At 40.7% G+C, this 144179-nt stretch overlaps 2 protein-coding genes across 2 annotated transcripts; both read left to right on the top strand.

The window, feature by feature from the left end:
* The first annotated feature begins 36973 nt into the window (after nucleotides 1–36973).
* Nucleotides 36974–37788, top strand: LOC128746303 (uncharacterized protein DDB_G0290685-like). Its single transcript, XM_053843352.1, has 2 exons — nucleotides 36974–37212; nucleotides 37434–37788. The coding sequence occupies exons 1-2, from the start codon at nucleotides 36974–36976 to the stop codon at nucleotides 37786–37788; spliced, it is 594 nt and encodes a 197-aa protein (XP_053699327.1).
* Nucleotides 37789–42245: 4457 nt separating this feature from the next.
* On the top strand, nucleotides 42246–130999 carry LOC128746302 (uncharacterized; the record flags this gene model as incomplete). Its single annotated transcript, XM_053843351.1, is given in 22 exon segments — nucleotides 42246–42850; nucleotides 52313–52380; nucleotides 52491–53690; nucleotides 53748–53960; nucleotides 54021–54219; nucleotides 54278–54726; nucleotides 88046–88199; nucleotides 98552–98687; nucleotides 98787–100050; nucleotides 100132–100334; nucleotides 100549–101335; nucleotides 101395–101526; nucleotides 113782–113897; nucleotides 114001–114228; nucleotides 114680–115387; nucleotides 115482–115834; nucleotides 115993–116330; nucleotides 116475–116907; nucleotides 117279–117697; nucleotides 117824–117882; nucleotides 130444–130541; nucleotides 130606–130999. Coding segments are annotated over 22 exon segments (8556 nt in total), but the record flags the coding sequence as incomplete, so codon positions are not given.
* Nucleotides 131000–144179: the final 13180 nt, after the last annotated feature.

The raw sequence follows: 144179 nt of genomic DNA, 5'->3' as shown, positions 1-144179 counted from the left end.
CCGAAATGCATAAAGGATAAAACCGAAAAGAAAAACAGATTAAAACAGCAGTACTGGTATTGGTGTCCTTGCGAGACAGTGGGATTGGTCGAGGGTCTCGTAAGACGGCACCACTAAAAACGGCACCAGTAACGCACAACACAACGCAACAATGCTGGTAACCAGCAAGCTGTAACACAAGCAATAAATCAGCCGTTTATTGGCATTTTTAACTGCATATTGCTATAGAGTAAGGTGGGGTAAAAGTGCGATTCCATGATGCAGATTCCGGGTAAATTAACTACATCGGCATGGATGGGTGACTAGTTTGACAGCTTGAATCTAACTTTGGTTGCTTACGAAGCATAGTTGCTTAGTTATGTGCAAATGTTATTTTGGGGCGGTTTTGATGTAATTTTTCGTTATACGGCACATACGATAACGACAGGAGGACATTACTTGTTGAAAATTTGTAGTAGCGTTTTACATCACTAACATATCTGTTTTAAAAATACGGTGAAAAGAATTTACAAAATATATTTCGCTTTTCCGTAATTTAATTTAACCCCGTCAAGACGAGGCAAAAATGTATAGCTAATTGTGTACAGCTTTAGGCACTATATTACAGATACTAGAAATGGAAGATCTCCAGAAAACTGTGTGCTCTACAGATGTTGGTCGAAGGAAAACAATGTTTTTCCGCTGATGAAACAAAAAACAAACTAATTTGGATGGATTTGAGCTTCGCACTTTTTCCCCGCGGTACTCGAACTTTTGCCCCGCTAATGGGGTAAAAGTGCGAATCGGCACTTGATCAGAAGATAGAAGAATACATTTTGCAAAACGCTATTATCGCAGATGATTTATAGTTGAATGTAAAGACATTGAGTTACTACATCACTATAAAATATATTATGTTGTTGTCCTTCTTTATATCTCACGAAAATTGATGACAACTTCAAACATCGCACTTATGCCCCGTCCTACTCTACATTAGTTTTTTCACTGCTTAGCTGTTGTAGATTGGCATTCAAAATGCTAGTCAAATTCATTATTCTAGTTAGTAATCAGAAGCAAATATTTGAGCATTGTCAGCACAGCGGTATAGTAATCGTATATTTCGCTAAAGAAGTTTTTAATTATGATTTAAAGCGACTCAAATGTTTATTGACTTGCATTTGAATTGCGTTGGTATTGCTTATTGATTAGTACCATAGTAGGTCTGTAATTAAGATCGGGCAGGCATTAGATTATGTAAGACTTGTCGTAAGACAAGAACAACCGTGAAAAGTCCAATGCAATCTGTTCTGCCAGAATGGTTATATTTGGTGTACTGTAATAATATTATCTAATTCCTTTCCATGTTCGATTCTGTTTTGGCTGACCAGAAGAATCCATCAAATCTAATTTATGACTGAAAGCAAATATCTCTGAAATCGAATATCTCATAATGTTGACCAGGCTCATCATGTCTTCAGGCAGTTAACCAGTTAAAAGCTATTGATAACACAGAAAGGAAACTTTCTTGGTGCTTTTAACTTGGAGTAGTGTGTTTCCGATTCATTACATACACGTTTGCTGTTTCCATTAAAAGAAAAAAAACAAATTTCTAGTTGATTTCTGGCATTCCGAAAAGTAGTTAGTCATGCTTTGGGTAACTATCGATCGAAAAATTTTCTCCAGCTATCAAAACATCTGGAAAAGCTTCAAGGTTAGTCTACAGTTAGGTTAGGATAAAATAACACAATCATAAGTTAAGCAAACGAAGAAAAACGAATACTAGAAAGTAGCGACGACAGCAGCTCAAGTAAAAAAAGAAACATCCGTAACCCTAATTTTATTAACGTAAAACAAAGAAAACTTCACCAACCTGGAGCGGTTGGAAATGTGCCAAAAAGCTGCTCCCACGCGTACCGTACCGGACCAGTTGGAAATATTATTCTAATGAAAAAATCCAAAGCTTGTTGAACTTCCGTTCTTAAGGAGGGGGAATGGGGTGTTCTTCGTTTACCCGGAGCAGCCGAGCCTGGCTCTGCTCAATATTAAATTTAGCACACTTTCTTGTCCTGTCTTCAACAACTCCTCTGCACAGAAACAATGCGTCTCTCTGTCAGATCGGAAGAGACGGGTAAACACGAGAAATCAATTTGATTGTAATTACGGCGTGGCGGGCGGCGCCTTGCTTTCGATACGACGACCGACCGACGGAGCGAGCAGAACGGAGCAATTTTCTTCAATTCAGCTTTAACGAGCGAAGCATTTGCACCCCGACATATGCCAACTTGTTCTTGTTACGAAGCCGATGATGGATGTCTTTTTCGATTGCTAGCCAGAACGTCCATGAATGTCTTTGAAGGCGCCGGCCGGGACACGGAGCGATTAACCCAGCTTATTGCAACGGACGACGACGACATGATGTTTCGGTGACATTCAGCCGCGGTGGGAAATTGAATTTGGAGATTCAAATTTGGATTTTCGTGTGATTTGAACCTAGCTCGATTCTATGTAAAAGCTATGAATTCAAATGAACGGTATTCTGTGGATAAATTCTGTGAAAATCTCAAATCTGGTTAAATCTATTTAAGCATTAGCAGCGAAATCCTCTTCCCCGGCGCAATCAATCGTCATTGTTAGCGTGATTGTCGTGCCTTCATTACTTTTCACCGGCGCTAATGTCCTTAGCCGGAAGCTAATCCCGTCGCTCGACAGTTTCGATTTTAGCATCTTCAATTGTCAGATTAGTGCTCTCCTTCGAGAATTCATTCATCATTTATGCTCATCAAATAACCGCCATCAACAACTGCCAATCCCATAGCTTCCGTGACAAGAACGATGCGACGATGTCTGTCGCGTCGTGCCGTCGAGGAGTTGACCTTTCGTTGTAAGCAAACAACGTGGCTAAATGTCTGACACGGATTCCATTGTATCCGGCGCTCAAAGTTTTGCTGGTGGCGGCCCCCATAAAATACCCTACCACCAGCAATGTTAGACAACAAAGTGTGTTTGCGACTCAACAAAACCGCTAAAGAATGAACACTTGAAATGTGAGAAAATCCTCATCGTCTTTCACGCTTGTCTTTTCAATTTGGCCCGCCTATTCCCCCAGCAGATCCCAAGTAGGATTATTTTCTCTTCCGAAGGTCGACTTATGAATCGTCCGTTTGATTTTGGCAAGCGTTTCAAAGCGACGCCATCAATATAGTCCTTGTTTGAAAAAAAAAAAAAAAAAAAAAACAGGAAACTCTTTGAATTTTGCCGCACTTTGGCTGGCGGTTGGGTAAGTGCTCTTTCGACCAGAAGTGCATAACAAAAGTGTGAACCATACTTTATGTATCAAACTTCGGGTAGAGTTTGTCCACTTGTACTGCGGTCGGTTTAGTACCTTCAAGTGGTCGAACTAACGTGTGAGAGAGTCAATAAATTTTGCATTCTTGCTATTATCCTTTAGTCTGTGTAATTTTTATGGATAATAAAATTGCCCTTGCAAAATAATAATGTGTGGAATGATGTTATTTGCACCAGCCGCTCATATTGGGAGTATTTAGTGGTCCAGTGGCAAACCAAAGTGGCTAATAATTATGCAAAAAATCTTAGCCAAATAAATTCTTTTCCTCTCTCAATTTTCCAACAGAAACAAATGTAGAAGGATGAACTTCATGCACTCGACGATGCTTCCGGAACAAAGATACTCGGATAATCGATTATTTTTCTAGATTTGCTATCCAAACCAGTGGAACCTTTTGTCGATAACCTGCTAAGGATATCGGGTAAAGTACAAACTCAATCATAAACTTAGATCGCTCGAGTGCTCCCAGCAGGATTGGATTGACTGTGCTTCGAACGAAAGTGCTCCGGACTCAACCCATCAATGCAAGGGGGTGGTATGCGACGAAAAATGGCATAGCAAACGACATACATGATGGCTGCAAGTTTTTGTTTTCTCTCCCGGGTGGACACTTTCGATCTTATACTGCTGGCCTGGCCTGGCAGCCAGGCTCGAAGGATCCGTTCGTAGGCTAGTGAAGTCATAAAATCTAGATAGCTTTCGGATCGGACGGGATAAAATCTTTCGACTTTTGTGACTTTATTGTCTGTTTATTTTGTGTGTGTCCCCTTGCTTATCGGAGGGGCTCAATGGCTCAACTTTGTGCCCGGAAAGGGTAAGCTGGAACCGGTGGTATTAATTGCATTGACCAGCCAGACGGGCCTTTTTATCCAGTCCAGTTGGTACATAATGTGCGAGAAATACTTTTGTTTTTATTGTTTCTGTCGACAGGAAAAAGACAGAGATGCTTACTAAAATTTATCTTTCGTTTCCAATGTGAACACTAAATTTATGGCTCTAAGTAGACATTGTTTTAACCCTCTAACCCTCATTTTCACACACACACACGCACACACACACACACACACACACACACACACACACACACACACACACACACACACACACACACACACACACACACACACACACACACACACACACACACACACACACACACACACACACACACACACACACACACACACACACACACACACACACACACACACACACACACACACACACACACACACACACACACACACACACACACACACACACACACACACACACACACACACACACACACACACACACACACACACACACACACACACACACACACACACACACACACACACACACACACACACACACACACACACACACACACACACACACACACACACACACAAATTATAACATTTTCGCTGAATCAACAAGCAAACAACAAAAATAACATAGATTGTGATTGTGATTGGCACAAAAGTGACCCCAAAATGATACAAAAAAGATTAAAATGGCTTAAAAATGACCGCAAATTGCACAAAAAAACAAAACTGGAGCAAAAATAACGTAAAATTGATACAAAAATGACACAAAAAAAGGTTTTATGGCGTTATTAATAATTATCTCTGGTTTTATTATGGAATTACACAATACCAAGATGATACAAGTCAAAACCTATTTATAGCTAGCCATAAAACCATGATAAAGCTGTTAATGAAGCCATTTTATTGTAGTTGCTTATAATAACATCATAAAACTAGTTGGCTGGGCCACATCTCTTCTAAATTCGCTATAAGTGGCGCTTAGCAATACAACTTACTTGTCAAACGGCAATTAATCTGATCTGAGTTTTGTACCGTCTATTAATATGGTAACAACATAACCAAACAGATTTATTACTGCTGTTTCGAAGAATATTAGCGTTCAACACTGGAACAAAAATTCCTCAAAGGAAGGTGTGAGTTGCAGAAATGATAGTTGTCAATCGGTTTGCATGTCACAGGAAGCAACTGTAATGATTATGCTAGGAATTGAGGTCGACTAACTGAATATGTATATTTATTTTGTTGAAATAACTAGTTTTCGAAAATTGCAAATAGCGTTGATGCAATGGAACGGGGATTGGAACGGGGATTGGAACGGGGATTGGCACGGGGACTGGAGCGGCGATTGGAACGGGGATTGGCACGGGGATTGGAACGGGGATTGGCACGGGGATTGGAGCGGCGATTGGAACGGGGATTGGAACGGGGATTGGAACGGCGATTGGAACGGGGATTGGCACGGGGATTGGAACGGGGATTGGAACGGGGATTGGCACGGGGATTGGAACGGGGATTGGAGCGGCGATTGGAACGGGGATTGGAACGGGGATTGGAACGGGGATTGGAACGGGGATTGGAACGGGAATTGGAACGGGGATTGGCACGGGGATTGGAACGGGGATTGGCACGGGGATTGGAACGGGGATTGGAACGGGGATTGGCACGGGGATTGGAACGGGGATTGGAACGGGGATTGGAACGGGGATTGGCACGGGGATTGGAACGGGGATTGTAACGGCGATTGGAACGGGGATTGGAACGGCGATTGGAACGGGGATTGGAACGGGGATTGGAACGGGGATTGGAACGGGGATTGGAACGGCGATTGGAACGGCGATTGGAACGGGGTTTGGAACGGGGATTGGAACGGGGATTGGAACGGGGATTGGAACTGGGATTGGAACGGCGATTGGAACGGGGATTGGAACGGGGATTGGAACGGGGATTGGGACGGGGATTGGAACGGGGATTGGAACGGGGATTGGAACGGCGATTGGAACGGGGATTGGCACGGGGATTGGCACGGAGATTGGCACGGGGATTGGAACGGGGATTGGAACAGGGATTGGAACGGGGATCGGAACGGGGATTGGAACGGGGATTGGAACGGGGATTGGCACGGGGATTGGAACGGGGATTGGAACGGGGATTGGCACGGGGATTGGAGCGGGGATTGGAGCGGCGATTGGAACGGGGATTGGAACGGGGATTGGCACGGGGATTGGAACGGGGATTGGAACGGGGATTGGCACGGGGATTGGAACGGGGATTGGAACGGGGATTGGCACGGGGATTGGCACGGGGATTGGAACGGGGATTGGCACGGGGATTGGAACGGGGATTGGCACGGGGATTGGAACGGGGATTGGAACGGGGATTGGCACGGGGATTGGAACGGGGATTGGAACGGGGATTGGCACGGGGATTGGCACGGGGATCGGAACGGGGATTGGAACGGGGATTGGAACGGGGATTGGAACGGGGATTGGAACGGGGATTGGCACGGGGATTGGAACGGGGATTGGAACGGCGATTGGAACGGGGATTGGCACGGGGATTGGAACGGGGATTGGCACGGGGATTGGAACGGGGATTGGCACGGGGATTGGAATGGGGATCGGAACGGGGATTGGAACGGGGATTGGAACGGGGATTGGCACGGGGATTGGAACGGGGATTGGAACGGGGATTGGCACGGGGATTGGAACGGGGATTGGAACGGGGATTGGAACGGGGATTGGCACGGGGATTGGAACGGGGATTGTAACGGCGATTGGAACGGGGATTGGAACGGCGATTGGAACGGGGATTGGAACGGGGATTGGAACGGGGATTGGGACGGGGATTGGAACGGGGATTGGAACGGGGATTGGAACGGCGATTGGAACGGGGACTGGCACGGGGATTGGCACGGAGATTGGCACGGGGATTGGAACGGGGATTGGAACAGGGATTGGAACGGGGATCGGAACGGGGATTGGAACGGGGATTGGAACGGGGATTGGCACGGGGATTGGAACGGGGATTGGAACGGGGATTGGCACGGGGATTGGAACGGGGATTGGAACGGGGAGTGGCACGGGGATTGGCACGGGGATTGGAACGGGGATTGGAACGGGGATTGGAACGGGGATTGGAACGGGGATTGGAACGGGGATTGGAACGGGGATTGGCACGGGAATTGGAACGGGAATTGGAACGGGGATTGGCACGGGGATTGGAACGGGGATTGGAACGGGGATTGGCACGGGGATTGGAGCGGCGATTGGAACGGGGATTGGAACGGGGATTGGAACGGGGATTGGCACGGGGGGGGATCGGAACGGGGATTGGAACGGGGATTGGAACGGGGATTGGAACGGGGATTGGCACGGGGATTGGAGCGGGGATTGGAGCGGCGATTGGAACGGGGATTGGAACGGGGATTGGAACGGGGATTGGCACGGGGATTGGAACGGGGATTGGAACGGGGATTGGCACGGGGATTGGAACGGGGATTGGAACGGGGATTGGCACGGGGATTGGCACGGGGATTGGAACGGGGATTGGCACGGGGATTGGAACGGGGATTGGAACGGGGAGTGGCACGGGGATTGGCACGGGGATTGGAACGGGGATTGGAACGGGGATTGGAACGGCGATTGGAACGGGGATTGGCACGGGGATTGGAACGGGGATTGGAACGGGGATTGGCACGGGGATTGGAACGGGGAGTGGCACGGGGATTGGCACGGGGATTGGAACGGGGATTGGCACGGGGATTGGAACGGGGATTGGAACGGGGATTGGCACGGGGATTGGAGCGGCGATTGGAACGGGGATTGGAACGGGGATTGGAACGGGGATTGGAACGGGGATTGGAACGGGGATTGGAACGGCGATTGGAACGGCGATTGGAACGGGGATTGGCACGGGGATTGGCACGGGGATTGGAACGGGGATTGGAACGGGGATTGGAACGGGGAGTGGCACGGGGATTGGCACGGGGATTGGAACGGGGATTGGAACGGGGATTGGAACGGGGATTGGAACGGGGATTGGCACGGGGATTGGAACGGGGATTGGCACGGGGGGGGATCGGAACGGGGATTGGAACGGGGATTGGAACGGGGATTGGCACGGGGATTGGAACGGGGATTGGAACGGGGATTGGCACGGGGATTGGCACGGGGATTGGAACGGGGATTGGCACGGGGATTGGAACGGGGATTGGCACGGGGATTGGAACGGGGATTGGAACGGGGATTGGCACGGGGATTGGCACGGGGATTGGAACGGGGATTGGAACGGGGATTGGCACGGGGATTGGCACGGGGATCGGAACGGGGATTGGAACGGGGATTGGAACGGGGATTGGCACGGGGATTGGCACGGGGATTGGCACGGGGATTGGAACGGGGATTGGAACGGGGATTGGCACGGGGATTGGAGCGGCGATTGGAACGGGGATTGGAACGGGGATTGGCACGGGGATTGGAACGGGGATTGGAACGGGGATTGGCACGGGGATTGGCACGGGGATCGGAACGGGGATTGGAACGGGGATTGGAACGGGGATTGGCACGGGGATTGGCACGGGGCTTGGAACGGGGATCGGAACGGGGATTGGAACGGGAATTGGCAGGGGGTTCGGAACGGGGATTGGCACGGGGATTGGCACGGGGATTGGCACGGAGATTGGCACGGGGATTGGAACGGGGATTGGAACGGGGATTGGAACGGGAACTGGAACGGGGATTGGCACGGGGATTGGAACGGGGATTGGCACGGGGATTATAACGGGGATTGGAACGGGGATTGGCACGGGGATTGGAACGGGGATTGGCACGGGGATTGGCACGAGGATTGGAACGGGAATTGGAACGGGGATTGGCACGGGGATTGGCACGGGAATTGGAACGGGGATTGGAACGGGGATTGGAACGGGGATTGGCACGGGGATTGGAGCGGCGATTGGAACGGGGATTGGAACGGGGATTGGAACGGGGATTGGAACGGGGATTGGAACGGCGATTGGAACGGCGATTGTAACGGGGATTGGCACGGGGATTGGCACGGGGATTGGAACGGGGATTGGAACGGGGATTGGAACGGGGATTGGCACGGGGGGGGCATCGGAACGGGGATTGGAACGGGGATTGGAACGGGGATTGGGACGGGGCTTGGAACGGGGATTGGAACGGGGCTTGGAACGGGGATTGGCACGGGGATTGGAACGGGGATTGGAACGGAGATTGGAACGGGAACTGGAACGGGGATTGGCACGGGGATTGGAACGGGGATTGGCACGGGGATTGGAACGGGGATTGGAACGGGGATTGGAACGGGGATTGGCACGGGGATTGGAACGGGGATTGGCACGGGGATTGGAACGGGGATTGGCACGGGGATTGGAACGGGGATCGGAACGGGGATTGGAACGGGGATTGGAACGGGGATTGGCACGGGGATTGGAACGGGGATTGGAACGGGGATTGGCACGGGGATTGGAACGGGGATTGGCACGGGGATTGGAACGGGGATTGGAACGGGGATTGGCACGGGGATTGGAACGGGGATTGGCACGGGGATTGGAACGGGGATTGGAACGGGGATTGGAACGGGGAGTGGCACGGGGATTGGCACGGGGATTGGAACGGGGATTGGAACGGGGATTGGAACGGGGATTGGAACGGGGATTGGCACGGGGATTGGAACGGGGATTGGCACGGGGAGGGATCGGAACGGGGATTGGAACGGGGATTGGAACGGGGATTGGGATGGGGCTTGGAACGGGGATTGGAACGGGGCTTGGAACGGGGATTGGCACGGGGATTGGAACGGGGATTGGCACGGGGATTGTAACGGGGATTGGAACGGGGATTGGCACGGGGATTGGAACGGGGATTGGCACGGGGATTGGAACGGGGATTGGAACGGGGATTGGCACGGGGATTGGAACGGGGATTGGCACGGGGATTGGAACGGGGATTGGCACGGGGATTGGAACGGGGATCGGCACGGGGATTGGAACGGGAATTGGAACAGGGATTGGCACGGGGATTGGAACGGGGATTGGAACGGGGATTGGAACGGGAATTGGAACGGGAATTGGAACGGGGATTGGCACGGGGATTGGAACGGGGATTGGAACGGGGATTGGCACGGGGATTGGAACGGGGATTGGCACGGGGATTGGAACGGGGATTGGCACGGGGATTGGAACGGGGATTGGCACGGGGATTGGAACGGGGATTGGAACGGGGATTGGAACGGGGATTGGAACGGGGATTGGCACGGGGATTGGAACGGGGATTGGCACGCGGATTGGAACGGGGATCGGAACGGGGATTGGAACGGGGATTGGCACGGGGATTGGAACGGGGATCGGAGCGGGGATTGGAACGGGGATTGGAACAGGGATTGGAACGGGGATCGGAACGGGGATTGGAACGGGAATTGGCACGGGGATTGGAACAGGGATCGGAACGGGGATTGGAACGGGAATTGGAACGGGGATTGGAATGGGGATTGGAACGGGGATTGGCACGGGGATTGGAGCGGCGATTGGAACGGGGATTGGAACGGGGATTGGAACGGCGATTGGAACGGGGATTGGCACGGGGATTGGAACGGGGATTGGAACGGGGATTGGAACGGGAATTGGAACGGGAATTGGAACGGGGATTGGCACGGGGATTGGAACGGGGATTGGAACGGGGATTGGCACGGGGATTGGAACGGGGATTGGCACGGGGATTGGAACGGGGATTGGAACGGGGATTGGAACGGGGATTGGAACGGGGATTGGCACGGGGATTGGAACGGGGATTAGCACGGGGATTGGAACGGGGATTGGCACGGGGATTGGAACGGGGATTGGAACGGGAATTGGAACGGGGATTGGCACGGGGATTGGCACGGGAATTGGAACGGGGGTTGGAACGGGGATTGGAACGGGGATTGGAACGGGGATTGGAACGGGGATTGGAACGGGGATTGGCACGGGGATTGGAGCGGGGATTGGAACGGGGATTGGAACGGGGATTGGAACGGCGATTGGAACGGGGATTGGAACGGGGATTGGAATGGGGATTGGAACGGGGATTGGGACGGGGATTGGAACGGGGATTGGCACGGGGATTGGAGCGGCGATTGGAACGGGGATTGGAACGGGGATTGGAACGGCGATTGGAACGGGGATTGGAACGGGGATTGGAACGGGGATTGGAACGGGGATTGGGACGGGGCTTGGAACGGGGATTGGAACGGGGCTTGGAACGGGGATTGGCACGGGGATTGGCACGGGGATTGGCACGGGGATTCGAACGGGGATTGGGACGGGGATTGGAACGGGGATTGGAACGGCAATTGGAACGGGGATTGGCACGGGGATTGGCACGGGGATTGGAGCGGCGATTGGAACGGGGTTGGAACGGGGATTGGCACGGGGATTGGAACGGGGATTGGAACGGGGATTGGAACGGGGATTGGAACGGGGATTGGAACGGCGATTGGAACGGGGTTTGGAACGGGGATTGGAACGGGGATTGGAACGGGGATTGGAACGGGGATTGGAACGGGGATTGGAACGGCGATTGGAACGGGGTTTGGAACGGGGATTGGAACGGGGATTGGAACGGCGATTGGAACGGGGATTAGAACGGGGATTGGAACGGGGATTGGAACGGGGATTAGAACGGGGATACTCCTGAACAACTTAATACTCCTGAATATACGATTAAGATAGAACCAGACTTGCCACGCTCTTTTCGCTTTGATTTTGCTCTTTTGATTACTGCACCTAAACCGTGCAGAATTTGAAATAGAAACGTGTGAGGCATTGCACCAACCGGGAAGCAACCTTATAGCGCCATAAATACAAAAGATAAAACATTACTTTGTTCAGCAATATTGTAGACAATTACTTGTTCTACAAATGCTCCATACACCACTTTTTCAAATTTTGCTTGGCTGAGGTGCAGTTACCAAAAGAGCAAAATCGAAGCGAAAAGTACATGCCAAGCCTGGATAGAACTAAATATTACAATTATCTACACTGCTGTATAATTCACAGTCATGAGTAGTATATGAGACCAGGCACGACTGAAAAACAACTTATTGTTCACTTTGTTTTGACATATTCTAATCATTAAACAATTCCAATGTAAAATTGACATACATACGATTTAATGTGAACTTTCTTTTACGATCTTATGTTATGTGGGTATTAAAACAGAGCACAGAAATAATACAATATTGCAATGAGTTTTTGCAAGTTAGCTATCAATAACGGTAGTCGCCCTCGCTCGCCATTGCTGTGATATCCTGCTTGTTCACCATCTCACGGCTGACTGACTGACGGCCCCACGTAACACATAAAGCTGTCACTCTGACCCTTTCCCTTTCTCCCGTTACACGCTACCAGCAACTATCTAGGTAATGTGTAATCATCACACATTATACACTACAGACAAATCTTCTAATATGGTATAAATACCAGGATGCCACATCCTCCCCATGCGTAAAATGAATTATTACAGGTCGATTACTGACACTCTACATTGCTACTGCAGTCGTTAAATTAATCTTGCTTGTTATATAGAAATTCGTTAACTCTCGTACACAGCCTGGGAAAATCGCTATACGTTTTGTAATGTGATGACCTAAAACAATACATATTAAACACTACAGACAAATCCTCCAATACGATATACAGTCGATATTTGTATAACGCGGGTATTTGGGACCGCGTTATATGAAGCGCGTTATACAAGTACACGTAGCATATGGAAATTGAGTTAATTGGGGATATACCCGAATTTTACGAAATTTTGAATCAACACGACCATGGTTCCTTTGGGAAAGATGTTAAGTATATATTTTTCCATCTTACAGATGCTTGGTGAGACGGAAAAAATTCTCTCATGGTCTTCCAGAACTTCCGGAACATCTGCTAAATTTTCATTTCTGTGAAGCCTTCTCATAGCTTTACCGAAATTACTCGGAGCTGGAATTGGTTGCGGAGGTAATATTTTTCGTGGCAGTGGCCTCGGTGGCATTTGAAGTTCTCTTAGTTCTCTTGGCTTTGGAATTGAATTGAATGAATGTTCATTTCTAAATGGTGCCTAAATGGTGTCTAAAGACAGAATTGATATGCTCTATTCAAATTAGTCGGAGCAGCTGTTTTCAATAAATGGCCCAATGGTTTTTCGAGTCCCCGGATAAAAGCGTCCAAAGTTTTTTCCCTGAAATAATTAATGTGAGAGTCGGTATGACTCGCGAATTTGTCATCCGCCTGGATTTGAGCAATTATTGAAGCGGAAAGTTCATTCACTCGGGAAAAGTAACTACCGAGTGATTCATGTGCAGATTTTTTGATATTTGTTAATTCGACATCCAACGTCTTAAGGTGTCTTATCCCTGTAGTATAAAACAAGCGTGTTTTTAATTTGAGCCCAATTATAAAGTACATTGTATGAATTTAAAATGTCGGCAGCTTCCCCTCTAATTTTCTTTCTCACTGATCGTGAGATTAATTCAATTTGTGCATTAGAAGCACTAAGGTTTCGGTAGAGAATGAAAATAGACTCTACATCATTTAACCAACTCACAAGTTCCGTTGGCCTTCCATCAAAGGGTTGTAAATCTATACCTATAAAGAAGGATTTCTGTCTGTCTGTCTGTCCGTATGTTCCTTATAGAATCGAAAACTACTGAACCAATCGGCATGAAAATATGCATGTAGAGGTTTTTTGGGGCCAGGAAAGGTTTTAGTGATGGTTAGAAACCCCTCCCCCCACTAAGAGGGGGGGCTCCCATACAAATGAAACACAAATTTCTGCATAATTCGATAACTAATCAAGCAAATAGAACAAAATTTGGCATGTGAGTGTTTTCGGTGACAAGAATTTATTCTATGGTAAATTGAGACCCCTCCCCTCTTTATAAGGGGAATTATAACTCCTCTCCTCTTTAAAAGGGGGGACTTTCATACAAATTTCCTCATAACTCGAGAACTAATCAAGCAAATGGAACCAAATTCAGCATGTGAAGGTTTTCAAGGGCAAGAATATTTTCTATAGTAAATTAGGACCCCTCCCCACTTTAAGAGGGGGGGCTGCTGTACCAAAGAAACACAATTTTCCTCATAACTCGAGAAGTAATTAAGCAAATGGAACCAAATTTAGCATGTGGGTGTTTTTGGAGACAAAAATTTTTTATATGATGAATTGGGACCCCTCCCCACTTTAGGAAGGGGGGCTCCTATACAAATGAAATGCAAATTTCCTCATAACTCGAGAATTAATCAAGCAAATGGAACCAAATTTGGCATGTGAAAGTTTTCTACGGCATGAATATTTTCTATGGTGAATTAAAACCCCTCCCCACTTTAAGAGTGGGGGCTCCTATACAAACGAAATACAAATTTCCTCATAACTCGAGAACTAATCAAGCAAATGGAACCAAATTTGGCACGTGGGTGTTTTTGGAGACAAGAACTTTTTCTATGATGAATTGGGACCCCTACCCACTTTAGGAGGGGGGGCTCCTATACAAATGAAATTCAAATTTCCTCATAACTCGAGAACTAATCAAGCAAATAGAACCAAATTTGGCATGTGGAGGTTTCTGGAGGCAAAAATATTTTCTATGGTGAATTAGGACCCCTCCCAACTTTAAGAGGGGGTGCTTCTACACAAATGACATACAAATTTCCTCATAATTCGAGAACCACTCAAGCAAATGGAACCATATTTGGCATGTGGGTGTTTTTGGAGGCAACCATTTTTTCTATGATGAATTAGGACCCCTTACCTTTTTAAGAGGGGGGGCTCTCATACAAACGAAATACAAATTTCCTCATAACTCTAGAACTAATCAAGCAAATGGAACCAAATTTATGATGTGGGTGTTTTTGGGGGCAAGAATATTTTCTATGGTATATTTTCTATGGATTTCCCCACTTTAAGAGGTGGGGGCTCCTATACAAATGAAAAACAAATTTCCTCATAACTCGAGAACTAATCAAGCAAATGGAACCAAATTTGACATGTAAGTGGTGTTGGACGCAAGATTTTTTCTATGGTGAATTGAGACCCCTCTCTTCTTTAGAAAGCGAGTTATGGCCCATCTCCCCTTTAAGAGGGTGGGCTTCCATACAAATGAAATTCAAATTTCCTTATAACTTGAGAACTAATCAAGCAAATGCAACCAAATTTGGCATGTGGGAGATTTTGGAGTCTTGAATTTATTTTACGATAGTTAGAGACCTCTCACCCCTGTGGTAGGGGGATATGGACTCTCATACAAATAAAACAGAAATTTTTGCGAAACTCAAAAACTAATCGAACTCGAGAAATTCGAGACTCTTCCATAAAACATTAGTCAATACAAGACCACAAAAACTATCTATAGTAACACTAGATCATTCAGGACGAGACGGTCGCGAGTGTTGCCGGTGACCCGCCGTCGGAAACGCCGCCCACTGGGGGGCTTGCAAAACTCGAGATTGTGACAAAGATCATCCGAGATTCATGATTTATGTACAACACAGGTTAATTTGTGGCAATACGAAGTTTGTCGGGTCAGCTATCTTTTATAAAATCTTGAATTCTTCCTACGTCAACAAACTATTGCATGGTAAGTTCTCAAACGGCTGGTGGATTCGGGTCAACCATGATTATTTTAGATTTTAATATTCGACCAAATCCAGAAAATTCAAAATTCAGTTTAGAATACTAATAATGTATGAGATTTTTATTGCCGGTTAAATTAAATGAACTGTACGGTGACCAGAACCAAATTAAACTCTGACGATGATAACTGATAATCAAGGTTGGTTCGAATCGGATCAAAACTCACTCACTCCCCATTCATTTGCCGATTCAATACATGCAGATCACGGCACGCTTGTATCTTCTTGCGAAAAGAGAACCAAAGACGCAAAAGAATGAGGCGAAAAAACAACACGTGAACCTCTATCGCCGATAAAGCTTTGTGTGTGTATCGCTGCTTGCGTGTGTCATATTTGATTCTCTCCGAGTGAACGGATCGGCGATAATTATCGTTTCCCGATACGAGTGAGTGATGAGTCTTGAACTTCCGATCGAATCACTTGGCGATAATGCATTACAGCGATCGGAAGAAAATTTTATCGCAAGCAGCAAACACAGGAAACAATCCGAGAGCGGCGGGTACCTACGCATAATTTTGAATTGAAATTGGCAAATAGAAGCCGTATACCACTAGCACAGCTGTGTAAACACTAAGATGACCGTTATTACATAAAAATGAGCTTGATAATTTTGACGTAGGACTACGTCTTTTAACATAATAGACTTCATTTTAAAATATTTTACTAGATTTGAAATTGCTATCTTAACGTGTGATTTGCCTTTGCAGGTGGATTTGTATCGAACCGCGTTGGCGGATGCAAAAGAAGAAGAGATGACAATTGAATTTTGAATATTGTGTGATTTGAGATCACGGATGATGTGATTCGGTTCAGGTCGTAAAGTAGTCATTCCCTCGACGGCAACTTAACCCGGCTCAAAATTTCTCGCCAATGGGCATACAGTGGGATTTCGAATTTGGCATGGTTAGATTTTGGCATGCCTCGATTTTGGCAACAAAAGTATCCATTTTTGGCAACATAAAATATTTTACTTCCAAAAATATGCGTTAATATCAATCAATTTTCGCATACATACTTGAAATGACGAAAAATTATTGCCCTAAGTGTGTCCATGAAAAAAAGTTTGCGATTTCTAACAATATTATTTTTATTGCCGTAGGACTACGTTTAACCGCAGGTCGCCAAAAACTGACATGCACCACACGGATAGCTCTTGGTGGATTTTATAAACATAAAAAGGTTGCACCCAGTAAACCATTTGGTTTGTATATCTCGATTGCAACTGAGGTATACGAAATCATATCTGAACGAAAAAGTTATATTTCACACCATATAAGAGCATATATGTACCAAAGTGGAGGCGATATACGTGCGAAAATTTTGACAACTATTTGTAATTCTATTTTGCGCAGTTTTTATAACACGCAACTAAATACTCCTGAATATATGATATAGATATAATCAAATATTGCAGTTGTCTATCCTGCTTTATAATTCACAGTCATGAATTGTATATGAAGACACGCACGACTGCAAAACAACTTATTGTTCACTTCGATTTGACATACTCTAATCATTATACAACTCCAATATGAAATTGACATGAAAACGATTTAATGTGAACTTTCTATTACGATTTTGTGTTATCTGGGCAATCGTTGATTAATTAGCTTTAGTCAATTTCTAACGCACTTCCATTAAATTTTTTCATCTTAAAAAAGGGTCTCGATTTTGGCACGGTTTCGATTTTGGCAACATAGGCGACACGCATTTGTTGCCAAATTCGAAATCCAACTGTATTTTGCAAAACAATTACAATACAGGCTGCGATTTATGTTCATTGCGGAAGTGTAATTGATGATTTTTATTTACTTTATATGAGCAATTTGCCCTTTAAAACTTTAAAAGGACGTAACTAAATACAACTTACCTATACTTACTCAGCAATTTATTGTAAAAAAGGATCTATCAAAATTCAAAAGTGCTTTGATTATGTTCAAATTTAGTAAACTTTTTCGTTTTTAAAACAATTTTAGATTTGTATTTTTTTCGTTTGGCGTTTAGGTTGGCTTTTTCTAAGGCCCTCTTCCAAAAATCATTGTTTTGCCAAACTTATTTTCAAATAACTTTTGGACAACCAAATCGATTTTAATGATTTTACTACCAAATAAATGGTTTTGTCATTCTTTATATTTAAATGTCAGTACAAGTTATATGGAATAAATTGTAAAGCGTCAACTAACAGTTGAATTATGTTCCCAAGATGTTTCGAGTTCTGTATCAAATAACATGTAAGATGGTATAGCAAAGGTTCCTTTCACCAGCAGGTGGATTACATCCGGTTTTTTAAACGAATTTCGGAATTTACGCGGTTTACGTGATTTTCGGAATTTACGTGGATGTGCTCAAAACGTCTTTTTTACACGTACCTAGGTTTGAAAATTACAAGGTTTACGTGGTTTTTACGCGAATTCACGCGTTTTTCTAATCGAATTTGGCAACAAATGCAGGTCCCCTATGTTGCCAAAATCGAAACCGTGCCAAATCGAGACCCTTTTTGGATATGAAAATATTGACTGTAGTTGCGTTAGAAATTGACTAAATATTATTAATCAACGATTGCAAGTCCGCCAAGAGTTATCCGTCCGGTGCAAGTAAGTTTTTGGCAACCTGCGGTAAGACGTAGTCCTACGGCAATAAAAATAATACTGTTCGTAACATTCATTTTTTCGTCATTTAAGGCTTGTATGCGGAAACTGACTGTTATTTAAGCATATTTTTGAAGTGAAATATTTTATGTTGCCAAAAACGGATTATTTTGTTACTAAAATGCCAAATGTGAAATCCCACTGTATAATGGCCCTAAATTCACAGAGGTGGTGATATGGATAACCAGAATAAAAGTGCATCAACACAACTGAGTACGCAAAACGGTTTTATAAACGTGCAGTGCCATTCAAATCTTTGTTTTCCACGCGCTGCCTCGTTCTTAAATTGCAAAACTTGCTGCAACATTTCTTTAATTCAGCCATAATATTTTTTTGTAAACATTTTATTAAACAGCAAGTTGCTGCCTTGTATTTATATTAAAACAATATCAGACATCACCATATCCTCCATTCGCCAACACAATTGCAACAAAAATATCCATAACCGAAAAATCTTACATTTTTTACCAATCGAAAAAAGAACGATAATCATCCAATGATCGCAATCCTTTCTCATCTGCGAAAATTATCGCCTGGCGATCCTTTTCCGTGATATTTACACACAGAGCGAATCACGAGAGAGTGAATCGCATTCCCCATGGCGCGTACACGTTCAGGATACAATACAGAGAGAACTAACTCACAGGATTGCCGATTGTGCTCACACACGGAGCAGTATCGTACGATGAATATAGCAATACACTGATAGACGATGTCGTTTCATATACCGAGAAAAAGTTGAATGCCACTCGCAGTTTTCTCGCGGATCACCAACATTGCTGATAATTTTTCCTTTTTCGAAAATAAATTTTCTGTTACACTTTCTAGTAATAATGCACACTTAGCAATAATAATAATAATCGGAATCTTTTTTAAAAAAACACTCAGAGCACTTTACTTAATTGATAATGATTTTACTTACAATACTGACGACCGTGTGCTGGGTACGGCCGGCATTTGTTAATCCGGACTTCTGTTGGCTATCCTCCAGTCGTCGGGGGAGAAAAAGGCAGGTATGTCGGGTTAATCCGTTTTATTCCGCTGCTGCTTTCACTACTTCGGACCCTAACACCGATCGGGAATACGTCCACTGTGTCCTTAGTCTCGTTTTGTGTCCTTCTTCTTGTATGTGGCCCCTTGGACCGCTTTATTCACAACACTTTGGATAGGAAATTTTACACAAGTCAAACACTTATACAATTCTCCACGCTGGAAGATCTCGCCGGAGCCTCCAGTTAACAATTTAGGGACGTGATACCCTTTTTAAAAAAGACTGTTCGTCTTCGCGATCGAAATTAAACTAAACTTTATTTCTTTTCAATTATTGAATCGGACCCTAGCTAAAGTTCAAACTGCTGGTTCTGCAGTCCTCCCGGTACAGGATGCATGGTGTACAGGATGTACAGGATCCATGGTGTTAGTTTAGCGGTTGTGTTTTAGTGCGGACTATTTTGCCGTCTTTTGCCGTTGCGGTTTTTCCGGTACATGGTCTTGTGATTTTTTTTTTTGTAACCGTTTACAAGTCGTGGCGGCCATCAAGGGAACAAATAACGGCCCCTTGTGGGACGCGGTCAAAAACCCCAACGTCTGGTCTGCACGTTCCGGGGTGTGCTCCGAAGGCCTCTTTTATTTCCCTAGAGTGTCATCTAGCAGGGATTCCACGGGCTTATAAACGGCCACAATACATACATGTTTGGAAAGTGATCGGTAACAAACTCTCTCTTGCGTAGTAAACCTAGCATGCTATGAACTCAATTTTCATACTGTCACTTGTGTAGAAGCCACTCTGGTGAAAAAATATTGTTCGACTAATGAGTGCTTATTCCACGGAATCACCTGGAAGTTTCACCTCCGGAGAAGGTTTTCGGTAATATTTTGTCCTCATTTTGTTCATCATTTTACCCTTAGATAAAGTTTGATTTGATGTTCACTCTACAACCGTAAACAGCGAGGTCAACAAAGCTGTCTTCATCTCCAAGGACCGAAGGGAAAGCGATGAAGACAGTGACGTGTCCTCTCTGGCTTCGAGCAACTGTACTCTGAAACCGGACGCAGGAGTTTTTTCTGATGACTACGTAAGTGTTGCCAGGTAAATTTATACGCTTTTATCAGAAATTCCAAAGTGTTTCTCTTTCGAAGAATTCCGACACAAGCACCAGCACGGCAACCACTGTCGTCTCGCAAATCATACCGAAAAGACGCGAACGTGACCCCAAAGCCTTCGACAAATGGTTGAAAGCTAAACAGTAAATTAGATTTCACTGAATAAAGTACAGTCGATATTTGTATAACGCGGTTAGATGCATGGTTAGATTTCTATTAAAATATTCCCAGAAGAGCACAATACCTGGTGAAGAACTTAAACAAAACTTAATGTATTTGCTATTAGATTTGTAAGTATAGTAAATGTTACCGGTAGCTCAGTTTACTATACCACATCTATCAAATTACACTAGCGAAATTGGTAATTTCAACAAACTTGCGAAATAACCTTGTTTATTTGTCAGCGAACATTTGCAGTATTTGCATCATTTCTGTTTCTAAATCCGAAATGTTTTATGTCAAACCTTTTTCAAATTGAAACGCGGACATGAAGTTTCACTTATTGTTTACTTTGACGGCAAATCCTAATTTTCCAGTGAACGTTTTGGCGGCCATGTCGAGTCGTGACTCGTGAGCGGCCTATTTAGTTGAGGATTGCTGATATTCCATTTCATTTTGATCTGTTACAAATTAAAACATTTGCATTTCCAGTGACCAATTACAGGTAAGCTTTGAATTTTTTCCCGGTAAACCATCCAATGGTCAACTTGAGTCACAAATAGTCAAAATATACTGCTAGTGTAATCAAATTACACTCAAAATTTTCACGAAATATTCTGAATTTTCCGGAGAACCACCTTACGGCTTCCTAAGGTCACTTCTTTATTACTTTTTTTTTTAAATTTGTATCCATTACCCGACTTTAGTTACTTCAAAAATACTTTACCAAATTTAACCAACTTTAGCAATAAGAAAATTTCAACGGATATTCCGGAACCTCCAGCAGGCCAACCTGTAACTTTGTGGTTTCCGTATATCACTTAGAGAGTCAACTGTTATATGCCCGTTATAACTGTTATATAAAATCGCTCAAAATTCGAGTTTAGCCCCAATTAACTCAATATCCATATACTACGTGTATCTGTTATACGCGGAAAACCGCGTTATAGAAATATCGTGGTACCCGCGCTATAGAAATCCGCCTTCTACAAATCCGCGTTATACAAATCTCTACTGTACTTAAATACTAGGATTCCACAATTGCAACCCTAGTAGTTAACACCAATTGCTCGCGAGGCCCTCACTCTCACCCACATGTCTAAGCGAGGGCGTAAGATGAAGAAGAAAAGAAGATTAACCCTCTAACGGGTAAGACCGTCTGTAGACGGCCTTCGCTTCTGAAGCTTCAGTTCCAAAAATGTTTTCTGGAGAGATTTCTTGTCATTTTGATATTGATATCACAACATTCTGACCATGCATTCGAAAGTTATCATCATTCAAATTCAAGAATTTAGGAAAATTTCGAAAAAAAATTTTACTTGAATATTCCCTTTTTTACTTTTGAAGAAAAAGGACATCTAGAACAAAATGATTGACCCCAATTTTTTCAGTCAGTAATTTACATGCTTTATTTCACTTCTGTAATATATTTGAATTGAAAAAATATCTATGTAAAGCGTTAGACATGAAAAACGAAAAAGGGAAATTGGACTATGTCTTACTTGGCGCTCTTTCAGATAGTTGTTTTGACTTGAAAATCAAAACTTGAGCTTGTTTTTAGTGTACTTTCATGAAAAAATAGTCATTGGCTTGATAGCATCGTTTTTACGATGTTGCCCGTTAGAGAGTTAAGCGGACACAAAACACATTATAACGCACTGGATAAACTGTTAGCACAACAAGATAACACAGCAGAAACCCAGAAACACAAATAGCCGCTCTAAAGGAAAAGACAGCAATAATGGATCACACCATAACATTGTACCATAGATTCTCTTTCATATCTAGAGAATCGTATCAAATGAAAACAGCATAATCAAACGCACAGATACACAATTAATATATGCAAGATTATTACACACAATAAAATGTAAACAAACACAAATCAGATTAACGCTATACAGTCACTACAAAGCAAATCCTGGGTGCTAATTCCGTTACCGAAATTTGACCTTCTGTTTTTATACGACAGACTTTGCAACCAGCTGTTAGAATACAGGATAGTGCGGGGTCAGTGCTACGATGCTATTGACTGTAACAGCCTCTTACAGTCACTACACAATTGTCAAATCACAACACCCAAGCAACAATGCGAGTTTTCTTGTACTCTTTTGAGGGTTTTTGTGTAATAAAACCCAGATTGTTACATGGGCAGTCCAATCATAGTGACCAGCAGAAAAAAACTGACGGCAAACAAACCATTTTAGAGATACTAACAGACAATTACCGCAAAAGCTCGTTCTACCGGTTAACTAAAAATAAGAAAAAAGTGATAATAAATTGTTATAAAAATGTAGTAAGTAAGAAAACAGATAAAATTAAAAGGATCATAAAGTAAATACACACATATACCGAAAAACAAAACGTACAGCCTATGTAAGTTAAAAACAAGTCATTCTTCTAAGACGGAAAAAACGAATTTATGTATATTACAATTTTAGATTCCTTGAAAAAAGTGGAACAAAGTCACCGAAACGTCGGATATAGAAACAAAACATCGTTTTAGCTGCTAACTACAGACTGCAGAGCCGAAAGCCCAAGCCAACCCAATTATGTATTACAGTGAAAAAGCATAAATTCAAGTAGAAAACAAGAAGTAAAGCAAAATCTCTAGCCATACATCCTGCTGCGCCTTACTCGCTCGCAGTCTGCTGGCCTCGTGAGCGGGCAGCGCAGAAAGACGCTACAAGGCTGAACGTTTGCGAGTGTGTAGGTACCAGGAATGTATGCACACAGCACCAGCAGGTTGTGTGTCGTACGCTTGCATCGATGGAGTAAACGTCGGATGTTGTGCTTCTCACACTCGCTACCGTAAGAGTAGGCAACGTTTACTTCTCGTTCGATTTGCAACAGTTAAATAACACATAATAGGAATAAAAATTACACAGAAATGTCGCAAGAACGACACAAAGCCAAGAATGACACGAATATGACTCGAAAAAAGACACAAAAGTGGAAAAAATGGCAACATTATGACACAAAAAACACCCGAAAATGGCAAAAACGCCATCAAAAATGATACAAAAATGAGTCAAAAACGTAAAAATTACACCAAAATGTTACAAAAATGGCACAAAAGTGACACAAAAACAACAAAACGATGCACAGTTGGACGGTTTCAAAAAAGGCCTATATCAGGTTTTGCGTGGAAACTACTAAGTTTTCTGCATTGGTATCTTCACAAAAGTTTCTTGCTTTTTCTCAAGTACTTTTTTGTTATTCTAAAAAAATTTGCATTGGGTCAAAAATTAATCAATTTAACTGTTTTATTTAAAGCCAAAAATAAACAATGCACCAGAAAAAGTTGTACAAAATGTTATTTAAGGAGTTTTTGACGAAGAAAGAAAACTTCTATCTCTTAAGCAAGGGAAAGAAGTTATAGTGCTACAAACTAATGTATCCCCTTCATACTAATTTTTTTTAAATTTTGTTCTGTTATTTTCATTTCTACACAGTATTGATGTTCCACAAAGTTTAACATACCATGAAAATACATCTTTTTGGTGGAGGAAGTGTAGCTATACCTTTTTGGGTTTTCGAGTTATTTCAGCTTTTGTCTAATTTTCGAACAAATTTTAAGGGGCTTTATTCTAAAAGTGCGCAGGTATGCGCAGCCAATCTCCGCTACTTTACGTACTACAATATCGTATGTTTCATTTCATATGTATGTCACGGTGGGTCACGGTGGAACATTTGAGAAAACGTAGAGGGCGTATTAAGGGGATACATTAGTTTGTAGCACTATAACTTCTTTTCCTTAAGAGATAAAAGTTTACTTTCTTCGACAAAGCAAATAGCATTAAATTATTAAATTAATTTAATTAATTAATTATTAAATAGCATTTTGTACAACTTTTTTTTTATTCATTGTTCATTTTTGGCTTTAAATAAAAAAAGTTATATTGATTAATTTTTGACCTACCCCCTTAATACATTTTTTTTAGTATATCAAAAAAGTACTTCAAAAAGCAAGAAGCTTTTGTGAAGACACGAATGCAGAAAACTTAGTAGTTTCTACGCAAAACCTGATGTCCGCCTTTTTTGAAATCCGTCCCACTGTGCGATGGTACAAAAATGATACAAAAATTACACAAAAATGATTCAGAAATGAGAAAATGGAGAAAAATAACACTAAACGACATAAAAAGCATCGAAAAATGACGCAAAAATGACACGAAAATGACGCAATCATAAACAAATACACAATGAAACAAAAATGCTCCGTCTTCGTAGACGCCGCTAACGCGAGGGGTAGAGAATCTCGAAGTATACGAAATAATTGGTTTGATGTAGAATGCTAACAAGCGATGGATAGCAAAAACAACGATTTGGAAACATTTTTTGAGCATTGACACTAACTAGGGATAACTTGGCCAAATGCCAACGAAAAAGAAACTAGTTAACCACGATTCTGAGGAGTAACAAACGCGGAAAGGCATCGTGAAGAACGACAAAGATCGTGAAGAATTAGAACAACTATTCCGAGCTAATGACAAGCGCAAATTTTACGAGTAGGTGAACTAAACTTGTAAGGGCTACACACCGAAATCTGACGAGGTAGAGAATATGATTACAAACGAGCGAGGCGATTGGCAGGCGGAAGCAGTTCTTCGATGGACACCTCAATGGCGAAAAGGCAGAAGGAGGCGGAACGGAAGTTAACCTAGGAGTGCCCATGGAAGATAGTAATGTCTCAGCACCTGATCTCCAAGAAATCAAACGAGAAATCAGGTTGCTGAACAACCAACTAACAAAGCTGCTGGTAAAGACCACCTACCAGCAAAGCAAAGCCAAGCCTACATTCCGTTATGCAAACTTGCCCTTCTGTTTTATACAACAGCTAGCTGTTAGAGTACATGACAGTTGCAGGGCCAGTTGCTACGATCCTATTGACTTTAACAGCCTCTCCCAGTCGAGATTCGAACATACGACGACTGGATTATCAGGTCAACATCATACCTCAAGACCCACTGCACAGAACAGAAGTGGAAGTTCGAACAATCGTTCGAGCAAAACCTGGCATCTACGCTCTGGTCTAAAACTCTACCAATAAGTAAGAACTTTGACTACTTTTTGTTTTGAGTGCACTTGTCATTCAAAATCTCGTCTAAACGAAATTCTTCAACTCGTCTAAATATTTCAGCTTTACTTCGCACATAGGAGTATTTGATGCAAAATGTTGGCCATAAGTCCAAAATGGAAAATGCATGATTTTATCAAAATATCGTATCTATTATCACAACAGGGTCTACTAGTCACGTTATTGTTCTATGCAGGATTGATTCATTTTTTTTTCACAGAGTATGCTGTTATTTTGGATAGCAGTTTTCAAGAAGCATCCTATCGCTCGTGGGTATATAAACCTGAAAATCTGAATGAAATATTATTTGCTTAACATAAGTGAGCATTTTCTCCGTAAAGAAGAATATTTTTCAATAATTTTATCCAGCTTTTTACGAGCCGTATTGGTGAACCGTATAATCTGTGTTAGTGTGTTCGTAATATTTGGACAGTATTTTTAACATTTCGTAATTACATCGTACGTTTTCTTTGCGCACGTTCACGTTAAAACTAACGGAACGTGCGGAAAGAAAACGTGCCATGTATTTAGGAAATGTCAAAAATGCTATCCAAATATTACGAACGCCGTCCGTCATTATGGCATGTAAAAAACTGGATATGCATCAATATATCCATCAGCTTCTTCGAGCCATAATGGCGACTGCCATTCGACTCAGTTCGACAAGAACAATTATGTTTTCGTATATATGTATGCACGCATGTACATATGCATATACATGCATAGGCGTCACATACACAAACCAATTTTATGTCACATACACAAACCAGCTAGCACCGCCTAATTAGCTTCGAGGTACGATGCTAGTCTAACAAGCCAGTCGTCGTATGTTCGAATCTCGGCTACACTGAGAAAACTTTTCGTATAGTTTCTATGTGTCCCATATATAGATGTTTGCAATGTGCCCAGTAAATGATCTTTATGTGCCAAACAGTTTAGTGACTAAATGAACGTTCATTTAGTTAATAAAGAGGTACTAGCATTGTAGCACCGTAAATACAAAAGATACAGCAAAACTTTATTCAGCAAAATTGTAGATAATAACTTGTTCTATAAATGATTCATATATCACATTGTCAAATTTTGCTCCACTGAGACGGTACTGTCAACTGAATCAAAATTGAGTCAAAGTGATCGAACCATCCTTGGTCAAAAGGTTTGGTCCTCTCAACTGTGTATGGTATAACCTCTTAACCTTCCTAATGCATTAGAAAAAAGATTTGAGATTGCTCTCATTATCATTTTAATTCGAATTTCGTTTCGTATTTTGAAATAATTCATTGCCGCAAGCATCAATTGATGTACCGCAAACTTCGAATCACAGCAGCTTGATGAAATAAGACTAATAGAAGTAATGCAGATATTTTGGACCAACATGGCCACTTCACCGGAAAAACATCTAGTACCTGATTCGCGACACATTGTTTAAATTTTAGGATAATTCATCTTACGGCACATCAAATCACATCATCTTGATAAAATGAGACTATTGAAAGTATAATAAAGACATTTTGAAAGCAAATGACCACATCACTATCGGATCTGGAACATCCGGTACCTGGTTCAGGGGAATTCTTTGGATTTTGGGATAATGCATCATGAGGCACATCAAATCATATCGCTTTGATCAAAAGACATTGATGGAAGTACAATGGAGACATTTTGGAACCAAATAGCCACTTCAGTAACCGGGTTTGGGTTCAATTGATGATTTTAGGGTATATAAGCTATTTAACTTATAATGAACCGGTTAACGGGGTAGTTCTGGTTATATTGGAGCGGTTTGAAACAAAATCGCACTGAAAACTTAGAAGTTTTAGTTTTAGAAGCAACCATTACCATTGGAATAAAAACCATCTTATGTGTTGAAGGCATACCGTGTATCATAGCTTCTAAGGTATTACACATTTTTGTCCTGAATAACCCCATATGTGCTGAATCATAATCCACCCAGTTAGCTTCGGGGTAAGATGCAAACCTAACAAGCAAGTCGTCGTATATTCGAATCTCGGCTGGTAGGTGCTGCTATAGAGTCAGTAGGATCGTTGCACTAGCCCCGTAATTATCCTGTACTCTAATAACCAGCTGCGAAGTCTGTCTATCTGCCCAAGTACCGGGTAGTTCCATTAGTGTTATTCTGCTAAGCCGATGTGATTTGATGTGCCGCAAAATGAATTATCTCAAAATACAAAAATGTCCCCGGAGACAGGTGGTTGATGTTCCGGAGCCGACGCTGAAGCGGCCATTATTCAACAAAATACTCCGAAATTTACCTTGGGTGTCAGTTTTGGGTCATACCTTTCAAGCGAGGCAAAGAAAACGAAGTTCGGATTGAAAATGGATGAAAAAGAGCAAGCTCAAAATTTGGGTCCTTTTTGATGATGGTTTCGTTTAGATGGACCGATAATACAAATTAATTGGGGAATCAAACGACATGCATTGTACAACGGGAGCAAATCATTTGAATTTATAAGAAGCAATAAATTGAAATAACTTACAGAAGACAACTATACAAAAACTTTTTAAATTAGGAATATCGTAAAAAAAAGAATTCATAACTACATATTTCATCACTTTACCCACTGTCCAGGCAGATTAGACGAGATACAGGGGGATTAAAATACCCAACTTTTGTTTTTGTTTTGGTTTGACTGAGCGAACTGACAGATTCAGTTGGTTCGACTAGTTGAATTTCATAACGGAGACAACAGCTAATAATAGTAAAATTGTAATAAAAATACAGTGTTTAATTGCTTCCTGTTTAATACTTCCAACCAGCAAGTGGGAGCAAAACCAAAACTGATAAATGCTATACGGACAATATGTAGAATTTGACAGCCTCACCAGTTCCTAGTGACGAGACTGGAGCATTTAGACGAGTTGGCAAGGATGCCAGAAAGAAAAGTGTTATGAATTTTCAAAATGTATCATCGAGACGAGAATCGAAATCAACATGCGGCTTGTGATCTTAAATACGTTTTATATTGCAAATTGCATTAAAAACGCGAAATGCAGACATATTACAAGTAAAATCCCCGCAACGAGCTGTCAATTACATATGTCAATTTATTGGGATTGACACTCGCAATAGTTGACATATATATTTGACAACTCGCCGCTGGAATTTTACTTGCAAACTGTTTACAAGATTTTTGCATTTCGCGTTTTTAATGCAATTTGCAATATAAGAATTGTTGATGTGCGACTGTATTGGTGGTTTGTATGCATCGGGAAACACTTTGCAACGAAAAAAAACTCCAGATGCAAACAAATCGGGTATACGTATACGCGGCGATGTGTGCGTAATATTCTTGTCAGCAATCTCTATGCTAAACTTCCAACGATATGCGTAACCGGTGTATCGTATAAAACAGGAGTAAAATCAAAAGTCACGTAGGTAGGGTAGTTGATCCAATAGTTGTGGTAGTACCAATAGTTGCGCTACTATTCATTATTAATGCATATTTTCGTCACCGTAGCATTTTAGATAAAACAATTACATTCATTATGTAAAACAGGTTTTTAGAAGTATTGGTAGTTAGACTACACCATTTAAAATTAAAGCATTATTTGCTAAAATGCCAATTTTCCAAAATCCAACGCGCAGTTGGAGCGCACAACTATAGGCGCTCATCTATAGTTTTGCTACGATGTTTTTTCACTTAGCAACCTAGCAATGTATATGGAATACCACAATTAAAGGAACATCAAACTTAACTAACGAAACATTAGCGCAACTGTTGGTACAATATAATTGAATCGGAAAATTCATTTTTTCTTTATAAAGCTTCTCGCACAACGAAAGCAATTGTCTTGCCTTGTGACAAATACCTTGTATTTGATAAATTTATATCCCACAAGCATTAATTGAAGCATGTACCTCAATAAACAAGAAAAATGAAGTTGTATTGTGCTTAGTGGCGCAACTAATGGATCATCTACCCTATAGATTTTGATTTTTATTATTGATCACCTGCGATTAGCGGCAACTACATTAGCATGTTTGAGAGATGAAAAAACACCTATGCTAGTTTTGATCACACGGTGGCAACTTTGACGTTTTCGAACAAAATAGGTGAAGCCAACTCAACTGGATCACTGGATCACTTTTATGCTAGTGTGCGTGTAAAAGAATAATTAATACAATATTTCCGCAGCAGCAAACTTAGCTTTTGTAGCGGCATCATCTGTTTCTCACCGGAAAAGTGAAGTTTTATGTTAGACGAATGTAAATTATTGTTGCCAATGCACTGTTTTTGAGATTCCTAGAAAATTCTTCACTTCTATATAACTAAACTGATAAATGCATGATTGAGTTTTTGTTGGTTTGGTCGCGTGAGCATAAAGATTATTAACACCTTTTTGCCATTTCCGTACAGGAATTCCATAGAATTGTTCTGGCAACTTTGCTTTGGCTCAGCTAGTCTAAAGTTAGAAAACAGTATAGTAAATTTTCCGTGTAAAAAGCCACTTTCCACCGCCAGGTTCGCTAGTATCTGTAAAAGGTTAGAGTTACGAGTTTTGATTTTAACTTCCACTTCTGTTCTGTGCCCACTGGCAGGCCTACCAGCAAAGCTTTATAGATAAGGCCGTAAAACGCTGGAAGTTACCGTTGAACCCGTGTAATACAATGCGCCTCCATTGATTATCGAAATGAGGAGACGCCTTGTGTTTATGTCCTTTATAGCGGAACATTCTCGTATATATTTTCCTTTAGAGCTTACAGTCTAAAATGATTATTGTCAATATGTGTAATTACAAGAACTGAAATCTCATTTTAGTTCTTCAACCACTTTAAATGGAAAATCGCTCGTTCTATCATTGCGAAGAACGCTGTATGCGCGCTACAAACAATCGTTTGTTAAACTCGGCAATTAACTTTCTCGCAAGGAAATCCTATCGCATCGTTTCCAGTCAGCTATTCACTGCAAGCTTAAGCCTATTTTCTAGAAATTCCGCTCCTGCAATCGGAATGCATAGAGAAGAAGCTCCGCTTAGACCATGATTGCTAAAAAGTGCAAGCACATCGTCGTCTCATTTCCGTTCAACCCCCTTTTCGGAACCAGCTTTTGACGCCGTTTTCCCACAGATACTAGCTCTGCCGATGATGGCACGAGGAAACGAGAAGCACCCACCCTCTGTGCAATTTTTCACACTCGAGCACGTTTCACCACCGTTCGACTGTTGCATATCGAGTAGAACATGATGGTTGCACGCTAAATATTTAACCTTTTTTCCTCCGGTACTGGGAACCATCGACGACAACGACGATGATGACGGGGACGCCCACTCGCTCGCTCGTTACTTACCGCGTCGCCTGTTCCAGTGCGCCAATATTTGCCTTCAAAATGGCACTCGACCTTTCGCTGATTGTTGCCGGTGCTTGCGGTGGTACTCTGACATCACCGCAGTTCGATTTAGTGCTGCACAAAAAAATCCAGCCAAACGTTTGGTCCGGTGCTGACAATTTGGTTCCGGTGGGCTAGAAACTTCCAGCCAAACCATGTTCCACTCCGCTTCGGCAAAATGGCCTTCCCAAAGGAAGTATGTTTCATAACCGGTAGCAAAGAATCGGTAGTTTTCCCATTTTATTAAGCTCTCTTGTGATCCTGGCGAATTCAAATGCAAATCGTCTTGGAAATCACGTCTGGCAAAATGTCTTCTTGCTAATGACTTTCTGGCAAAACCAAAACATAAATTCAATTCAGACTGACCCAACTAACGTAAAAACCATTTATTTCCCAACGACATGTATTGAATCAGACTCTGTTCTGGCCACAAAATGCCGTTGGCATGTGCGTGACCACAAGAAGAAAAACAACGACGAAGAAAAAAGGAAATTCTCATACTAAACAAGCAGTTCACGCTGAAATCATCTTATATAGTAGCTTGTATCGCAATCGTGAATGAAGCGTGAGATAATCTCAGGACGGGAACCACTTGAAGCTTGAGCACGTCCCATCCGGAATGTCCGAATACCTCACAATACGCAGAGCAACAGGATATGGTAGTAGCTACAAATGTGAACATCATACATGCTGTGGCTGTGGGTGGATGGTTCCCGATAACACGACAAACAAACGCCAACGCCAACGCCAGCACCGGAGACGAACTTCAACCAAAGCGGAGCTGAGATGTCGTTTTGCTTGTGTGTCGAAGAACCTCTTTTCGACCACTCGAGGCTTTCCGGTTCGCTGCTGCTGGTCGGAACAGTGGTTTTCGGGAATCCCACACACTTCGAAACCGTACTTTGAGCTAGACTGCTACCACGAATGCAACCGATTTATCTAGCTTCTAGCAACTAGAGGAGAAATGATTATGTTGCCTGTCAGAAACAATTGCATTCCTTTTCGGTTCCGGTGAAGAGGTTAGAAGGAACAGAACAGTGGCTTTTGTTTCATTTGTTCGTTAGATTTTTGTACTGAAATGAACCGTTTAATAATGACAAATAATAAAAATGTAAATTTTCAACTCTAACATTTTACTGAAAGACCAAATAATTATAAGGCTGAAAACTACCATTTTTATACTCCGTTTGCGGAAATTTTGGAAGTTACGACCAGTTTGGTGGTTACGACTATTTTGAGCAGGAGATTTCACGTGACTTTTTGAACAAACATGCACTTGCAGTAAAAGTTTACAAGTCCGACGCGAGTAACCACGCTGCTGCCGAAGCATGTATAATAGATTGCATTTTTTCACAAAAACTACGTGTCGTGCAAGAATAACACTGCTTCAAAAAGGGCAAGAGTTTAGTGATCAAGACACATCCCCAGTATTGATGTAGGACTAGCAAAGCAAAGTAACACACATGTTATAACTCACCCGATGAAAATGACTCATTTTAAGGGGAAATGAGCAGTCATCAATATTTCGTCGGAAAGACAAATTTCGGAAGCAATTTTTAGGCCCATTCACTGCATTGTCATTACCAATCTGAAGACAGAGAATATATTTTCATCTACAAAATTTTTGGTTCAAACAAAATAACTGCTTTTGAAATTTACAGAATCAATAATGACTCATTTCTCGTTAAAGGGGCTTCTTGGTGAACGAGAATAATCTCGTTGATTTTGTCTCGTACTGCCTGAGCAACGCGGATGAAGGAGTGTAAATTGATGCAGTATATCACGGACTTGAAAGCAGCGTTTGATCGGGTGGATCACGGTATCCTCCTTGCAACCTTGCAGGACTTGAGAAGCTGGGAGTTTCTGCAACGTTCTATAAGAGGCTGCACTCGTACTTAACACACCGTAGGCTGTATGTGAAGATCGGGTCCGAGTTTACCGACTGCAACATCTCTAGCGTACCACAGGGAAGCAACTTTGGACCACTTTTTTTCTCTTTTGATAAACTTTCAGCTCCTGCCACATGGCTGTCGGCCTTTTTATGCCGACGATGCAAACATATTTAAGGTAAATAAAATGGACTCCGACTGCATTGAATTGCCAGTGGCTAGGGGACAACTGTGAAAATTTTTGTTCGAATAACATGCTTACCGTCAACCGTACCGTAAGATCTGTTTAAGAATTCGAATTTGTTAACTTGCGTCTTTATCAACAAATATGGATCGCTCGAATTGAAGAAGTTCAGAAAAATTCCTTTTTGTCTGCGCAGTCTTTCATGGCGTGGTCCCAGAAACCCACCAACCCAGTTGGAAACTCTTACTGGCTAGGATAATTTTAGAAGACTGCCTGACTGTCCTACCATTCTGAGCCTACTGAACTTGTTTGCTCCCGAATAACAGCTCAGAACTAGGAATTTCCTGCGCCTTCATAGACGGAATGCAAACTACGGACTGTGCAGCCCTATCCGTTTTATGACAATGTGGTTTAACAAAGTTTTAACATAATGGCTAATAACTTCCAACGACGACTCTCTCGTAGACGCTTCATTTGTAATTCAATTTTACTATTAGATTAAGGTGGGGCAAAAGTGCGATTCAATGATTTATCAGTGCAGATTTCGAGAAAATTAACTACATTGGCATAGATGGGTGACTACTTTGACAGCTTGAATCTGTCGTAAACATTTGTTGTTTACGAAGCATAGTTGCTGAGTTATGGGTAAATGTTATTTTAGAGCGGTTTTGATATAATATTTCGTTATACGGCAAATATGATATCAACATGAGGGTATTACCTGTTGAAAATTTTTAGCAGCGTTTTACATCACTCACATTTCTCTTTTGAAACAGTTTTAGGCACTGTATTATCAGATACTAGAAATGGAAGATCCATCCGCTGGTGAAACAAAAAATAAACGTTTGGTAAAGCTTCGATCTGACGGAGGCTGCAGTACACCAGCGGAAAATGAAAAAGGTGCAAATTGAGAATATTTCTTTCTGAAACTTATCGCAGATGGAAGACATTATGGTTTTGTTAGCTAGTGCTGTACCAATTTCATGGCTTCAAGTTTCGCACTTTTGCCCCGTGGTTTTCGCACTTTTACCCCACTAGCGGGGCAAAAGTGCGATTTGGCACTTGATCAGAAAAATGAATTTATTTTGCATGACACTATTACCCCAGATGATTTATAGGTGAAGGTGAAGTTACTGAGTTATTGCATCAACATAAAATAGATTTTACTGTTGTGCTTCTTCATATCTCATGAAAATTGATGCCAACTTTAAACGTCGCACTTATGCCCCGCCCTACTCTATATGTATTTACTGTCGTGTATATTGTATTTTATATGGGTTGGTATCGAATGGCCGAATCATGAATGGCCGAAATCCAAATGGCCGAATTTCAAGAACAGTAACAGAAGGCCGAATCACGAATGGCAGAATTGTGAACGTTTTACTCATCAACTTCATAGCTAATTAAAATTTTTTCTTTCTTTGTTCTAACGACGTGTAGCAGTCGGCTTTACTTTTCTGTTGGGGAAGAATAAATCCTTAATGCGAGAAATGTAGATTCAGACAAACTGAAAATTCTTGATATTAGGCCAAAAATATAGACTTAGCGAAGGTGAGAGTCGAACTCACAGGTCCCAATCTCTAGTTGAGCGTGTTGTTTAACCAATTACACCATAAACCGTCTATACTTTGTGGTCTTACATCAAGGTTTTGTTATGACGCATTCTATTAAAATGGAATCAAAGCGCAGGCCATAGGAATATGTAGTAGACGGATTTCACGCCAACTCGTCTATGGAGTTGGCAGCACCCTCTCAGAATTCAATGAAACTTTGTGTGTGTAAAGAGTCCATGTAAATAAACAACCTTGCGTACTTAGTTTTTCCAAAATTGCTCTAGACTAAGTTTTGGAAAGAGCGTATTTTTTTCTCTTTTTTTAATAAAAAATATAACTCGAAAACTATAGGACCTACAAAAAAATGATCTATGGGTGACTTTTAGGAAACGTTCTGAATTCTCATGAAAAATACTGAAAAATTTAAAAATTAATTTCTACACTGAAAAAGCAAGCAAATTTAAAAAGCATTTTAAAAATTATAAATCAATTTCACAAAGAACGCCTCCTCAGAAATTGATGAAACTTTTTTTAAAGATAGGTAATTATATGGCCTACAAATCTTTCATACAATTGGCAAGATGGTCAAATTGAAGAGAAAAAAGTTTGACCAAACTCGTGTTTTTAGTCTTTGACCTTGAAATGCGGTCAAGCATTAATATTAATATTTTTTTGAAACGATGGTTCTACAATTGATGGAGGGACGGTAGGGGAAAGCAATGAAAATTTTTTGGGTAAGGAGGGGAAAGAGTGGAAAGGAAGGGGGAGGTAGAGGGTAATAGGTAGCTACGCTTAACAAGTTGTCGTTGTGATTCCTACCTTTTGTCCAATGCTGGAAGGTGCATGGGTCGAACCAAGCTATAATCAGAGATTATAACCGAATTTGAACCCACAACATCCGCCAGGGCGTGTGACTCGCTGATACCCGTGTACCTTTAAACCAAAGAGGCGCTGGACAAAAGGAGACTGCGCAACCCCCCGTCCTTACCGGGAAAAAAAGATATTTCAGTATTTCTAAAGTTGTAGCACCTACAAATATGATGTATGAGTGTATTTTAGAAAATATTTTGAATTTTCATTAAAAAATATTGAAAAAACTAAAAATTATTTTCTACACTGGAATATCAAAAATTAAAACTCGATTTTCCAAAAACCGCCAACTCAGAAATTCATGAATTGTTTTCTGAAGATAGATAATTATGTGACCTACAATTCTTCCATACATTGAAAAATTGTCATATTTAAGAGAAAAAAGTTTTTCTAACCAAAACTTTTAGCTGTTTATATCGTTTTTTTCAGTGTGTATATGAAAAAGTTTTGTTAGCAAAATTTTTTTTCTCTTGAATTTGACCATTTTGCGATGTATGGAAGACTTGTAGGCCATATGATTATCTGTCTCCAGAAAAAAATTCATCAATTTTTGCGATGGCGTTTTTTGGGAAATCGAGTTTTAATTTTTAAAATGCTTTTTTTCCAGTGTAGGAAAAAATTTTAATTTTTTTTCAGTTTTTTTTTATGAAAATTCAGAAAATTTTCTTCTTCTTTTTCACTCATACATCATTTTCTTTGTAGGTGTTATATCTTCGGAAATACTGAAATATCTTTTTTTCCCAGTAAGAACTTAAAAAAGTTTTTGTTAGGAAAACTTTTTTCTCTTCAATTTGACCATTTTGTAATGTATGGAAGATTTGCAGCCCATATAATTATTTATCTTCAAAAAAATTTCATCAATTTCTACGAAATTTTTCTGAATAAAGTGTTGTTGTATCTTTTGTAGTTACGGTGCTACTATGCTAGTACCTCACTAGTAACTAAATGAACGTTCATTTAGATACTAAAGAGGTACTAGCATTGTAGCGCCGTAACTACAAAAGTTACAGCAACTCTTTATTCTGCAAAATTGTAAATAATAACGAGTTCTACAAATGTCTCATACATAACTTTGTCAAATTTTGAGACGGTAGTGTCAAATGAATCAAAATTGAGTCAAAGTGATCGAACCATCCCTGGCAACAACTCTCACACATGTAATGACGAAAATTATGATTATGACGAATATGATGATGGTGATGACGAAAATAACGGTAATGACTAAATTAATGATGGAAACGGCGGAAATGATGATACTAATGACGAAAATGAAGATGGAAACGTCAAAATTAAACATGGTAACAACACTAATGATAATAGTAATGACGAAAATTGTAATGGTAATAAACGAAAATAATGATAATGATGTTTATGATGATAAAAATGACGAAAATGATGATGATGATGAAAATGAAGGTGGCAATGACGGAAATGATGATCATAATGACAAAAAAACTGATCAAAATGACGAAGATGAAGATGGCAATGACGAAAATGATGATGGTAATGACGAAAATGATGTACGAAACGATGAAAATGAGAAGGAAAAGACAAAAACGATGTACGATATGATGAAAATGATGACGGTAATGACGAAAATGATAATGGCGACGAAAATAATAATGGCGATACCGAAAATGATGATGAAAATTACGAAAATGATGATGAAAATGATGTTCAAAATGACGCAAATGAAGATGGTAATGAAAAAATTGGTGATAGCAATAACGAAAATGATGATAATAATTAATATGATGATGATAATGACGAAAACGATAATAGAAATGACAAAAATGATGACGATAATGAAGAAAATGAAGATGGAAACGACGAAAATGAAGATGGTAATGACGAAAATTCTAATGGCAACAACAGAAATGATGACAATGACGAATATGATGATGAAAATGACAAGAGCGATGATGGAAATAACGAAAATAATAATGGTAATGATGAAAATGATTATGGTAATGACGAAAATCATGATAGTAATGATGAAAACGGTAATGATGATGGAAATGACGGTAATGATGACAGTACTGACGAAAATGATAATGGTAATAACATGAATCACGATGATGATGACGAAAGTTATGGTGATTATGACGAAAATAATGATGATAACGAAATTTGTTAGGATAATTTATCAGAAGAGTAGAAATTAGGATGCATGCACGGAACGTGCCGAGTTAGATGAAACAATGTAAAAATAATTCTAATGAAACTGAATTATTTGCTTTATTCCTTTGCATGTGTTGCGAGAATAGGACACCGCCTCTAGTTTCTGATAATAAATTACAGAAGTTGGCGCAACTGTTTCATCTTGCACCATGCGTGAGAGTATGCTTGAAACTATCAATGTTTCCCTGTTGAATACAACAGATGTCGTTACTTCGTAACGCATATTGTACATTTCGGAAACAGCTCAATTTTGCGCGACAGAACATTTACTCAACACAGCAACATTACTCTCTCAGTTTCTTTTGTGTTTATCGCTAATCGCAATATAACGTTTGAACACCTGGACCAATAAATAGTTGGTAAACATTGTTTTTTTCTTGCGTTCATGTTGCGAAATTTAATTTTTTCGAATTGAAATGTCGTAAACATATTCAGCTCCTGGCTCTTGTACGGTATCGAATCACTTCTCCGGGCTCTCGGATGACTGGTAGTAAGATGCTATGGAGAAGCATAGGATAAGTTTGTTTTTTATCAAAATTAGGCAGACGTCATGAAAATTAATTATAACAGAATAACTGTACCACAAATAAAATATGATCAGTGATTGTTTTTCAGGTAGGTAAACATAGATAAGTGTGAAATTTTAATTTTACTACCACTATAAAAGCGCCATCTCTTGAAAAGCAATGGTTCGTATGGTGTCCTATTCGTCATACGAACGTTAAGAGAAATCATGAATCATTTATTGTGAGAGTTACGCATACTGTGGCATCTAAAGTAACATTTTTGTTGTATAATAGCCTATTAAACTATTGTACAGCTAATTCCCGTGGAACAGGTGCTTAATAAGCATTTATTCAACAAAAATGTTACTTGGAATGATATATCATACTCTAAACAAAGAGTTAATTGTTGGTAGACTTTAACGGATATTGTTGTTCTGCGCTCCGAAGGGTTCGGTTGAAAGTGACTGACACTGACGGACACTGCAGTTAGTTTGCTCGTTACATATGACAACGACGAACTTTAACTGCGAATCGGACTTTCTATGCATTACGTAACCAGTAAATTCGCACAAAACGGGCTCTCTACAGAACACTAATTCTCCCGAGGTCCTTTATGGACATGAACTATGGACTTCCCGAGTAGCCTTTGACCGCAGTTTTGTGGCAATCAAGGATTCCACTCCAAACACATGGTTTGCACTTGTCGGGCAGTCTTGCGAGTTTCTTTGAGCTGCTTTTATTCACCGCATTTCTGCCCCACCGATTTGAGCAAGTAGGGAACTGACGAGAACGAGATTGTGCGTATGAATTGATGTGAGTTTAAAGTGAACTTTCAATGCACCAGCTACTCGCCTCCTCACATGGGAGGAGTTTGGGAGCGGTTAGTCCTACCAGATAAAGAGACGTTGAAAACACTTAGCGATGGAAAGCGGTTGACAGACGAATATCTGCACATACGCGACGCATAACGCAGACATGACAATTTTTTCTATATCAACATTTGCCGTGTTAAAAGTTGAAAATCTGCCTGGAAATTGGGAAATCGTGAGAAAAATTCAAATAGAAAATCACCAAACTAGGCACCTGTTATCTTACGGAGGCGTAAACAAAATAACTTGCTTATTTAAAGTAATGATGATTATTGTGATGATGGTGTGAATGTGTGCAAAGTAGAGATGGTCGGGTTTCATATTTTCCCAGCCCGAACCCGACCCGGGCCCGAAAATTTTTTTTGCTGTCAAACCCGGACCCGACCCGAACCCGAATTTTTATTTTCTGTCAAACCCGAGCCCGACCCGAACCCGAAATTTTATTTTCGGTCAAACCCGAACCCGACCCGAACCCGGATTTATTTTTTTCGCTAAGCCCGAACCCGACCCGAACCCGAATTTTTTTTCGGCCAAACCAAAACCCGATCCGAACCCGAATTTTTATGTTATGTTAAATTTGATCCCGCCCTGAACTTGAATTTCATATTTATTTTCATAAAACTCACACCTCGATTTAAATCTCGGCAGTTTTCTTTTCGTATTCTCTATAACGTTCGAGCTCTAAAAGCTCTAAAATTCATTTGAAATTAGGTTTTTTTCACCCTTCTATTTCTTTTGGAACCGAATTGAAAATTCTAAAAAACTAGAATCGTTTCTTTTACTTTTTACGGGAATATCTCTTAAGTTTTCTATGAAACCTGTGAAAAGCGAAAAGAAAAATTTACATGAAAAATTATTTTGAAATGCTTGGATCTTGCTTCATTATGTAATACCGGTATCTAATAGCCGAAAGCTAGTTGTCTAAACCACTAGCACCCTGGTTTAAAGGTTTAAAGGCAAACATAAAAGAGGTTGATTTTAACACAAAACATACCGACTTCACTCTACGAATATTTTTCGCGAGCAGACCGGAAATCCCGCGATTATCAATAGATTAGCATTAATATTTTTCTAGATAAAAAAGAAATAGTAGAGCACCAAACTTTGCATTATGTTTTAAATATATTTTCTAATAAAAGTAGCTAAACAGAATTGTGTTATAACGCCGTGAAAATGAACCAAAAAAGCAATGGGTCAAATGACCCCTTCACGGCAGAGCTGCCACAAATACAGATATTTGTGTATGCATAAATTCAGGACCCTACCGTTTTCTCCGGAGTATTTTATTTTCTCGATCTAATCTTTTAAATAACATGAATAGTTTATGAAGTACTTTAAAATTCAGGACCATTAGTAGAGCCAGAAATCACAGCAACTGAAATAATTGATGGGTCCCAAATTTATGCATGCACAAATATCTGTATTTGTGGTAGCTCTGCTGCACGGTATGTTGTGTGTTAAAGACAGCTAAACTTACAACTATTCCAAGGCACGAAACTTTTTGGAAATCGGAATAGAATTTATGATAGCAGACAATTCTAGTCTTCTGTCAGTCCACCCAACTTGTTTGGGCGCAGTTATGACATGATCCAACTAACGAATTCTGGCGAATTCTGGAATATATAACTTTTGGCCTAAATTCGATCTAAATCTGAAAACACTAAACCGTCTAAAAAGCAACCAGTTCAGTGTAGCTGATATCTGAGTCATACTAAATATCATTAAAGTACTGCTTATTTTATTATGTTAAAATAATACTTTTACGAGAACTGAATGTGGAGATGGTTCGGCTTCTTATTACCCAAACCCGAAACCCGGACTTAATTTTTTCGCTAAGCCCGAACCCGACCCGAACCCGAATATTTTTTTTTGGCCAAGCCCGGACCCGACCCGAACCCGACACCTGCTAAAAGTATCAAGCCCGAACCCGACCCGAACCCGTCGGGTTCGGGTTTTTTTCGGGTTTCGGGTCTGAAAACCCGAGACCCGACCATCTCTAGTGCAAAGGTCGTACATTAGATAAGGTCGTCAGTTCAGGTGCACTTCGTGTCGGCTAAACGACTCATCTTGGATATGAGGATGCAGCAAACTGCTTCCTTTTCATCTCTGCTCGCTGGTCTTGGGTAGACAAGGAAATTTATCGACGGTTCTAAGTGTCTCATAATGCTCAGTTTTCCTCACAAAATTGCAGTTTGCTGTAGTCTAGTGTACATAAACTTAGCACCTAAGCCGAGTAAATACGTTTTAAGCCCAATTAAAAAACTAACGTTGTATTGATGTCGTCTGTTGCATTCGATATAAATACCATCCAAGTAGGCAACAGTTATGCCACAACCAACGGAAACAATTTTCAATATCAATTTGTGCATTTCATTGACTTAATGCGAAAAAAAAATAAATAAAACAATCCAAATGTCTTTATTTTCGACAAGTTTCGAATCAGATTGTGCTCACCTCTACCTCTCTGTCTGTCTACCTACCTAGAGCTATATTAAACAACTCGTATCTGTCGATATCGGTTACGGAACGAGGCACAGCAAGAAGTGGCAACTCGGAAAATAACTCAGCACAATAACGAACCCACCGGAGCGTGATCCAATTCCTGTCCAATCCATCCACACCATCGCATCGCCACAGCACTGCAGAGCTACGTGTTGCTGTTTCCGATGTCAGTTTGCAGTGTGGAAACCGAAACACACATATTGCTTGCTATTGATATTTATATATTTACGAACCTGAAGCCATTTGCTTTCGCCATAAACAATACTTCCACTCGAACTGTGTTATTTCCGAATCGACCGACTCGAAATCCTTGATTGAGGTTAACGCCGAGACGTGACCTTTGGCTCTTCAATCATCGTTAGACCGTAAACTCCGGAACGGCCCATTTAAACTGACGACTTCTTGTGGCGCTTGACTAGAAATAATGAAACTTTCCGAAAAAGCAAAACATGACTTATTTACACTGTGAATGTAGAATTAGTTTTCTTGTGAATTGTCAAACTGACTACTAATTTTTGTTTATTTCTCCTGTCTTTGCAGTGGAGGTGCACCGTCCGCAGCAGGCCGACATTCGTGATTTTTACATCGAATCGCTGGACGGGAACTCACCGCAGCTGTCAGCCGCGGACCGTCGGTCCCACAGCCAGCCGGCGGGGCGCTTTTTAGATAGCAATCAACTTTCCAATTCAATAAACCCCCCGGAAAGGATACCGGTCAATCGGCCGTCCGGCGGCACGTGGATCGATGACCTGGAAGCGGACTGGGCCAACGCTCACCGGAGGGGAAAACACGAACGCTTCTGGCAGACGCGGATGGACGCCGCCGCCGTCCGGTGGAATTCGATCCAACCGAACGTGGCGGCGTACTTCGACGAGGACGGTCCCGGGTCGGACGAACTGGACGGCGGACCCTACCAGCTGGTGGACGGCTGTCCCAGCAACGTGTGGCAGCAGGATCTCGTGTTCAGTGACCGCATGGTCATGAATTGGACGGTACCGGTGGAGAGGGCCCTTCGGGGGGTGTACAGTGAACTGCGTGATAACGATGGTGGCGATAGTGGAAAAAGCAGTAGCAGTAGTAATAGTGCTAGCGGCCAAAGTGTTGGTAACAGCGAGGAGCAAAACCGAACTGTCCATTTTAGGTAGGTTTGTGGGTTTCTTTGTTTGAATTTGTTCGCTGTTTGTTACTGTAGTTGGTCGAAAAGTTCTCAGCTTTAAGTTTGAAACAAAGTTCCCTTTTCGGTTGGAAATAGTCTTTAAAGTCTTTAAACGGCATGAATTAACTGGAGCTGTGTAAACCAAGATAAGATTAATTTCATATTGTAATGAAATTATTGTCCACAGACCATGAATCATACTTTCACGGCCGGCATGCCATTGCGTCTTTAGGGGACAATAAATAACGAGTTGTGTTATGAAAACAACAATGTAATCCTTTGTCACTTCAACTCTAGTACGACAGTGGCAAGCCACGGCAAGTCGGTCATATCTCGCCATCGTCGTCGTCGTCGTCGCCCTCAACGCATATCCGGACGATGACGACGACGACGTGGACGGATTGCACCGTAAATGGGGGTGCTTATATTTATCTTTCCGCCCCATAATGACACCCATAATCGTAACCAATTAGAGAGCTTTGTTTGACTCGAGCGCACATTAACTGGCGGACGACGACAATGAAATCGTTCCTTGGTTGGAGTTTTCCTGTGTTACTTGTGCACACTGGAAACCCGGACATAACTTTTCCGTATTGATTGTTTCAGTTTATAAATTTTCTCCTCCTCCCCCCATCAACCCGATATTGGTCGGACTTGCAAGCAGGTCAGTCAACTTCAGAACACACTCGTATGCTCTTACATGCAGGCGAATACTAGCACTGAGGAAGCTAACCTCTATCCAGGGCGCTTTATTACTGAGTGTGAACAGAAAATCGGATTACTGGATCGCGAACGGATTCCGGAACAAGAAACAAACAATGAAAAGTTTCAAATCCCTGGTAGTTTTCTGTTCGGGTAATGATGTTTGGTGGGTTGCGTCACGTCGATAAAATGGATGAAGCGAAAAACTTTTTTATGTATTATTGAGCGTTGCTCCCTTGTGCATGTGGAGAATGTACGTGGTAGAGTTTTCGAATTCTATCAAGCATTATTTCTAAACTTGAAATTGGTTAAATACCATCTAATTTCTCATTTATCCAGCTGTTTTCCGTTACCGATAATATCATCATTAAATATTTCTTAGGAAAGTTAGATTGAATAGCAAAAATTACTCTCGAACAAGCAATTCAACACAAGCTTCGCTTGTTCTGCCGATTTCATATATTAACTATTTCTTCTGTTTTTGCAAATCGCTTCAAAAATCTGCTTATGACCTTACACTTTTGATGAAGAATTCGATTCCAGTTTATTTCGTAAGGGAAATTTATTTGGAAGCAAACTTCTAAACAAGACAAAGAACCGTAGCGTTTTTATTTTGGTATTTTCGACAAAAGTACCCTATACAGTAATGTTCCGATTTTGTCAGCTCCCGATTTTGTCAGCTCCCGATTTTGTCAGCTTATAAATTTGGTTTAACTTTTGTGCTTTTAAACATGAAACATATAAAACTTTTCAGTCTACATGAAACTATGCTGATTCCCTAAGAAGAGTTTTTGAATAAAATGATGCCTTCTTGCGAGTAATTCGGTGTCAAAATGGGAGTATTTTTATAGTAAAAGTTCTACAGTTTCTAAAAAACCAAAGATAGAGGTATACTATATTCAGAAATCTAGTGTATTTTTACTATTTGCACAACTTTGTAAAACTAAAAAAAAGTCATACAATAACTACAAAAACAGTTAAAACAGAAAAACTGGTTTTAAAGATTCAACATTTTTCAATATTTACTGAAGAGATAGAAGGTTACTATCTTTAGCAAAATTTCTTGTAATAATATACTGTAAAACTTTGCAGAACAGATCAATGTGTTATACTGAAACTGAGGAAGAATAAATTTTTTATTGCATTTTTAGGGGGATTAATCAAAATTTAAATTTCGCTGGACGATAGAACTTTTAATTTTAAGAAGCTCTTCCAAAGGTTCCATAAGCCTAAAACCAAGTTTTCCCGCTCAAAGCAATTGCGCACAAAAAAAGGTTCTGGACCAGAGTGCTGTGCCCGGTTGATTGAGCTTTCGGTTGACCAGTTGAGAGTTAAAATTTAATTTTTAGTAGAAGTCTTCGATATTGCAAGGTCTTAAGTCTTAAATTTAAAAAAAAATCGAAAAAAATATTTTCCCGATTTTGTCAGCCCAAAATTTAACATGGAGTTGACAAAATCGGAACATTACTGTATTACATTTTATTCGCGATAATAGTGTTTCTGGCTGTCATTTTTCAGGGTTTGGCAACGGATTTCCGTTATAAATACTGCACTAGCTCTTTGATCTCGTTGCTTGGGAGGCGGGTGCGACTCTATTTTTTAAAGCTTTTGTTGACTACCGCGAACGTCCAGGCTGTGCTGCGCTCAATTTACTTTGTATCTGCCTCTGCAGTGCATAAATGCTGGGAGGGTGAAAGATTGAATTTGCTCTGATAAGTTGATAACCACTGGTGCTCCGAAATTTGTCTTTTCTATTAGTTCATTTGTGGTTGTTTGTGTTGGAAAGTTGACAGTGGGCGCGCGGTTGAGGACCGGTGTTAGGTGGGGCTGACGCATCCTCCACTTCTTCGCCATACTACATTTTACAAGTCAAGTAGTACAAAAAGTCCAGGGCAAAGCACATTTACAAATTCGATCTATCATTTTTCTTCTCATCATTATCATCATCGTCATCATCATCATTATATTTAAAATATGACATTCCGGCCTTTGGCAGAGAGATCTTAGAGTCAGTTCGTGGAGTCCGCGCTAGGCCGGAACGCCTCCCTGATCTCCCTGACACTTTGTTGACATCACAAAAGGGCCCAGCGCAGAGTTTTATATGCTATTAAGCGACCAGTTGGACAACCCGAGAAAAAAGATATTTTTGAGAAAAGTATATTCTAACTTGAGCATTGATTCACTAACAGCTGATATTTTGCAACTATGGGAAAGCTAGAGATGAGAAAGGTTTTCCTGTCCGGTGTCCAGTTCTGTAAGGATAAAACCGGAAATAAACAAAGCAGTTTTTGTTCAACCACTTCTCTACTCTATTCCTAGAAAACCAAATGGTCAACATAAGCTTTAGCAATATAATAATAAACCAGTTCTATATATACCCTTCTCTTTGTTTCCCCATTTCTATTTTCTGTGTGCTTTGTTTCATCCGTTTAATCCATTTTCGCTCTTCTTTTTTTCTCAGTTCTATTTGGTAATTCCATTTTCTTTTCTGTTGTTTCCTCTTTTTCAATGTATTATCTATATTTTCTAAGTTTTGCTGCTGGTTTTATTTCTCTATCTTCTCGGTTTAATATGTTTACCCCGAATCAACCCAGAATTACCCCGCAAAATCAGGCAAATTTTCAACTTTGAAATGCTATTGCATCAAAGTACAGAGCTTAAATACTGTGATATTTCTTGTCTAACTATATCTATTTGCCTTCAAAATGGTGTTGCCAAATTATGGAAATAGCGATTCGTTTTCATTTTATAGCGAAAAGTATAAAATTTGTCAAGTGATGCCATATGGCATCATTGGGATGATTCGGGTTAATGCACTTTACGTATTTCCTTTGCTCTTGCATTTTCTTAATTTTTTCTGCGACTTTCGCTTTCACTGTTATTTTTTGTTCTGCTTGTTTTTAGTTTTGCTATTTCCGCTTCCATTTCTTTAGCTTTGTTGTTTTACACGTTCCTTCTCTGTTATATGTGATTCTGACTTCACTTTTTTTCAATTTTTTCGTTGTTTTACAGTTTCTTTATGTTCATCAATTTATCTTTTTTGCTTTGTGAATTAGCTCTGTCTTATTATTTTTATTAGTTTTATTTGTTTTATTTGTTTTCAGGTTTTGCTCATTTCATGTTTTTTTTTCATTTTCTTTTCAATTTTTCATCTTCTGTTATCATTTTGTTTGCTTCATTGAATGTCAGTATTTAACGAATAAATGCAGAAAACGGGCTCTGGGAAAAGTTAAGCGTATAATTGCTCTCATGCAATACTCTCAAATGTTAATTTTTCCTCAACTTTACTGAGATGTTGTATTCGTTGGTTGTTCAAGCGTTCGCTCATACATGTATAATTTCCTTACATGTTTATTTTTTATTCTTTTGGTTCATTCTCGCTTTCCGTTAGTTTCACACAGAAACGGATAATAGCTGAGATTAAATAAAGGGGACATGAACGACCAAAAATTTTGAAAAAATCATTATTTTTTATTTCAGATTTGATTCTGCAGTTTTTTCCGCTTATTTTGATACTAAATTTGTAATGATCCGGCCACGGGAAGTGGCCGAAAAACGATCATACACATAAGCATTCCAGTGCGGCGTGGAACAACTTCGGCGGAATAAACCGCCGCTCCTGGAAAACCACGATTTTCAAACTTTATGTACCTTTTTCTCAGAAACTACACAATGTACTGGAATCAACTTTTTTTTGTTTTGCTGGTAGTAGCTTGGCGAAGACTTTTATAACTTTTGAGTTTCGTAAACAAAATACAGAGAAAAACGAAAAAGAAGAAGAAAAGATGCCTGAAAAAATAAAATTTTGTCTTCTTTTTCATGCCTCCAAAACACCCACATGCCAAATTTAGTTCCATTTGATTAATTAGTTCGCGAGTTATGAGTAAATTTATATTTAATTTGTATAGGAGCCCCCCCTCCTAAAGTGGGGAGGGGTCCTAATACACCATAGAAAAAAATCCTGTCTCAAAAAACCATCACATGCCAAATTTAGTTCCATTCGTTTGATTAGTTCTCGAGTTATGCAGAAATTTGTGTTTCATTTATATGGGAGCCCCCTCTAAATGAGGGGGAAGGATCTCTAACCAGCATAAGAACCTTCCCTGGCCCCAAAAACCACTATATGCAAATTTTCACGCCGATCGGGTCAGTAGTTTACGATTCTATAAGGAACATATGGGCAGACAGACAGAAATCCATTTTTATAGGTATAGATTTGATTTTTCATCTGTGTTTTTTTAGAAAACACTTAATCAAACTGTTATATATTTCTTTGCTCTCTTTGTTTACTGGATATTGTCTGTTTTTACTTTGCTTTCTTTTTTTCTTTGTTCATGAATGTATACTACTTTTCTGTATTTTCTCTTTAAGTTGTTCTTTGTTTTTGGATTTGGAACGAAGACGTTTCACTGTATTTTTGCTTTCCTGCTCCCCTGTTTGGTTGTACACACTTTGCGTTTTTGTTGCCATTTAGGCCATTGCAAATCATATTTAAAGTTTTTGTCACCCCCCCCCCCCCCCTTGGAAATTGGCTTGAAAAATCGGGGGGCAAAAAAATAATTTGTAGGATATGAGTCAAATTTCTTTTTATAAAATCAATGCTGTGGGCTCTACAATCTGAAAAACTCGAAAAATGGGTCCGAGTTGAATTAACGCTTCTAGCACGAAACAGAAATGGAGATTCGAACAATGGAATTTCCGAAAATCGTCCAAAAAAAAAGTTTCCTTCGTTTTTGTCATTTTTCGTATATTTTTGCATAGTAAATAATAACGTATATATTATAAGCAAGAATAGATTCGGTTTTCACGTTTAAACCTTAAATAAAAATTCTTAAAATCCATGTTTTTTTGTTCGATTAAAAAATTTACATTGTTAGGACAAAAACTTTATAAAATATTTGTAATGGTCTTACTTTTGGATTGTCAGTTTACTCTGCTCTATTTCTTTCCTTTTGTACTATTTTCTGTGTTTTTAATTTCTTTCATGGATGTAACTTTGTTGCTTGTATTTACCTTGTTTGATGTGTTTTTTTGTTTTTTTCTCGGACTGTTGTATTTTCTGTTTCCTGCATTCTAGGATCATCAGCTAAAATGATTTCCGTATTTTGCCACCTTTGTGGTTTTCTTTCCATCTGTTTCGTCGCTTTCCTTGAGTGAAGTTTCCTTGTTCTTGTTTACTTTTCTTGCTTTGTTTGTTTTGTCTGTTATTTTTATTTTCTTAATTTTCCCGGGTGGTTTTATGAGTTTGTCTTGTATTCGCTGTTTCCTGTGATTTCTCTATTTGCTTTCCTTCTTCCAGGTCTTCTCTTTCTTGTAAATTTTTCTTGTAGTTAGGCCATTACAAATATTTAAAAAAGTTTTTGTCCTTCCGGTGTTGGCCAACTGAAGATGGGGGCGAAAAAAAACAAAGTGATTTTTTTAATTGAGCAAAAAAACTTGCTTTTCTGGTATTTTTATTTAAATTTTAAACGTGAAATCTATCCTTGCTTTTTATATATCTGTTATTATTTTCCATGCAAAAAAATACGAAAAGACAAAAACTTCAAAAATAATTTGCAATGGCCTTATTATATTTTTTGCCATCCATGTTTTAATCGTTTTGTTTTTGCTAGTTTTCGTATTTTTCCGGTTTGGTTTTGTTGCAATATTCGTTTTATTGTTTTCGCTGTTTGTGCTGTATGTTTTCTTAGGTTTCTTCATTTTCGTTGATATCGCGTTTATTTTTGTTTTCTGCATTTATTTATTGGCATTTTTTCTGCAGTCTGTTTTATTTCCACTAAATATTTATCATTGTAACGGCAGTCTTTCCTAGTTCTCGTTGATATGTTTTCTTTGCCTGTACTATTTTTGGTTTTTCAGTTTTATTTCTGTTCTCTATTTTTTGCTGTATTTTCTATTTTTTTCTGATGCCTTGACTAGTTTTGTTTTTGAATATTTTTTTGCTATTTCCTTTTCTATTTTTCGTTTTAATATTCTCTTTTTTCTCTAGTTACATTATTTTTCTTTCTTTAATGTTCTGTTTCTATTTCTGTCTTTTTTGTAATCTTTTTTGTAATCTTTTTCCTCTTCAAGCTCTTTGTCTTCTACCTTTGCTTTTTTATGTTTTTCCCTGTTTCTTGCATGTTTTCTTTTCTTAGTTGACTGTATTTGTCCGTATTCCAGATTATGTTTTATTTGTTTTCCTTGATTGTCCTCACTTTTGTTTTAAGGGGGCATAGTACTTTTTCAACTTAAAAAAATCGATTTTTTTTATTGATTATTTCGGAAGATTGACATTTGGACCATATGTATTTCAAGTCATTTCGATGAATTCCAAAAATTTACAAAGTTACAGCCATTTGTACCGCGCATGTCGGGAGCGATTACACAACGAATAAAATCTTCAACGTCGTTTTTCTCTAAACCACGTTTTGAAAGTCGGTACCATAAATATCTCTAGAACGGCTCGAGCAATTCTCATGATTCTTTTTTTGTTTCAAAGCCAACAAAATTATCTAGTGTTTGACCCATCCTTTTTTCGATATTTCAATTTTTGTATTTTTTAGAAATGTTTAAAGTCAATTTTTTCGACTAAAAACCTTACTTTTATGTTTGAATGTCCGCCATTTTGTTATGTGTTCGAATTTTAAAAAAAGGATGAGTCAAACACCAAATAATTTAATATACTTTCATGTCGTTTTGGAATTTTTCAATTCGGATAAGACCCCCAGCGCCAATCCATGGTACCGCAAATCATGTTTTTTTCGAATGATCATGTTCAAGGAGCCGTAGGGGAGAGGGGAAGACGTTCACACATGCAAACAAAATTGTAAATATTAGTATAAAATGCAATGTTTAGAATGCAAAAAACCCGAATCGATTCGGTTTTCGCGTTATCGAGAAAAAAATATTTGAAATAAGGCTATAAATATGGTGTAAAAAGTACTATGCCCCCTTAATTCGTAATTCGTAATATACATAGTATTGTCTATTTTTAAATTTTATTTTAATTGAGGAGTTAACAAAATAAAAGGATATCAAGAAAACATGAAAAACAAATTTTGGAGCTCCTCTGTTCTATCCTGTACCCTGTATTATGTGTGTCATATGTTTTCTTTGTTTTATATGTGTTATTCATTTTAACTGTTTCTGTTTTGAGATGTGGAAAATGAGCTCTCTCTGTAATTTACACCCGATGTTCTCTGTGTTAGCTTGTTTGTTTTCTGTGTAGTTTTGTTTTCTATATTTTTATTCCATGAATTTTTTCATATTTTTTTGTTTTCTATTCTTTTTATCTTCCTTAATTTACCTCTTTTCTGGTCTTTTGATTTCTCTGTATATTTTATTTTTTGTTCTCTATATTTCATTTATATAACTGTTGTTGTTGTTAATTTCTGTATCTTTCCCGGGTTTGTTATTTTCCTACAATATTCGTTTTTTTTCGCTGTGTTCTGTTTTGTATTTCTCTGTTTTTTTTGCTCGAAATAATGAATTTCCTCTATATAAACTGTTGTTTTAACCGTGTGGTTATAATTGTTAGAACATTAGTCTTCTATAGTCCACGTTTATCTGTTTTATCTGCTATCTGTGCTTTTACTTTATCCTTTTTTCTCTGTATTTTCTTCGTTTTATTTTTCTCTGATACCTTGATGGGTCTCTTTCGTAATTTTTCTGCCTTTTTTCGTTTTTCCTTTTTTTATATTATATGACTACTTTTTCTCAGATTTAATTGCTTCCTTAGTATTTTTTCTCTTTGTTTTCTTTGTTTTCTTTATTTTCTTTATTTTATTTCCGTCTTTATCTTCTTTATATCTTTGTATCCTCTTTGTTCTATGCTTCATCTACTCTTTTCTGTTGTTCTTTTCTCTCTTGGTTTAATGTACTTTGTTTATGTTGTTTTCTTAGCTGACTTTCTGACTTAGTTGTCTGTATTCAAGCTTTCTTGATTATATTTATTTTCTCTCTGCTCTGTATTCTTTTTTCTATTTTCTCTGTTTTTATTAGTTTTCTTTGTTTTATTGTTTTGTTCTACTTTCGCTGTTTTTCTGATTCGTATATTTTTTTTTCTTTTTTTGTTTCATTCGTAATTCTCTATTTTCTGTCTATTTTTTCTATTTTTTTAGGAATCAGAGAATAGTAAAGTAAAAGTATAGAGTAAATTTTATTTGCTGCCTCCGTATTCTTCATATTTCAGATTTTTTTCACCGATATTTTCTTAGTTTTAACCGTTTTGCTGTTCACTGTTTTCATTTTATCTTTTTGTTGTCTTTGTTATGATTTTGTGTTTTTGTTTTGAAAAACATATTGAATTTTATGTGGAAGAAATCACCCACACACTTCTGAATTAATTTCACTTTAAATTGTTTTTGACAAGCGAATAATGCATTAAGCTAGCATCTCACAAAATTGGATCAATACGATTTACCACAGACCAAGAAACAATGGCAATATGGTTTCCCTGCTCCAGAAATCGTGGGAAGAAAAATGTACATCGTAAAGCACGAAGGGACACGAGAGAAGTTTACCCACATTGACCGTGTAAAATGTGTTTTATAGACGAAGATTTTTCCACCCCAGCTGATGCTAGCCGATGTTGTTTGTTTCACACATCCATGCAGCCAGCCACGTTTTCCACTTCCGCTGGGAAACGGAAAGTGTAAACTGAACCCCGTCTATTCAAGTTAAAATTAGTTTTCCAACTTTTCGCATGCCACTACTGCTACTACAATAACGTGACTCTTTTCGTTTTGTGGTTTTTCCTTCCAGGGTCCTGTACCGTACGATGACTAGCCATACCGTTTACGAACTGAATTACCGAATGGTGCTTTTGAAAGGTAGGTAGCCGATGGGGGAGGTCTATTTTTAGTTGTTCTTTTTTTTCGAGCATCTGTTGATTAGAGAATAAACTTCAATAACCATTTTTTTTTCTGTTCCCAAATTACAGAATGCAATTTTCTACTTAAGGAAAACTCGGGTTCTCTAGATTCTAGCAAGCTACCGTCGGAGTATGACAACTGTAGAATAGGTTTCCCCGCCCGGCTGGATGATCAGCAGCTGCCGCCGGGGCTGGTGGTACAACTGACTAGGCTCAACATTCCCTGCCGTGCGGACGGTGGGTACCTGAGGTTCGTCGAGCCCATCGCTGGCGGTAGTGCAGATGGACGCGACAACAGCAACAACCACAACCAGAACCAGAATGCCATTAGTGCGGACAGCACTAGTGGTGGTGGTGGTGGTGGTGAAAGTGCAGAAGAAGAAGGGCACTTTCTGTGCGGAAAGCTAGAAGAACTGCCCAAACGTGATCGGACGTTTCACTTTCAGAAGCATCGCAGCACGATCGTGGTGGTGCATAACCGACCGGTGTTCAGTTTTAACTTTAGGCTAGTGGATTATTGTTACAATGTAACGATTAGCGATAGGAACAGCTCGGTGCTGCTGAGACCGCTTCGCGGTCTGGACTGCCATTTTAGGGTACACTTGCCGTTCGGCAATCGGATTGCGTTCAGACTGGTTGCAAATGGTGGGGTGGATTTGGAGATGGAGGGTACTTCTGCGATTAAACACGAACAAATAGATTTAGGTGTTCCGCAGGGTGACAGCTTAGGGTCGCAGTGCTTTAGCGGGCTGCGAGTTGAAGTGTACGAGCAACCGCAGAATCGATGGATTCGTTGTGTTTCGGGTTACAGTGTACCGACAGTCTATACGTTACTTTCAAGTGATAATAGTGTAGTGATTCATGTCAGTAAGTACGCCTTACTGGCGGGTTTGGAAAGTTCGGTAACCAACGTTAGTGGTAGTAGTAGTAGTAGTGATAGAAACGTACCGTCATTACTGATCGAGTATGATGCCCATCCGATCGAGAATGTAGTCTCACAATGTGCCTTCGGATGGATAGCGAGCGGTCAGTTTTGCGTAGCAGCGTTCGCAAACAGGCAGCTCAAATGGGTTGAAGCCGAGCAAGAATGCAACCGACTTGGGGGACATTTGGCGTCGATCCGCTCCGTGGTGGATCAGAAGCTGGCCGATCAATTACTGCTCAAAAGCCCTAGCTATAAGGACGGCAACGCGTACTGGATCGGAGCATCCGATCGGACGCTGGAAGGGGACTTCCGGTGGAGTGATAATCTACCGTTTTTGTATTCTAGTAAGTTTGGAAGAAAAGTTGAAATCTGTGATTTGCTTTAATTCTTGATTTCTTCAGATTGGTTTCCCGGCTGGATTCAACAGGGCAACTACAATCGGCAGCCCAATGATGATGGTCTGAGTGGGCAGGACTGCGTGGAGATTTGACGACATTTTCAAACGCCTCCGGGCGCTTCTACAACTGCCACTCCACTGGTTTCGTCCTATATGTGGAACGATCGGGACTGTGAGACGAGGAACTATTTTCTCTGTGAGCGGATTCTAGTGGAAGGTAATTTCCGGGCCTTATGCCGAAGAGTTTTTAATTGAAGAAGAAATTACTATTTCTCAGAAATCTTTGAAAAAACCTGGCACGATGATTGCAACAAAACGATCAAACTGAGCGTGGATCAACCGAAAGCAACCATTTGGAGTCCGGGTTTTCCAAGACCCTATCCGGACAACGCAAACTGTTTAACTGCCATCACCGCACCTCCTGGATATCGGATAGTGCTAGATTTTGAAGAACTGGTACTCGAAAGTGAACCTTTGTAAGTCTGCGATGCACCCTAACTTAACTTTCAATGACTAAAACCGATCAATTCACAGATGTACCTACGACTACCTTCAAATAATGGAACCCACTGGAAACCACTCCGCGCCGTACACGAAAGCAGGTTCACGACCGTATGCCGCGGCGGGTCCTCTCTTCCAGACCCGAAACCCCCGACACAGTTCCAGTAGGTTTTTCATCCGCCGTCGGAAGTCGAATCCGGCTTTTGCGAACGATGACGCGAACGGCGATCGGTTGCTTTCCAATTTTGCCAGCGCCAAAGCACCGAGCCTGATCCTTCAGCCGGACGACCCAGGCTACGATCTGCGAATTCCACCGCCGGACATGAACTCCGGTCGGGTGCCGCGTAAGGTTTGCGGTGATTGGAGCTCGAAGCTGAAACTGCTTCGGCACGTCAGCCAGGGACCGCTGCTCGGGTTGCGCTTCGTTTCCGACTACTCGAACCACTTTGGCGGTTACAAGGCCAAGGTTGCCATGGAAAATGGTGAGTTGAGATCCTTGTAGTTTTTTGTTTTTCGTTAAAAGTATTTTAAATTTCTTCACCTGATTACTCCGTACTACTCAGAACTATCCATGCGTGGCAAACTTGTTAGGTCTATCTACTTTCACTTGGATGTTTCTTACCTCAAACTGTGTGTGTGTGTTAATATTTATTTTCTACTGCTGAAGTGTGTACGACTTTTTTTTAAAGAACAAGAAAGCACTCAACACTATCGCAGAATATGGCAGCTCAGCACCATACAATGTGTAACTTTCGTCGACCATGAAACTAAATGCTATTCCCGATTTTATGATAGAAATTTAAATTGTTAAACGACAATTCTTTGCTTATTGGTTAAGTCCTTTTCAGCTAAAAAAGATGACTATTCACTCGCTTTTTTCTAGGATCATAGATGGGACACTAATATAGTTTGGGCTTCTTCAAATTCGAAGAATTTTAGAATTTATTCCAATTTTGAACGTTTTTTTAGTTATGGACTTATGAAAAATATTTAAAACCTTGAGCAATAAAATTACATCAAGCTGGCACAATAATAACAAAAATAGCATACAAGAGCAGTACAAATGCTGTGAAAATGGAGCAACTAGTCAGAAGATAATCTGAATCCACTCTTAAACTGTTCCCAAACTGTTTAAAAACTACTGTTAAACTACTTTACTGGTAAACTAACTCTGAGACTACTCTGAGTCTACTCCAGAGCTACTCCGTAGTTAGTCCAAAACTGGGTTAAAACTACTCTGAAACTGCTATAAAACTGCTCTGAAACTGCTTTGAAACAGCCGGGAAGTTGTTCTGAAACTGCATTGAAACTGTACTGAAACTGTTCTGAAATTCCTCTGAAAATAACCTGAAATAGTTTGTAAACCATTTTGAAACTATTCTGCAACTATACCAAGACAAATAGTCTTGAAACTAGTCTGAAATTTGGTTAAAACTACTTTTAAATTGCTCTAAAACTGCTCAAAAACCTAAAACCACTCACAAAACTGTCCTAAAAACTGCTCAAAAATTGTTCTGGAAATATTCTAAAACAGTTTTGAATCTCACCAGACATTGCTCTGTAACTATGCAGAAAATGCTTTGAAACTCTTCTGTAGGTGCTTTAAAATTGTTCTAAAACTACGCTGAAACCATTCAGAAACTGATCTGAAACAGTTCTGAATCTGTTGAGAACTTGCTTTTAAAATAATCTGAAATAGGCCTGAAACTGGTATAAAATTTGATTAATACTGAGCAGAAATTGCTCTGAAACTTCTAAGAAAGCGTTATAAAATTACTCAGAAACTGTTTCGAAACTTCGCTGAAGCTGCTCTGAAGCTACTCAGAATCCGTTCTTAGGAATTGCTCTGAAACAGCTAAGAAACTGCTATGAAAGTGCCCCTTTTAATATTCCCTTTTTAATAATCCCAATACAGACCCCAAACTGCCCAGAAGCAGTTTTTAAATTTATTTAAAACCGCTTAGAATTCATATTTAAGTGCTCACACACTATTCTAAAATTATTCTAAAATAAAACTCCTCAAAACCTGTTCGGAAGCTGCTATGAAACGGCTCTAAAGCTGCTTTGAAACAGTTATATGCTTTAAAACTTTTCAAAGTGCCATAAAATTACTCAACAATCACTCTTAAACTAATCAGATCCTGAACAGTCCTGACAATGTGTTTAGCTTGGAAGAACGACTTCTAAGGAATTCAGAGGCATCTATCTGCAAGAAAATTTTTAGAGCAGTTTCTGGGCAGTTTCAAGGCAAAGTCTCGGCAGTTTTAGAACTTCTTGGCACTCTCATGAAGATTTTTATGACTAAAACTGCAATAAGAGTACAATAAAACTTTTATTGTTACTTGGGCTGGAGCTACTATGCAATTGTTGTAACCCCTAATAACATTAAAGGTTTTATTACAGTCCTATGATGATCTTAGTGACCAAAATGGGACATAAATACCATCTATATATATATAAGAGCCTGGTCTGTGGCCAAAACGAGGGATGCAATATATTTTCGTGGTAACAATCGCCCACATTAAGCAAAGACTCAAACCAATCATACCAGATTGCATTCAAGACGAGCAAAAGTATCATGGTTGCACCTCATTGACTTACATAGCGTTAACGTTACGTAGCGTACCTCCGATTTGCTCTCAGTTAGACGCGAGGCGATGCACGCGGGCTACAACTAGTTAAATATAAGAGTGCAATAAAACTGACATTGTTACTTGGGACGTCTGGTTCAAGTTAATCTAGAACTGTGAAAAAACTCTGAATCCGTTCAGAAACTGTTCAGAAATTTGTCTGATTGCTACAAGGATACTCAGCAAGTGGGTGCTCTAAAACAGCACTGAAACTGTTCTGAAGTTGTTCAGTAACTGTTTTGAGTCTGCTTTAATGCTATTCGGAAAATTTGTAAAACTGCTCTGAAACTATTCTAAAGCAATTCTAAGACTAGTCTGAAGCAGTTGTAAAACTGCCGAGATTCTGCCTTGGAACTGCTAAGAAAATCCTTTGAAACTTAGAAATTCTGTAGACGCCTTTAAGTTGCATAGAAATCATTCTGAATGTGGTCTGAAACTGTTTAAAACTGATCGAAACAGTCCTCGCTCAGACACTGCTAAATAATCTGAAAGAGAGTAGTCTAAAAGGGCTTGAAACTATTATGCAATTGGTCTAAAATTCGTTTCATGGTTGTTTAAGGGTATCTTAAACTGCTAAGAAACTGCGCCAAACCTATTTAGTACCTGCGAAGAAAATACTCTGAACTTATTTTGAGTCTGCTCTGACACTTATCTGATACGGCTACGAAGTTGTAAGGTAACGAACTTTGTAAGGAAAGATCGTAGAGATTTGCAACCTTCTGCAAAAACATTTGTTTTGAGTCCTTCAAACATCGCCTAGAACTATGTACTCTTGTAAAATGCAACCAACATAAGCTAAGTATGAAAAACTAATTTCTAAAGAATTTCTAAAGAAAATGCTCTATGGCTCTGCACTCGATAGTGAAAGATATGTGATTTCTTTAGCAAAGTTGTTTGCCTTTATATTTTCTATAACTTTGCTGAAGAAACCATGTGTCTATCAACTAACACAAAAGAATGGACGTGTATCGAGCCTATAGCGAACGCGAAACACTTGAGTGGTTGGGGAGAAGCGAAACCCATACAAGTTTATAGTACTCGATTTAAGCTTTAAGATGAAGCGCTGATTTCATAAATCCGCTTGCCCCATTTTACCCCAAGGGCTCGTTTGCGGTCTTCTGCAAAAACGTGTATTTTGAGTGCTTCGATAATTGCCTAGAACATTGTATTCTTGTAAAATGCAACTAAGTAAAGCTAAGTATGAAAAACCAGTTTTTAAAGAAGTTTTAAAGACAATGCCCTATAGTTCAACACTCGATAAAGATAGAAATTTTATTTCTTCAGCAAAGTTGCTTGTTTTACATTATTTAAAGCATTGCCGAAGAAACTATGTCTATATTTCCTAATACAAAAAAGTTTTTTTTATTTTCCTATAGTAAGCGATGACTAACTTTTGACAGTTTTAGATTAAGGGCGATATTTATACGAAGAAAAGTGCTGAAGACCATAAGTGTTAAAATGAAAGCAAAAGACACTAGGAAAAAAGTTCCACTTTTCGCCCTTTTGGACTACTGTGGAGTGTTTTAAAACACAATCATGTTAATGCACAAATAAAATATGTACTGATGTACTCATGTGCCATGAAGCACTAATAAAAAATAAAGTTGTCACTACATTCTCGTTTATATGGAAACAGATTTCTGTATCTTACGGATTTGGTGTAACCATTTCACAGCTGTGGGGTGAAAGTTTTCGACGAAGAAAACGAAAAAAAAATCAGTCCCTTCTCCAAATCCAGGGCTGGGGTGGCTTCCGGCAAAACTTGTTCTAACCCATCTTTTTTGTGCATATCAAACCGATCCGCATATAGTAAAAGTTTTTCCTCCAAAGTCGTAAAATACCATCATTTCTCAACTGATAAAGACCATCGGCGTAATTTAAGCAATAAAGCGAGTGAGAGCATAGCTCTCACTAGACGTCTCTCCCGCCGTCCTCCCCTTCCCGCGGTGGCAGCAGCCTACGGCGGCGAGCAAGCACCATTCTTTAACGAAGCTCAACAGAATACAGTTTATGAATATTGAATGAATTATTTCCACCAGATTTACGTTCCACATGCCGTCGGCAGTCATCCAGTCGATGACGGTGGCGGCACGAACGCTGAAAACAAGAACACAGTTCCACATACCGAGCTTGAGACGAGCCAACGCCATACCATCCGGAGCCATTGCCGCGCGCCGGCTGGCGCGATTCGCCAGAGAAGCCACCGCCAAACGCCAATGTGTTCTTCGGCCGAAACAAAGCGCGCACGCAATAGATCATCCGGCAGCACCCCCGGCCCCGGGGTGGCTAGCATTCCTTGTTCGAGGATCTCCGGAATGAGGGGCACGTAAAATAGTGCCATTTGCTTACGCGCAGAATATGAATTGGAATTATGATTCATTTTGCACGTTTCAACGAATTCGCTGTTCGGATGATTTACGTGTGCCTATACATGTATGTCTGAAAGGAGGAATTCCAACGGCAAACAGCTCAGTTGAATGCCGGATCGCATTGCATTGATTGTCACATTGCGTTAAGCCCGCGAGGCGAGGAATTGTTTGGAAAATGTTCGTAAATGATTTGCAGGAATTTCACAGGACGAGCCATTGTTTTTCAGAACACTTTCGTTGCTAGTGTTATATCATAAATTCTAACGCAGGAAACAACAAATCGTAGAAGCAATTGGCTTATAAGAGTTTGTTGTTTCCTGCAAAAGAAATATTTGCTTATTCCAAGGCTTTTAAACGGGTATTTTTTGTAGCATGATGCTTCTCATGGACATTTTTTGCTGATCAATTAGTAAACTAATTCTTAAAGTTTCGTTTATTTCTCGGGAAAATGCATCCTCCACTATAGGAACACTGAAAAATCACTTGTTCCTATAATAGTATTATAGCATAATCATTAATTAATCTTTTGTTTTGTACCCTATTTAGTTTGTGGCTTGAGTCAAATAAGACAGGTTGGGTAGGGCTTGACGAGACAAAACAAATTGTTATCATTGTCTTGATCTTGTTTTTGTATGATAGTATTTGATTGTTAAAAGATTATAAAGCTAACTGACTCATTCCTATTGCCCGCATGCCCAAAAATGGTTCGATGTACTATTTTAAGCCACTTTTCGTAGCAGTTACATGCATTTCTTAATCAGCAAGAAGCTACCCATATTTTAGAGCAGCTCATAAAAAATGCATATATTAGAATGTCTACAGATAGATACACCGTAGACATTGAAAGTTACTAAGGACGATAAACAAACAAATTACCGCATTACCACCAATATATAGGAACACTGACGAGTCGCGGTTTTTTGAGACCACCATAATTCAGAAAGGATTAGCCTAGATACCAGATAAAAATTACGGGTCTAATTATTTACAAAAAAGAAAACGTACAGCGAGTTTGAAAAGAATCAGAAACGTTTTTGAAAACAGTGTTGTTTTCCGTGGAATTGCTGATTTAAAAAGCAAGTTACTGCTATTTTTGAAGTTGAACTGGCTTTTACTTTACCTGAAACTGTTGGTGGTCTTTGTTTCGTAATATCAGGTTAGGGGCCATCCAGATACCACGTGGACAGAAAAATACCAATTTTCAACCCCCCCGTCCCCCTCCGTGGACAAGCGTAGACATTCCCTCAACCCCCACCCCCCTCCCCTGTTTGTCCACGTGGACATTTTTTTTTTCTTATGTCAAATTTAACAAAACAGAAATGCATTGTTCTAAATATTGTTTTCAACTTGATTTATGCAGTATTTATCAAAAAGCTGACGTGAAAGGAAGCGCCAGTCTAAAGGCCGTGACACAATGCATACGGCTTTTTAGGCGTTGCGGAAATTTGAGTTTTTCCATGGATTTTCCGTCAACTTTCCGCAGCGTATTAAAATCCGTATGCAAGGTGTTAGGACCTTAATTCTTATGATCTTGTCTACTGCAAATTATTATCGACTGCAAGAAAGCTGATAGCTTGACTTTCGCTTGACGATTCTTCTCTGTCCAGAGTATCTTTGTCTAGAGTATCTGTATCCAGAACATCTCAGCTTGGCCGTCTACTTCAACGCAACACAAGACCTTTTCGAAGCAATGTGATTCGTAAAATTTTTTGAAGGCGAAGCCTTTTGGAAATAGGTTGTCGATGGAAGCCCTTTTTTGGCGAGCTGGATTTGATTTTGAGGCAAAATGCATTTTGGCGCAAGTGCGACCTTTGTGATAAATGAGTCACGTAAGTGGTGAATATTCGTGGACTCTTCCGTTACATTTATCATTTCACAAAGAAGGCAAGAGTTGTAAAAAAATTTCTATTGCAGTTCTATTGAGTTATTTCTAATTTCTATTGCATGAAAAAAAAAACTTGTCCACGTGGACATTTTCCGTACCCCCTCCCCCCCTTCCGTGGACAAGCGTGGACACTTTCATACCCCCCACCCCCCTCTAAGCTGTCCACGTGGTATGTGGATGGCCCCTTACCAAATCCGACAAAAACAGCATGGAACAGTCATGAGAAGCACATTCACGGGTTTTTAGGGAAACTCGTGCATGTAAATTTCCTAGTTGATGTTCGTGGTTGCAATGAGAATGTCGCTTTTTATGTCACAAGTACAAAAAGTCTGCTAAATCGGATATTTCTTAGTGAACTTCGACAGTTCTGTATCGCGATTTGGTTTCAATAGCTTTCCAGTCAACATTCCAGTGTTCACATTACTCGTCTGTAAGTCTGCTATGTGAACCTTAATTCGGCAAAAATGAATCATATGAAATGCTAAAAGAATTCGACTATGCACGGATTTCGCGCCAACTCGCCTATGGAACCGGCAGCACCTTCTCAGAATTCAATGAAATTTGGTGTGTAAAAAAAGAGTTCGTGTAATTTTGCATACATAGTTATTCCGAAATTGGTCCAGACTAACTTTTGGAAAGGGCATAATTTTTCTCTCTTTTATTTATAAAAAATATAACTCTTTCCTTTCCTCAATGTTGCAATTCGAGCGAGAAGCAAACGATGCCAACTGTCACGCGAGCGAGTATGAGAAGCATAGCATCTAAAGGTTACGTCACCGACGTTACTGAAGCGTACGACGAACAACCGCCATTGCTGAGGGCAGTCCTTCGAACGTACAGCCTCGTAGCGTCTTTCTGCATAGCCCGCTCACGAGGCAAATAACTCGTAAGCAGCTAGCGGCCCGTTAGGGCTAGCGGCACACTGGAATACAGATTTTGCATTGCTTTTTGTTTTCTTCTTAATCTGACGCCCTCGATTCTACACGCAAGTAGGAGTGCGAGCCCTCGCGGGTGATCGGTATCGTGTGAATTTCGCAATACTGCCGTTCCTTCGCTATAGAAAATAAATAAATAAAAAAATAAAATAAATGAAAAAAACCAGATTAGGCCACTACAAATATTTTTTAAAGTTTTTGTCACATCTCCCCCCTCCCCTCTTTGAAATTGGCTTGAAATATGTATGTATGTTAATTTTTTTTATAAAATCAATTGTCTATTGGCTCTACAGCCTAAAGAGCCTAAAGTGTTCGAGCGAAGTTACCGCTTCTAGCTCGGAACAGAAATGGAAATTCGAATAATAGAAATTTCCGCAAATCGGCGTAAAAATTTGCTTTCGTTTTTGTCGTTCAGTCAGTCAGTCAGTCAGTCAGTCAGTCAGTCAGTCAGTCAGTCAGTCAGTCAGTCAGTCAGTCAGTCAGTCAGTCAGTCAGTCAGTCAGTCAGTCAGTCAGTCAGTCAGTCAGTCAGTCAGTCAGTCAGTCAGTCAGTCAGTCAGTCAGTCAGTCAGTCAGTCAGTCAGTCAGTCAGTCAGTCAGTCAGTCAGTCAGTCAGTCAGTCAGTCAGTCAGTCAGTCAGTCAGTCAGTCAGTCAGTCAGTCAGTCAGTCAGTCAGTCAGTCAGTCAGTCAGTCAGTCAGTCAGTCAGTCAGTCAGTCAGTCAGTCAGTCAGTCAGTCAGTCAGTCAGTCAGTCAGTCAGTCAGTCAGTCAGTCAGTCAGTCAGTCAGTCAGTCAGTCAGTCAGTCAGTCAGTCAGTCAGTCAGTCAGTCAGTCAGTCAGTCAGTCAGTCAGTCAGTCAGTCAGTCAGTCAGTCAGTCAGTCAGTCAGTCAGTCAGTCAGTCAGTCAGTCAGTCAGTCAGTCAGTCAGTCAGTCAGTCAGTCAGTCAGTCAGTCAGTCAGTCAGTCAGTCAGTCAGTCAGTCAGTCAGTCAGTCAGTCAGTCAGTCAGTCAGTCAGTCAGTCAGTCAGTCAGTCAGTCAGTCAGTCAGTCAGTCAGTCAGTCAGTCAGTCAGTCAGTCAGTCAGTCAGTCAGTCAGTCAGTCAGTCAGTCAGTCAGTCAGTCAGTCAGTCAGTCAGTCAGTCAGTCAGTCAGTCAGTCAGTCAGTCAGTCAGTCAGTCAGTCAGTCAGTCAGTCAGTCAGTCAGTCAGTCAGTCAGTCAGTCAGTCAGTCAGTCAGTCAGTCAGTCAGTCAGTCAGTCAGTCAGTCAGTCAGTCAGTCAGTCAGTCAGTCAGTCAGTCAGTCAGTCAGTCAGTCAGTCAGTCAGTCAGTCAGTCAGTCAGTCAGTCAGTCAGTCAGTCAGTCAGTCAGTCAGTCAGTCAGTCAGTCAGTCAGTCAGTCAGTCAGTCAGTCAGTCAGTCAGTCAGTCAGTCAGTCAGTCAGTCAGTCAGTCAGTCAGTCAGTCAGTCAGTCAGTCAGTCAGTCAGTCAGTCAGTCAGTCAGTCAGTCAGTCAGTCAGTCAGTCAGTCAGTCAGTCAGTCAGTCAGTCAGTCAGTCAGTCAGTCAGTCAGTCAGTCAGTCAGTCAGTCAGTCAGTCAGTCAGTCAGTCAGTCAGTCAGTCAGTCAGTCAGTCAGTCAGTCAGTCAGTCAGTCAGTCAGTCAGTCAGTCAGTCAGTCAGTCAGTCAGTATTGTTGCATTAGTCAACTTTAAGTAACTGACTTGAAACTGGTATGCAGTAGACGAAGTTAGCTTACTTAAGGAGCTTGCTTACTACTACGGTTCAACCGAAGAAATAAATTACTGTTTTGGGTTATCATTTACAACACTGATTTGCATTCGTCAATTTCCACGAAATTGTTGATAGCACCATTTGTGCAGAGTCTAGAATTTCAAGCAACTAACTGACACAAAGCAGCAAATGAAACGTTCATAAACAATTCTTGGATAAGACAGTCACTGATTTTCCTTGCTTTGAGAATAGCTACATCATGTCATATGCACAAATATCCCTTCAGCCCTGTTTCCGTACAAGACAACAGTTTCGACCAAATTCTCGCAGTATTTGGCTGCAATCTGGCAAAGGAAAGGATGACCGCTCACTGATATATGACGGTTCACTTTCAGGATTTCAAATTGGACTAGATTCAATGCTTAAAGATGAAAGCGCTTGAAGAGCAGGGGAGGTTTTGCTCTCTTGCGCACTTCCCAAGCACAGATATCAATTTGTATCGATTTGATGTCAGATTTGTATAGGTTTAAACGTCGTAAAGAATCTTTGACCTGTTGGAACGTGGGGGTTTTGGTACTCTTTTTGTAGAAGGAAACCACTCTAAACAGATAGTGTGTTTAACTGTCACCCCTGCCTGTTAAGCAAGGTAATCACGAACGGTAATTCGAACCAAAGACTCAAATCTTCCACATGATTGTGAGCGGATTTAGCGGATTTTGAGTGCCTTGACTCCCCTGTAATCTATAGTCTCTGTAGGTTACACTCGACTTGCCGTATCGACGTCTGGCAACAGGTTACCTGTTTCTATCGTTACTATAACAGTCTATGTTTCTATAACAGCCTATCTTCTAGGCGATAGAAACAAAGAGCAATCATACAAAAAAATAATTACCGTCGCCGAGTCGAGTGTGTTGTGCGTCTAGTAATAGAACTGAGAGAATATAACAATATTAGATATTAGACTACCTAATAGAAGGGTGTGGCAGTAGTTTAGTTAGTAAAACATTCGGACACCAACCCCCTGAACCCGTAGTGTGAGCCCCACCTGCCATTGAATTACCCAATATTTGCACGATTTGTACAATCATTTTTAAAATGCCCTGATGTCTCTCTTCGATAATTCGATGAATTGGACAATGGTCCAATAAACAAGTTGTCGCATGAGTTGTCAGAATTTCGACTGGGAGTAACTCTATTAGCGTCGTAGTATGATGCTGAACTCCGAGAGCTGGCAAAGAAGTCTGTCCAACATAAGCAGAAGGTGAAGTTTCGAAAAAAGGTACCTAGGTTTTGCTTTGCCCTAAATCAATTGAAGCGACAGTTGCTGAATAGTTTTGGCTATGGATATTCAATTGATGCAATTGAACGTTTAATTATTGACCACAAAATGTTGCACCACAAAGTACTCTTTAGTGTAGTTGCTAAATGAACTTCAATATTAAATTCCCAGTATGGTAAACTTAATTGACAAAATAAATCTTGAATTTGGGCGAATATTGCAAAAAAATAGCAGGTAAAAAGCCATAAAACAAGCTCTGATTTTTCGTATCCACTTTAGAGCACTCAGCTCGACTGCCAGCCAACAACCGATGTCGATCAACCCCGGCTACGTCAGCTTGACTTTTTTCTCATCAATTTCGCATTTCCAATTTAAAACTAATGCAACTTTAATTGTGCCCCCGAGAATTGTCCCAACCAGCTGCATACTTCACGCTGCGCTGCTGAAGGATACAAATTCAGTGATTTCATGACAGCCAACAGCTAGCTACATATGGGTGTGTGAGTGTGTCTGTTTTTGACTACTGAAACGATTCGTTTTTTTTTTTGCTGCTTGCAGCACAAAATTTATGCAACAGGCAACCCCGGTTGGCTTATTGTGCTCCGAAAGCCGGCTTCCGGCTGCGAGCCATGGAAATGAATAGCAAAGAGGAAGTACAACCTGTAGGGGGTTGGACTTTTTCGCTCGACAGATTTCCCTCTTCGCTTGGTTTGTTGAATGCGAGGAGCGTTTTTTTCTCTGCTTTTTGGCACGGACATTTGTCGATTGATTCAGTGTTGGTCCGTCCCCGTATGGGGCAGACTTTGCTGTTGACTTTTTCGTGTGCATCTTTTGATTAGAGATTAGAGAAGATTAAAGGATGCATGGAACCATCGGCGAAAGCAGTTGTCCTGGATGAGTTCTGAAAACAGAAAACTCGTTCGAAGAACAGGGTGGGAAACTTTTTTCAACGTCGATTGGTTTCGAAGTGAAATTGCAATTAAATTAAAAACTACACTTGCGAATGACTGGGATGTAGATGGGAAACCGGAAACATTAAAGGTTGGCAGACGCAATTAGTCAAAATTGATTAATCTCTCTATTTTCTCCGTACACCATTATACTTCAATGGACCACTATCCTCCTAGCTATAGCAACCGACGTTCCTGTTCGCGTCCCACCTGTCGGAGAGCATTTGCGTTTAGTGAAAATTTATGCTTTGTTTCGTTGGCTCGTGGCTACCACTAGACTTCTCAAGTACCGTGTGCGGTTTCCCTTTCGGCTTTGTCGCTTGCTTACACCTTGTTGGTGAATTCAACAAGTGCCTTTACTACTTGGGGAGATTAAAGTATTTTGCATATTTCTCCGGTAAACCACAGCGCCACGGTTCCGGCCAGGCGGAGCGGTTCCGTTCCGAAAGAATTACACAACTTAGTACGAAGAAGACGACGGTAGCAGCGTAGCGGTTGCGGCAAACGAACAGTTTTCCGAGTCAATTTTCAACCGGTGAAACACTGACGGTGACGGTGACAGTTTGCTAAAAAGTTATTCTCCAGTCTCAGCTGTGAGTGCTCGTTTGAAGTTGTAAACCGTCACGGACTAATTAATACACCCCCGGCCGTCGACAAGGACAAGGGATGCTGGAAAGGAAGAGCTGAGCCGGGTTGCTTGAGCGCAGAACATAATTCAATCGTTTTACTCCAAGCGCTGTGAGTTTCTGTGATTAAAGTATCAAATCGTGAAGTAATTGAAGGATGAAGAGAAATTTAGTACGGCATTGTAGCAACTTGTAGTAGCGAATTGCTGGTAATTTTGTTTAATGAAAAGTATTTCTTCGGTTGCTTTCGCTTCTCTAGAAATTTACTAGAGAATTTTGAAATCCGAAATCGGAGTTCTGTTTTGTTCTCTATTTCTGTATTATATTTTCTATTTTCGATTTTAAATTTTCCATTCTATTTTCTATTTTCTGATTTTTGATTTCCTTTTGAAAAGATACGTGAGACAATTATAAGTTCATTTATACCTTAACATGCAGGTAGATAATTAATAGCTTCAGAAAGCAAAGTTAGCTCTCAACTTCAAGATCACTCTGTAAGTAAAGAAATATTTTCAACACTACTTCTGAGTGGTATAAGTATGTCACCCCATAGACTATCGAACTTTAACTAAATCTACGTTGTAGATTCCACCAGCTTAGCTTATTTCAACAAAATAAACCTAGTGGCAGACTATCAAACCCGATTAGCCAAACAAGCATCAGCGATGTCTTTGCTAGGAGACCGCAACTGTGCCAGGCGTTTAGGGCGTTCGCCCGTTTTCACCCTTTGCTTGTACCACCAGTGCCGTGAGTGCGAGCGAGGATCATGGAAAAAGAAAATAGGAGCAAAAGTTTACACAAGCATACGGAAACAGTACCGTGGGACACCGTGCTCCCACCAGACGACGGGAAGCCTACGCCTTCAACAGAGCGTTTGTTCCGTCCGTGATACAGTGTGACACATATTTATTGACACAGAAACAAACCGTTTGTTATTTTCCTGGAAAGTACTGTTTTCCGCATTGGTGACATTTTCTTGTCGCATTCCACTTTTCAATAAATCAATTTTATGACATCGTTAGTTTTGACTTCTGCCGTAGAGTTGAAACCGTCTGTCAATAAATGCCCGTGTCGTACTGTCGTGGCACTCGCCCAGATGGAAGGGATGATGGTAACCGAATATTGATAACGGTAATGTGAGACTAGTGAATAGAGTGCTCGACACGTATTGTACTTTTATCGACATAATACCTGCCTGCGGGATGTTCCGGTTCAGTGAGAAGCACCATTTTCTGCTTCATAAGAGAGCTTATGCTATTTTTCCGATTTCCGTGTGAGTCACACGACGGCGGTGTGAGGTGCAGTCCCGTGACCGGGTAATAAAGTGCGTTCGAACGGTTTGAACTGAGGCAATGTATTGGTCCATTAGTTCGATCCTCGGTGTCGGGAGGTGTTCGACCATAGTCATGTGAAATGAAAAGCAAGGTAAAGACCCTGGTGCAACATTCCTTTTTCGGATCCTGACCTTCTGTTTGGTTGAATACCAGAGGCTTCGCAGTTAGCTATTATTGCACAGGACAGGTTCAATGCCATGATCCTGTTGACTTTAACAACGGTGCTAGACAACTTTTTAACTTTTAATCTTAAACTCTGTACTTCTATTTTTCATCTCCCTTTTTAACTCTCTCTATTTTCTTTTGTTTTTCAGTACCTTCCAGTTTAATTTTTCATCATTTCTCGCGTAACTTCCCAAAAGGACCTAAGTAACAATGAGAGATTCTCTTTGTGCCTCTTCTCTTCCGCTTGCCACGGCGATGTGGATGTTAAAGTGTATCAGTTTTGCATGAATCGGTTGCAGGCATCACTATTTAGCTAAATGTTAAGAAATTTTTCGTTAAAAAGGATTTATGTCGCCGTAATAATCGTCAGAGAGAGACGTTAAAGAGGGTCTCGCAATGTTACTTCGGTCCTTTTGAAAAGTTACGCAAAATTTCTTTAATTTTTCATTTTCCATTCTCTACTTTCTATTTTTTATGTTCTATTTTCCATTTTCTTTTTTACATTTGCCATTTTCTATTTTCCATTTTTAATTTTTCCACTTTTCATTTTCCTTTTTACATTTTCCATTTTCGACTATTTCATTTCTATTTTCCATTTTCTTTTGTTTTTCATTAATTTTCAGTTCAATTTTGCATCATTTCTTTTATTTTCCATTTTCTATTTTCTATTTTCTATTTTCTAGGTCTCTCTGTCACTTATACATCTGTTATTGTAACGAAAATTTTCATAATGCAAGAAACAAAACCCTTTTTTTTCAATTGAATGTGTCTACTCCATTTGTCAATTACCCTCAAGTTGTCCTCCAAGCACTTGGAAATCTATCTTCTTCTCGGTAACCACTTTAAATCTACACAAAGCATCTTTTACGTTTTTGAACCTCCCTCTTGTTAATGGTCACCTTGTTCCCCTTTTCAGAAATCCAGCCACTTGTACAACTGCCATCGTTCCAAATGCAAGAGAAATGCACTCCATTACGCTTTCTCTCTCCTTATAAGTGTCCGTCTCAACCCCCCTGCGCTGATACTTTTATGACAAAAACAAGTGTTGGACAAGTCACGTTCGATGAAGAAAAGTCCAAAAGTTACGGATCTATGGCGGCACATACATTCATAGTCACGTTCCGCGCCCCCCTACCTGTCGGTTCCTTCCCGGTCAGCTCTCTTCTGTCACGTAGCTAATTATGCATCGGTTTGCTGTTGCTCTATGAAAATCCCTATAATGGAAACGAAACACAGGTTTCTTTATCATACCCAAGTAAAACCAGTAAGCACTAAACACTAGTCCTTCGACAACATTGTATAAGCATACAGAACCATGAATAAAAGCTTATTTTTCTTTATATACGTCACACATAATGCTAAAAAGGCGAACTAGCGGGTTATTAAAATGCTACGCCACAAGCATTCAATAAACATTATTAGGGTTTGTTTGAGGCTTAATCGAAACGTCACTTTATCTACATTATCGACGTACCGAAAAAGTATCGACGGCATATCGGTTGCTTGTTACGGAAAATAAAAATAGATTCAGTCGGGATTTAAAAAACTAAAAAAGCAAGCGATTTTTTTTGCAGCATCTCAAGGGGAGCAGGATAAACAGAACCATTTTTTAAAATGCTGAATAATGTTACCACCTAGACAGGGGCTCGAACCGGGAGTTAGTCATGCAACCTGATTCGTTTCTTTGCACCTTTGCTACCTAAACCATAGCGGACGTGATTGAGTGAGTTGAAATTAGTCGTATTTAAATCTTGGTGATATTCCCTCTCATATCATAGCTACTTGTCCTGCATTACCAATAGGGTACAAAAAGACGGCAACCGTCAGGTGGAAGAGGGCATAAATAGTGGCCGTAGAATTGCAAAATAAGAAGTCTAGTACAAGCCGTTTATCAACACTTACGGCTCGTTTTAATGCAATTGACTAAATGCATTATATTGTTATGTTATATGCGCATATATTGCTTTCTTTAATGCTGATTTACGTTAATGATTCTATGCATCAACAATGTTAATATACGTTTTATAAGCATTAAGATTGCTAATATACAAAAGTTTGGCGCAAGGGATGTAGAATTATTTCCAATACATATACGGTTTTGGATTAATGCTTATGGTTACTAGGGTATATTTCACGCCAGTGGTGGAACGCCCTTCTCTTTTCAAAGTCACTTACACAACTGCAATCGGTTTAAATACAAAAGAAACGCAATCTATTTTACTTGCTTGGTCCACCCCGCACCCCCTTGCCAGGGATCCCCCCCTTTTTTGTCAAACTCCCAGTTCTGGTTTCTTTATCCCTTTCCGATCGACCTGTTTTTTGTAATTTTATTGAAAATTGTTACTACTACTCCTAGTACGTATTTTACTATTGTAATACGAAGTGAAACTATTCAGCTAACATTGACCAACTTTTACAAATTGTAGGTTACATAAATGATTGTAGGTAGAATTTTTTGCAAAAACTTTCACCTGCACAATTGTGTAGGTTGGGGCTTAATGGGTTATGTCAAGAAATATGTATTCCAAGTTTGATGAAGAGTCATCCTGGCGTTTCGGAGTTACGCCCTCTGCCCCTGTTTGTGACCGCCCCCCCCTTCTTGTCAACCCCCCAGTGCTGGTTCTCTTATGTCAAGAAACATGTGTGCCAAGTTTGGCATTTTCAAACGGAACAACCCGCAAAATGTTTATTGCCGTGAAAAAACACCCTATGCAAAATTTCAGCTAAATCGGACTTGATTAACTGGTGTCGTCCAACAAAATTTGACTTGTATGCAAGTTGGAAAATCACCCAAGGGAAATCGAGGTTTTCGAAAAAATAGATGTTTTCGAAAATATCCGTTTTTCATTTCATCTATTAAGGTTTTGGGACTACTATAGAGAAAGCGTGAAAATTATATTTTTCTAAAACAATTCTATTGCAAACATAGTTAATAATTTTCCATATGAAGCACAGCGGGTCGCGAAAGTCTTCGGAGATTTTGAATATAAACCCAAGTTGTCTGTTAGCTTTCGTCGGAATGTCGTTGTAGTGAGGTTTGAAAGTCAGCTCACAATAAAGAGTAACTCCTAAGTCTCTAATTTGGTAAACCCGTTCGAGCCTGTGTCCAGCAATTGAATAAGTAAACATGATCGGTTTCTTTCTGCGGTGAAAAGTTATCACCGCAGTATTTGTTGATACTAAGTGTCAAAAAATGCTGGGAGCACTAACTCTGCATACGATCTACACTTAGTTGCAAGTAGCCGCTATCATTTGTACTGTTGATAATGTTATATATTTTAACATCGTCAGCGTAAAACAGGCGGCATCCAGATGGCAGTATGACAGAAAGTTCGTTGATAAATAGCGAGAACATAAGTGGCCCAAGATTACTACCCTGCGGAACACCCGAAACTTTCATAAACACTTCGGAACACGAAGCTTCGATCTTAACGCGAAACGATCGGTTTATCAGATAGGATCTGAATCAGGCGACTAAGGATCTGCTGACTCCAAGTTTTTCTAGTTTCCTTAACAGAATTTCGTGATCCCCTCGATCACTTTCTGCCTTGAGATCAGTGTAGACAGCATCAACTTGTCCACCGTTGTCCATTGTGCGAACACATAGTGTTGCAAATTCGGTCAAATTTGTCGCTATAGGCCGCTTGGGATAGAATCCATGCTGAGCAGTTGAAATGTAATTCTTAGATGAGCAGAAAAGCGCCTTTGATAATAATCTCAAAAACTTTAGAACAGCAGAATAAGGAGGTGATGCCTCTGTAATTCCGAACGTCTCTCTTATCATCTTTCTTGTGTACAGGGAACATAAATGAGGATTTCCATAGGTCAGGAAATTTGTTCTTCAGCAGTGACCTGTTAAACAGGTTTGTAAGTGGAGTAATTAACACCTCCAAGCACAACTTTAGAATGGAGGCTGGAATGCCATCGGGACCAGAAACGTTACTTGCATGGTTGAATTCCTGTTTTGTAAGGTGAGAACGATTCCGGCAGTATCTTGGTAGCTCAGCCATTTTTGAGTCTGCGTAGGCGATCATTCGACCAAGGAGGTTTTGAAGGGGGTGGGCGTCGGGTACAAATTCACTAATCACGTTTAAGATTGTTCGCTGGAAATAATCGACGGCGTCGTCAATACGAGTAGCAGAGTTTATTGTCTGCCAGTCAACGCGAGAGACAGAGGATCTAATTCCGTCATGATCAGCTCGGCTAAAGTTCGGTGTACCATCATTCCCGAAGGCATTCTCAAAAAATTATCGGCGTTGGGAGATTCAACAGGACCTCCAAAGCAGGATGGTTCTGCGTCGAGAGTGATCAAAAGCTCAATTGCATCTGAAACGGTGCAGACTAGTGTTGCGGCTTCGTTAGTCAAGACCAAATCAAGAAATCTAGTGGTTGGCTATACCATTGACTTGCATCAACTCATGTAGGGCAAAACCGTCGATAAGTGTAGAACTTGCAGCAGGTAAAGCCATTAGGGAGTCGACCTGGAATGACCCATCACTCGACCTGCACCACCGAGGCTGAGGTTGATTATAGTCCCCAAATTTACAGATATGTTTTCAATTATCTGTATTGTTAGTCTTTAAATATTTTGAAGGTAGTAGTTCAAAAAACGAAATTTCCGTTCCATTAAGTTGATTTGATGGTTTGAGATTGTAAAGTTCTGTGATGCTATACAACGTTTGTTTATGTCTGTTTTATTCCTTTTGATATAAATTGATGTTGTATTTAATAAAAACAAAGTTTGCAGTAGAATTGTTTTAGAAAAATGTAAGTTTAACGCTTCCTTTGTGCTAACGCCAACTTAAATCAATTGATCAAAACGATTTTTCTTTTTGCAACTCTTGACAGATGAAGTGAACAGCAGACGTAAAATATCAAGAATATAAACAAAATTTAATCATTTTATAGCTGTGTTATGTTTTAAAATTAAAAGTTGAGAACTATTTGTTTATTTATATTATATTTATCACAATTTTTCACTTCCCAGCAGTACTTGAACCTATCACCTACCCCGGGCTATCAGGAGTTAGGCTCTTAGGTCTCATTCATCAGCTTTTTTATTAAAATGTTTGATTGTTTGCTACGGTTGCTACGGTTGGATCAGTTATGGTGGTTCAGAAACCTACGTACTATGTTGCAGGTACCACCCTAGAGGACGGTAATTGAATCATCTTAGTGCAAAAGCATGTATCAGAAGTCTGTCCTTTTATTGTTATTAGGACCACCCAAATGAAAAATAATTGAATCACCCTAGTGAAGTATCACGTATCAGAGACTTATTAGGCCGTATGAATAAAAGAGTTAGAGCAAATGCTCCCATACGATTTAAACTGGAAAAGCAAAGCAAACTGTTTTATTCATACGGCCTATTGTGTATTAGAATAGCATAAAAGTAATTTGGAAAAAATCGGACAGCTTCAGTAGCATTTTCAACAAAGTTTCCTATGGATCATGGATTCATATTTTGAAAAAACGACGATTTTTGACAAAAATTTTTTTCGAGATAACACCAGATCTCGACGTTTCATGCATTATTAAGTAATTTAGCATTAAAAAACACCTCGATTTCAAGTACTCCCCCCTTGGGTGATTTTTCAACTTGCATATAAGTCAAACTTTGAAGGCTGGGTGACACCAGTTAATCAGGTCCGTTCATCAGGTGGCAATAAACACTTTGCAGGTTGCTCCCATAAAATCCATTTTCTTTGCACCCTAATGTAAGTGTATTTATATTTATGTATGTGTGATGTATGTATGTATGTATGTATGTATGTATTTATGTATGTATGTATGTATGTATGTTCAATCCCCAATCCCGCAGAAGTCACGAATGACCCAAGCTGCTAAAGTGACTATAATCAAACGAAAAATAAATCTTCGTATATGGCTCTAGAGCTCCAAAAGCTAAGGCCGTCTACAGATCTTTTGTGTTTACATACATGTTTGCATCACTTAAATATTATAAAAAAGAAGGTGCTGATAAAGTAAATTAAATGACGCTTATAAATACTTACACACCCTAGGAAAGAAAATATAATTATTACACGCAGTACATTTTTGTGAATTTTGTTGTGAAATAAGCATTTTAGGGATTAAGGAACTGATATTTAAAACTATAGTCGACTTAATTATAGATGTTCCTGAGAAAATAAAAAATAATTATTGTTGCAGTAGAAAGGCTAGGTCACGCCACTAGGTGGATTAGTTCAGGTTTTTACAAAAAATTTAACTCGAAAACTATAGGACCTACAAAAACATGATCCCCATGGGTGACTTTTAGAAAATATTCTGAATTTTCATAAAAAAATACTGAAAAAATCAAAAATTTATTTCTACTACCGTCATCCGGGGCGAGATTGTGCCAAAAAAGCATATGTTTTTGTTCTTTAGCTCAGTATACACACAATTTAGGAACTAAGTTGATTTCAAACCTATCAATATGTACTAAATTGTTCAATTAACAACTACCGTAGAGATGGTTTAGTTACAATGAAACCTAATTTTGCTGGAAATGCATGAACTTTGGCACAATCTCACCCCTTCTAGGGGGTGACATTGTGCCAAAAACATAAAGTTAAGCTAAAAACCTAAACAGTGAACGTTAGCATGTTTATCAACAATACACATAAATATCAGTATAAAGTAGTTCATATGGGGCCGTCCATGAACTGAGTGAACTATCAGGGGCAGGGGGTCGACCAAAAACAGCGCATCACACAAAAAGTATTAACGAAAATAACCCGGGGAGGTCTGAAATAAATAAAAATGAGTTCGTAGTCAATGGACAGCCTTTATATAGCCAGTAGCGTTTCTAGGGTTACCAAGGGGGAGATATATGAAGGGGAGTATCCTAAGGGGGCATACCTATATGATCATTTAACAAAAGTAACCATTACTTCGTTCGAGAACCCGCGGCCGCAGAACATGTAGCCCATCCCATCCCCCTTCTCCGTCCTTAAAACTGGCAGTTTATATACGGTATAATATATTCGTCTTATATTAGAGTGTTTATTCAAAGCATCTGAAATTTCCAGAGAAAAAGTAAAAATTAGTTTAAATTATTTAGCAGACCTATGCTCCAAAATGGATGATGCAATCTAATCTGTCAAAATAGTGTGCTCAATAGTAAAGAATGTGAGTGTACTGGTGTATACTGACGTATTTTTGTTGTGTATGTGAAATCCGTAAATTGAATAGATCATTATGGCTTGGCACAATCTCACCCCCGTGAAGCTCGAAAAGTACAAATTTTCGAAAAATATTATTTCCGTAATCAAAATTTATCCAAAGCGTAATAACCTTTCAATACATTGTAAATGATTAGTTTATATACCTTCAAAATAGCAAGTTGATGCGATTTCTTGTTTGGGTTGGTTTATGGGGGACATTTTTTACAAGTCTTATTTCCGAGTATTTTTGATCGCGAACTTTGAAACCCTGTTTAGGCTAAATAGTTTGCTAATATTATCTGTGTTCCATTCTAAGTTATGAATAAATATGTTATTTTCATCATCATTTTGAATTTAGGTCACCAGTTTCTATAGATATAATAAATTTTCACAAATAAACATTTTTGGTTTTTGGCCCAATCTCACCCCCGTGGCACAATCTCACCCCGGATGGCGGTATGAAAAAAAAAAATATTTTAAAAATTAAAAATCGATTTCCTAAAACAATTTGTAGATAGATAATTATGTGACCTACAAATCTTCTATACACTGCAAGATGATCAAATTGAAAGGAAAAAAGTTTTTCTGACAAAAACTTTTTCAAGCCCTTACCGGAAAAAAGGTATTTCAGTATTTTCGAAAATTATAGCACCTACAAAAAATGATGTTTGAGTTACTATTAGAAAATATTCTGAATTAATACACTAAAAAAATTTTAGAAACTGAAAATCGATTTTAAAAAAAACGCCGTCTCAGAAATTGATGAAATTTTTTCTGGAGGAAGATAATTACAGATATGGCCCATAAGTCTTCCATACATCGCAAAATGGTCAAATTGAAGAGAAAAAAGTTTACCTAACAAAATCTTTTTCATATGCACACTGAAAAAAGATATATATGGCTATAAGTTACTAATGCTTTAAATGGCCACAAAAATTCTCCAGAATAGCAAATGGTTTCAAGGTCGACGATTGCCTCTAGTAGTGGTATGCGTTTAACTATTAAATATGTATAACTTTTTATGTTATTTTAAACACTGTTTGTCTTTTGTAAAATTATTCGCTCCATCGATAGCAATAGTCCAGTGTGTGGAAATAGCCAAAATGTTTCATGGACTGGAATTGTTGTATTTTTTATGTTGGTTAAGGTAGTGCCATACCCAAATAATATTGCAGGTTTTATTACACTCCAAAAATGGTTTCGATGACCAAAATTGCTCATAAATACCACAAGGAGAGTGCAATAAAACCCAACTTGTTACTTGGGTAGTTTAATTTAATATTTATCTTCTAACTGTGTGTGAGCATAATAAATAATAGAATTAGTATTTGTTAAAAATCAAAAATCTCAGCCTTAGGTAAAGATAAATGATTCTTGTAACCCAATTTGAAGTCCATAGTCACAATGTGAACTGCAGACTGATTTTAAGATTTATGCAAACAACAAGCTACAACAATTATTTGTTGGTTATGATGCTTCCGTAAAAACCAACCAATTTTTTCTACATTTTTATTTTTGTAATCCTTTCAATGCTTTCGAAAAGCTTTGGAAGATGTCAACCCACAAGCTGTTGTAGTTCACACACACACAAAACGTAAATTGACAAATCAGTCATAATGACGTTATCATTTTTCTCAATTTCTCACCCACTCAACCCCCGCGCTTGACCACGGGCAAACAACCACTGACTAACCAAATACAAAACATGAACTAATCAATCACACTTAGGAAGACAATGGCCGCGGGGTGGTAAGTGTGTGTATCTGTGTGTGTTTTATATTATCTATACATGGATATTCTGCCACCAAGCAAGTTCGGGACATGTGCGTCATTCGATTGAAAACGAAAAAAAAAGAAACAAATAAATTTTTGTTAAAACTTCAAAACTCATAACCGAATGCTGGTTAAGCAGATTGAGCTCGTTCGTTCGTTGGTCGGAAAAATAGTCACGCTCGTTGTTTGGCTAGTGCCCGTTTTTAGAGTTTTCTTTTATCGCAATTGCTGTTTAGAAACGTAATTTCGTTGTACAAGTTCATATTTGCGGTTCCATCTTCAACACCACCACCATTCTGATGCTTTCCCCATAGTTTGCTGGCTTGTTTGCCCCCGCGTAGCGTAGGTAGTAGAAGTTTAGAGTGGAAAACGGAAAGATTTTCATTTCGGTTTTCGACGTTCATTGCTTAAAATACTTTCGAAGCGAAAGATTTTTTTTTTTGTTCATTCAACCATCCCCACCAGCTAAACCAAATTGACATAATACGTATAGCAAGCAAGCAAGCAGGCCTCAGGTGCATCGTAGTATCGGATTGCCAAAAGCACATCTGCAGCTGCAGTGGCTGTTTGATCATCAACTGTAATTGAAAATTGAATTCGGTTCAAAGCTATGGAAACGAAATTAGTGTCCCGATCCTGACGCCGACGACGACGACGACGACGAGGAAGGTTGCACCCGTGCCGGAGGGCTTTGATCAAAATCAGTCAGTTACCGATGTGATTTGGTGCATGCATTTACCGGTGGCAAAACATGTAGCGCTTTCTGTCGAAACATGGATCAGGAAACAAATCTGCATATATGTATGTGGTTATATGTACAGGAATATGTGCTTGAAGGTTAAGCAGATAATTTAATAGGGACACGTGTTTAGGGGAATTGCTTGCAAGAGCTTATGGCTTTGAGCTTGGAGTCGAGAATTGGTGCGATACTGATGCGCTCTAATCTCATGTGGAAATTGTGCTGCTGGTTGTTCCGCGTCATGTTGATTATTTTGCAACTGATTGCATTGAAGCGGAAAAAGTACAAACCGAACGCATGGAGACGATTGGTGGATTGTTTTTCAATGCAAGTACCAAGCGTTATAGGATATTGCTTTAGAATGAAGAGGAAAATTTCTTCGACAAGATAGGAACCGCTCTTTGCTCGGTTCGAGAAGGCAACAAGACTATTGAAATGATGGGAAAAAGCAAGCCAATTACACGCTTCATTGAGTTCTATTCATACATACACGGATACTTCCACGCTGACGGATATGTACAGTCATCTCGATCTTCCGGGAAACATATGAGTGTGCACACTTGAATGCTCTTTCCAGTTCCGAACCCGAGTGAACGGCGATGAAAGTGGAGGCAGAAGCAGCTAGGCGTCATCGTCGTCCGTACGTGTGGGTGGGCGAGTGAAGTAATTATTTTACTATGAAGCATTACAAAGTGTACGCTTTGAGTTTTCTCTCCTAATGTCGACCAAGCAATGTAGAGACGTTCTTAAGGTGAAACTCTTCCATAGCAGTTGGAAATTTCATTATTTTATGAAGAAATCTATCCGTTCACCTGGACCTGGTTAAAATGCCACAAACTTTTTCGCCAAAAAATTCGGAAATTTGAGCTCATTTTACCCTCAACAACCTTTCTCGCATTCTACGCATTTCGCAATATGTAGGTACTGCGTCTTGCTCGTTGCATAAAAGTTCAAATATGAAAAGAAAAATGTGGTTCAGGTATTTTGTACAATAATTGCGCGCTGCATTCGCATTTAAAACGCTCTATTTTTGCTAGACCATAGAGAGCATAGATAACTAGAACTGGAGTTGGAGTTGACTGTGGAACGTATGAAAATGATGCTGATTCATCATTCATGTTCGTTGAAAACTTACTTGCGTGGTACGTGGTTTTGAAATGATAAATGAGAAAAACGACTAGGTATTTGTTATATCCAACGCAACGTAATAATTGTTTTGTGTCAAAAATAATGCTTACCTGGTGGTGATGGATGGCACCTTAGAAATTAGATCCACACTCGGAAGGCTTCACCTTCCAACGGTGAAACACTGAGTTTGAGTTTATGACTAATTGTCGTACAATTCATTATCATCAAGCATACCTGTGAAAGGATCGTTACATTGACTGACAAAAACGAGCATTTTTTATGGCAACAATGCCACTTTTAGAGATACGTCTAAAATGGCTATATTTAAATCGAAAAAAAATGTTTAACGAAATCGAAAAATGACGAAAGCTGTCCAAATGAAATTGAAAAATGTTCAATTTAATTCGAGAAATGTCCGATTTAAAATGAAAAATGTCCCGTTTGAATCAAAAAATGTTAAATTAAATCGAAAAACGTCTCCTTTGAATGGAAAAATCGTAAAAGCTCCGAATCAAATTAAAAATTGTCCTAATTAAATCGAAAAATATCCAAATTAAATAGAAAAATGTCCCTTTTGAATCGAAAGATGTCAAAATTATATCGAAGAATGTCCAGTTTAATTCAAAAAATGTCCGATTTAAATTGAAAGATGTCCCGTTTGAGTCGAAAAATGTCTAATTTAAAACAAAAATTGCCCCCTTAAATCAAAAAATCGAAAAAAATCCAAATCAAATGGAAAAAAGGCCAAATTAATTTGAAAATGCCCAATCTAAATCGAAAAATGTCGCTTTAGAAACGAATAATGTCAGAATTAAATCGAAAAATATTCCATCTAAAAAAATCAGAGGGGTTGTGTACAGGACACGACCGCATATATAAGTGACGCAGGACTACGTAAGTCTCTTCGTAGTGATAGTAGCATGTATTCATGCTTGTAATAGGGTGTTTGCAGAGTGCATATGTATTGAAGAGCTGTTGGGCAGGCAAAAGTGACAGCTCCATATAAACTGTAAGGGTTGGAAAGGGCGAGATTTTTTAAATAATTTAATTTCTTCATTGAAAACAGAAATTACTATTTGCGTTATATGTATAGCAAGGTAATATATCTGTTTACTAAATAACAAATCTATTTTCAACAAACAAGCTAAAACGCGGTAGAATTGATCAAAAATGTAACTATTAACTATGTTAGCGGGATAAAACTGACCAAATATCCATAACCAGCGCTTGCTTTCGGCCAAGAAAACAATAAATTATACTAAAATCGATGCTACATTCAGTTGTTTCGAACTTGGCATATGCGGTATGCTACATCCGAAAATCGTATTTTAGGGTCACCGATTTAATGCTAATTCACTGAAATATTAGTTGCTAAATGTGAATATATATATATATATATATATATATATATATATATATATATATATATATATATATATATATATATATATATCGGGATACATTTCTTGGTTGATTTAAACATTAATTGTTTCCAATGTATAAATAATTTTAGAAAAAATGATCATTTTATCCAACGCGTTTTTGCTGCATCGAATAGGAAAAGATGCAATGTGTGCCTAACAGACGTCTTGCATGTGTGTGTAGCAAAAGCCCTATAATTCGATTCTTCATGTATACATGCTATATGCAACATATATACATGCTGCATGGGTTGTATGTAACATTTATCAAAGTAGTAACATTGCATACGTTCAATTCTCAAAAGATTGTGCATTTGAATACAATTTAACAAAATCAAGAACACAAACTATTGCTTTCCTGCTACCTTACTGAAATTAAAGATTGTTTTTATTACCAATGGTTCCCTACGTTGAAGGGATTTTACCAATTCAATTCTATTTTATCAACAGCATATCTTTTCACTACACTTCTAATGAAACGGCAAGCATGCGTATTCATACAGAGTCGTATTATAACCGAACACTACAGCTGAAGCACATTTTTGACGTAGGACTACGTCTTTGTTTACTATACTGGGTAGGGTAGCACTTTGTGAAAATGAAAATAGAAGTGTAACGTTTGAATGAAAGATTTCAAATGCTTATAACTTCTATACTACTGAACGAAACATAACTGTTAATATGTCGTTGGAAAGATAAAATGTCCAGCAATTTTAGAGTAACAAACTTATAATAATATTTCATACGCTTGATAGTGTATGTAAAAACAAGGTCAAATTTCGTTAACATGGAAGGCTAGCGGTAGGTACGAATAACAAGCGGTAGCAGACTGCAATGATGGCTGCTAGTAAAAGCTTTTCGGTGGATACAATGAATCGATGCCGATAATCTACGTGCCTGTAGCCATCAGGGGTGTGAAATTGTCAAAAATTGGTGGACAAAATATCCATAGATGGCGACAACTCTGAAGTAGTCTTCATATCGAAAATAACAACTAGTTATAGTTTAATTACAGCTAATAGGCTGTGTTTAAATGATTTCTGATTAGTTTCAGTTGTTTTAAGATGAATCAATCAGTAAGTAGGTACCAGAACCAAAAGTACCAAAACCAATGGGACACCCACACCACTCCTCTGGTTGCCATTCATGCCAAAAGGGAAAGACATCCGGTATTTGCGCTGAACTTGCTTTGGCTTTGATGTTATTTGTAACCAATGGCCCTTTTAAGGGCCACCAACAAATTAAATGAAGATTAAATAAAATTTTTCGTAATCTGCTATTCGTATTTATAATTGCAAATTAACTTTATTGTACCTAAAACACTAAATATATGCTACTTTTGTGGCGTTCCCTTCAAACTACTAAGCTATAACACTGTCAAATTCCCTAAAACAATTTTTGCTGTTGCTGATACATCGAAGAGATATTTTCAGATGAAAAAAAATTCAATTTTATCTTCAATTATTACTTGATGATGAAGGCCACCATGCTCACCCAGTTAGCTCGTGGGTACGATGCTGGTTTAACAAGCCAGTCGTTGTAGGTTCGAATCTAAATTGGACGGTGCTGATATTAAGTCCATAGAATATTTACCAGCCTTGAAGTTTTCCTGTACTCTAATAACCGGCTGCAAAGTCTGTCGATAAAGAAGGGTCAAGTTCTTAAGGCCGTTTATACCCATGACTTTGCTTTGGCTTTGCTTTGATGAAGGCCACCAAGGCTGATTGATGGATGATATTCACATTTATCTTGAAACATTTACTAGGAGCCCGAATGTCATGATAATTATGTGCTTTCCGGCACGGAATTTTGGTTAATTCAATCAACAACAAGAAACGAACGAAGATCTGAACCTCACGAGCGGTTTCCGTAGCGCATCTGCTCACTGTTTTAATTAGCCCAGTTGGAGACGATGGATACTTATGAACATACACATGCCAGAAATGCAGTCTGTATTAGTCCTTGCTCTAATAATCTGACATAAAGGAATACTTCATCGAGTAAAACATGTTATCAAAATATGACAATATAATGTTAACATAGGCCTACGTCACCCTTTCGTACAACCCTTAGGACTGTATACCTTGTAGTTTTTCCAACACAGATATCAAATTCGCCGAGAAATCTGTTGGCACGAGGGGGCTTTGTCACTCTCTGGCGTACTTCCCAAGCAAGGACATCAAAATGGTCTAGGTTTTACCGCGGTGTTAAGAAATTTTGTTGAAATGAGGTAACTTCGTCACTTGTTTTGGCTTACTTCCCAAGCACAGATATCAAATTGGTATAGGTTTAGATCATCATACAGAATCTTCCAACCAACCACGAAGCGAGAATTCTGGTATAACATAGGTTCATTATTTTCAATTTTTTAATAGTTCAACATCAAGCATCCATACTTTTCTTCATTTGAGTCAATTCTTAGAAGATTTTCCGATCGATTGGTGTAAGAATGTTGAAAATCGATCGGAAAACCGCTGAGCTATTAGCGCTCAAAACCTTTCATTTTTCGTGACGCTCGCATTTTTCGATTTTTGGGAATGACACCCTATCTCAAAACTTGCCGTAAGACGTAGTCCTACGTCAAAAATGTTCCTTTTCAATCGAAAAAAATCCAAATTAAATCGAAAAATGCTGGAAAAATGGAAAAATCGTAAAAGTTTCAAATCAAATAGAAAATTGTCCAAATTAAATAAAAAAATGTTCAGTTTAAATCGAAAAATATCCAAAATATCAGAAAATGCCTTTGTGAATCGAAGAATTTCCAATTTAAATCGCAAAATGTTCGAATTAGATAGAAAAATGTTCAATATAAATGGGAAATGTCTAAATTGAATTGAAAAAGGTCCCTTTTGAGTCAAAAGATGTCCAAATTAAATCGAAAAATGTCCAATTTAAATCGAAAAATGTCCAAATTAAATCAAAAATGTCTTTTTTGAATCGAAGAATGTCCAAATTAAATCGAAAAATGTCCAATTTAAATAAAAAAATGTCCAAATTAAATCATAAAATGTCTTTTTTGAATCGAAGAATGTCCAAATTAAATCTAAAAGTGTTCCTTTTGAATCAAAAAATATTCGAATTAACCTTTACGTCCCCGACATCAAAAATGAACGTACTTGCAGTGACACTTTTGGCTCTATCTCCACTTATTTTCATTCGATTTCTATGCAATTAGTTTTAAAAGAACCACATTAGATTGGCCTATAATGAAAAAATAAGTTGGCGAATTTTGGTTCCATTTTCCCGGAGATATTCCAGATCGGATTCAAAATTTAGACTGAATTTGGATTCTTAATTCGGACTTTGAAGTTGGATTCTGAATTTGAATCTGAATTTCAAACTTTGAATTTAGAACTGGACTGAACTTAGAGTCTGGATTCCAACTCTGGATGTAGACTAGATTTGGTGTTCGAAGTAGGACTCTGGATTTGAATTCTGGCTTTGGACTCTGCTTCTGGACTCTGGATTCGAAGTTTAAATGTGAGCATTAAATTTGGAACCTGGCTTTAGACGCTTGAATAGAACTCTGATCCCAGACTCAACATGATTCTTGATTTGGATTTTGGCTTCATTTGGACTCCGATTTTGTACTCCGAGTTGGAACTCAGGAGACGGTTAGTGAATTTATTTAGACTTGGAATCTAGTTTTGAACTCTAGATTTGGGTGGGACCTCGACCAAAGTCGATATGAATCTGAATCCAGACTTTCAGATCCTGGATTTGGATTCAAAATTAGAACTGGATTTGGATTTTGAATTTGAACTGAGTTTGTATGCTGAATTTGTATTTGAAAGTAGATTGGAAAGTTTGACTCTAGATTTGAAGTTTATATTTGGGATCTGAATTTGGACTCTGATTTTGAACCCTGGATTAGAATTTTTTTAGTACTCCAGCCTCCCAGTTGGCTTCGAGGTGTGATGCCGGCCTAATAAGCCAGTCGTCGTATGTTCGAATCTCGGCTGGAAGAGGCTGTTAGAGTCAATAGGATCGTAGCAACTGGCCCTGCGATTGTCCTGTACTGTACGCTGTACTCTGTACAGCTGGCTGCGAAGTCTGTCGTGTAAAAACAGAAGGTCAAGTTTCGATAACGGAATGTAGTACCTAGGCTTTTTGAACTCTGGATATGGACTCTGAACGTCTATTCTGGATTTGTACTCTGCTTCTAGACTCTAGATTAGGATTGTACATGTGAGCACTGTATTTAGACCCTGGATTCAGACTTTAGAATTGGACTCTGAATTTAGGCTTGGAATTTGGTTCTGGTCTCTAGATTTGTGCTTTAAGTTTGAAGTTTACAGCTTGAGTGAGGTTTACAGCTTGGATATATTTTGGATTTGGACTGGAAATTTGGGCTCGAGATTCTGGATTTGGACTGTGTGTTTTGACTCTGGATTCGAGCTCTGAATTTGGACTCTAGATTTGAGCTCTGGATACGGTACGTAAGCTGGATTCTGACTCTGAAATTGCATTGGATTTATACTATGGATGCGGGCTTTTGGGCTTTTGAGTAGATCTTCGTATTTGGACTCTGAATTCGGTCTGCGAATTTTGACTTGGTATCTAGTTTTGAATTCTAGATTTGGGGTTCCAATGTGAAGTCGACATGAAATCTGAGTTCAGGTCTAAATTCTAACTAAAACTTTGGACTGGATTTCGGATTCGGATTTTGGATTCGGATTCTGGATTTCGACTGAATTTGAAACTGGATTTTGACTATGCATTTGGAGTTCGTACTCGGGATAAGGGATTGCACTCTACGTTTGAACTCTGAATTTGGTCTCTTAACTTGGATTCGGGTTTGAGACTTCTGGTTTGAACTCTGAATCTTGGCACTGGATTTGGGATCTGGATTGGGGTTTTAAATTCGGACTTTGAATTTTGCATCAGAATTTTAGATCTGGATTTGGACTGAATTTGGACTTTTGGTTTGAATTCTGGATTTCGTCTCTGGAACTGGATTGGATTTATACTACGTACGCGGATTCTAAATTTTGACTCTAAATTTAGATTGCTGAATGCGGAATTTGCACTTTACATTTTTAGTCAGAATTTTGGATTGCATTTATAGGTCTTTTGATTAGGATTCTGAACTTGGACACTGAATTTAGATTATGGGCTTCGACACTGGGCTTGGATACTGATTTTGAACCCTGGATTTAAATTCTGTTTGAGACTCTGGGTTTGGACTCTGAAATTCTATTCTGGATGTGTACTCTTCTTCTGGTCTCTGGATTAGGATCCTACATGTGTGCACACTGAATTTGGACCGTGGATTCATACTCTAGAATCGAACTCTGAATTTAGGCTTGGAATTTGGTTTTGGTATTGGTTCTTTATATTCGAAATCTAGATATAAAATAAGGGTTTGGAGCCTAATTTTAAATTTGCAAATTTGGGCCGCAGATTTAAATTCTGGATTTGGACTTTGTATTTGGATTCTGGATTCGGGCTTTGGTTGTGGACACTAGATCTGGAATGCTGGATCTCTGGAATAATCCGGACGCTGGATTTTAACTCTGGAATTGGATTTATACTATAAATGCGAACTACGAATTTAGACTCTAGAAGTGAATTTGGGACGTGGTTTCTGGACTTAAAATCCAGATCTGGACCTCGAATTCGGACTTGGAATCGGTCATTATTGGAATCTGGATGTGGCCTTTGAATTAAAGGACGATAAGAAATCACAGCTTGGAATGAACATGAGGACTGGATTAGGATTTTGGTATTGGACTCTGATTTTGAACTCTTGATTCGAACTCCGGATTCAGTCTCTGGATTTGGCCTATCGAGTTGGACTCTGAATAGCAACTTTAGATTTTGACTTTCGATTTAGCAACATAAAGTTGGATTTAGATTAGGTTAAGACTCTGTATTTGGTCTCTAGATTTAGACTGTAGATTTGAAATGCAAGTTTGGACTCCTGATTTGGACTTTGAATTCGCTCTATGGATTTGGACTGTGATATTTTGGTTGTAGCTTTAAATTCTGAATTTGTATTCTAGATTTAGACCGTAAGTTTGGGGACCGTGGTTTTAATCCTTGTGGCACCTAAAAGTGACAAGATGGATAAATGTGAAAATTTTCATTCTCTCTATAGGATTGATTCTGGTAATTATTCAAACATTTCGTGAAAATGTGAGATATCCCTGTAACTTAGTGATAATCGGGAGGGGTGCCTGCTGAGTATGGCGGGCGTGACAATAGTCTTGCAAAACAGAATTCTAATGGCAAATAAGTCCAATCTCGTTGCTAGTTGATTTTCTAGCAAACAAAAAATTCAAACGAGCAGTGATGACAGCGGTTTGGTTTTAGGCCAGGTGTTAATTCAATTCATATTCTTGATGGTTGATACTTAACGATGCTTCACCAGAAATTCAAAAAATTATTTACGTCATATTTCTAACTATTTTAATCGTTCTGTATTAAATCGATTTAAAATACAGAGTAGAGGTAAATATCATTTAATTTTCAATATTGAATTTCATATTAAGTTCCAGTTTACACACAATTAATATCAACATCGATGTTCGATTCAATTTTCAACCGCCACTAAATTTAATTCGATCGAATCTGCTCTGTCCCGCTATGAAACCGGCCAACTTAGAGTCGACACGGAAATAAATTGAAATTATCTATCATATTAATTAAATCCAATAGATTTGATATCCAGATATGGTTGATAGGAAATCAAATTTAAATAGATTGCGTATAAATGTACATTCTGCGACAAAAACAGTACCGTTGACATCAAATTAAGTTTTGTCGAAACGAAACAGAACAGCTTAAGCATTGTTCAAAAGCTTCAATATTCAATATTAAATACACATTTCTAATTTCATCTAGGTGCACGCAATTGTAAAACAACTTGGCGGTCATTGTGTTTTGTCATCATCCAATTATAGCTGGTAACCAATTATCTACCAGAAATTTCTTTCTTTGAGTCATTCCAACATTCGCAAACATTCCGCAACCGAATTTGATAGTTTTTACATTCTCATCCGCAGAGTTGTTAGTTAGTCATTTTCAATAGTTTATGCTTCTGCTTGTTGAACTTACTAGTGAGTTTAAAGTTGAAAGTGTAGTTTGTTTGAACTGATGGTAGATGTATTCACGCAAAACCCTTTTATTTAGGTGCAATTCAATATGACTTTGAATGAACTGAAAATCTAAATTCTAATTTTCCCAACAAGCAACCTGCAGAAATGTTTATTTTTAAACAAATTCAACCGCTTTCCATGTATGCCATGTGCTCTGTCGATGTGCTCATCCGATGTAACATTACAGCATCACTCATTAGGGTGGTTCATATTGGAACAAAGCACTTGTAAAAGCTCAACTATTGAATAATTTCAGGCGAAAATTAGCTTGTGTTTAACTTGTGCTTGTGCAACAATTTGGCCACCCTCGCTGTAAGCCGCGTTGTTTGGTCTAGAGACCAGCCTGTGTAGTAGAATCGAGTTGAAGTGTTTCTGTTTGATGATTGTTGTGTCGACACGCTTGATGCTGCCAGTGTGCACACCTAGAGGTTGTGTAATGTACCGCCACCAGGTTGTGGGTGCACAAAACCCGTCGCGCGCATTCTCAGATCCTATCGAATTAACTCACGTCTACTCTCCGGTGTCTCGTTTCATGCAACAACAATGACCATAACAACGATGGATGGCCACAGCCGTATCCGAGTGCTACGACGAGCGGTTCAAGGCTTACAATGCGTCCTGCTATTTGTTCATCTCCTACCCGGAAGTGGACTGGATGACGGCCCAACAGGTCTGCCGAGGCATAGGAGCCCAGCTGGCATCGATATCGACTGGCGATGAGCAGAGGTAAGTTGCTTGCGTGCGGTTTATCTGCATCCCACCCGATCCACCTAGAGCTAGAGCTAGAGCTTGAGCAGAATTACAGTCCAGGGAGGGTCCAACGTATGTACCTATATCTAGGTGGTATCTAGCAGAACGTTGCACCAGCGAGTGTGCAAATGCGATCGGAATGAAACATTAATAGTATTTGAGTTTATGGTTGCGGTTGTTCTACGAGTGATCTGCGAGCAGCTCGAATGCAGCTTCGAATGCAGCTTCGAATGGCTTCAATGATTCTCATGTTTATTGTTGGTTGATATAATGTTTCGTTTAAAATTCGTACTGGTATGGCTGTAACAGTTTACAATGGCTTAGAGAACAGATTTCTTGGCTTTTTCAATCTGTTCTAGATTGAAATTCAATCTATAGAAATTTGAATTCGAATCGAATCTTATGGAATCATATTTACACAGATGCAACTTATAAGCTTACGTAGTTACGTCAGATCGATTTTTTTCGGTGCTTTTTGGTAGTTACTAGTTATACTTTGCGGTTGATACTCCAGCCACTAGTAAGTAATTGCTAGTAATTGCATTCCATGGTTGACCACAGATTCATAAAATGTAAGATGAGTTTAGCCAGACAGCAATAGGACTTACGATTTTTTATTGCTGACTTGTGACTTGTGACTTGTAACTTGTGACGTTTGATTGCTTAACGTTTCGACTGGCCGGTCGTTCGGCTTGCGGACTTCTCAACTTTCTGGTTTTTCGACTTTTCGATTTCTCGATTTTTTAGCTCTACGGCTATACGATTTTCGATTGTTTTAGTATCGGCGTTCCTTACGTTTTATTTTGTATTTTCCAACTGCTTTGACTTTTCGTCATTTCTGTTTTTCGATTTTCTAGACCTTTGACCTTTTTTCTAAACCTTTTGCTGTGTTGAATTCTTGACTGTTCGATTTTTGGATTTTTTGGACAATTAGACTGTTTGAAATTTTGACTCTTCGTTTTTGCGATTTTATGATGCGACTTTTGACTGTTTTGCTTTCCGATTTCTCGACTTTTCAATGATTTTTGGATTTTTTCACTTCTCGATTTTTTAGCATTTGGACTCTTCCACGTTTTTACTTTTTGACTTCTCCTTTTGACTTTATGCTTTGCAACTTTTCGGTGTTTCAAATTTGTTAGCTCTTTTTGTGACTGTAGAATTTCATCAATTTTCGATTTTTTTTACTTTGGGACTTTACGACTTTGTTTCGACATCAAGAGTTAATCTGAAACAACTCAATGGCAGCATTCGACGCATTTTATCATTCTCTCTACATATATAATAAAAACAGACTTAAACAAGCCATTCTTTTTTACTTGACCAAGCATGGAAAAAGTCATTCACTCAAATGAGCATTGGACTTCCATTTTATTTTTATGTACAACTAGCTGACCCGACAAACTTCGTATTGCCACAAATTAACCTGTGTTGTACATAAATCATGAATCTCGGATGATCTTTGTCCCAGGTAACCAATAAGCATCACCAATGCTATTCAAATGTAGGCCAATAAGCATTTAAGTCGCCTTAAATGCTACTTAAATGCTATTTTGGCAAAATATACAGCTACTTTACTGATAACCTTCTTATAGTGCTGACAATCCTAATTTACAGCTAATTACCGACACGAATAATTTGAATACAATTTTGGATGCCAATTTACAACACCTATGCAGTCAAAAAGCTAATATACAACAACGTGCAGTATAAAATGCCAGATACGCTGATTTGCTGCTTATGTTAATGCTTATTAGTTACCAGGAATGGGTAGTTTAATATACAAATTTACAATTTTTCCTCACAATAAAGTAGAAAACAACTCCCCTGTCCCCTCATTGCATAGCCAGAAAGCGGATAGTAATATTCGCCATGATTGTACAACATTTCGCCGAATATCATTTTGCGAAAAACCTTAAGCGGAATGTACCATTTCACGGAAAACTTTTTTGTGGAAAGTACCATTTCGCGATCCTCTCCTTACTCTCCGTTCCAGGAAACCCAGGTAGACCTAGGAAAACATATAAACCTAGACAGTAGTGATTTCTGCGGGAAGTTGCCTCCCCCCAGTGGCTGGCGCTTCCGACGGCGAGTCACCGGCAACACTCGCGGCCGTCTCGTCCTGAATGATCTAGTGTTACTATAGATAGCTTTTGTGGTCTTGTTATTGACTAATGTTTTAGAGTCTCGAATTTCTCGTGTTCGATTAGTTTTTGAGTTTCGCAAAAATTTCTGTTTTATTTGTATGAGAATCCATATCCGCCTACCACAGGGGTGAGAGGTCTCTAACCATCATAAAATAAATTAAAGACTCAAAAATCTCCCACATGCCACATTTGGTTCCATTTGCTTAATTAGTTCTCAAATAATAAGGAAATTTGAATTTTATTTGTATGGGAGCGCCCCCCTCCTAAACAGGGGAGGGGTCTTAATTCATCATAGAAAAAATTTCTGCCCTCTAAAAGCCCCACATGCCAAATTTGGTACCAATTACTTGATTAGTGCTCAAATTATAAGAAAATTTGTATTTCATTTGTATGGGAGCCCCCCCCCTCTTAAAAGGGGAAGCGGTCGTATTTCACTATAAAAAAAATTCTGCAATCTAAAACTCCCACATGCCAAATTTGGTTCCAATTGCTTCATTAGTTCTCGAGATAAGAGGAAATTTCCATTTCATTTGTATGAAAGCCCACCCTCTTACAGATGGGTCATAACTCGCTTTCTACAGAGGAGAGGGGTCTCAATTTACCATAGAAAAAAATCTTGCCTCCAAAACCACTTATATGTCAAATTTGGTTCCATTCGCTTGATTAGTTCTCGAGTTATGAGGAAATTTGTTTTTCATTTGTATAGAAGGCTCCCCTCCTAAAGTGGGGAGGGATCCTAATTCACCATAGAAAATATTCTTGCCCTCGAAAACTTTCACATGCCAAATTTTGTTCCATTTGCTTAATTAGTTCTCGAGTTATGAGGAAATTTGTATTTCATTTGTATAGGAGCCCCCCTCCTAAAGTGAGGAGGGGTCTCAATTCATCACAGAAAAAATTCTTGCCTCCAAAAACACCTACATGCCAAATTTGGTTCCATTTGCTTGATTAGTTCTCGTGTTATGAGGAAATTTGTATTTCTTTGGTACAGGAGCCCCCCTCCTAAAGTGGGGAGGGGTCCCAATTCATCATAGAAAAAAATTTTATCTCCAAAAACACCCACATGCCAAATTTGGTTCCATTTGCTTGATTAGTTCTCGAGTTATGAGGAAATTTGTATTTCATTTGTATGGAAGCCCCCCCTCTTAAAGGGGAGAGGAGTCATAATTCTACTTCTAAAGAGGGGAGGAGTCCCGATTTACCATAGAATAAATTCTTGTCACCAAAAACACCCACATGCCAAATTTTGTTCTATTTGCTTGATTAGTTCTCGAGTTATGCAGAAATTTGTGTTTCATTTGTATGGGAGCCCCCCCTCTTAGAGGGGGAGGGGTCTCTAACCATCACTAAAACCTTTCCTGGCCCCAAAAACCTCTACATGCAAATTTTCACGCCGATTGGTTCAGTAGTTTTTGATTCTATAAAGAACATCCCGACAGACAGACAGACAGAAATCCATTTTTATATAGAAGATTGCTGATGGGGTCTAAAATACGTTGGTTACCCTATTGGACTCTTAGACTGTTGCACTCCTGGGCTTTTGGACTCTTGAAATCGTAGTCTCCGCATCTCTTGAACTCTTGGACTCTTGAATACTTGAACTCTTGGATTCTTATCTTCAGGAGCTCTTAAACTCTTAGCCTCTTGGACTTTGACTCTCGGACTCTTGGATTTTTGGAATCTTGGAATCTTGGCCACAGGGACTGTTGTCCTAAGGGACTCTTGGACCCTTGGAATCTTGGAATCTTCGACTATGGGACTCTTGGGCTTATGCAATCTTAGACTTTTGGACTCTTGGACTCTTGAACTCTTGGGCTCTAAGCACTTGAACTCTTGGAATCTTATCTTCAGGAACTCTTAAACTCTAATCCTCTTGGACTTGGACTCTCAGACTCTTGAACTCTTGGCCTCAGGAACTCTTGGACTTTTGGAGTTTTGGACTCATGGACTCTTGGACTATTGCACTCTAGGACTCTTAAACTTTTGGAATCTTGGGCTTTTGGACTCTTGGATTTTTGTACTCTTGGACTGTTTGATTGTTGGACTCTTAGGCCCTTGGACTCTTGGACACTTAAAATCGTGGACTCTTGAACTCTTAAACTTTTGGACTTTTGAATTCTTCAACTTTTGAACTCATGGACTTTTGATCCTTTGGATTTGTGGATCCATCCATCTTGGTCTGCGGATAAACTTTGCTGAAAACAGTAATTTTCTTTATTGCTGGAATCTCGAGATATACCGAGATAAAGTTAACGGTTCAAAGGCGTTGTACAAAATGCAACAGCGCGAGTAACGGAGGGTTAAGCATAATCTGCCACAGCTCATTTCGTTTAACTGAATAGTCCACCGCCTTGAAGTCTATAAACAAATGGTGAATCTGCAAGTTGAAGTCCCGGAATTTATCGAGGATCTATCGCAAGGTAAGCATTTGGTCCGTCGTGGAGCGTCCCTCTCGAAAACCGCACTGGTATTCGCCAACAAAGGTTTCCTGCAACGGCCTTAGTCGAGAAACAGGAGAGAATTTTGTATGCAGAATTGAAGAGAGTAATGCCTGCATTCGAGTCGACGACCCCTTTTGTAAATAGGGCAGATGAGACCTCCCAGCCAGTCCGTAGATAATTCCTCCTCAGTTCATACCTTTAGTGTAACCTGATGGATTGCACAATACAGCCGTTCGCTTCCGACTTTTAACAGTTCGGCGGGGATGTCGTCCTTTGCAGCTCTCTAGCTGCTTTCCTAATCTCGTCCAAAATTGGTGGATCCACAGTATGCCCAACATCCTCAATCGTTATCAGCTCAAGCATCTCGGTATCTCTCTCTTTCTGCTCTGACGTGTCCCAGTTGCAGCCTCTGGCAATGTGTGACCTCTGGCTCGATTCTTCTTATCAGTCACTCTCTGGCATGTTGGAAAATAAGAAGTAGAGAAGTACAGAAATGGGCATAGACAGATTACGAGAATTTGATAGAATTAGTACGACGTTATGAGAGATTAAAAATATTCTAGTAAGATATAAAGAGTGGATATTCGGAGAGCGATATTATGAAACATTGAATGAAAGGATTAAACAATTGATTGAGAGAGAGGGTGTGAGAGAACGATTAATAACGGCAGATTAAGAGAGACTAAGAGACTGAGAAGAAGAGATTTAGAGAAATACGGAGAGAAACCGAGAGAGAACAAGACTGAGAGATATATCGAGAGACAGATTGAATAAGAATGAGAGACTGAGAGAGAGATAGACTCAAAATGCCTTACGATAAGCCTCAAAATGGCTCTAAAAGTTTTCAGACGCCTAAAGAGATGCCTCAGGACACCTTACGAGAGCCCTTAAGCCCTGTGCCTGAATTTGAGGATCGTGCTGCTCGAGCCATAGATGTTGCTGATAAGACGACTTACGAGAGGTCTTTCAGGCAACTTACGCCAGACCTTAAGACGGCTTTCGAGATGCCACAAAACAACTTTCGCTAGGCCTCAAGACGGCTTATGAAAGGCCTTAAGACGACTTGCGAGAGGCTTAAACATGACTTACGAAAAGTCTCAAGACGCCTTACGATAGTCCCCAAGACGCCTTAAGAAAAACCTCAAGATATCTTCCGAGAGGCTTCCTGACGACTTTCTAGAGGTTTCAAGGCGACTTACGAGAGGCCTTAACATGATTTACTTAAGGCCTCTCGTAAGTCGTTTCGAGGTCTCTCGTAAGATATCCCGAAGCTCCTCGTAAGTCGGTTTAAGGCCTCTCGTAAGTCACCTTAAAACCTCTCTAGAGTCGTCTCAAGGTTTTTCCTAAGTCGTCTTGAGCCTTCTCGTCAGTCATCTTGAATATTCTCGAAAGTTGTCGATAGCTTTCGAGAGACCTCAATACGACACACGAGAGACCTCACGACGAGTTACGAGAAGCCTCAAGACGCGTTACCGGAGGTCCCAAGGCGACTCACGGGAAGCCTCAAGACAACTTCCGAGGGCTTTAACGCAGTGATGGCCAAACTGTGGCCAGCGGGTCGCATGCGCCTCTTAAATATGGTTCTTGTGGCCCGCGGACTGATTTGATGGATGGTGGACGGGAACTACACGCTAAATTCATTAATGTCAGAAGTCATTTCGGCCCGCGGATCTAATAAGGAGATCTGATTTGATCCACTATAGGTCCAGCAAACAATTTGGTTTGTATATTTCGGTTGCTACTGATAGTTACGAAATCATATCCGTACAAAAAAGTTATATTTCACACCACATAACAACATATAAGTACCAAAGTGGAGGCAATATACGTGCAAAAATTTAGATAATTCCATATTGCATTTTATACAACCATTTTTGGAACATGCAACTTATACTCCGCAATATATGATTAGGACATATCATCTATACTGCTTTATAATTCACAGCTATAAGTTGTATATCATGACACGCATGACTGCAAAACAACTTATTGTATACTTCGCTTTGACTAATCATTATGCAATATAAAATTAATATGTACGCGACTTAATGTGGACTTTCCATTACGATCTTTTGTGATCTGGGTAGTTGATGCAACCGAATTACGACTGAAATTAGTCATATTTTGGTTATCACAACAACTTCGTAACAACCGTTCTAGTAGGGCTATACCGTGGACTCCACTGTCTTAAGGCGACTGTCGAGAAACTTCAAGACGACTTCCGAGAACTTCAATACGACTTGCGAGAGGCCTCAAGACGTGTTAGGAGAGGCCTTCGGAAGCCTCAAAACGTTGTACGAAGTCTCAGGATGACCTGTGAGGAGCCTCAAGACGCCTTAGAAGAGCTGCGAAAATACCTTACGAGAAGGCTCATGATGAATTATGAGCGGCCTCAAGACGACTTACGAGAGGTCTCAAGACGCGTTACGAGAGGTGTCAAGATGCCTTACGACAGGCCTCACAACGATTTACGAGAAACCTCATAACGACTTATGAGTGGCCTCAAGATGACCTAAGATAGGTCTTCATACGCTCTATGAGAGGTCTCCGCAGACTCTTTACGAAACGTCTCAAAATGACTTCCGAAACGACTCAAGATGGCTATGAAACGCCTTAAGACGACTTACGAGGGGGTTAGAGCGAATTACATGAGGCCCCAAGAAGACTTATGAGATGCCTCTAGACGCCTTACGAGAAGCTGACTTCCAAGAGGCATCAAGATGACTCTCTAGAGGTCTCAAGATGTCTTACGAGAGGCCTAGGTGGTTAGGGTTAGGTGATTAATTTGGGGTCTCGTAAATCATCTTGAGGTCTCTCGTAACGTGTATTTAGGCCTCTCGTAAGGTGTCTTTAGGCCTTCCCTAATTCGTCTTGCGGCTTCTCGTAAGTCATCTTGAGGACTCTCGTATGTCGTTGATGGCTTTCGAGAGACCTAAAGAAGACTTACGACAGGTTTCAAGACGACTTTCGAGAGGTCCCAAGCCGTCTTCCCAGAAATCTCAAGATGTCCGAGTTTATGCGACAGAGCTAAAAACGCATCACGGGAGGCCTTATGGCGACTTACGAGACGCCTCAAAACCATTTACGAATTCTGAAGACGACTTGTGAGGAGCTCCGAACGACTTACGAGAGGCTTTATAATGACCTACGCCAGGCCTTAAGAAGACTTTCGAGAGACCTCAAAACGGCTTTCGAAAACCCACAAGGTGACTTATGAAAAGCCTTAAGATGATTTGCGAGAGGCTTAAAGGTGACTTTCGAGACAGCTCAAGACAACTTATGAGGAGCCTCAAGACGTCTTCCGAAAGGCCTCAAGACGCCTCACGAGACGTCTCCCAGTAAACCATTTGGTTTGTATATCTCGATTGCAACTGAGATATAACGAAATCATATCTGAACGAAAAAGTTATATTTCACGCCATATAAGAGCATATATGTACCAAAGTGGAGGCGATATACGTGCGAAAGCTTTGACAATTATTTGTAATTCTTTTTTGCGTAGTTTTTATAACATGCAACTAAATACTCCTGAATATATGATTATGATATAATCAAATATTGCAACTGTCTATCCTGCTTTATAATTCACAGTCATGAATTGTATATGAAGGCACGCACGACTGCAAAACAACTTATTGTTCACTTCGATTTGACATACTCTAATTATTATACAATTCCAATGTGAAATTGACATGAAAACGATTTATTATGAACTTTCTATTACGATTTTGTGTTATCTGGGCTCTAGACGACGTATGAGTAGCCATAAGATGACTTACGAGAGATCTCAAGACGCGTTTCGAGAGGCCTTAAGACGACTTACGAGGGCCTCAAAATGATTTACGAGAGGTCTCAAAACGATTTGTGGGGAATCGCAAGACTCCTTACGAGACATCTCAAGGCATTTTACGGACGAAGTTTTTCTGCATAGGATTAGGCTAGACATGATTCATAGTTGATGTTGATTTTTGATGAGTTTTGAGATGTTCAGTTTTTACCATCGCTACTTCGAAAACGACAGTTGGAATACAGGACAATTGCGGGGCTAGTGCAACAATCCTACTGACTCTGGCAGCACCGCCCAGCCGAGATTCGAACATGCGACGACTGACTTGTTAAACTAGCATCATAACTCGAAGCTTACTTTGAAAATCGGTCAAAAAGTGATAAAAAGTTGACGGAAAGCCCCCAGGGCAGCAATATCAAAAACCTTCATCTAATGACAATCCTGTTTTAATCTGCAACTCGTGAACGAAAAAAGTGCGAAAATTCTACAAGAATATGAATTCTTTCGGAAGTGTAGAATTTATGAAAAAGTTGGCTAACCTGGACTAGCAAGAAAGTTTCAACAAATTGAAAAGTGACAAATTTCAATTAGGAAGGCATGCAGAAAAGTACCGGCCATCAACCAGAACCTGATCGATCTGAGAGCAGGCCTCCCTCCATTAGGGTGTTTCCAGGTGTGCTTCCGAATATTCCAATGCAAAATGAGTACTACAGATAAACATTCCTCTGGCTGCAGCGAAGTTGATTAGCCTCAGGCCATTGTCGTTTGTGGAGGCTTTCTCTACCAACAACGGGACGAAAGAACTCTTCACGTCCAACCTGTGCATTTGTATCCCCGACTACTATCTTTATGTCATGTTTTGGGCACTCTTATGTCCTATCGAGATGATCATAGAATGCCTCTTTTACGTCATCGGATTTGTCGTTCGTCGGTGCGTACACATTTATCAGACTGTAGTTAAAGAATTTACCCTTAATTCTCAACGCGCATAGACGGTCATTGATGGGCCTCCTCGGAAAGTTCTGACATTCCAAGTACCTAGTTTCCAATAATCGTTGTCCTTTTTCTTTTGCCTGGGTCCATTCCGATTATTCCGTCCGACAGTCCATCCTAACTTTTGATATTTGTTATACGATTTTAGACTTCTAAACTGGTAAGCTCAACTAGGAGCAGAATCTAACCAATCGCTCCCATTATAGACTCAAACGTAGCACGACTGGCTGGTTGGACCAGTTTTTAATTTCGTGGTCAAATGGAAATTTAGACCTTATGAATATTTTTAATACCAATTTGGTTGAACCAAAAATTTGATTAAAACTACTCATAAGCCATTCAAAGCGTACTAACTGATATTTTTAGTAGATAATGTGTTCTGTTTTAGTTACTCTAAATACTCTAAATAATTGCATTTTTGCGAAGATAACTTATTTTTCAATTCCTTTTACCAATTTTTGAGTTTAAAACCACTCAAATTTGTAATGTTCTAGAATATTCTGAGCAGCTCCAGCTAGTTCTCAAATTTACTTCTTTGCCATTGATTAGATAGTATTGTTGACCGGAAAGCATCAATAAAAATATGAACAAAACCGCCTTTTGAACCAAAATTGGAAGCATCTGATATTAGAATAAACAAATTTAAATCAAATGCTAATTTGCTATCATAATGGGACAATAAAATGGCAAAAACATCAGCTTTTCTCGCGTCGTTTCCGGCCAATATTCATTAGGCTGAGAGTGAAAATAGTCGCTCAATCATTTCTATCTTCAACCGAATTGAACTTTGAGAGTACACAAGTTTGTCATACAAACAACCCCAAACTGTCACCCTAACGTACACACACACACAGCACAGGTACGATAAGTACCGGCTTTGCTCACGTTTCGCGCGTAAACCAATTGAAATATTTATCATTTAATTTATCGTCTCAACCGTACCATTCATTTACGCATCAACAGGTTCATTACGGCCAACATCAGGAACAGTTTGGACTACACGCCCCGTGCGCTGTACTGGGTGGGCGGCGAGCTGTCCGACACTGGCGCGGGCGGCGGAACGCTCGAGTGGGCGGACGGCGCCAAGCTGCTGTTTGAGGTAAATTGAACCAATTACGAAAATCCACAATCAGATTCGATTTGCAACGCAGGCGGTTATCCCTCAATTATAATGGTTCGTTTGATGTTTTGCTTGCAGGGATGGCTGCCGGGTCAGAAACCCGATCCGATTCAAGCGGGCAAGATTGCTGCCGGCGGCAGCTGTCTGGGGCTGCAGTGGAGAATTTCACCCACTCCTATGATCTCTTCCGGATTGCATTGGAGCGCTCAAAAGTGCACCACCGTCGGTGGGTATGTCTGTAAGAAACCGCGGCCGACGGCGGAGGAAAACATGGCTCGAAATCAGACTCACACCGGCACGGAGGGTCGGCTTCTTTCGCCTAACTATCCCAATCCTTATCCAACGCAAACTGACTACTGGGTCCGGTTGGTAGCTCCCGAAGGGAGCCGCATAATAGTTCAGTTTCAAACGCTGGACATTGAACATCAGGATGAATGTTTGTACGACTATGTAAGTATTCAGAATGTTGAAGTATTGCCGAGTCCCCTGCTGAACCCGGGTACCAGTGCGCTTCCGTTGGCAATGTTTTGGGAACATGTGGAAGATTTATCGTCACCAGATTCTACGGACGATCAACCTTTCCGCAATTTGCTCAATGGAAATTATTACAACGACCAGAGGAGCTCACCGCCGAGGGAGGAGAAATTCCAACGGAAGCGTTCGCTTCCGTTGAACGACGATATTCAACAGAAGCTGCAGGATAACATCAAACTGCTGGAGAAGATAAACTCCAAACTAAGGGATAGGAAGAAGCGTTTCCTTAGTTCCGACAACTACAAAACGGTGAAGAACAGTAATCAGAGTATTACATTAGAGTCTAATAGCCTGCTCGAGCCGGGCGCAGATAGTGACACGGGGCCGACGTTCCTACCGTATGTCCGATGGTGCGGGACGCACGATTCCAACATGACACGGTTCAACTTCATCTCGACCGGAAACGAGGCTTTTCTTCGTTTCCACTCGGACTTTTCCGTGTCTGGCAGTGGATATTCGGCGACCTGGAGCACAGTGGACATAACCGGTTGTCCGATTCAAACCATCACCTCGCGCGAGGGCATCATCAGCAGTCCAAACTATCCGCACTTTCTGCTCAACAATCTCGATTGCACCTACGTCATTCAGGCACCGTTCGGGAGGAAAGTTTGGCTCGAGATTGATTTTTTCGACATCATCGAAGATGCCAGCCTCTACGTCGACATAGCTGATGGACCGTTTGAACCGTTTGGCAACGAGCACCAGCTGAATGATGGCGTCTTCCTCAGTAAGGGCGAACGGCTGGTCGTACGTCTTAAAGCCGGTTCGCTGCCCCGGGGGAAAGGATTTCACGCGAGCTTCAAAACACGTAAGATTGATCGATAAATATTCACCCAATCTGTCGCAACATTCCTGCATATGACTTTTTTTTTGCTTTCGCTTTTTTCAGTTAGCACGGTAATCGAGCAGAGGTCCATAAATCTGGAAAATAAAACGAACGGCAATTTATTTTACCTTAACTACCCGCAAACGATGCCGTTCGAGGTGGACTTCACCCAGCACCTGATAGCGCCGCTGGGGGAGGTTATCCTGCTGGAGCTGCACGGCGTGGGCTTCAGCGAGCACGGCTGCCATAAGGATGGATTTATTGAGGTAAGCCAACCGACCTGCCGCCCGCAGCGGCGTGCTTGCAGTGACTTTGTGGTTTGTTCCATTTGGATTCAATTTGCTGACACTAATATGTGGGAGGGTGGTGTGCGTTCTGCCGAGTTGTGCTGATGCGTGGTGAAAGCTTTGAGATGTGGAATGCAAAAACCTAGTTTCCAATTGAATAACTTTGCCTTTTCCTTCCCTTATCTTTTTGCAGATTTTCGATAACTACGCGGACAAGAACGGTACCTTGTGGCACCTGTGCGAACTTGCTCACCAGAATGGAACCACCGCCAAAGCCGTATATTCAGCGGACCAGAATCCGATCGAGAACAACCTTGCCAAGCCAGCTCCGATCTACATCACATCCTACCTAAACACGCTGCACGTTCGTCAGCGAAGCGTTCAGGGTTTGGGTGTTCCGCTGAACGCCACCATCCGGCTGCAGGCCGACATCGGCTACAAAATGAAACTGATCACCAACGAGGAAGAATGGGTTGAAAGTTGCAAACCCAATCCATGCCAATCGGGGGGGAAGTGCGTAATGCAGAAAGATCGCGGCACGTGTCATTGTCGGGGACACTTCACGGGCCGTTTTTGTGCCCTCAACATGTGTGAACTAGAACCGTGCTACTTTGGGAAGTGTGAACTGACGCAATCCAGCTTCAAGTGTCTCTGCCAGCCGGGCTACATGGGGCAGCGATGTGACGAGAAACCAAAACCTTGCGAGGATAATCCTTGCGAAGGCCGCGGTGAGTGCCATCCGAAGAATAATGGGTTTTTCTGTCGCTGTCACGCCTGGTGGGAGGGACCTCGCTGCGAGAAGCGAATGATGCGAATCCCGTTCAAACCACTCTCCGAACGGATGCTGCAGGAACCCTTCTGGTTGGGTTTGATTACGGTTTTCGTGGTGCTGGCAGTGATCGGACTGGTTTGGTGTGCAAAGCGACACTTTCCGGAAAAGATCGAAAAGTTACTGGCCGATGAAGCTCATAGGAATCGAAGTAAGTCTCACTGTATAACTCAATTATAATGGTTAAGTAATATCCTTATTTTTCAACAGCCAACTTCCCACCCCATCACCTCAATACTGCCTTGCGTGATCAGCTGCAAGCGGCGGCCACCGCTGGAACGGTGTCCTCGTCATCAACCGCAACGACACCGGCCACTCATCGGACCATCTTCGGACGTTTGGGTATTAGAAAACCATCCATATTGAGCCTCAGCAGCCCTCAACAAGTGGGAGGGGCCACCGCTAGAACATTTTCATTAGATGATCTATTACGGCCCCCTCCTCGACGTAAGACAGACAAAAATTTGATTAGATTTTTACAACCAAAACAATTACTTAAACACTAAAGCTAAACCTCAAGTCTCAGTATAACCAGTATCTAATCACTTCCTTCCTCCTGCAAACACTTGTCTAAATACTAACTATTCCTGTAACTGCTAACTTCAGCCCAAACTACGATCTGTTTTCAATGCTGAAATTTTCTCTCATAGTTAGTTGAAAACTTTTCAATTGCTCTAACTATTGTAATTGTTATTGGACGATTGGAAATCAGAACAACTGATACAACTGATTTGCTGTTGCGAAAACATCCGGTTCTGGCTTCCACCTCTCAAAATCTTGTATCTACCAGTGCCATCACCAAATACTTCACCTGATCCTATCTCATTTCATTTCCTGTGTAATTTTGTCCTATTGTCCTCTAATTATTCTAAGCACTATCATAGGTTTTCGTCAAGCTCACCAAAACCTGTCATCCCTATGTGTATTTAGATGTTGCCTATCTCCTTATATACTCTCCACCCGAGAATGCCCGTATTTAGCTAACACCGGCAAATTTGCCAATGTTTTCGAAAAACTCACCACGATGGCGGCAATGGCGGTGAATTTGTTGACCATCGATACAACACAGTGCACAGTAATGTTAAAAATAAAAAAAGATCCAAAGCACCGTCTGTGAGTGGGTAGAATTAGTTTGTGTGTTGCACCTAAAAGTTAAAAATACACAATCAGCTCGCAGTGAATCTTCTGCGGTTGAATAACCATCACTGTTTTAGCGGTAGCTTACAGAAGTTGTTGCACTGCACTGTAAGCGAGAAGATAATAAGAGAGAGTTTTATAAAACGAATCTTATCAAGGGTATCTTAACCTAGGATTTCAAGTAAAAAAAAGTCTTGGCTGCTAACGTTCCGCTATCGGAACTTGGACCTTCTGATTTTTTGCGACTAATTTCGCAGAAAACTGTCAAGGACAACCGAGAGGGATAGGATCTCTGACGTATGCGATTTCCCTGTCATCTGATAGTCTACGCTCGAGAATCTAAGCATCTACGCTCGACGTTTTGTTCGTACTGACCGCTCGACCCCGGAGCGAACAAGTTGAATCGACATATACATCATGCTCTCCATTTTGTAGAAATGCAAGATCATCTAACTACACCCTGATGGTGCTGCGCAACAGTTAAGAGCAGCATACGCTGAAGAGGACGAACGAGACCAAGGTGGAGTTCCCGAAGAAAGCCCTTCTGTAGCTGACGACCAGCGAGAAGGGAATGTCCAACCGGTTCTTCTGGGCGTCCGTTGAACGGGAGATATACAGTACGAAGTACCTGCGGAAGCTGCCGCCCTCACTTATATCACGCGACGGAGGATGTGCTCTTTTGACCGGCCCTCGCCTCAGTACATTATGTCAAGATGTCACGGCAACAGTTGGGCCGTTGTACCGAAGACCGTCGAGCCTTCCAAAGTTATTCCGTCTATACTCCACCGTAGATAGTCTGCAGTCTTTTCGGTTCAAAAACTCCAAGCTAAAAGCTCATTAGTGAGCAGTGTAGTTGCCAGACTAATTAGTTGATTGGTGTTGGCTATTCAGGGTCACCGGTGAACTCAACCGTAATCCACAGATCTACTTGTCTAGCTTCCGTTTTAGTCTAGTGAGGTACCCTCCACTATCACGATGTTCCATAGTATGACGTCAGCGGCATTACCGAAGAATTGAAGTTGAACCATCCTTAGTTTTTGGTTTTTTTTACCCATCCCGGGTCATATTTAGAGCCAGCATAACTTCTATTTACCTCATTCCTACTGTTTATTGATTTCTTATGAGAACTAGTGATTTTAGGGTATTCTCTCTTCCGTCTCTTGGACTAAGATTACAGTATGTTTGCCGATAACGAAAGAAACATATTGTTTGAAGGTCAGTTTGGAGTCGTGGAATACGCCGAGATCTTTGACGTGATCTACACGACATATCGGGTTATCGAAAGATTATCGGCTTCAACTTTCTCGTGAACGTAATCACTTCGCACTTATCTGGGTTTAGTATTAAACGGCTGCTTTTGCATCATTCGGCGATCAACAGCTGCTCCTGGAGTGCGACAGTATCAGATGAGTCTTTTACTTTTCCGAACAGTTTCAAGTCATCGGTGAACGCTATGTTGGCGTCGTAAAAATATATAAGAAAAATCAACGGTCCAAGATGATTACCTTGCGGAATTCCGAAGAAAGCGGTAAAAGCTGGCAAAGGGGACCCGTCGATGGATACATTAACATGACGATTTGAACCACTGGAGCAAAGGCCTTCTAATGCCGAGTTGGTCCAGTTTAGCGACGGAAATTTGAAGATTTAGCATGTCAAAAGCAACAGCGAGGTGCGTGTAGGAGACGTCTATCTGAGAACGGTCGTCAAAGCAGTCCATTACATAAGAAGTCAGGGTTAATGGACGTTGGTAACGCTGTCTAGTGTAATCGATACTTCCGTGTCAGACAGTTATTCGTCAACAAAAATGCTTGAGAATTTCCGCGAAAACAGTTGTCAAACCATATCCAAATTAGTAGCACTGTCGTCTCCAAGGAACATGGCTGAACCATCGTCTTTCCGTTAAACACCAATACATTTCCAGATCGATTTGGAATTCAAGTTACGTTAAACGTTGTTTAAGTATTTGCCTAAGAAGTGACGACTGAACTTTTGGTAACGCTTGTTGTGCGCCTGATAATGGTTTTGAAGTGGTTGGGTCTTACACCTCGAGTACCTCCCCAGTGCAGCCAGTTTATTTTTCGCGTTGTTAGTTGAGACGGATCAACTTTGATGGTGAGGTACACGATAGAGAGCAGCTTGAGTAAGTGAAAGATATCACTCCGGAAACAGTTGCTATGAACGGAAAGAACTTTAGGAAGCGAAGATGAGTGATCATGTCGATTGGAAACCCTCATCGCCGGTATCGCGCATGACCATTAAGACCATTCTTTTGGCGATCCCTGATCCCTATTGAAAAACAAAGTATCGCTCGTTGAGTTACCTCTACACGTGGAGTTGTCGGTGATACTCGTATCTCGGGATGATACCCTGTAGTTTTTACGCTGATGCTTTCATATTCTCTGAAGAGTAAGCCGTCGGACCTCGGCTCCCAGGTCCGGTGGGGCTACCCTATATGGCAAAAAGACATTTGGCATAATGCTGTTTGGCACAACGCCATTTGGCATAAATCCATTTGGCATAACGGTCTTGTGGCATAATGATCATTTGGCATAATGGTTATTTGGCATAACGACATTTTGACATAATTTATTATATTGCCAGATTTTGTTTTTTGGTGCCTCGATCGCCTCACAAAGAATGATCTGAACTGAAGGACAACTGAAGGAAAGAACTAGAGGTCAGTAAAGCTAAGAAAACAAATAAACCTAGACAGATGTGATTTCTGCAGAGGGGCAGCCCCCGCAGCGGCCGGCGCTTCCGACGGCGCGTCACCGGCGAACACTCGCTGTTCCGATCCTTCGGTGATCACCGCTTGCAAAGGTCACATCCGTACGCCTACTGCCTGGTACATTTGATGAATTTTTTCCACTGTAAAACGTGGTACACAAATTTGCGTAATCATAGCCTACTCTGTTGAGTCAGATAGAGCGTGGGACATATTCTCAAGTAACAATTCTAAATCTAATTGGTTTTTTGAAGTTTGTGGTTGTAGTTGAATTTTATAAAGGTTTTATTGCGGTTTTAATCATTACCACTGGTTTTATGGTAGTATTACGCAATACCAAGAGGATACAAGATAAACCACACTTAGAGCTAGCTATAAAACTATAAAAAACTGTTAATAAAGCAAGTTTATTATGGTTTCTTATATTACCACGATAAAATTAGTAGCTGCATCACGTCTCTTATAAACTTACCATAAGTGTGGCGAAGCAATACAATATGCCGCACCGATCAATGTTGGTCTTATTACGGTTGTATGTCGAATCGCAATAAATCTGTTAGTTTTATAAAGAGTTAGTTTTATCAAAAGAGGGTCTCGATTTTGGCAACATAGGCGACACGCATTTGTTGCCAAATTCGAAATCCCACTGTATTTTGTTTTGGCGCAGAAACAAAAATTCATCTTTGCTTTGCTGAAGGCGATTATTAATCAGTTTCCATATCACAGGAAGCTAAAATCACAGGAACTAAAATGATTTTGCTTGAAATTCAGATTGAATAACTGAATATATTTATTTTATTAAAACTACCTGTTTTCGAAACTTGCAAAATTAAAATGGACGTTGTTTTTCTTTCCACGAAATATGCAATATGCACGAAAAATTTAATATGCATATGCTGCACACCACCGAAGATTGCTCTAAATTTATTAAATATTCTTTTCAAAGCGATTAGAATGATCTGACAGTAAAACTTTAACTTTTCTGCTCACGGATGTATGTTCAAGTTGGCAAAGCTGATCAAGCTTTTTACCAGAGCGAAAAGCGAAAAGCTTTATTAAATTATGGCAGTGGTTGTCAAGCAGCGAAAGCTTAATCGGTTTTATTGCTGCTTCCAGCAAAGCATGATACTACTACTAGAGCTTATAACTTTCTTCTTAAAGAGATTATAAAAACCTTCTGAACAGTGGGCCACTTGGTCGAAAAGCAATTTTATAGCGGTCATCAGAAAGTTCTGGTGGAGCTCATAGTTTTATTAGCGGTTTTATGAAATTGGTCATGGAAACCACAAGAGGAAGGTAATAAAACTTTGAATTGTTACTTGAGATTGCGATTACAACGAAATAGAGCATAACCAGGGCACATTTACAGTAATGATGTGAGTAAATGCAAAACCAAAAAAAGCCAAGCCTGGGTGCTAATTCCGTTATCGAAATTTGACCTTCTGTTTTTATACGACAGACTTCGCAATCAACTGTTAGAATACAGGACAGTGCGGGGTCCTTTCTACGATCCTATTGACTCTAACAGCCTCTCCTGAGGAAACGCGGTCCAGGTATTTTAGGCTGCAGCCCTCTGACGTTCAGATAGTACAAAGAAGACATGGGATCAAATCACGCGCTAGGCGCATTAGGATGCGACGTAAGGCTGCTTACTATCTGTATCCGTGATCTGTAAGAAGGAATCCAACACTAGCGATTCTCTTATCGGGCCAATGACGCGAAGTTGCCGGGACATTCGTATAATGTTTACATTGTTTATTTGTTACCAATCAACAGACGCAGATGGTCCTAATGATGCTTAAGTATACTTAAAATATTTACTTTAATTCTAGAACGTGGGATGTGGTAGTCGAATCCAGAAGAAACTCTATTAAAGGTTCGCTGCAGACCGATGACAGCGCCGTGGGTTCCATAATTAGTACGTCGAACAGGCAATCTGAAGAAGGCACTATCGCGAAGAGCTCGAGAGCGGACGTTGATATTTAATTCGCCGAGAAGCGAAGGGCAATCGATGTGAATGGTTAGCAGATCGGCAATCAGCATAGCACGGGAAAGCTCTCGCCTCACTTGCAGTGAGTCAAGTCCAATAAGCTGTGCACGATTTTCGTAACTTGGCAGCTGGTGTGGATTATTCCAGGGTAATCGCCGACGAGCATATCGAACAAATCTTCGTTGAACAGCTTCGATCCTGTGTACTCCGTTGAGGTAATGAGGATTCCAAACCACCGAGCAATATTCAAGAACTGAACGTACGAGTAAACAGTAGAGAGATTTCTGGCAGTAAATGTCCGTAAAATTCCTAGACACTCTCATTATGAATTCCAAGCAACGAGATGCTTTGGCAACTACATAGAAAGTATGCTGTTTGAAAGATAATTGCTCATCGTGGTGCATTCCAAGATCCTTAACACATGTTTCCCTATTGATTGCGTCACCTGCAAGGTGATAGTCGAATCGAATTGCCATTTTCCTTCGCGTGAAAGTGATGGCTGAGCACTTATTAGAGTTTAAGCTCATACGGTTAGTTTGGCACCACTCAGCAAAAACGGTTAGTTGACGTTGAAGAAAGAAAGCATCCTCGGTGGTCCGAATTACAAAGAATATTTTAAGGTCCCCAGTTGGCCTCGAGGTAGGATGCTGGCCTGATCAGCTAGCCGTCGTATGTTCGAATCTCAGCTGGGAGAGGCCGTAAGAGTCAATAGGATCGTAGCAACTGGTGCTGCAATTGTTCTGTGCTCTAACCGCTGGCTGCGAATTCTGTCGTATAAAAACAAAAGGTCAAGTTTCGATAACGGAATGTAGCACCTAGGCTTTGCTATTTTGAGGTCATCGGCAAAAGATAACCGCGGGCATTCAAGAGAGAAGTTCACATCGTTCAAATAAAGTAGGAATATCAGGGGTCCGAGATGGCTACCCTGCGGAATTCCGGAAGAGGCAGAGAAATCTTTGGATATACAGTTGCCTATCTCGATTGACAAACGCCGATCTCTTAGGTACGACTGGAACCAACGTAAAACGTTAGGTCCAAAACCCAGTCCGTCTAACTTTGCTATCGCGATGGCATGGTTAATTTGGTCGAAAGCAGCTGATAAGTCCGTGTAAATGGCGTCAGTCTGAAAGCTATTGGACATTGCGTCAGTAGCATATGTTGTGAATGCTAAGAGGTTCGTAACGGTAGAACGTTATGGTAAAAATCCATGCTGAGATTCGGCGATATACAGCTTGCTGTGATTGAAGACAGGTTCCAAGATGAACATCTCAAAAAGTTTGGCAACGGCACACAGAGACGTAATCCCACGGTAGTTATCAACTTGCTTTTTATCTAGAATGCCGAGTGGTAACCCTTTTGGGCACATGTCGATCAATGGCGTAATTCAAATTATTGGTAAAAGTATTTACAGCTTGGTTGACATCGTCATTGTCAAGAATTTCAAACCAATTTATGTTCAACAGGATGTCGATAATACTAGTGTAGTCAGCTCTCTTAAAATTGTAACTGGCGATGTCGGAAAGTTGACAGCCGAGAGTAGCACGGTTAACGTCGAGGGCAATATGCAGAGGAGGGTGGTATCTAACACACTTGACAAGAGGGGAAGGCGATTCACAAATTTTCGGTGCATAATCAGAACAGCTAACAAAGCAGAGATCCAGGATTCTACCATTTTCGTTCACTACTGGATTGATTTGACGCAATAAATTAAAGCTGTAGCAGTCAATTACGCTGTTGGTGCCAGCATGAAAAGATGAACGTTCTGAATCAGGATACAAAGAGCCGTTTTCAGCAGAACACCATTTCAAACCGGGAAAATTGTAATCACCAACAATAACAATTTCATCGACAGGAAGAGCACGAGCGGATATCGCCTTCAGCGAATCGTTGTGCGCATCAAGCAGTGTCAAATTACGTGTTAGATCGGGCGGTATGTATATAACACAGAAGTAGAGCGAGCATCCGTCTAGAGAGATTCGTACCCAAACCTGCTCAACACACTCGCTTACACTATTCTCGATTAGATGCGCCTTTAAACTGCGATGGACTGCAAGTAACACACCACCGCCGGAAAACTTAGAGCTGTTGCGCGAACTTCGATCGGTGCGAAAAACTTCGTAGTTAGGCCAAAAAACTTGCAACGACAAAGTTTCTGCGTTCAGCCATGTTTCCGTGATGGCAATCAAGTCGTAGTTATCATCAGAGCAGGCCAAGAGGTACTCAGCAATACAAGTATTTATACCGCCAGCATTGTGGTAGGAAATTATGAGAACCGGGGAACCGTAAGACTGGAAGCGGGAAACGAATCAGCGCCAAAATTAATTGGATCCGATTCATACTTGCCATTGAAAGCATTCTGGAAAACCCCTTCACCACTCCCGCACACAGTATCAACAATATAGGGGTTTCCATAAATCCTCTAACATAATTCCTATTGCATTGAGGATGCTCCGGGGTTTTCATAATACAACTGTGATCTCAGAATAAAATTAGGTGACGATAAACCAATAGCTTCAGAATTACGTTCAACTGTGGGTAAGGCGAACAGGTTAAGAAGAACAACTAAGAACTTATGTTTTATAAAACCTAAATACGGTTTACTTCAGTTCAACTTTTGTTTTCAAAAGCAGCTAGTGAAATATTTAACAAAGAATGTTTTTCAATGTGTATTTTAAGCACAGAGAACAAACAATTATGTTCATATAAAATATTTCGCAAAAGATGTGTAAAGCTTTTAAACCAGCCCCTCGGCACGTCGCCATTTTTCTGTGACTAAATCTGAAACGTCAAAATCACTGGGTAAAAAATCACTTCATAGAAAATCAATGCGACGGCCATTGTTGTTGGGGTACAATACTGAGGGGTCCATCTTAATGGGGATACTGTCAAACTCTGTAGACCAAGATAGCAATGTCGAGGAGGTGTTTTAAACAAGACATTAGCGACATCTCTCTTATAGCGAATTTGTTTATTCAATCCGGGTAGGAACTGGATGAATTTTTTGTGTTCATTTGCTCCTATCTGACAGATAAAATTCATCCAGTTTTAACCTAGATTGAATAAACAAATTCGCTATTAAGGCCCAAACACAATGCATCCGGATTTTACTACGTTGCGGTTATTTGACAGAAAACCCATGAAAAAACTGTCAAATTGCCGCAACGTAGTAAAATCCGTATGCATTGTGTCTGAGCCTTTAGAGTGCACCAGTTGCCCAACATCCTCGTTGCCAAATTTATTATATATGCTTGTCATAATCTACATATTCGAAACACTGGCAACTCCAATAGATCATTACACGGGAGCTCCTAACCACACTTTTTTGACAGCACTTGGTGGTTTGTTTACATGGTGTTAAAGTTTGAATTGAGTTTTCTATCTTTGTCCGGCAGATAATGATAAAAAATTATAGTTTTTATTTAAGAGAAAGCACCTTACATGCATTTTAAAGCACCTGACGCAGTAATCCTTCACGAAATTTCAAATCGAAACTGCTGGATGTGACAAAAAACATGTAAACAAACCAGCAAGTGGTGTCATTTGACGGCAAAATGACGTCATCGCAAAATGATCTATGTCAGTTACTGTAGCAACCGTAGCAACGGGGAGATTTTGTTTGTTATTTGCCGAACACAGCTAATCATTGAAAATTTTTAAATTTTCTGTTATTTTGGATTAGTATGGCCAAACAGGTATTGTATTTAAAGTTTTTCCACATTGAATCGTGCCATTTCATCGTTACACCAGCATGACCCCACCGCAGCGGTACTAGCTAAGGCCCCCATACACGTACGCATATGTTGGGTTGGAAATGAACAAAATGTTGGAGGTTCATTCCGGTCGAGCGGCGAGCCGAACATTTTCTTCTGTCAGCTTGGTTCGTGGCACTCACACACCGGCGAGCGTGTTGGACGAGCATGAATTCACCAACATTTTCGGCCATCATGTGCGTACGTGTATGGGGGCCTTAAGGATTTTTCATCTTTGAGCACCGGGAAATCCGTACTACTACTTCATCGAAGTCCACCGTAGGAGAAGCGTTTGGCTCTGATTCATTGACCTCAGAGGTGGCGACCACTAAAATCGTGGTATATTCTCGACCTATATGCCAATGTCTCGTAACACCGAATTCATAATCAAAATCACCCTTATCGCCATGAAGTTCGTTTTAATTTCAATTGACGAAAGTTATCTGCAAGCAATTTCGTAAACCCCCATCTGGTACGTTCGCAATCCGGTACAGAGACACAGTTTTTCCGAAGAATTAAAAACGAATTATTCAATAATTACTATTTTTGATGAATGATGTTTACCTTTATTTTGAGTCCGGTAGATTGGGTAAACAATACGTTAGTTGCTGTAGCAACTGTTAAAAGCTTTGGTGAAAATATGACGAAAGCTCAAATCAAATCGTTGACAGACATTAACAATCAAAGCCTATTATGTCAGTGATGTGAGCGCCACGTAACGGGAGCATTACCACTTACTTTCAAAATGGTAACTAAGCTTTTACACACGTTACGAGCTCAAGATGAATGTCTGTTCTCTGTGTTTTAAGTATTAAAAAAGGTCCGAAAAAGTGAACTTTTTTAGTACTGCGGGTAAAACGGACAATGTGTGGGGGTAAGATGGACAGGTATTGTAAATCGCCCCAACTGAGAGCATATTATTATTTTTGATCCTTAAGAAATTGAATACGTAAAATATGGAGGTGTAGCATGCAAGAAATGAAGGGGGCTGTCCACCGTCTTCCACTAGAGGCAACCAATAGAAAGTTGTTTGGCAGCGGCAATATGAACAAGCATTCCAAAAACTGTTTCATGCCTGGCCGCTGTTAATTTGTTTGAAGTTCACGTTTGCCGGTTAAGTTTTCATTTATATGCTTGAGATATCACTAAGAAGCCAAATCAACAATTTTATTATAATATGTTCACTGACCATCTTACCCACGGTTGTCCATTTCACCCCATCATTATACATTTTTTTTAAAGCGTTCACAATTTTTCATACGCAAATGAAATTACGTATTATTTCAATGCAGACGTTACTTGAAAAGGTAGTCAATCGAAATACTTTATGCTATGGGCAACATTTTGGAATTAACCACTCAAAAAGCTTAATTTCGAGGCGAAAAAAGTAACATCCTGACGCAGAATCATTTCCAATTTGTAGTTTTTCTGTAGGTACTTTATCAAAATTGGAAAATTCTAAATAATGATGGAAACGTTCAGACATAACCCCCTCACCATGCCCATGCATTCGGATGACTGTAGGTCACTGGCGAGAATGGCTCGATTGTGCCAAGGGAAGGGTTTCCAAGATGCTTATAGGACCGCATCCTGCCGCAGGTTAGCTGCATACCCGAGCAGGAGCGAAGAGCAAAATAATATTAAAACTATATCAAACTAACGTATAATACTATATTTCGTTATTGAATAGATATAGAGATACATTGATAACCCATTTTGTTATTAATTTGTTATTTAAAACATTGTTTGTAAGATGAGTTTAATAACAAATTTTGTTATCGTATCTTATTGTAACCTTAGAAGGACGTTCGGGTTCGATATATATCATAAAATTTGCTACTACATTTGTTATTCAATACCTTAATAATACTAAAATATGTTATTCAAAACTCTGAATACAGTCATGTTATTGCTTTGTTATTCAAATAACACAAGTAGTTATTCTGTTGGCCTTAAAAGAACAAAATTTTGATATTATTTTTTCTTATTTTACCAACCTTGTCAGCCAGGACAAGTTCAAATTTTGATATGAGTTATTCGATTTCCATGACACTTTTTGATATTAATTTGCTCTTCGCTCCTGCTCCGGTATGATTGGATAAATATTTAAAATTGGTTTTTGGTGAAATGTATGATGTGGCGAATTGAACTAATGGGTTTTATATTAGCTATCGTAATGGAATCATTACATTTTTCCCTTTTTGGATTCGATAGTCATAGCTTAACTCGCTAAACTCAATCCCGTCTCGATTCCTTGTCACCACCGTCATCGTCAAATGTCCTTCATTTCGCCATCATGATGTCAAGTCGGTAGATACCGTTACAACCCACTTCTCCTCGATTGTAGAATACATGTTTGAGAGAACACCAAAAAAACAAACACTGCTACTATTGTGCAATACTCGGATGTAGTGGAACAACAATATTTTTTTAAGAAAATCAATTTGTCTGTACAAAAAAAAAACAATCAAACAAAACGCGGCTGCTGGCAGGCAAAATGCACCACAAACTCACCATTTTCTGTATAGTTTATGTTAACACACGTAAATTTTTTCAGATTTTTGTTTTTCGGTATTGATTAGCTATGCTTTGTTTGTTAAAAGTGATTAGAATTTTGATTTTCTTTTTCTCGGTGAAGATACTACTATAAGATACTAGTGATTGTTTTTGAAGTAGGTTTCCATTTTATTTTGTACAGTCTTGGGTTTTGTTTTTCTGTTTCTGAATAGCACACCAGTAGGTAGGTCGATTTCTCAATCATAGCGACGGATAAACTCGTTACAACAGAGTTCGATACTGACTGAGCTCAGCTCGGGATTGTTGTGTTAGTTTCCTTTCACTTAGTGATCAACCCAGTATCAGTAGTGGCATGCTAGAAAGTCTATTGTTTTGTAGAACGCTTGTCGTAGTAGAATTATCATTTCGTACCATACTGTTTCATCTGATGCCCAGATGAAAATCACACACTGTAATGTTTTATTCTTGATGCTTTTCAGGTACACCATCACCTCGTAAAAAGCGAAACAATTCCACTCCAACCAAGAAGAACGTCAACGAAAAGAAACAGATACTGCAGCAGCTGGTATCGCCGGCTCCGAACTCCTCTACCAAGGTAAGTGCATGTTTCTACCAGCGCGAAACGATTCCCTTAGCTCTGTTTGCGGACGATAAACGCATTGCACGCCCATACATATTGTATATCCGTCTCCTAACAGCAGGTGAGCCTGGGCGAACTGATTCAACTGTCCGAAAACCGGCTGAAGGTCAATCACGCCGAATCGGAATCGGACATCAAGGAGACAACCTTTTCCGACCACTCGCTGTCCGTTTCGTCGATCGTGCGCCAAATATCGGACCCGAAGCTGGAGAAGAAGGTGACTTTCGCGCGGCTTCTCAGTAAGGTATCCGCCGAAATAAGCAGCGGTTCCGACGATCTCACAAACGTAAGTACCGACAGTACCGTGCTGCTAACCTTTTCAAAACTAATTTGCTTGAGTAATTGATTATTAAACAAAAACAGTTTAGCTTCTGTGTTGGTTCTCTTCGGAGCAAACAAACTGGCGTTTTGTATCGTTTTTTTGTTTCTCGATTTCTGCAGTTTTGTCACGATTCGACTTTCTTCCTAAGCATTGGAAACTTTTTTCTCGATTTTATTTAGATGTTTTTTTGTCTGCTCTTGTTACTCTTACTATATCGTTGAATTGGCAGTTCGTTTCGTACTCTTTTTCGTTTCTGTTCGGTTCACTACCGGTGTGTTGTTGTGTTTTTCTGAACCAAACCAATACAAAAAATCAGATTGTTGAGAGAGGAAAACAATGATACAGAAACGGAAACAGAAAAAAATTCGAACAAAACAAAAACGCAAAAATCCTCTATTTATTTCTTTGCCAAAAGGGAACAAAACATTGTAGTGCTTTAAGTCTTCCGACCGAAGTTACGCATCGCGCAAATTCCGTACCGCAGTCGCCAAGCACAAACGAAATTCGTTCGCCGCACAGCACTTCCTCGAACCAGGGAAGTGACTCGCTGTCCAGCTCCGAGCTTGCTTTGCATGATTTTGGTTTGCGGGCTCATCGGCGGGTACGGCCGAAGGTGTCCAGTGCCGATTCCATTCTGGCTATGTTCAAAAACTTTGCCACTTCGAGCGCCGGAATAAATCTACCCTCGTCCATCGTGATCTCACCATCGTCCACACCGACGGCATCCAGTCCGCAGGATGACGTGGCCGGCGATGACGACTCGTCGACGTCCTCCATCCACACCCCGGTCAGCTTCTCTAGTGGCGCGCCGGATTCACCCGTTTTCTACCGCCAGAGTACGATTGAAGTACCCGTACTCGATGCACTTAGCGCTCACAAAACAACACCCTCGACTACTACTACTACAACTACTCAGATGCACCCGCCTACCATACTGCTGGAAATACCCTCGAGCGGTATTAATAACAAGTGCCTATCCCCCATCAGAGAAATGCCAACACCGATCCCATCGCCAGCGCTAACACCGATAATGCCGCGCCCTCACCGAGTCCGGTCCCCCCAGAACGCCGCCTATGACGAGTCGATGTCGGTGACGTTCAGCGGCGATTACTCCGGCTACAACGTAAGTTTCCCAAATCCCGCCGAAATGTTGCCGCAGCAAACTGCCTTCTAACAAATTGCTTCCCTTCTACGTTTCGTTTTGTTTCGTTCCGCAGAACTCCAAACCCAATCAAGTCACGATCGAAATCAATCACCCCGAGTCGGATACCGATTCGTCTACCCCGATGAACATGTCCTCCCAGAGCGATTCACTCAGTTCCAGTGGTTCGACCAAGAGTCGCAAAACTCCTCCCCAAGTCTGCATCTCGATCGACGTTCAGCCGCCCACTCCGAAGCGCGAGAAAGCCGAACGTCCCCGCGATTTGGTCATTCCCGAGCTGGTGATCCAGCAGCCGAGCCCAACCAAGGAACGCTCGCAGGTGATCATGTTTCCGGGATCACCTCCCCCTCAGCGTGCCAGCATCGGAGAAACGAGTTTTCTCTTCCCCAATAAACAACAACAGAAAAGGTGCGCTTTATTTCTCGCTTAATTCGTCGTTGATTAATGTTGTCTGTAACTCTGTATTCATACGTGTGCGTGTGCGCGTGTATTTGTATGTTTCTGTGTGTGGTGCTTGATGTTGTAGACCCCACCCCCTCTTTAACCAAATGACCCCATTCTTGCAGATTGCTTAAACAGTGGGAGAAACCAGGGTCTCTTGATCTTCCCTTCGAGCCGCCGATGATTACGATCACCTCCAATATGAGTGAACTCGAGTCGGACGCGGACTGCATGTCACCGGCTGCAACAGGTAAACCGAACGGTGCCACCAGACTTGGCGTGACTGGTAGTTCAGTAGGAATGTGCTATCTCAGCCCGTTTTCAATGTGTATTCGAGGCGATCGTGCTCCGTCTGAAAGTAACCTTAGTTCATCCGGCTACTCTAGTATGGCTAGTCCCGGTCCCAGTAGGTGCGGGTCCAACAATCCGCTTTGTCCCAGTGAAATGGAGGATCCAGGCACAGGTGAGAATCCCACTAAACACTAAACCTCAACCCCGTTGTAACCCTGTCAGTCGAGACTGCCGAGATTAACTTTCATTTCCTTTCTTTCCTCCCGCAACTTGCGCCTCCTTCTCAAACCGGTCATTCCCGTTACGCACGCAAAAGGTCCTTCGGGTAACGGCTATCCTGGGTTGAGTTCTATGTTGGGGACGAACCGAGGTCGCCACCAGACATCGATACTGAAGAAACACAACGAATCCAGCGGGAGCGGAACGGCAGCTGGCGGCGCCAGCGATCGAAACGAATCCTTCCGCCAACGATCCGATTCAGAAACCCTCTCCGATGATCCGCTGCTCGAGTCGAACGACGAGGGCATCGGGACGGATCATCTGGACGAGAAAATCGAAGACGGTGAAATCAAGAGTGCCAAAGAGCTGGAAGTCTATATCGGCAAAGAGTTGATCGAGAATGGCCGAAGTATTCTCAACCAGGAAGCCGCGTCGATGTCGCAACTGCAACTGCCGTCCATCGTGATACAGTCTGAGAGTGGGTTCGATAAACTGTCACCGGTCTCATCACGATCCGAGAGTCCCCTTAGGTAACTGACGATGCACACGAACCGTGTTCGAACAGTGTTTAGGAACGGTGTGTGCACTCGAAGGTTGAACTTCTCGTAGTAGAATTAGTAATGTCCGGTACCCAGAAACAAACACAAAAACCAAGCGTTACCCAGCGGTAAATATAAGCTTCTTGTATTTTCTTACGACTTACTTTTGCACTCTCAACGGATCCTTTCTAGCACCAATCCTCTTTTTTTTACTTAGCTTTGAAATGCAATGAGATTGAATGAGAAGTTCAGCCATCTTGCTATGTAACACCCAGTAATAAATATCCTCAACTATAGATACTATCAGCACACGAAACCAGTTAGTCCGTGCTTCACGATGCAATTGTTCTTCCGTTTTCTAGTGAACGAACCGCCAGTATGGAACGGTTCTCTCCCCTTTTCTACGGTAAAAAAGACCAGCAGCTTCCGTTTACCGACTCCGACGGTCTGTACGATTTCCCTTCGTCGGACGGTAAGGGTAGCTCCACAACGCATCGCAAAAGTACCGGCAGGAGGAGAGAACGGCGCAGCTCACGGTCCGGAACTACAACACTTTCACCTTCCAAGTCGACATCGATTCTGCTGGATATCCCCCACAAGGACAGTGCCGGTGCCGGCCAGCACTTGATGGGCTCCCATGCGGGATCCAAACCAGTTTGCACCACTCCGACGAGAAAAAGTCCCAAACGACGACCACTCTACCGACATCCGGTGGCGAGCAGTTCCTCGTCCACCGAATCGTTGACGTCGACTCGCGATTATGCACAACGATCTAGCAAAGGTAAAGCAAGCTACCGTTTACCTTCGCCTGACCAAAAATTCACGTCCATCTCCTCAGTTCACACATCTAAAAACAACAATCCTATTTTTATTCCTTCTCATGACATCGAAACGTCATCTCTGTCAGCTCTGGCAACGTACACCAAGGAAACCCACCTGTTCGACTCCGATGATGACACTGGCGAGGTATGTTTACTACGATCAACCTCGTTTTTACACCAGCAACAACAACAACATCAGTCGGTTGACCAAATAACCTTTTCTTTCTTTCATACTTTCGCTTGACATTCTCCCACAAAACAAAAACAAAGCCAACGAACATTATCCTCTTACCGCCATCACCCTCATCGTCATCAACAACACTACCAACAACAGCTTACATGCAACAACAACAAGAACAACAACCCGAGGCACCGTCACGATTTGCCTGTGCCGACTCTGACGTGTTCCAGCGCTTGCTTAGCTACAAGCTGGACCGACTTTCAACACCAACAACAACAACGACGACGACGACTACGACTTCGACTTCGACGGCGACGAAACAACAACCGCAGCAAAAACGTTTAGCACCGTCCGGCAGCAAGAAGCAAAGCTCCTTCGGTAGTTACTCTTACACCCGAATCGGTCAAGTTGACACCTACGAGGAAGACGATGAGGAACAGGATGGCTACTTCGGAAAGGTTTTGTTCCCGTTTTTTCTCTCCTAAACCTACCTAACCTAACCTAACCCCTAAAACCCCCTACTACCTTGCTTTGACACCCCCCACGCTCCACCTTTCCAACCTACTAGAAAATGCTACAAACAAACAAAAACACCTTCAATCGAATTAGAAATAATAGTACACGGCAAACAAGAATTAGTGAAATCCGGAAAATGCAAATTCCTCTTTGAACTCCTTGCGTCGGCCATTCAATTGCGTGCGGAGTGCAACTGGATGGCCAACGTAACGAATGCCCGTTCGTTAGGTTACGTAAGAGTTGGAAGATAGTCACTCTCTAGTAGTAGCTCTAGTTCTAGCTCTGTTGGCCCACAAAGGCAACACGAATGTTGTACAAACGTTGCAGCGTTACGTTGCACCACATAGCAGTTCCCTGTGGTGGCCTTGTAGCCGTGTGTGTCTGTTTGTAAGTGTTTGTTTTGCCTTGTGCATCGTCTGTTTGCTGTAATTGCTGAATACCGTTTTGTACCGTGTACCGGTAGAGAATTCCATATAGATATTATTGGTAGTAGAACCGTAGTTCGCTTTCTAGTTCTAGCATCTAAGTTCAGTTCATCATTAACCGCGAGCACACCCATTCCGAATGACCATCCATTTCACTAACGTCATGTTGACTTAAAAATGTGATTGTTTTGTTTTTTGTTTTGTGATACAGCAGTATCTACCTACCTCTTTCTACATAGGCAAATTGTAGGTTGATATGTTTGGCTCGAAACGAACGAAATGACAGTTCGACACTCCGATCAGTCGAATTTTTCTCTGTCAGCTTGGTTCGTGACTTTCACAAATACACGAGCATGTTGACTGAAGTCACATATGGGATCAGCATTTTGTTTAGAGCAACCTCGTGTTTTGTCTTGACCTTCAATGAGGTCAAGCATATAGTGAATTTTTTATAACAGCACTTTTTTACAATCGACGGAGAGGATGGTAGAAGTAAGTAATGCTACAAAGATGTTGATAGTACCAACACAGGACGAAACAAGGCGTAAAACAAAAAGAGCGCAAATTCTTACCTAAGGGTTACCAACACTTAAGAAGTTATGTATCGTTCCCTTTCACCCAAGCTGGGGGATTGGCGGATCGAAACAAGCGAATCCGGAACCAATTATAACCGGATTCAAACCCACTTCTCCACTTCATCACAGGGGCTGGGAAAAGAAGTTGGTTCGAATCCGATTTCAATTGGCTCCGATTATAGCTTGTTGGGTACCGAATTCGCTATGATTTTTGCATGCGACAAAAAAACGATGTTTTTGCATATTCATTTCTCGGTGACAGTGCTTAAGCTTAAGATCAAGGTCTACTTTGAAACAATTCGCAACGATTCGTGAGTGGTGAGCTGAAGGATTCCCTCGCAGAGCTCCCGCGCATCATTTGTTCATTGATTTCAAAGCTGCATATTATACCATCGACCGGAAAGGGCTATGGAAAATGTTGGACGAGAACAGCTACCCCAGGAAGCTCATCAAACTGATTCAATCTAGGATAGATGGTTCGGATTTCGGGTGGATTGTCAAGTTCATTCAAATCACACAGAGAGCTTCGTCAAGGTGATGGTCTCTCATGCCTGCTGTTCAACATAGCGCTACAAGGTGTTATGAACCGAACGAATATCAACGCACGGGGCACGATATTCAACAAATCTAATTAATTCGTATGCTTTACCGATGACATGGATATTATCGGCAGAACATCAGTGGCGGCTGTACTATAGCCAACCAGCGCGAAAGAGAAAATATTGGGTTAAAGGTAAATACGTCTAAAACATAGTACAAGCTGGCCAGTGGAACCAAGGACTACTGACGCTGCTTGAGCAGTAGTATAATCATCGACGGTGATGAGTTTGAGGTAGCCGACGAATTTGTCTATCTAGGCACACTGGTAACGGCGGACATTGATACCAGCCGTGAGATTCGGAGGCGTATTATTAGCGGAATTCATGCTTACTATGGGCTTCACAAGCAATAGCGATCGAACAGACTAAGTCCCCGTACAAAGTGTATCCTGTACAAGGCGTTTATTAGACCGGTTATTTCCTACGGGCATGAAACACGGATTATGCTCGAGAGGGACCTGCGAGTGCTTTGAGTGTTCGAAAGACGAGTTCTAAGACCTGTGCTAAGAATCGAAAGAGAGCGGAATTAGAGAGAGAGAAAGAGGGAGAGAAAGTTAGATAGAAAGAGAAATTGAAAGAGCGAAAGCTGCCCTTCAGTCGTATTTTAAATAAATCGTTTGAGAAGCGAAAGTTTCCTACGCTATGGAAACAGTTCTACATATAGTTACTATATATATAGTTCGGCGGATCGAAAACCAGGCAAATTGGCATCCCTGATTTTTGAAATTAAATTTGAAATTATGAAGAAATGTGCAGGTTTTTACGGAGAATAATCGCTAGTGGGTGTTGAAAATGACTAGTTCTATGAAAATAAAGTGTGTTTATTAACATTCGAATTCCACAATTCGAATTTTAAGAAACGTTTGGCTCCGCTTTTGACGTTTATTTGGCTCCCGATTTTTGTATCCGCCGAACTATATATCTATACCTATAAAGAAGGATTTCTGTCTGTCTGTCTGTCTGTCTGTCTGTCTGTCTGTCTGTCTGTCTGTCTGTCTGTCTGTCTGTCTGTCTGTCTGTCTGTCTGTTTTGTGTTCCTTATAGAATCAAAAACTACTGAACCAATCGGCGTGAAAATTTGCATGTAGAGGTTTTTAGGGCCAGGAAAGGTTTTAGTGATGGTTAGAGACCCCTCCCCCCACTAAGAGGGGGGGCTCCCATACAAATGAAACACAAATTTCTGCATAATTCGAGAACTAATTAAGCAAATAGAACCAAATTTGGCATGTGGGTGTTTTCGGTGACAAGAATTTATTCTAGGGTAATTTGAGACCCCTCCCCTCTTTATAAGGGGAATTATAACTCCTCTCTCCTTTAAGAGGGGGGGTTTCCATACCAATTTCCTCATAACTCGAGAACTAATCAAGCAAATAGAACCAAATTTGGCATGTGAAAGTTTTCGAGGGCAAGAAAATTTTCTATGTTGAATTAGGACCCCTCCTCACTTTAAGAGGGGGGGCTCCTGTACAAATGAAATACCAATTTCCTCATAACTCGAGAACTAATCAAGCAAATGGAACCAAATTTGGCATGTGTGTGTTTTTGAAGACAAAATTTTTTTCTATGATGAATTGGGACCCCTCCCCACTTTAAGAGGGGGGGGGCTCCTATACAAACGAAATACAAATTTCCTTATAACTCGAGAGCTAATCCAGCAAATGGAACCAAATTTGGCATGTAGGTGTTTTTGGAGGCAAGAATGTTTTCTATGATGAATAAGAACCTCTCCCCACTTTAGGAGGGGGGGCTCCTATACAAATGAAATACAAATTTCCTCATAACTCGAGAACTAATCAAGCAAATAGAACCAAATTTGGCATGTGGGTGTTTTCGGTGACAAGAATTTATTCTATGGTAAATTGAGACCCCTCCCTCTTTATAAGAGGAATTGTAACTCCTCTCTCCTTTAAGAGGGGGAACTTCCATACAAATTTCCTCATAACTCGAGAACTAATCAAGCAAATGCAACCAAATTTGGCATGTGAAGGTTTTCGAGAGCAAGAAAATTTTCTATGGTGAATTAGGACCCCTCCCCACTTTAAGAGGAGGGGCTCCTGTACAAATGAAATACCAATTTCCTCATAACTCGAGAACTAATCAAGCGAATTGAACCAAATTTGGCATGTGTGTGTTTTTGGAGACAATTTTTTTTTCAATGATGAATTGGGACCCCTCCCCACTCTAAGAGGGAGGGCTCCTGTACAAATGAAATACAAATTTCCTCCTAACTCGAGAACTAATCAAGCAAATAGAACAACATTTGGCATGTGGGTGTTTTTGGAGGCAACCATTTTTCCCATGATGAATTAGGACTTCTTACCTTTTTAGGAGGGGGGGGCTCCCATTCAAACGAAATACAAATTTGCTCATAACTTTAGAACTAATCAAGTAAATGGAACCAAATTTGGCATGTGAGAGTTTTAAATGGCAGAATTTTTTTTCTGTGGTGTATTACGACCCCTTTCCCTTTTAAGAGGGTGGGCTTCCATACAAATGAAATACAAATTTCCTTATAATTTGAGTACTAATCAAGCAAATGGAACCAAATTTAGCATGTAGGAGATTTTTGAGTCTTGAATTTATTTTATGATAGTTAGAGACCTCTCACCCCTGTGGTAGGGGGATATGGACTCTCATACAAATAAAACAGAAATTTTGGCGAAACTCAAAAACTAATCCAACTCGAGAAATTCGAGACTCTTCCATAAAACATTAATCAATAACAAGACCACAAAAACTATCTATAGTAACACTAGATCATTCAGGACGAGCCGGTCGCGAGTGTTGCCGGTGACCCGCCGTCGGAAGCGCCGCCCACTGGGGGACTTGCAAAACTCGAGAAGTGATAAAGATCATCCGAGATTCATGATTTATGTACAACACAGGTTAATTTGTGGCAATACGAAGTTTGTCGGGTCAGCTAGTATATATATATATAGTAACTATAGTTCTACATGTTTCCCGTATTCAAGAAGGGAGCGAAGCGAGACGCAAGGAACCACAGAGACATTACAACTGTTTGTGCTGGACCAAAGCTTTTCGAAATCATCGTCAGTAGTGTGATTCTGTACAGCACCAATATTTCAGTAAACCAGCATGGTTTTATGTCAGGTTCTGTGTCGACTAACTTGATCGAATTTACAAGTATCTGCATCTCACATATGGAAGCCGGAACGTAAATCAATGCTTTACAGACCGTACTTTGCATGTCAAGCTGGATTCCACAGTTTTACGTGCATTCAGTAACACTGCTAGTGTCCCACAAGGCAGTAACTGGAGGCCTTTGCTTTCGTCTTGTATTTCAACGACATTGCCATTCTGCTGGGTTCCGGTTGCGTGCTGGTATATAACGACAATCTAAAAATCTATCTAGTTGTGATATCTGTCGACAATTATTGCCACCAATTGCAAATACTGCTGGAGACCTTCGCTGATTGGTCTGACAAATTTCTTCTGAATTCCTTCCATTCGTTGAATGTACGTTATGTACTGCGGACGCCAAATAACGATAGCGAAGTCTAGTTTGCTCCTGACGAGACCTTTGTAGATTGCTAGTATCGCATAAGGATCATCTAGATCAGGCTCAAATCTTCTGACAAGTGAAAATAATTTCAAGCCCTCATTGGCCACATTGTCGATGTGTCTAACCCAACAAACAGTTTTGCTGTATAATTGCTTATTAAGGTGAAACGGTACTGAATCCAAACATAGCCGAAATCATGGCGCCCATGTGAGGATACTGCCTCAGTTGGGCGCCATTTTTCCGGCCATGTTTGGATTCAGTACCGTTTTACCTTAAACGCTTGATTCCTGAACATTGGCTATATAACGGTTGGATAATCTACTGTTCAAATAAAATGTTTGTTGGGAATGAAGGAAAGCTTGCGGTCGAATGTTACTCCTAGGTCCCGGACATATTCTGCATGAGGCACAACTTTATCCCGATAAACATTATCAAAAATCACCGGGCAAACTTTCCTGGTGAATGTCATAATTTTGTACTTGTTCGTGTTTCTTTTTAATCTGCGTTTTCGCAGTATTTACCGACATGTTCTAAATCGAGCTGCAGTTTCAGACAGTCATCCATAGACTTAATAGGAAAAAATATTTTCACGTCGCGTTGTCTGCATAGATCAGAATATTTGCCTGGGAAATGACTTCAGGTAGTTTATTCAACAGAAGAACGAAAAGCAGTGGTGCTAAGTGACTTCCTTGCGGTACTCTGGAGTGTACAGTAAACAAATAAGATTTGTTTCCACAAATTTTCACATACTGTACTCTATGTTCTAGATATGATTTCAACCAGTTGTACAGCGAGTATCGAATACCGGAATCTTCCACTGCCTCCAGGATGCTATTAATAGTAACGGCATCAAATGCATTACTCATGTCTGTATATATACAATCCACCTGCATGCCCTTTAAGATATAATCTGTGACCACCGAGGTGAACTCGCAAAAGTACTACTAACTACGTAACGACTGATTTCTTTTTCAAGAATCCATGTTGCGCTGGAGAGATACTACCAACCACATCGTTATAAAGGCGACTATAAACTAACGACTCGAATAATTTCGGAATATCTGATTGTATAGCGACACCGCTATAATTTTCTACTTCACTTCTGGCGCCCTTTTTATGAATCGGAGTGATATGTGAAATCTTCCAGATTCTCGGAAAACGGCCGAAACCAAATGATACATTGAATAACTTTGTAAGAGGAATCGTAAATTCTTCCCGGAACTAGTTCAGTATTACCTAGCATATCAGGTCCTGCGGACTTATTGACATCGAACCCGCGGATGCCGTTTTCAACACAATTATTGGACAGTCGATATGGTAATTCGTCATTATCAGCAATGAGCGATTCCCTAATGCTGACTGTTGCGTCAGTAAATACGCTTTTAAAATATTCCGCAAAAAATCTGTTAGTGATTGAGCATCGGTATATAACTAACTAACTAATTATAACTAACACAAGCTGGAACACCGCGGCACTTTCTCCTGCTATTCACATACCATTCTAAGTGTGCAACCTTTATTGATTGACGACTTTGGAAAATGACCAATAACGACGCCGGCCACGACCAACAGGCTGCCAATTTATTTTGGAGCCCAACAGCAACTGTACATAATTTGGACACTTCCATTTGATTTTGCTGTAAGTGTCCAAATTGCATAGCTGCTGATGGGGTCCGAAATACGTTGGTTACCCTATTAGTTCGATACTTGTTGTTGCTAGAGACCGTGGGTACCACTGCATCTCTACAAGCATCACGGGAAAGGATTTGTTACATTGAAAGTTTTACTACTTCGCGAATTTACCGTTTTGCAACAAAAATCATGCGTATCTAGGTGCTCGACTTCGACTATGACCGACTTCGGCACTTTACATAAGTCAATTATAACTGTAATTTACAATACCAACTACTATTCAAAACTACTGGCTCGAATTTGAAACTGCGTAATTCTCACTACTTCGGAAAAATTTGGTTGTGAAAGTTTTTGCAACGAACGAGACACAAATGCAAGCGATGCTGATTCCTTGCAATAAAATCCTGAACCTGAGCGCCTCAGCACTATTAACGAAAACTGAAAATGATCATTTGCTTCATGAATGATTAGAAGTAAATTATGATTAGAAGGAAAGTAACATTGACCATTGCGAAACAATTTCAAATTTTTGGTGATTATAATGAAGACGTAGATCTAGTTTCTGGAAGGAGATTCTTAAATACTCCTGGTACGTGCAAGTGATGTTGCTTGCCGACCGATTCCCTTTTGGCCCTTCATACAGGAGCTGGTAAACGTGACCAATCGTTATGTTTGTACGATTCCCCTTGTCAAGATATGCCCATTGCTATGAACAGTTGTTCTGCTAAGATAGGTGGTAGTTCCCATACATACATACATTATAATGAGGACGTGGATAATCACACATTGCCAACTGGCACACAATACCGGACAGCAAAAACCAGGAACAATGAAACCAATAAAGCATTTATTGAAGCAATTGGTCCCTAAGTTATTAAGCATTTCCTCTTACCAACGCAAATATGTAGAGATATAGCGCTCTATACGCTCTCTTAAACCTCTAAATTTAAATAGGGCACGGGAGGGTATTTTGAGCCCATTAAGCGATGGCATCTATTTTTTCGGCCCATGACCTAGTTCTAGTGGAAGAACAGGTGGTTTTGACGTTCTTTGAATAAAAAATAGTAGATTACTTATAGTCTTGAGAAAATAGTTATAACACATTAAAATTGTTTGTCGGCAAAGTATTTTTATTGGTGAAATAAGAGGCAAATAGGCTGAATTTAGAAACCTGCTGAAAATACCCTCCCGTACCCTATATCATTGTTTTAATTTTTATTTTTTAGGCTTATGTAATGTCCGAAAGGGGGGCGAGAATTCCGTTCGCCTACGCTGGCGTTGCTATCACATAATATATGAGTAAATAATAGCAGCCTAACGAAAAACCTTATAGAAAGCAAAATTTGTTTGAAGTGTTTTGTCTGTTAGTTTTTTCTTCTATCTTCAACATTCTACTTTTGATCTTTTACCTTTTTCCTCTTTCCTTGTTATCTATTATTAAGTATGATTCATTCAAATTAGCTAATGCGATTCCTATCAAGTAGTTACAGAAAACCTGGATGAATTTATCCAGAAAACCTGGATAAATTTCTCATTTAGTAGTGTAGTCGGTTACAACACATTACAAATTGTCAATAAGGTCTTTAACTAAAAATAAATTGATTTGCGGAATTTTCAAAAAGTTACGCGTAGTGACCAGGGCCCGGCATCGTTGAAACAAATAAATGAAACTGACTTTCTCTTACCTTCGCTTCATACATGAAGTGACTTGCTTCATTTGTTGAACAGAACGTTTCAGGATTACCTACGAATGGCCGAAACACAAATGGCCGAATCACGAATGGCCGAAACACAAATGGCCGAAATAATGAATGGCATAATATACCAAATGGCCGAATCACGAATGGCCGAATCACAAAAGGCCGAATCACGAATGGCCGAATCATAAATGGCCGAAACACGAATGGCCGAATGTCATATTCGACCGAAAATATGCATAGCCTTCAACCTGCGCAAACGTTGGGTACATGCTGTCCTTACTCGCTGCCGCTCGTTCGGACTTAACTAAGGCATAATCCCTAATAGACAGTAAACCTAGGAAAATGCATGCACCTAAATAGTAGTGGTTTCTGCGGGGGGGCTGCCCCCCCGCAGTGGCCGGCGCTTCCGACGGCGGGTCACCGGCGCACACTCGCGGCCTACGGCCGTCTCGCCCTGAATCATCTAGGAAACATTTGCTACTAACACGGTAAATACGTCTCGCACCTTATAATGAAGATGTATTTATAATCAAGAAATATGAGGTAAAAACCAGTATAAAAATTATCTTTCGTAGATGTATGCTTATATTATAATATGCTTATATTATGCTTATAATTGTTATCTTATTCTTACTGTCATGGATTTTCATAAAGAAGTAAATGCAGTAAACTACAAGTTTATTACCCTATTACTAAATCGGCCGAAATATTTCATTCAATATCCCGCCGTGTCCATCTTTGTTGACCGCACATAGCAAAGCCAACAGTTTTGTCCATTGTTGTTGAACACGGTTTGCTTTCCGCACGGTGGTTGGTAGTTGTCCTGTGAAAAATGAGTGCATCCGGCGATTGCTGGTTTCAGCAACGAAGAAAGTGCACCTGTCGTTAAAATTGTGTTGTCGCAGAGAGTAAAACCGAAATGCTTTCCATTGATGGGATACTATTCAATAAAAACAAGCAGAAACGGAATGCTTCTTATGCTTTTTTCATTTCACACAAAATATGATAAAACAATTAAATATACGCGGACTAAAACAACATTACTCGACCAACACAGACATATTCATGGTGGTAAAACGGCTGCAGGTTTGTTGATAAAGTACTTTTATTTGATGTTTTTATAATGTAATAAAAATTCTAGGCTTTGTCTTTTGTGCCGCAAAATCTGATACAGGAGGCGTACGACGCGATGGAAGGAACGATGCCTGAAGAATTGAATAATTTCCTTACATATTTTCGAAATACTTACATAAGTGGGAGGAACCGGAACAATAGACCAATGTTTCACCCCACTCTGTGGTCAAATTTTAAGCCTGTCATTGACAAGCTATCGCGGACCACAAACAGCTTGGAAGCATAGCACCAACGATGGACAACAATTGTAGGTTCCCATCACCTGTCAATGACCAGGATCATCACAAAGCTGCGGGTGGAGCAAAAGGCGATAGAGGGGAACATCCTTAGAATTCTTCAGGGGGATGTTCCGAATTCGCGCCGAGCAATAGACGAAAAAATCTAGTCGAAATGTGTTAATGCTCACAAAATGAGCAGCAAAAATTTTGTTAACGCAGTTGCACTTTTATTAAGCGCTAAACAAAGGCGTTCGTAAAGCATGTTTTGTTTGTTTAATAGTAGTAGTTTGTTTTTTGTTTGATTAAAGTTATTTATTAACTACTTGCCAATTCATGGTTTTTTATTGAGTAGTTATTTAGGCACTCCGAAAAATTTCGGCCTTTCGTGATTCGGCCATTCGTGATTCGGCCATTCGGTACCAGCCCACGTTTCAAGCGAGCTTCAGTTGAAGTTAGTGGCTGTTTCAATTGACGACGGCAGAAAGTCAGGCACGATTTGTCGATATTGACTAGGATAACTTTAATATGCGTTGCATTGTAGGAAATGTTACTCAAATTTAATATATTTGCATTCAAAGTTGCTGCCCTTCTTCTGAATATTCGATAGAAAAGTACAAATGAAAAGTTCAAACCGATAGTCATGATGAAGTGAAACCCGTTTCGCTGACGCTGACTGAAGCCAGTTTGAAACTGAAACGGTGCTGCTTCTGTTGAAACCGAAGCTTTACTGCTTCATTGTTGAGTGACGCTATGCAATTGAAGGTGACGTTGTCGGGCTCTGGTAGTGACTGCTTTCAAACCCGCCAGCCCAGTACATTTTTCTTCATAATTTGTAACGAAACCTCAACAACTCTGTTTCATTTCATATTACTAGGATAACCAGACCTTTTCGGGTTTCGGTATAAACACCGTTCGGAGCGATTGAACGCAGCGTCGGTGCTCCGTACTGGCTTGACACGACGACTGAGCACGGTACCAGCGAACTGTGCATGATTTTTTCTTCGTTACCTCCTAACACATTCATACATTTTGTACGTAAGTGAGCTGTAGGAAAACTTGGGCTCGGTAAGCTCCGTCCTCGGGTTTCGTATTCTAGCGGACCCTATAGGATAGCACGGTATCACAACTAACAACTTACATATTTAAGGAGGGTAGTGTATTGTCGTTGACAAATGAATGCCATGCTCTGGCACGGTGTCGCACGGTGCGCTTCTAACACATATAGCACCACACCACATAAACTAAATTGGCTCCGAGATGCGGTGTCATATTCGTTTCAGTAGCTAAACGGCAAAGTGCATGAATGGAGTAGAACATTTTAGAACGGCTCACAGTACGATCGGAGATAAATATTCGCAGGGGTTAGTTAGTAGCGGTCTTCATTGAAAGTATGTTCTGCTACTTTGGTAACTTCCCTCGTGCGTGTGCGCACGAGTTTTTGTATGTTTGTGCTCATGTGTGTATGTGTATTTGCTCGTACATGTGTATGTGTATATGTAACCGTGCATAATGACTTTTTTATCCATGTACCTCTTAAACAAAAGTCCTAAAAGATCACCAAAGTACTCAAAAAAGAATTAGGTTAACTTCTTTAGTACAAAAATTTCAGATTCTTGAAAATATGGGCATATTTTCGATATTATCAAGTCACTGTTCAAACGAAAAAAAACAGTACTATTAATATTATTCCGGTTTTTGTGTGAGGGGAAAATGGTTGTTCTGTGACATTGACAAATTTCTACAGATACCATATTTTAATTTAAAAATCTAGTACTTTTTGAACCATAAATCGGGAATAATCGACTTGCCACTTTCAAATAGCATATGGATCATCGCTGCATATCAATAACCACATTTATTTGTGACGTAAGCCTTTTTGCTTATACTCATCAACACCGGCTTTTACTAAATCACTTCATCAACATATCATTTTTTCATCATTCAATCCACCTTAACAATGCTGCTGCTGCTGTTGATGCTGCTAGTGTAAATACACCTAGTGATTGTACACTTTCAATTGAATCACGACTGATCGAGACCGATAAACGTATTTCACGAAGTCGTGTTTCAAATGAGAATGTATCCATGCTTTCGAATAGAAGAAATGAATGTTCCAAAAACTACACTAGATCATTGCTGCAACACTTTCTTAGACAACACATTTCAGCATGTTTAATTTTATTCTTAAACCCCCAAAATTTAGGATGTGTCTAGCCAGATACTGCCCACGGTGACAATCGAAGACATCAGCCGGCCGAAGAGCAAAATTGGACGCCTCCGAGCTATCGGAAACCAAATTCGGTAACAACGAAAATCACCCAGTTCGGTGAAGAGAGAACTAACACTGTCCAATTTTATTTTTCAGGTTCCTTCGCCGGCTGGAACGGTCGATCCAACGGAAGGACCATCTGATCGCTGGCTCCGACGAAGACGGTTCATCGTCGCGGGAATCTCCCAAAGTGACTTCGCCGCTACTGAAGCAAGCGCAGGACAACAACGGTCCGATGGCAGGCACCAGCCAGACGCTGACACCGGAAGGGTCTAACGACGAGCGAACGCCTCTGCAGCTGCTTGCCCCTTCGAGTGCCGCCGGCACCAAGTCTCGCCAGAATTTTAAAATGTCCCGTCAGAAACGGATAGCCAATAGCCGGGGAGGAGCAGGAGCAGGAGCAGGAGGAGGAGGAGGATATGCCGAACAACAGCCTTGGCCTGAACGGGAGCACCGGCTGCTCGGCAGCGGTGATGTAAATAGTGAATAGTTACTGTAAATAATTCGAGAGTAGCATTTTTTTGCGTTAAACGTATTATCTTTCTTCCAACGGAAACCGTCTGCAATAAGAAACCTGACAAAAGAAAAAGAGTTAGTAAGCCATATTTTGAGTTCAGCTAGTGGATTAACTTTCAAAGCACAAATCTAGAGAAATGAACGTCGTGACTTTTAGCTATAAGTTGTACATACTAGCTCACTATAACCTTAAAAACGCTGACCACTTCAGCCATTTCGGCTAGAATGAGAGAATAAGTGAATCGTCACTGATCAATACTACAAGAAAGCAACCAAACTCTACAGCAATACTTAGGAAACTTTTTCTAAAAATCGACAAATTAAAGCAAAATATAGCGCGTTTAGGGCAAACTGCGACACACATTGAAGAAGCTAAATGTTTTTGTATTCTATTTTACACTGGCTACCAAAACTCACTACTCACAGTGCTATCCTAGGACCTCGGTACTATCTATCTACGTCCAGCAGACGAGACTTGCAAATATATTCGAATGTGTTCAGTTTAGTTTAGAATCGATCCCGTGTGAGGTCTAGGAACGGTCTAGGGCAAGCTATCGCAACCAACGTCTCACTACGCACCGGCACGGTGCCCATCATCGTCCGGTTTGATCTCAGCAGCAGCGGTTGAAACGGTATTTCGCTAACACGGTGTAAAGTCTGTAAATATATGGAACGAAAGTTCGAGAAAGTCAGTATAACCAAGCGCGAAGAAACTCGACCAAACAAGACAAAACGAAAACAAAAACGAAACGAAACGAGTAGGAAAAGCTAAACTTTAGACGCATCCAGGAGCTCCGAAACCGAAGAACAGAACAAAACAGAAAACAGAATCGGCACAAATGCGATGTAAATTTGTAAATCAACCAAATTGAGACTGATTATAATCCTAGAAACACGGAAGCTGAGCAACCGGGGGGAAAGATAACCGAAATTGTTATTGATAATGGTGCGGCGCGATCGAAAATGGGATCCAAGCGTTTCTGCAGGAAACGATCCACTGAACCGGAAAACAGAAACGTATGTAGTTGAAGTATTAGCATTTTAGACAGCACGCTGGATAGTAGTTACGTTAACATTTTTCTCAGTGCCAGTGGCAGCACCGCGGGTCAAGACTCGTGGCAATCGGCATTTATTGCTGGATTATGGGTTTCGATTTAACTGAGACGAGATGAGACGAGACGAATCGTATCCGGGTTTTTGATCATTTTAATCCAACTGCTATTGGTCGATTAGTTGAATTTGACAGCTACTGAAGTGTAACTCGACAGTATTGTCAAAGATAGTAGTCACGTATGCGCTTCGTTTGTTTCAATTTGATTGCCCCTCTCGCTTTTTGAAACTTGTTTTGCGTTAGAATTGGTGGGAGTTCCTCCAGCAATCATCACAGGCCCGGGGGTGGATGGTAATTAGCTTAAACAACTCAATCTTCTGTACTATTTATCTAACCCAACAGAGTATCAAACCTTGATTTCAAGTCTCTATTTATTTGCACAGAAATCTGCAAAGGTTAACTCACTGTTTACTATAAATTCCATACAATTATTGACAGGAAACAGGAAACAATGTCATTCAATTTTTCCACTAATTCCTGTCGACGGTTGAAGTTCATAGATCATCCGTCGGAATCAGGGGTTCTGGTCGGATACCTTTTGTTGGTAACTCACCGGATGTCAGCCTTTCCGACCGACAGCTTATTCCGTCATTTTTTTAAAACCGCCCGTACCACCCGTCCTCGTAATGACGTATTTCGCACGTATTCGTCGACCACGAACACAATGTCTCCTTCCTTTATCAGTCCTATGTCCCGGAATCACGTCGTCAGCCGAATTACCCCGATTTATCGACGCCAGGTGTTTTCCAGAGTAGGTTTTACCAGACTTCGCAAGGACAATCTCAAGTTCGTAAGGAACTTTTTCGGCTGTCATAAACCGTTGGAATTCAGCAGCAGGAAGTGGTTAGACATCAATGATTTGTGATCGGTTGTATCTATAGGAATGTCTTTCTTCTATAGGAAAGATTTCTTCTTGCAACTACTAATTCGCTCCAACAAAGTTTGATTCATTGCTAGAGTAGACCACTTGGGACCAACCACGTCAAGCGTGGAGTCTTCTTATCGCCTTTTTGTACGCATCCGTAGACAGACTATGTCCACTACCTTTAGATGTTTACCAGGTACGGGTCGAAGAGATCAAAACCCGCGTACGAAAAAGGGCGTACGAGGGTTCCAACCGCACCGATGGATGTGGACCGGAACTGCCGACATCGTTTTATGAACACGGCGCTATATTCAGCGCTTTTTGGACAGACGCACTTCAACCCGCAGCTCGTTCACGATAGTTTCGTCGTTTGCATTGCGGTATGTTCAGTTTTTATAATCCAGCCGTAGTTGCGTTATTATGTGTTTTCTGGATAAGATGATGGAAAACTTCTGATCAGATGGCAGGATATCTACGCTCCTGTGGCTCGGGTTGTTTCACCTAACACTCCATGTTCGTCTATAAATGGAGGAACAAATTTGCTAGTTTGTCCTTCTGCACAATTCTTCTTTAAGGTGATCACTTCGTCCGGGAACGCCTCAGCTTGTGCAGTCATCCACAGCATTCGTTCGGTCTTCTGTTGTTTTCACTCGTCAAACCGACAATATCCGTGGATCCATTCGATGAACGTATTCTATCGGCGAAACAATGAACTTATGGCGGCAGAAGTCGTTTGAACTACGAAAATATGTCAGCCTCAATCACCAGTTGTATAACCAGATGAGTGCTTTCCGTAATTCCTTGGCACTTTCATCGGCGTCTTTTTCCACAATCGTTGTCGATACTGCCTGCCTCACTTGACAGGCCTACAATTTCGTTGACTTTGCAAGCCACGAACTGCCAATTTTATCCACGACTGGACGGTCCCTAAGTAACTTTTGTACAACTTTAACGAATCAATTCCATTCGTGACTTAATCTTTGCAACGGTGTTAAGGTGCGAAAGTTAAAACGACCCTGACCCGTCTGTTGTCACGATACGGCTTGCTTACTCGCGTCCACAAACAAGTCAAGTTCAAACGATTTGTAGTTAGGATTGTAGTTTAGAAACAAAACAACGAGGACTACGCAAGCCTTCTGAAAAAACTATGAAAGAACTTATTATCTGCTACATGGTTACATGGTTGCTATGAACGGTTGTTTGGTCTGAACGTCTACTACTGTTAGAAATCCTCGGCGATCAGATCCGGACGAATTCCTACTTTATAGCGAAACTTTCCTAGTTGCATCCATTGTAGTAGCTTCGTGAGTACGTCGGCCAACATGGACTCTGTTGGGGTAATACTTCCTTTTGATGATCGCCTTTTTTTGCAGGTCGCAAACGGTGAAGAACGGTGTTGTATCGATGGCCTTTGTTGCGAATCGTACGGTCGTGCTCCACCAATTTGATGCGGCTTTGATATCATCCATAATTTTTTGAGGCCAGACGAGATTCTGACACCCTTCATTAAGTGCCGTGAACTCCGCTTCGGTGGAGCTAAATGCAACACATACACGTCTACGAGCACCATGAAGATGCTTGAATTCGACTTCCTGTCACGAGAATCTCCAATCTACGAACACCTCCAATCCCCGGTCGCTTAACTGAAGCTTGTAGTGTAGTAGTTTGTCCAATTGGTCCAATCCTGGTCATTAGGGCAGCTAGACTTTTGCACTGAAATCGAGACACTCACTGCTGCTACGCACAGGAGACACCCGATCAGACTCAGGTAATCGTGGTTACTGGGTATTGGGTAGGTAGCTGATGTCGAGGGAAATTTTCTATGATTTTGCTTCGTTCAAGCCGAAGCGTTTTGCCAATGTCCGATTGTACGTGGCCTGATTTTGATCCTGTATCCGAATGCACTTCTCTCTACCTCCATTCCAAGCAAATGACGAACGACTCCAAAGTTCGTCACGTTGAAATGGGCTGGAAGATTCTAGAAAATTACATCAAACTTTTTCTCCATCTGCGTCATATCGCCGACGTACATGAAAATATCCGACCATACACCGTTCCTACAACGTACGTGCTATAGGCATGGATCCGACTTCGTTGGCTGGAATCCTATGGCCTCAAAAATGGATTCCAGACTCCATGTCCTCAAATTGCATACGATTTGTCCGTCACCCCCGTGGTGTATCCTTCTGGTTGCTGTTCTAGCGTTCCCTTCAAGGATGAAACCTTGAGGGACAATTTTCGCTTTGAGTACTGCGTACCACGCCAGTGCCGTAGCATGCGGTTGGCCAGGCTGACCCCCGTCAAGGGAGCTAGCCTTCAAACGCGCCAAAAAGAGGATGAGCTTCAATAAGGCGCTAACAATAAGCAGCATCGTAGCGTACGGTTGGCTAGACTGGCCCTTGCCAAGGGTGCTAGCTCTCAGGAGCGCCAAAAAGGGCTTACATTTCAGTAAAGCATTAGCAATAACATATGTATGGACTACTTTTAGCGATTTTTCATGCCACGTTATCAGTTGATTTGCAAGCAATAGCGAAAACTATCAAATAACTACGCTCGATACTTTGTTCGTACTGCCAGCTCCACTCCGTAGCGAAGAAGTTAGACATGTTGAAGTACTGCGTGTCCGCTGAATAGAGCCAATCCGGCATTTACAACATCCTCCTCCGCGAGAAAGGCGAAACCGTTGATCGGAAGCCTGGTTCCGGCCGCCTGGCAGTGCTACGCGATGGTATCGTGCAGCAGAAGCTAACGATGAAAACCGAGAGCAAGGTTGTCTCAATGTTCCACGTCTTGGATCGGGAGGTCGGAGTAATCAGCTAAACGGTGAAAAAGTTCTAGGTCAAAATGGGCATTTTTATGCGGAAGCGTCAGTCGAGACTGGCTGTTTCTGAGCAGCGGGCAAATGCCCTGAGAACACGATATCGTGGTCATAATGAGCGTCGAAAAGTACGAAAACTACTTGGCGCTGGACGGCAAAGACCGGTATAGAAGATCGAGTACTTTATGTCCTCCAAGAAGGTAGGCGTCAAGTATATGTCTTCCGTGCCAAGCTCCCGAAAAAGATCCTTCTGTAGCTGACGATTGGCAAGAAGAGAATATTCAAACCATTGGTGTTTCGTTCAGGGCTAACGGTGAACGAGGACATACGAAGATATAGTTCGAAGTACCTACCGGAAGTTATTGCCCTCATCAAAAAGTATCACGGCGCCATAATGTCACGCTACAGCTCTGTATCACGCTTCCTTTCTCTCCTCCTTGGCCTTGAATAGCAAGTTGCAATCGACAGGTTTCTCGTCTGGTTGTAGAAGCACTAGCTCCCACGTTACCTTCTCCATCAGCGCCCGAATTTCTGGCGCTGGAACCCCACGTCACTTCGTAACGCTTCCGCTGGCGTCCGTTGCAGGCTCGCCGTGAGACCTTGCTGGGTGGCACTCGGACCAGCTTAGTCAAGCTGAACAGGAAAATTATAGAACGGAAAGCCTTTGTTCGAGACTACAAAGTCATGGTACTTGGCTAGAATTGCACGCTTCCGACCGCTGCACAGTGGTCCAACAGGGCGAAAAGCGGAATTTTTTTTCCTAGTGTCTTTTGCTTTCATTTTATCATTTATGGTCTTCAGCACTTTTGTTCGTATGATTATCCCCCTTAATCTACAACTGTCAAAAGATAGCCATTGCTTACTATAATGAAAATAAAAAAATAACTTTTTTGTGTTAGGAAATATAGACATAATTTCTTCGGCAAAGTTGTAAATATTGTAAAAACAAGCAACTTTGATGAAGAAAAAAAATTTCTATCTTTATCGAGTGCTGAACTATAGGACATATCCTTTGAAATTTCTTTAAAAATTAGTTTTACATTCATAGCTTTTGTTAGTTGCATTTTACAAGAATTCAATGTTCTAGGCAATTAGCGAAGCACTCAAAATGCACGTTTTTGCAGAAGATCTAAGGTATCATACATTCAAACTTTAAATTTCCGTAGCTTCACGAGCCTATGGGGTAAAATTGGGCAAGTGGATTTATGAAATCAGTACTTCATCTTAAAGCTTAAGTCGAGTACTATAAACTTGTATGGGTTCCGCTTGTCCCCAACCACCCAAATGAGAGTATGGCAAGTATACGTTTCATGGGTGTCGCGTTCACTAAAGGCTCGATACACGTCCATTTTTTTGTGTTAGTAGATAAACGCATGGTTTCTTCGGCAAAGGTATGGAAAATATAAAGGCAAACAACTTTGCTAAAGAAATGACATTTATATTTCTATCGAGTGCAGAGCTATAGAGCATTTTCCTTTAAGAAACTTAGTTTTTCTTACCTAGCTTATGTTGGTTGCATTTTACAGGAATATATGGTTCTAGTCGAATATTGAAGGACGCAAAATACACGTTCTTGCACAAGATTGCAAATCTCTAGGACCTTTCCTTTCAAAATTATCGCTTTTGGCTTTTGAAGGTAAGGAAAAAGGAAAAAGAAAGCTTACATAAGCGATAACTTTGTAAGGAAAGGTCCTATAGATTTGAAACCTTTTGCAAAAACATGCGTTTTGAGTCTTTCAATAATCGCCTAGAATCATATACCCTTGTAAAATGCAACCAACATACGTTAAATATGAAAAACTTCTTTTTTAAATAATTTCCAAAGAAAATGCTCCATAGCTCTGCACTCGATAGAGATAGAAATGTCATTTCTGTGGCAAACCAAGTAGAACCTAATGGACGAAAAAGTTGTCCGCAGATGATGAGCGAAGACCAGCAGTAGCTCGAAACGTCCGGACTTACTGGTATTTAAAAATCTTCATGCTTATTTCGCCGAAAAACGTCGATTAAATCGAACGAACATTGCGGTGGCGGCGATTATCTGAAATCAACAACAGTTTTAGATTGCGGGGAATATTCCTACGAACAAAACTGCTCAAGACCATAAATGGTAAAATGAAAAATAATAGATACTAGGAAAAAAGTTTCACTTTTTGCCCTTTTGGATCACTGTGAGCTGCACCTTAACACCCGTAACTCGGGTGGATATGAAAGTTGTGAATACTCCCGAAATTCTGAACTGCGCATAAATGGAGGCTGGGCATCGACTTGGCATGACTCGTTGAGGAAAACTACTTCCAAGCTCTTGAAGACATTCTTCTCGGTTGGCTCGCGCAAACGATATGCTTTGCTCAGCTAATCGACACCGATTAGGACGCACTCCTTTGACTTCTCGTCCCGCTGCGTCCGCTTTTGTTTAGGAATATCACACATAGCTTTCGTGCCGAAAAGAGGTACATGGAACAGATTAGGCTTAGGATTTAATAGAGGAACGGTTGTTGACGTATGTGGAAGCTACTACCCAGACGGACTACGGTAACTTCGCCTCAAGTCCTGTTGTAACGCTCAGCCAACCCATTTTACTCTGAATGGTGCTCAATGGAAGTTTGATGTACAATTCCTGCGTCGGCAAAGCATTTCTGAAACGATCGGTTAGCATACTCCTTACTATTGTAGCTACGAAAAACTTTCAGGTCCCGGTCTGTTTATCAGCTAGAGCTCGGAACTGGCCGAATGTATGGAGGCCCGCAGTTTCGCATTTCGTTTCCAGTCAGCAGATGAAAATTGACGAACTTTTGAGTTTACCTCTGCCATGAGTGTCAGTGCAGTCCCGTTGGGAACCAACTTAGTTGCCAACAATTTAGTCCAACTGGGGCCCTCCTGCTCCGGAAGACTCTTATCGTCATTATCAGCAGCATAGAGCCGGAGTGGCTCGTGCTGTTTTACACGGTCGTCTCCATTCAACTCGTTCTTGGGCTACTCGTCGCCAATTTCCCAGTTGTCTCAGAAGTCGCAAATCACTTTCAACCCGGTCGAGCCATCCTGCACGTTGAGCCCCTCTGTTTCTAGTTCTGATGGGGTTGTTAAAGAGAACTATCAACCTACCAACTCGCCAGATGGGAATCTCTTCAAGTAGTGCATGTAGCTCGTAATTCATACACCTCCGCCACTCTTCGCTTTCCGTTTGTACTCCGCCTAATATTGTCCGGTGGATCTCCATACTACTGTTGTTGTCCGCGGTCACCAGCGATTCAAAATACACGAACTCATCTACTACTTCTAGTTCGTCGCCGTCAACGGTTACCGTCCGTGGGAGGCGCAAATTTGTCCCTTTTCAATCTGGCGTAGAATGCCTCCACCGTCGCAATGTTCCTGGCTATGATATCAAAGTCATCTGCAAAGCCTAGGAGTTGACTACCCTTGGTGAAAATCGTGCCTTTCGTTTCGATGCCCGCTTGTCGGATTATTCCCTCAAGAGCGATATTGAACAGCATGCAAGATAAGCCATCACGTTGTCTCGACCCTCGCCGTGTCTCAAAGGGACTCGAGAGTGTCCCCGAGATGTGCACGAAACACTTCACTTGATCCAATGCGGCTCTGCTCAGTCGCGCCAGTTTACCCGGAAAGCCGTGTTCGTGCATTATGTGCCATTGCTGGTCTCGATCGACTGTATCTTATGCTGCTTTTAAATCGATAAAAATATGATACGTGGGCTTGTTGTACTCTCGACATTTCTGCAAGATCCGTCGGATGGTGAAAATTTGGTCCACAGTGGCGCAAGCCGCCATGAAAACCACCTGATAATTCCCTACGAAACCTTTGTGCTTGTACTATCGGTGACAGCCGGCGTAATAAAATTTGGAAGATTACTTTGTAGGCGGCGTTTACCGTTACCGGCGTTAGCGTTATGCCGAGATAGCCGCATCCGTCCTGCCACTCCTGCCATCCATTCCACTGGTAGCTTTTTCTCCTGTCAAATTTTCGAAATAACCCAGTGTAGAGCCGTTGCCAGCGTTTCACGGCCATGTTTATAAAGCTCTGCTGGTAGGCGGTCCTTACCAGTGGCATTATTGGTCTTCAGCAACCCGATTCTCGATTTTCTTCTTGAAGATGAAGTGCTGGAACATTACTATCTTTCATGGGCCTCCCGTTTCGCCTCTCGGAAAGCCCGCAAGCGGTAGGGATTCGACTCACTCCGCGAAAATGTCGAAGTCACCGGGGAAATTATCTCTGCCCCATACTTTTCCACGGTTCCGCACGACAAGAGGCTGGTAGTGATAAGCTTCAATTCAATTCAATGCCTCATCCTGATTCGGCACCGGCTTCACGGTTTGCCATAATTGTTCCAACTCGAGGTACGGCTCCCTCTCCACCGTGAATTTTCAGGTTAGATAATTTTCTCGGCCGGAAAGAGTTGAAAGATTCTGCTGAGGAACTTTTTGCAGGATTAGTTGACACAAGGCTGGGGCGTTGTCGTTCAAAATAATCAATGTTAAAACTTACTTCGAAAAATATTGAACGATTTTCTATTGCTAGCAACACTGACCGGACAAGTAAGCACTGACTCTGACGAAACATTTTCAAGAAAAAACAGAATATCAGGGAAGACGGAAGAAACAGAACAAGAGCCCAGTTGTCTCGTCTCGTCTTTAAAAACAGTTAAAAGTTTTAAACTGCTTAAGCGGGGTACGCTGCTGAAAAGAAAACAGCTCAAGAAAAAATCTTGCTATTTACCGAAGAAATTTTGACAACTCCAATGCAAGCAACCACCTGTCATTTTTTCTTGTGGTAATAATTGCGCCGGATATTATTCCGTATTATTCCGGAAAAGTGACGTTTTAATTCACCTGCATGTAAAACTGCGCCGTCTGAACGTGAAATAATATTTCTTATGAAGTGCGTACTGCTTAAGAAATCGTAAACGAAATCGATTTCTTGAGCATTTCTTGTCCTATCTTTTTACCCATTACTTTTCAGCAGCGTACCCCACTTTAGCAGTGAGTGTTTATTATCATGAAAAGCTCCAGCTACAGTAACAACTTACTAAAACAGTTCGTATGTATCCAATCTAGAAGATTTATTGATATTTTTCAGAACCAGAAGCTGCTGTCACCTTAAATGTCATGGTTATCATAAGGTTCAAAAAAGTCTGGTCTGGTCATTCAATATAAATTGCAAATTGGAAAATTCAGCCTTGGTCAATTGAGTGAACAAATGCAATGACGAATAAATTACCAGCTTCTAGTGCTGTCACGCAAAACAAAATGCCACCTGTAGACGGTAAATTCGAATCAACCACCTAGATTCCTAGCAACAATTACAACCAATCAGTGTCCTCTGTTAGATCTCTGTATCAACTTTCGATCCTAGATAGTAAAATTTGATGCTATTTTTTTAAGTCAACTAAATTTCTCTCGAAAACAAAGCTTCAGCTTTCTGAGCTACAGAAAAATACGGGTCCGTCAATCAATTGTTAAATTAATTCTACTGAAAGCTTGCCTTCTTCCATCTCCCAGTGATGTCCAAAGAAAAAAAATCTAACAAAACATTCAATTTTAGATAAACTTTATCGAAACTATCACCTCGTTAACAATCAATTTCCAGTTACTTGTTGATATTTGTGGAAAAGCAAAAACCATTCCTGCCAGCCAGCATACTTCGAACGGTCCTTACCTACCTTACCAGGGCAGGCAGGGGGAGAAAAACACAGGGAAAAACGCATTCCTGCTAAAACCTACCGCGACGCCTTACCGCGATTACCGTACTTCAAAAACCAAAGAAAAACATTTCCTTTCGAAACTGTATATTTGATAAACACGATCCCTCCCGCACAAAAAGCTTTTTCAACGTTTTTTCTCTGAACAATGAAAATCACTGTAAGCTGTAACCTTGTTGTTGATTATTAATCCTTCGCCCAAATCGGTGGACCAAACGATTGATTAATCACAATAACCAGAAATAAACACTAATTGAAAGAGGAAAACAAAAACAAAGAAAGGAGAAAAACACAACTTCTGTGATAGCCAAAATTAAACAACTAACTTTTTTATAAAAGAGTATTAATTTATCTTACAATTCTATGAAAAAGTGAAATTAAAAGTTTATAAAATCCACTTAGATGTGAACATATGCCTAGGATAAGACGAGTTCTAAGGTTCGATTCATTCCAGAGTTTGTGTGTGTTGTTTTGTTTTCAAAATCATTCTATTTAACGAACGAAGTTGTTGATTCCTGTTTGAAACAAAAAAAAATCACGATTTGAATATACCCACATACCTACTAAATAATTGGTCGCAATAATCAACTGAAAACGATGTGCCCCGTCTCACCTATCATAAAAGATGAAGGTCTGGTAGGTCAAACAGAGCCTCCCTGTTGGAGTGTGACCTGCGAACCAACCACACACATTTGCATCTTAACGAACGCCGCCACTAGTCACTCGAAGTTGTTCGAAGTGACTTTACCGACGATTAGGTGTGAAGAATTTTCCTCCCATTAAAAAGCATTAATCCGTACTAGCTTCCAACCTAGCCGCCGCCACCGCAGCGCAGAAGCCCAAGCAAACATAAAAAAAGCATAAACAACAGCAGCAGCACGAATCAGATAAGTTAAGTGTTTTAATTGTCGCGCCCACTAAAAGAAAAAAAAACAAACGAAACATGGCCAGTTTAGCCCCGTGGGGCGGGCGGCATGCCCACGCAAAGTAGCAGAACATTAGAAGAACATACCAATATGTGCACTTTTCATTCCAGCAGGTAGATGTTAGAGTTTCACACAGGAAAAATCACAAGAAAAAAAAAAACAAATAAACTAAAAACAAAACATACCATGCGAAGAACAAAACAACAGAAAAAAAACAGTTCATTTTACCGGATAGCTTGTTCGAAACAATTCACTAACAAAATAGACAAAACATGATGAAACATCGCAAATAGTGGGCTGAAAAAGGATTGAAAAATAAATGAAAAAAAAAGACATGTGAAAAAAACAATCGGTTAACCGCGTGTGCCATTTTGTTGTGAAATTCCTAACCGAGCAGAAACTTTGTTTTTGCAGTCACAAAAACAAAAACAAACAGCGGTCAACAAAGCCTACGGTAAACGTCATCTGTTGAAATTGATTTTTTTGTTGTGCTCCTTCAATTCAAATCAGTCGGAAATTGTGTGTTCAAGCAATGTTTTAGCATCCAGAGGCTACCATTGAAACAGATCAGTTGAAAATAGGCGTGACATTATTCGGTTCATTGAAAGTCGTCGTCGGAACGGCGACGTGAGAGTCAAAGCTCTTCTACTTTTGTCTGGTCAAAGGAATTTCTTTTCCGCGAACTTAAGGACTTCAAAAACTTAAGTACGCATCCAAGTTTTTGGAGCCCGAAAAAGACCCATTAACTTCAACGGCAGCTCCCAATCGGAATCCATTGGTTAACATCAACGATGGCGGAAAAACTGTGGTACCACGACAACGCAATACGGAAACCAAATTGAAGACCCTTTGATTTCTCATCCCGCTGCTTCCGCTTTTGTTTAAGAATATCTAACATAGCTTTCGTGCCGAAAAGAGGTACATAGAACAGATTAGGCTTAGGATTTAACCCTCCGTTACTCGCGCTGTTGTATTTTGTACAACGCGTGTGAACCATTAACTTTATCTCGGTATATCTCGGGATTCTAGCAATAAAGAAAATTACTGTTTTCAGCAAAGTTGATCCGTAGACCAAGATCTTTCAAACGATGGAAAAAGTTTCAAGTTTCAGTTTTTCACCAAGTGGTATTAGTTTTAGAATGAATTCGGTTCTGGTTTTAGCATGCCTTTAAATCGAGGTTGGCGCGAGTCACGAAAGGTTAATAGGGGAACGGTTGTTGACGTATGTGGAAGATACTACCCAGAAGGACTACGGTAACTTCGCCTCAAGTCCTGTTGTCACGCTCAGCCAACCCATTTTGCTCTGAAGGGTGCCCAATGGGAGTTTGATGTACAATTCCTGCGTCGGCAAAGCATTTCTGAAACGATCGGTTAGCATACTGCTTACTATTGTAGCTACGAAAAGCTTTCAAGACCCGGTCTGTTTTCAGCTAGAGCTCGGAACTGGTAGAATGTATGGAGGCCCACAGTTTCGCATTTCGTTTCCAGTCAGCAGATGAAAATTGGCGAACTCTGGAGTTTACCTCTGCCATGAGTGGCAGTGCAGACCCGTTGGAAACCCAATTTAGTTGCCAACAATTTAGTCCAACTGGGGTCCTCCTCGTCCGGAAGATCTTTATCGTCATTATCAGCAGCATAGAGCCGGGGTGGCTCGAGCTGTTTAACACGGTCGTCTCCATTCAACTCGTTCTTGGGCTACTTGTCGCCAATTTCCCAGT

Source organism: Sabethes cyaneus, chromosome 1 (assembly GCF_943734655.1).
Source record: "Sabethes cyaneus chromosome 1, idSabCyanKW18_F2, whole genome shotgun sequence".
NCBI classification, from domain to species: domain Eukaryota; kingdom Metazoa; phylum Arthropoda; class Insecta; order Diptera; family Culicidae; genus Sabethes; species Sabethes cyaneus.
The sequence above is the reverse complement of the archived record's forward strand: the minus strand, read 5'-3'. Positions and strand labels throughout refer to the sequence as shown.

Excerpts from the sequence above, each read along its gene's own strand:
- LOC128746303 (XM_053843352.1), top strand. The coding sequence starts at position 36,974 with ATGACGAAAATTGTAATGGTAATAAACGAAAATAATGATAATGATGTT. Across the intron at positions 37,213-37,433 it reads AAGGAAAAGACAAAAACGAT|AAATGACAAAAATGATGACG; the intron begins GTACGATATGAT and ends AAACGATAATAG.